Source organism: Tinamus guttatus, unplaced genomic scaffold (assembly GCF_059628265.1).
Source record: "Tinamus guttatus ecotype Peru unplaced genomic scaffold, ASM5962826v1 Tinamus_guttatus_pri_ptg000599l, whole genome shotgun sequence".
NCBI lineage: Eukaryota > Metazoa > Chordata > Aves > Tinamiformes > Tinamidae > Tinamus > Tinamus guttatus.
In genome coordinates this window covers 544,871-689,049 of record NW_028289133.1, presented here as the reverse complement: position 1 = coordinate 689,049, position 144,179 = coordinate 544,871, and the positions used below count along the sequence as shown (strand labels likewise).

The 144,179-nt window shown below is 41.6% G+C and overlaps 1 protein-coding gene across 1 annotated transcript; it reads left to right on the top strand.

The window, feature by feature from the left end:
* Positions 1-40,483: 40,483 nt before the first annotated feature.
* Positions 40,484-141,022, top strand: VIPR1 (vasoactive intestinal peptide receptor 1). The gene is made up of 13 exons (XM_088534804.1): positions 40,484-40,557; positions 75,539-75,635; positions 91,170-91,277; positions 105,634-105,737; positions 109,175-109,278; positions 111,073-111,205; positions 124,576-124,729; positions 126,649-126,709; positions 130,885-130,954; positions 133,929-134,020; positions 138,521-138,650; positions 139,551-139,592; positions 140,608-141,022. The coding sequence occupies exons 1-13, from the start codon at positions 40,501-40,503 to the stop codon at positions 140,797-140,799; spliced, it is 1,344 nt and encodes a 447-aa protein (XP_088390930.1). The 5' UTR covers positions 40,484-40,500; the 3' UTR covers positions 140,800-141,022.
* The last annotated feature ends 3,157 nt before the right edge of the window (positions 141,023-144,179 follow it).

The following is a 144,179-nucleotide window of genomic DNA, read 5'->3' as shown; positions in this document are numbered from 1 at the left end:
GAATCCCCATGGACATTTCAAAGAGTACAAGGTCACTGAATCCCATCTATAGTAGCTCTATAGAGTTCAGTACTCTATGGAGTTCAGGCCATCTTTGTAGGTATATCAGACTTGCTTACATGGGAAAAAAAAAAAAAAAGATATGCAACAGCTGGCCAGTGGTAGCACCCTGAAATAAAAGCAGAGATAACTTTATATCATGGGATGAGAATAGGATTTGAGACAAAAAGCATCCTGTCACAAGAAGAAACAAGACAAGATTGAGTCCCTACCTTCTCTGCCCTTGTTCCAAGTTGTATTCCTAATATTTTCCTGGTTTTTATGTGTCTAAGAGCTCTTGAAATGGAGGAAAAAAAGTAAAGGAAACAAAGTAGTCAGCGCTGATGAAGAATGTACAGTGAATATATGGATTTGGTATTTCTTTAAGAATTAGCAGGTTAAATTTTCTGGACTTTATTACAAAGAAGCCCAAAGAAATAAATCTCCACCTTAAAAATATTTCAATGTATCTACTACTCAACAGTGAGTCATCCATTTCATGTAAGCTCCTTCAATATTTGGGAGCTTAGCGACTTTAACTGTTTATTGTCTTAATACTTTTTGTACCTGTTTTTGTTTGCTGTGACTTAATTTCCATCATTTTATTGAGACTTCTTGATGATTCTAAATATGTTTTGGGATTATGTATTAAGAGCAGAGAATGAGCTCAAAATGAAAGTTTGTCTCCTGCTATGAAAGAAGTCTGTATAAATACCCTCTTTTCCAGCTCTCGCAATTTGAAGCGATTGCAGATATGAAGTATTTTAAAAGCATATTCATATTCTTCCTCCTGGGTTGTCTGTATGGCAAGTCCAAAAGCTACTCCCACCCCATTATCACATTTTACATTACATTACCACGTTTACATAGCTGATATTCAGTATGACAGCACCTGGTATTAAAAGCAGATGCAAACCTGAAAGAACAGCTTCTGTTCTCTGTAAAGGCTACAGCATTCAGAGCTTCCTGATTCACGTTGCTTCAGCTGCTTGTGAAATGCCAGGTTGGTGCAATTTAGGAGCATTGTAGCTCGCAAGTGAGAGTGAAGATTTTCCAAAAACCATGACGCACTGTGTGACGCCAAACAAACCATTTCTCGCTTCTCAGCCTTCACGTTGCTACCTATAAAACTGCAATAAGGGCACTCTTCATAGCAATAACTCCTCTGTTGAGTCTCTGGGTCTTTCCAAGATGTACCTGTGAAGCTGGAAGAGAATTAAAAACGAAATACTAGGTGGAACCTGCAGCAGAACTTAAACGTCCCTGCTCGAGCTGGACACTCTCATGAATGCATAATACAGACTACATAGCAGAAAATGACACTATTAGAAAATAAAAATATTCAAGCAACTTATAATCAGGTTTTATCAGCTTAGGGAGTCAGCGTTGAATAGGACAGTTGGCCCACATCTTCAGGGGGTCTCCATTAACATTCTGCAATATCTACCTGTTTGCACAAATACCAGTAAAAACTGACTTTTGCATGCAACACATACACACAGAAAACCATTCTCTAGCCAATTCTGCACTACAAATAGTAAACTTAAGCCCTCAGCAATTAAAACCAAAGCCTACTAGCTGCCTTCGATCTTTTTGTCTCTCCAGAGGAGAATGTGGATCAAGTCATCCACTTATAGTTCAGTTTTGTTATTTAGAATTGGATTCATGATTGACTTCTTTTGGAGACAGTGATCTAAATGCTAGGTAGCATCCTTGTAAAGACAGATTTTTTTTTTTTTTATTCAGACAGCTGATCACATAATATATCTTCTCCAAAGTAGTGTGATGAATACAGCAACTGTTTAGATATCTATAAGCTCTCCATTCCTCTCCCATCTCCTCCTAGATAATCCCATGCCACTGTGGTAAAACAGAATAAAGTGGCAGTGAGAGAGCCAGGCAGTTCTGTCTGCTTCTCAGGAGGCGGTGATGAGTATAAAAGGCTATTTACAGTTTCATGAAAATGTTGACTTTTGGTGAAACATATTTTTCACATACTCCCCCAAGTATGAAGATCCTTACCCAGTGATGGCATGCCCATCAACTCTCCAGCCTGCAACTGTCTATTTTGAGCATATATAGAGAGAAAATTGACTGACTGGGCAAGGAGCTTGGGGTATCTGACTCTTGGATAAGCAAACTTTTTGTCTGCTATATTTCAGCGGCTTTTACTTGCAGGGTGTATTTTGTTTTATTTTATTTTATTTTATTTTATTTTATTTTATTTTATTTTATTTTATTTTATTTTATTTTATTTTATTTTATTTTATTTTTTAACCCTTCAGCTTATTTGTATTTCCACCTGCAAACTTCACCTTAAGGTATGTCTCATTCTCTTCCCACAATACTTGGTTCCTCTGTGTTTTGTCATCCTTTTCTTATGCAAAGGTAAGAGGGAGCCAGTCTAAAGTGACAGTGGATGAACAGTAAATGCTAACTGAGTCAGTAAATAGAAAAAGTGTTTGAGCTTTATCAAAAGAGGGGTCAATTACTTTAGGTTAGCAACATGATTCTGAATGTGGTCTATGACCCCAGTGCTAATTAATGTCATGGCTGGACTATACAAAGCGACAAATGTGCTGTTATTAATGATTAATATCACAGCTGACCCAAGCACAAAACATTCATGGAAGGCCTGAAGGGAGTTTTAAATGATTTGCGTTAGTGGCTGGAAGTTTTATATATGGCATTGTACAGATCCACAGGACTGCAGATTGCCCTTAAGGTGATTAGAAACAGGACAATAATACATGAATCCCTGCGTCTGTGTCTCATATAGTTAATGCTGTGACAAGCTGCTCACTGCTGTGTAAATGACAGGCTATATATACGGTAAAAGAAAGTCCCAGCAGAAGGGGTGCCAAAGAGATGATGGCACAAATCTTTCTCCTTTGGTCTCCTTTCTTCGTAACTGTTGTTGGCATAAAGAGATATTGGGCCCTTCTACAGCTCCAAACTGTACTTTAAATGGGAATGCATATGGGTGCCTACACTAACAAAACTCTCTCAAGAGTCATCGAAGCACAGAGTCACTTTAACTCTCTCGCCAACATCCATTTTTACCAAAAAGCTTTCTAGACTCCTGCGGTTCTGCTCATGCCTTGACTTGCATTGGTTTTGATTAACTCAGACACACACATACTCACACTTACAACCACCAGAGTCTAAAAACCAGCTGGAGCTGCAGGTTAATCCCAATCTGCTAGGTTAGTTCAAAGCCAAACTACCCCATGTGGACCCCAACTGAGCATCCTGTAACAGGCAGAGGTAATTACTTTCCTCTGACTGCAGTTGTGTTAGACCTGCTTATGAGGTAATAGTCTGCTGTTGAGAGCATGATCTGAGACACTGTGAGCCTGTATCACTCAAATAACAAGAGAGTCTCTAATAATCAAAACACTCATAAGTGCAAAATGAGAAGATGGAGAAAATATGTGGCTTAAAATGCTACCTCTTCTCAAGAGTGATGACAAACTCATGGGGCCAGAGAAGAACAATCCAGAAGGAAATGAGTCTGGAATACAAAAGATCAGGAGCAAAAAAAAATTAACCTGTAGACCCCTGTATCTTTTTATTGGAAATATCTTTTAATTTTTCTGGATACAGCCGTGCAATTATTTTAGCTCTGACACATGGATAAAAAATGATTCATTACCAGACCTCCAGGAGCACGGTGGAAGGGTGGGGGCCTCAAGCTCCAGGTCTTCAGATCTCTTTAACTGTGCCCCATTATCTTCCTGTTCATTTTGTAAAAGCTCAGTGTCTCATTACACAATTTGGTGAGCACTAGACAGCTAAACAGCTCTCCTACCACAAACTGAAGTCTTTTGTTCTATCCTGGAGCCTCTTTTGCCAGACGGGAGCCTAACAATGTGTTGTAAGGTCTCTCTCATGAGGCAGCAGGTCCTGAGGGTCCTGGATCTTTTCTTGGAGAGGGGTGGTAAATAGGATATCCGCAGTAATGCCCTATAAGCTAACTCCGGCCTGCAGCATAACACTTCACCCCCAGATTAACTACTAGTTGTTTATTGGTTTAAAAACATGTTTATGTGTGGTGCTCATATCACAAATATTTCTCCTAGGAGAAATAAGATCAGGCTTCAGAAGGTGGGAGAGATCCTTTAACAGCTACTCTCCTCTGAAAAATAAATAAATAAATGCATGAAAATACATTGCCACCTTAACAGCTTTAGGTTGGTGGAGAGGAGCGGTGGATGTTCAGGCATCCTAATGTATCAGTATGGAGAGTGTACTCCTGTCACGGGTGAAGGCACATCTGCTGTCCCAGACCACCCTTCTTTCAGGGAAGCCAGTGAAGGGTCAAAGCTGCACCAACTGCCCTGTTTTTCTGTGGAAACGGCCCCATCTGGCCTTGCAGAGGTTGCGTGGGTTTATACCAAATGTTCTACCTTGTGTTTGCCATAGGCTAAAAGATAATCTGTGGTGACTCATGAAGTCTTGGAAATCTAATCATCTGTGATAGCTCTCCTCTAGATTTCACCCCTTTTCTCTTAAAATGTCAGGAGAAAATGCAAAGGCAATAAATTTGGCAATAATAAGGAAACATTATCATCCAGCATGCCTATGAAACCTACATTATCTTAAATAGCCTACAGTTATTTAGGCTATTCACTGCATAAATGAATGCCATTTCTATTAAGAGAAGTAAATTTGCGCCTGTGAATCATTGTACAGATTCTGGATGCGTTATGTTAAAAGAGGAAGAAAGAAAAAACAAAATCAAACTAAACAAAATAAAAATAAAAATAACAAGGCGGAATTAAAGGACTAGTTATCTTGGTATTGCTCAAAGGTGTGCACACAGAGGTAAACAAATTGTTTCCTATGTTAAGCACAGAAAAGTGGGAATTTATCTCCATTTGACTGTTGCAGCTGAATAGCATAATGTGTTTCTTCTCATTTAGAAATTAAAGTTGAGCAAATTGTAAATTAACAAGGTGAGGGGGGGAGAAATAATCTCATAATAAGCTAGTGGTAAAGATGGAGACAGGCAGTCCTGAAAATAAGCAGGTAACAATGGCATTTTCTCTGTAAATACTCTATGACTCCTGAGGCATTTGTTAATCAAAACATTGAAACAATTCAAGTAAACTCTTGTCACGTCAGCTGAGTTTGCTCACCAGATTAGCTTTGGACTGCTGCTATGACCTTGGGGTTTGATGTGGGCAGAAACCTGAGAACTGCTCCCACAAATGCAGTTTCCAGACCTTACTCATATTGCAAGAGCAACAAGATTAGGCAATAAATACATAATAATGTAAATATATACACAAATATATTTATACATATATATATATATCAGATGGTAAAACATGATGGCTTCATGATGGCTTTTTTTTACTATGATTTTCCTATGTAATACAGATTAATTTCATTCTATTATCACTTGTTCTTTGAAAAATGCAGCCTTCATTTATTTTTCTTCTTCCTGCATAAAACAGAGTTTATTGTCTTTTCTGGTAAGAAAATGCATGTGTCACAACCAGCATTTTTAATTCCTACTGAGATCGCCCAATAGAAATGTGAAATAAATTGAAAGGAGCCCTTGAATCTAAAGTCAAGCAGAATTTATACCTTTATTTTGCTTAGAAGCTGGCGAGGACATCCAGGAGAGCGTTGCCTCCCTACACACCAACTGCCACTGTCCATGGTGCTAGCTGCTAAATACACAAGTGCCCGATCTGCTTGGGATCACTTGCTATTTTCCTGTCAATACATTGAAAAAGGGTTTTGAGCAGGTTTCTGATGCTGCAATAGTGCCAAAATAACCATATAACTGTGTTTTCTTTGGTAAACCCTCATCTATGAAGGACTTTTATAGATCAACCTCCTGGTCATCCTCCATTGCTGGGACTCTGAAAAACACTATAGCTATCCCAGAAATTGTTCTGATCTGGACTGAACATCTACTGCCCTGAAGATTCCCTTGACTGTTGATGAGATCTAGTCAGCAAAGTCCAAAACAGAATTAACTTTGTCATAATGAAGACATCTGAATAGGACAGATACATAGCAGCTCCGATATTCCTGTGACTTTGTTAATAAAACAGCCTTGCTTCAGTGTATCTTACAAAAACAGAATTCCACTGCATTTAAAATCATCATGCACAAAAGCAGTCCAAGTTAGTGCAACCTCTGTTGCTTAATGTGTGACTTCATCTTATCCAGCGGGGACTAGCTGTAAATCAAGGTGTTTATTCAGATGTAGGGTATATTAGGCTCCCTCTGAGAAAAAAAAATCATATTCAGAAGGTGATCCAAAAACATTTTATAATATTTAATATTCTATATTTTCTTAAGTGGGGTGAATCACCCCTGCTTTACAAAATAGATTAGGTTATTTGGCTTGTGTTTTGTCAGCACTGCTGTGGTTTGCAATATATATCCTCCATGGCAGAGTCTCCAGACGATCATCATCAGTCTGCACTCACATGCAAGCTAGTCATCTGCCAGGCTTGGTCTTCCATGTGTTTTCTTTTACAAAATTCATTTTCCTAGCTTCTTATATCTCTAGAGAAATATCTCTTGTGGCTCTGAAGTAGTTTCCTAGATTTTATGTTGTCAAATACAAACCCAATTGTATTGTTTTTCCCCCTCCTCTGACTCTCAACAAAGCAGACATTTGTCCTTCTTGCTTCTTCATTGTCTAAGAAACACACATCCAACCATGCTGAACTCTTGTAAATTTCCTTTAAAGATATACAGATTAATTAAAGGTCTACTGTATTCCACTGTTCATCCTTTAAGCCTCTAGGCTGTTAATAAACAGAAGGGAATCTTGTTTCAATAACCTCTATTCTAATTAACATTCTTCTCTTTTTCTCCTTAGGCATCTTAAAGTAATCTTTGCAACCTGAGTGACTCATCATTCACCTGGCACCACACTAGTACTTATTTTAGACAATATCTTTCTACAGACAGTGAGTGCATAGTCCACTACAACAATATTAGAATTTGGATAACTTTCAATGCTTAGTTTTTTGTTAACAATTAAACATGTATGGAAAGCAGATGTCTAAAATGATTCCCTTTCTTCTTTTCCCTTCCCTTCGCTCTTGGCTGTATTTATGGTCCACTTGTTTAAGTTGGTTATCTTAGGCACCTCGGTTTCCCTGGATGATACTCCCGAGTAACTACATTGGTTGTACCAAAGGAGATCACTAGCAGGAAATGAAGAGAAAATAAAGCAAGGAAAGGGGTAAGATGCTTCCAAAAGTAAAGTAGTATTTCCTCAAAGGGAGATATTCATTGGAAAATGCCTGAATACTTGGCTAACAAGTTGTCATACACGTCCATCATTACTCTGAATAGTAAGATACAGCTTTTTGAAGACTTTGAATATTTGGTCGTCTAACCATTTATAAACTTTTTTTCTTAGAGGGATCTCTTTTTGCACAAAGACATCTGAGTCCTTTTTACAGCAAGGATTATGCCATTTATCCAGCTCTTAACAGGTAACTTCTACTTCTCACACAGAATTTAATTTGCTATTAATAAAAGCAATGCCACCCATACTCAGTATTAAATCTAATTAAAAGAAATCTGTGTCTATACCATCAATTTCCTGTTTCTCACATGCTGCAACTTAATGCAAACAAAAGTTATTCCATGCTTCTGAAACTCTTCTACTAAAGTTTCTACACTGTTGTTTTAGCATGTGTCTATGGACCACACAGCAATTTGTGAATAGATTGTCATCCCAATGCTTGATGAAATCTCAGTTAGCCTTCTTAATCCAGCTGTTGGGCTTTGTGATTTTCCAAGAGATTAAGTTATTCTGAAAGGATGTATGTCATCTCCTGACAAGAATAATGGAAGCAAGAATAAAGGACTAATCGGTTGCCAAATGACCAGAGTCATATATGAAGGGTAAGATGGGCATCCTCAAGGAAAGACAAGATCATCAGACCTCATAAAGACTGAAGCATACATCAGAAATTGGAAATACTTGGTTAGGATTTAGTAGGGTTTGGGGTCAGGGTTCCTTTTGTGCCCTTATGCAAGATATTCTGATTTGCACCTAAAAGATGCTATGTTCGTTGAGGGATTGAATTGGTATTTTTAGAGGCGTCAACAGCTCTATTTTTTGATTTAATAAGTGACTCTCTTATTTTTTGATTTAATAAGTGATCCTATTCCTTCTGCAGAACAGTGAGGGGAAGAGTTCTTCTTCTTCCACATTTTTCTAGACAACAGAAAAAAAAATATTAAACCATGCTAAAATTTTCTATTTTATTTGTGGATTGTTTAATCCTTCTGTATTATTTTAAATTTATTTTAAACAAATAAATATATTTGTATAAATGAAAAAATAACAGTTTTAATAATCTGATGTTTCAGCAACTGCTACATAATCATAAACATTTTCAAATGCTTCTGCCAGTTTATCTTCATCCTTTTTTCTACTGTTCCAAATACAACAGTAAAACGTGGTAAAATGTTCAAGCTAGAATATTGCTTTTGAGTGAGTGACAAGGAGCTGCCTTCATTTATGCTTTCATGTAGATTCATTTTAATTTGACTGATTCTAAAGTTGTATTTTTTTTCCCCTCTTGATTTGGCTTCTTTTAAAAAAGGAATCCATATTAATTGCAAAATCATTGAAGGCTCCTCAGCAACAAATTTAAAAGGCTTGTAAGTTGCAGCTCATTCATACAAACGAAAATACATTAGTCAAACGACTTCATCTGGCTTTGGAAAGAGAACACCCTTTGGAAAGGATGCCCTGATGAAAACATTTGGCTGTGTTGCTTCATGAATTTACAAACATTTGTATTTTAGTGTTTTGTGGTCTGTCTTTTCCTGGAATTACAGTTCCTTCTGTTTTCCGACTATTTGCATGCAAGTGTTTGTGCAGTAAGTTTATTTATTGAACTAACAGTTTAAGCTGGGTCCCACAGGCTCTCTTATATCTCAAAATGCTACTTCAGACCTCACAAAATGCCTTTGCATGAGATCAGACAATGTTCTTACCAATTCTTTTTGTCATCCTGAATAATTTCTGCACTTCTCATTAGCCCTGAGAGACTTCTAACTTCCAATCAGCATATTACTTTGCTGATTTTAGAATGTTAATATGTTGTTCTCCCTCTGCGAGGTTCAATTAATTATCTTAGTTGTACATTTGACACAGTATCTGAAAATCATTCTACGTGTAACAATGTTGATCTTCCAATTATGCTAAAGCCTCTTTAGAGAAGATTTTGGGATGGGATTCAGCTCACAGATGGACACTTACATATTGACGTGTCTACATCTAAATGCTATTTCAGCCAATGACAGTCAGAGGAACCTGAAGAGCACTGCAACCTATCAGATTTAGCTGTGTGTTTTTGGGTGAGCTGAGTATCTCTCAAGTCCCCTGCCTGGGACTCTCTTGACTAAACATAGGAATCTGGACCTTGCAGTTATGTAAGACCAACAGTCATGAAAAGGGCTGACAAAAGGCCAAAACCCTCCTGGAGCAGCAGTTGGAGGTAGGTGGGACACCATACAGAATCTCCAACACTCTAAGACCCCTAAGTCTGGACAAATAAATGTGCCCTGGCTTTCCATTAGCTGTCAGAGCCATACAGTATGTAGACAACTAAATATTAGCATAAAAATCTGGGTGCCTCCATCGCCATACAGACTGTACTGTCCCTGTCAAGGTCCCTACCCTGCTAGTACAAGATCCTATTCCATGTGAAGCCACATTCTTCTGGCAGTCATGCTGACTGACACATCTGGAAATGAAGTAGGATTCTCTTGTGCAGAAAACAGATGAAAAACCTTTTAATAACGTATCAGCTCCTATTTTCCACAAATAGGAAACAAGAGGGGAGGGAACATAAAACACTCAGCCATGGACAATATCAATGTAACATAATTATCGTCACAACTCAAATGCAATTAATCCATCTTTAAACATCTTACAGCTTCTGTTGCAGTGCTGATTCCCCTAAATATCACCATTTTTCTCCTCTCTCCTCTGAAACTGGCAGATAGGTAGAGCTACTCAACTTTCATGTTACTTTTCCTATCATTCAGTCCCCACTTATTCTATTACTGACTCAAAACAACCGGCAATAATGGTGGAAGAAAAAAAAAAAAGAAGTATGAAAATGCCATTAACATCTTCATGCTAATCCTGTTAAACTAAATGCCACAGATTTCAGAAGAATCACATCTCAATTTTGGTAGTGGAAAGGGAAGGCTATTGCTAACATGCTTAATATCGGATAAAACTAGTCTTGAAATCATTAAAATATACATCTTGCTCCTTCTTCACCTGTCTGACAGTCTAGGCTATTGCAGTTTTATTCCTGAAATGTGCCCATTCTGCTCTTCTAGTCCTGATTCCAAAACAAGACAATTCACTTGAATCCTGAACTTCTACGGTTCTTTCAGTTTGCTCTTAGGTGCCTAACAGCTGCCAATGCTCATCCACCCTTAACTAAGTTTTTTCATCTCCTGGGTATGTGTTGAACTATTTGTCACCTTTGCAATTTGACGGGATTAATTAATGAAGTAACTGTAATCATCACTTCTGGGCTGGGTTTGAAGCCTGCTCCAAAGTGGGATTCCTTCCATTTACCATGAGTCGGGCTTCAGGTCATATTCCTTATGCTATACAGAAGGCTTTGAAGCTTTCCTCTGTGCGTAAACCTCCAATGCCTGCCAGAACACTAAGCTATCCATTTGTTTAATAAAAATAAATAGAACTATAATGAAAAGCATTGAGGCCAGACCCAGGGCTGGCAGTAATCAGCATTCCTCCAAAGACTGCTGTGATGATTTAAGGGTATAAAGTGACCATCAACCCGGTGGAGCATTAAATCAGTGTTACAAAAGGCAGGAAAAAAAAAAAAAAAAAAAAGAACTTACCCTTACTTACCACGTGAATGTTGAGTAGGTCTATATGGCACACTATGTATGATGTTCATTTTGGTAATGCACTCTCAATTCTTTTTCACAATAGGATTGTTTTTTGCCAGCTTGGAGTCATTCAGTAGCCTGCATATTGAACAAAGGCATCATTCACATTCCAGCCTCTTGCCAATAAGCCCATGATTTTTGTTTGGTTTGGTGTGTATTGTTGGGATTTGTTTATGTGATCTACTCATATAAACAACTCTGACTGCGTGGACAGAAATGCAATAATCTCATTGCACAAGTCTGAGGCTTGCTTGTATTTTTAGCTTGCGCCAGAGGGATTTTTGGTTTGGTTTGGTTTTGCAATTAGGATACAAGTGTTTAGTTTAGGAAATGCAATGCACTGAGTTTCCAGAATTTGGGATTAAATTTAGGGCTCCTAGATTTAGAAACTGAGCATTTCTGATGGAATTCATAGCTCCACCCCTACTGTTTATGCTACTGTGCAAACTGTTTTTGTAGAGGTATCAAAGCTAACTAGAAAACAGCTCTTCTAGGTCCTTACCCACCCTAGAAGCTGGGCAAATACTCTGGCAACAAGTCCCTATGGATTTCCTGTCCCGTGCAACCACCAATATATCTCCGCAGATGTCCCCCTTTAGATTGTCTCTCATGTTGAATCACAGGTTGCCCTAGACAACTTAGTCACTGGCTGGGTAGAGAGACCTGGCATGTAAAATCCATGACGCAAATTGACAAGAGAAGAGAAAAATTCCTCCAAAATTTGCCTTTACTCTTTTCATTAATCAATGCAAGTTTTGAAATCCCTCTAAACCGGAGATATTCTTCTTGGCACAAGGTTCTTCCAGCGCATACAAGATGAATGAAGTATATACAGAAATCAAAAGTCAAAAGGATTTTATCAAAATATATCTACTTTTTATATATTCTGAAACCCTGATGTTCCTAAACCAATGGCGGGTCCCACAAAACATGAGCAATTGCTATTGACTATTGATGTTAGTGAATAGCAGAGTTATATTTTTAAGGTGGGTGGATGAGATGTATAATTTGACACTAAACATCTGGTTATTTGGTATTGGTATAAAATGATGATTCCTTTCTTTCAAAACACATAGTATCCATCCTCCATTCTAACATAAGGCTCTATTTTGCGCTGTGGACTAAGATATGTAGAGAAGGAGTCACAAGGGAGATAAAATTTGGCACAGCAGCAATATTTAACCCCTGCAGCAATCTTGGTCCTCTCCCTCTTAGCAAGCAACCGTCAACTCCAAAGTAATATTATCATCTACCCTGTAACTTGTCAGTGTCCAGGCATGTAAAACACAGATACCACCCACATCTAATCACAAACACACAGAGCTGCACATAGCATCACTTAAGTTAGAACAGCCGTTAGAGAGAATCTGTCTCTGCCTGCACAGCACGGGGCCCTGTATAATTTCAAAGGCTTCTGGGACTTGTAGTCTTATAAGAAATAGCAGCATTAATCATGGCCTGAGATTGCAAAGATGGCTTCAAATTTCCACTCTATTCACACGGTGCCTGTGGAAGAGAAGGTTAGCTCCAACCCAGAAAACGAGGTACTGTTGCTCCATACCTCTCACAAATGAAGGATCATTTTGCCTCTCTGAGTCTTGTACAAACCCAGTTAAAAAGGCACGATGGAAGCGGCAATGACTGAGTCCTGAGTCCTCAGCAAGAAGGGTCAGATTGCAATTTTGAAGACGGAAAGGTCATTCTTGTGTGATGGAAGGCACTGGTATGACTGTTACTGCCCAAGAATGAGGTCTTGGGAAAGTAATACTTTTATGGAAATGTCACTTCAGCAGCAAATAGCAGTTAGAAAAGCAAACGAAATGTTAAGAGTAATGAGGAAAGAAATAATGAAAATAGTACTAAGCATTGCACTATCCTTTATTATATATTAATATTAACTATTGCATTATCCAAATCATTATCCTCCACTGACATGTTGGATAATGTGCTGGTGTCTTGAAAACTACGTGCAGTTCTGGTCAATTCCATGCAAAAGGGATATGGTAACTCTTGAAAAGCTGCAAGGAAGACATCTCCAAAGCAAGGAATTGCATTTGAATAAGGATCAACTGAATGGGCTGGTAGTTAGCTTGGCAATGGGGTGACTGAAAAGCATGATGGATATTTATAAAACCAAGAGTGATGCAAACAGTGAAAGAGAAGATGAAAAGGTGACAAATATTCTCCGCTTCTTCTAACCAATTAACTCCCTGGCATCAAATGAAAATAGGAAGTGAGGAGTTCAAAATAAGCAAAAGGGAAGGGAGGCTAAATTGTGAAATTCCTTATAGCAGGCTTCAGATAAAAGTTGCAGGAGTTCAAAAAAACAATTGCAGATATCCGTAAAAGAAAAAACCATGAAAGCCGGCACACACAAATGCATCAACTCATCTCCGAAGGTTACCAGATCATGTCCAAGCCTCAGGTTGTGAGAAGCTGAGAGAATCCCAGGGAAACTTGCCCTAGTCTTACATCCTTTCCTGGACAACTGTTTTGGACGTACTAGAGAGAGGATGCTGAGAGAGATGGCTTGATGGGCTAATCCAGAATGGACATTTCCATAGTACTTTTACGGTCATTACGGTCGTAGTGTGCCTATTGTTGATGATTTTCGCTATACAGAGAAACACAGGTGTAGCAGGAACATATTTAGTAGGTTTAATGTACAGGACTGAAGCAAGGGGTAAGCCAGCTTATCAGTATTCCTTGAGGAAGGTTGTGCTATCCGGCTTTTTGTTGTGAGATGAGAGAACAACACCCAGGAACTATGCCCTTCCAAATGAATAATAACAGGGGAAAAAATTAATACTCCAAAACTTGGAGGTTTGCAATTGTATTCTTCCTCACACTGAAGGAAGCTGAAGCTGGAAGCTGAAATAAAATAGAAATAGATCAGAAGCTTCATAGTCACAGGAAGCAGAGCCTAACAGCCTGTGATCTGCAACAGTCTTTCAGTGATGGTTATAATATTTACAGAAAAAAAAAATATTTTTATTGAATGAAAATCATTTGTCTTTCAAGCCTCAGACATATTTATTACAGTGCCTAAGAAGTTTCAGGGAGACAGGGTAAGTCCATGGGCAGAGCACAAAGCTACTGAGCTTCCTTGTGTCAGTCTCGTTGGTTCAATCTCTGTTGACTGAAGCTGTGTGAAAAATCGAGTTTTCTCAATGCCAAAAGGAAACAATAAAGATGGAGAAGAAATGTTTGGGGGTCAGTCTCAAAGACTTTAATTTCTTAATGAATGGAAAATCTGAAAAAACTGTTCTCTGCCAAACAAACAATTCCATTTAATACCAAATGGAACATTTGCCCTTCTTATAATCTTTTCTGGAAAATATTTTTTTTAATAACAACATCCTCAAAATTAGAAATGAAACAGTTATTTCAAAAAGAAGACTTTCTGGACATTTTAATTAAAAAAAATTGGTAAACTTGAACATGAACTGTCTCAGAGATTTAATTGACATAAATTTTCAATCTTTTTGGTAAAAAATGATTTGTAGAAAAAGAAAGTTTCCAGTTCCATTGCAATGAAACTAGAGCCGGGACTGCCTCCTGTAATGAGTTTGTACTGCACTTAACACAATATAGCGTGCTTCATACTTATATTAATTATGGAATAATAATAACCACATTTTTAGTGAATATCTGAATGTCTTTGAAACTTTCTATTTCAGTCCGAATTATTCACAAGACTGAGATGCTAAACGCAATTCTGATTTAACAGCTGCTGAGATAAAAATAAATTAAGCTTGCCCATCTTTCCATATTTTTATGCTTGTCCCAGCATCTAGTGCCAGACTCAGAAAGTACAGAAAATGTAAGAAAAATGAAGACGGTTGGGAATAAATATTAGCTGAGTATTTTGAACACCTTCATGGGCTGGATTCTAGCACAAGATAAGGAAACAGTGAGGCCAAGGGAGCTAGCTTGAGTAAGTTTAGATTTTACAGCTTGCTTTCCAAAACCAGTTATTTCGACCTTATTTGAGCCCAGTCCAGAAACCTAGATCTCCAGACATTAAAGAACTGAGAAAAGCATTCAGCCTGTTATCCTCACCAGGCTGATCTTCAGTTAGAGGATAAACATTAACTAATATTCTCTCTTCACCAGGTTCTCTGCACTGAAGCATTTCCATCCTGTCTTTGACATGTATGTTTATATGTTCCCCACAGTCCTTATATGTTTTGGAACTGCAAAGTTTATCCAACAAGATAAAGAAAAAGATGTAATGAAATTTAAGCACCATTTGTATCTCTACTGTTTGTCAGGACTGATGTCCTCCTCAGATTTCTATGCAACAAATGCAGACTTATCATAGCTTAGCATGATAATCCAAAAATATCCCTCCCGTAATTAAGAAGCATACGTGTCTTGCATGCTAACAACCATAGTTACTCTTGCTGGACTAAATGCAGCACACTTGGTGTTAACTGGAATAACTACATATCTACATCCATGGTATAAAGGTGGTCTTTCAGAGGTTCCATAGCTGATTAGTAGATGATTTATTTTACCCAGCTGTTTTCAGGAGGCAATTAAAAGGTCTCTCTCCTCCCAGTTTGATTCCATGTTTCTACTGAGCAGCTTTAAGATCCAATACAAGTTATATTCAGTGAGCATTAGACAGAATCATATACAAACTGTCCTTTATCCAAAGGCAGTACTTTTCAACATATGCAAAGCAAAAGGTGTCAATATTTTTATAGCCTTTTCATATTTTATATTTTTATAGAGTCATGCAAACCAAGTGGTTACAGCTCTCAGAATGGGAGAGGACTGAGAGAAATCTTGCTTCATGTATTCAGCATCCTACAGCTTTCCCAGTAAAATTAAAGTGGGATTCCTCTGACTCCCTGTAAAGGAAATATCTCATTGTATAAAGCAATGATTTTAAAGGTCCTTCAATATCTAATTTCAAGGGGAATTAGGTTTCTAACTACTTTATAGAAATACTAGCCTAGAGAGACATCTTTGAGTTGTAGGGATTAATATATCAGACTGTTAAAGGGTCCCCATTATAACCCCAAAGTAGATCTGCTAGAGGCACTTTCGGCAGGATTTATCCTAGTTTTCTTTATAGTTAATGGAGAGAAAAGAGGCACTTTAGGGTATTGTCCCTCTGCCCAAGCTTGCCCTACTTCATCTCTCTTTCTTCCGTAGTTACCATTTTACTTCTCTTTGCACTTCCAAGCTGACCATTCTGCTTGGGCCTCTGGATACAATAGAATGAAATGAAAGCTATTTTGGATATGGGTTAAGATAATGCTGCCCATCTGTTAAAGATCCCTAGTTGGACCCTGAAAATTACCCTCCTCCAAGGTAATTTTCTCTATGACAAACTCACTTTTTAAGTGAGTGCATGTCCCTTGAATTGCATTCCCTAGCTTTTTTTTTTTTTTTTTTTTTTTTTTTTATAATTTCTGTTCAACCATGGAACACACTAATAATAAGTAAGTGAATAAAAATAGCTTAATAGCTATTATCTAATGAATGAACCAATAAAAAGTATGTGTTCTTTGCCACAGCTTATTATGTCCTAGCTGTCTTATTTTGCTCTATCCATTTCTTCAAATTGTTATTAACTGAGTGGGTTGCTTTCCCATCCAACAAATAGAGAAAATGCATTTCTTCTGCCAGTAGTGGCTTCTTCTGCCCTGTGGGCTTCTCCTCTGGAGCCTTTTCTCTGTGAAAACATTAACTGATGCACATTGTTCCTCTCCGCCCCAGAAGAGAGCTGGCATGGACTTCAAACAGCATCTCTAGTAGCATGCTGCAAAAAGATTTGTCCTCACTACTGATATTTCTATGCATCTGCAAAGCACCTCACTAAGGTCATTGTCATCATTAGCATCTACCTCGTGTTGTCCTCCGGAGAGCACAAAATGCTCCGCAAAAGTGAGAGGAGTCTTGGCGCTGCTCTGCAGACAGGAAAATCTGCGTTGCCAGTTCAGTAAAGCTCTAGCTTGAGGTTCGAGAAGTTGCCAGCCAGGCTGCTTACTCTGTCATTTGGCTGGAGATCATTGTCACAGCATATGTGGTGGCAAGAGCATATGAGCATGTCTAAATGACCTCAGGGAGAAATTTAGCAGCTTTAGTCCCTCTTTGATGCCAATTGATGCTGTCCAGATAGACATTGTGTCTGAGCATCTCACACATGAAAATTTGCTCCATTCAGCTGGACGATCAACAACTACCACCAGGGTGGTCACTCCTTTCATGGCATCCTGGAAAGCCCTATGGATCCACCAGGACTTTTTACCTATCCGTCAAACCCAGGACCTTGCTTGTAAATCCATGACTAAGCTGTCTACCTTCTAAGTCATGTAGTGTGGTGGGCACTGCTGGACAAGTCTCTGGTGACTCAAAGGGACACAGTGCTTTTGATGTGGCCATATAGTGGCAGTCTAGTGAAAATTGGTCAGACTACAATTCTTTTACTTGTTATGTGAGACTGACATCAACAGAAATCATCTGTGCTAGATAAGGTGTGATACTGCTAGAGTGTGATTCATTTGGCATAATTTCAGTTTAATTGAACCACTGCCTAAAGGGACTCTGGGGAAATCCAGTCAGACATTGATGTCTGGAGCTACGTGAAATGAATCTCATCTTTACGGTTGCTATTTCCACATCTCTTATCCAAGCCTTGCCTTCTCTGTGCCACACTATTCTTTTTGCCAACACTTCATTTTCACACACACAACAAAAAATCATGGTTTTATCATTTTCACACACACACACAAAAATCATGGTTTTATCTAGACAGTATGTTCACTGTGCCCAGTATGCAGAGAAGTCAGGTCCCAAACGCACCTGATGGTCTGGAGGCACCAGCTTCTCATGGTTTTGTGCTCAAAACCTCCTTTAATCATCGCTGAGTTTTCTCCCAAGAACAAGGAAAACTTCAGTCCTGGAGAGAGTACAGATAAAGCAAAGCAGGTAGAGACCACAGGAGGATCACATTGCACAGAAGAGGGGAAGGTCAGAGTTTCAACCTTGTGAAAGCAGCTGTGCCTGGCTTCTTAAAGGCCCTCTCCAGGAGAAGAGCTGAAAGAGGCATTTAAGTAAAGACTCCACCCTTTCTCTTCACAAATCATTGAGCAATTCTCATTGGTTAAATTCAGTCCAAAGGTCCTCACTGGATCTGTTGACATTGAGTGCCAAATTGAAGCATCCAAATGGCCAATTTAATGTTTTTTATCATTTTGTGGTGCAGAAAGAAATCTAAGATCAGAAAGGGTTACTCATATATTCAGAAGCAAATTCATTGCTTGAAAAGAAATATATAAATCTCTGTGATTGCCTTTTAGAAAATTCTTGGGAGGTTATTCAAGGAGTCTTAAGAGACCAAAATGTTATAACAAAAAAAAACAGTGTATTTCCATATCTATTTATACATACAGACATGCATGCATGCATATGCATACATGTATATATAAAAAATCATAGAATCATAGAATCATTATAGTTGGAAAAGACCTTTAAGATCACCGAGTCCAACCGTAAACCCTTCAACACCATGCCTGCCAAACCATGTCCCTAAGCGCCTCATCTACACATTTCTTGGTCACTGCCAGAGGTGGAGACTCCACCACTTCCCTGGACAGTCTGTTCCAATGCTTGACTACTCTTTCCACGCAGAAATTCTTCCTAATTCTTCCTAATGTCTAACCTGAACCTCCCCTGATGCAACTGAAGGCCACAGAAGTTTAATCTCCATATGAGGAAGAACTTCTTTCCTGTGAGGGTGACAGAGCCCTGCAACAGGCTGCCCAAAGAGGTTGTGGAGTCTCCTTCTCTGGAGATCTTCAAACCTGCCTAGATGCGACCCTGTGTCACATGATCTAGGTGTCCCTGCTGGAGCAGGGGTTTTGGACCAGATGATCTCTAGAGGTCCCTTCTAACCTCAACTATTCTGTGATTTCCGCTTGTCCTGTTATCCTGGACCTTCCTTACCTGGAAGTTACTCTGGAGAAGAGACCGACCCATGTCACTACAACCTCCTTTCAGGTAGTTGTAGAGAGCGACGAGCTCTACCCCGAGTCTCCTCTTCTCCAGACTAAATTACGCCAGCTCCCTCAGCCGATCCTCATAAGATCTGTGTTCCAGACCCTTCACCAGCTTTGTTGCCCTTCTTTGGACACACTCCAGCACTGCAGTGTCCTCCTTGTAGTGAGGGGAGCAAAACTGAACACAGTGTTTGAGGTGCAGCTCACCAGTGCCGAATACAGGGGAACGGTCACTTCCTCGTCCTGCTGGCTGCACTGTTCCTGATACAAGCCAAGAGGCTGTTGGTCTTCTTGGCCACCTGGGCACACTGCTGGCTCGTGTTCAGCCGGCTGTCAACCAACTTAGAGTATACAAGTAATTACCTCAAGCTAGCATATGTACTACTAAAGGAAGGGACTGAAAGTCCTATAACTTTCAGTCTCCTTTCTCTATATTTGATTCATCAGTATTTCTACTTTAGACCTTCAGTATAATCAATGAATTTGCCTGTGTTAAACCAGCATCCCTGAATGATGAAGTAAACACTGAATTCCCAAAGACTAAAACATCAGCGCTAAGAATTGATTTTATGCATTCTCCCTTTCTTCTCTTGGCACTCCACAGGTGAATCCAGGAATGTGTACAAGACACTAACAACGAGGATGTAGAACATTGTTATGAAAACACATTGAGTCCACAGGCAAAATAGTTACTATTAATGAGTCCTCATGTTTCAATTGTATTTACTTTAGCTTAATGAATCAATGGTGCATGCTGTGACAGCTGGAGGATTGCTGCCTCTACCCAAGCTAAATCTGAAATGTCAAGTCAAGCACTCAGGATGCAGAATCATACACTGTAGGCCCAGAAGGGACCTCAAGAAGTGATTGAATCTATTCCTGCTTCACGCTGCCATCACCATTTAACCTGTGAATAGATCATCCATTCCACACTCTAAAGAGATTGAGTATAACCCACACAATGCAATATAACTATATAACCCTAAGCGCATATTTACACAACTGGGAATATATCTACAGTGTCTTTATTTCTGCCACCGGTCCCACCTCAGCAGAGGATGCGTCAATACAGAGAAGAACAAAGCTCTGATCAGGGCTATCCAAAAGGTCAGAGGCCTGGACCATACGTTTCATGCAGAGAGAGGCTGAGGGAGATGGCCTCAGGCAAAAAGCATTAAAGACAGACTAATTGATTTTCATTAAGAGGATAGTGCAGCACTGGAAGAAGTCTCCCTTAGAGCCTGTGCTGTCTCTGTACCTGAAGGTATTCAGGATGCAGCCACAGCTGATCTTTCAGTACCAGTGATGCTCCTGTTTCAGGCAGGACATTGGGCTAGATAAACCAAAAAAAACCCCAGCCTGTGCCAGTATTTCTATGATTCCATGGTATCCACAAAATAAGTAGATATAAAGTAGATGCTCTTTTAAAACCTTCCAGTTCCAATCCACATTTTTCCTGTAAGTTACTCACCTACTTCAGTCATTCTACTGACAAATACTTTGATCCTCCAAAACATGCATTCATTAATACAAATATTTTTCATCCAAAATAAGCAAGCAAACAAACAAAATAATAATATATGCTCAGTTATAGACAGGCATGAAAGTTCATTGAGAGTTCTCAGGCTCAAACGAATATTAGGTCTCATTCAATATCCAGAAAGGCTGTATCCAATGATTAGGGTTATAAACCTGAATTCAATAATGCGTTGTCTTTTAGAAACTCCTTTTTCTTAGACAAATCCTCCAGAGCTCTAATCAGACCATACATTGCAGGTGTTCAACAGCCTAATTACAAATCCCATGGCCTCTTTTTTTCCAGAGAGCAAAACAGACGACTCCAAGTTTAGGGTTGTTACTTCCATCTGCTTACACAGTCAGTGTAAAGAGTTGGACTAGTATCTAAATTAAACTATGCCTGCAAGAAATAGGAATTCATTGTTTATCTTTTCCTTGACTTTTTCCCATGTACGTATGTATTTCCTACTCCAAAGCAGTGTCTTGAAGAAACATTCATTCAAACTGCGATATGTTCAGGTTATATGACTGGAAGAATATAAAAGCCTCACAGATATATTAGTCTCCAACAAAGATTAATATTATATATTTCAGAAGAAGCTGCCTGTAAAGATATGTACCCTATTAGATTTTTATTGATTTGTACCCTTTCATTCTATTATTAGTTTGTACTTTGAAACATGAGTTAGTTCTGCTTAATACTGCAGTAAATATGCCTTATTATGCAGTGACTTTCAGCAGAATATGGTCATCTATAAATGCCACCTACTGCTCTATATCCTCCTTCTTAATCTTGCTTTTGACTTTAATTTTTTATCGAAATTAGATCAGGTTAATTATTGTCTCCACAAGTTAGCAAGTTGCCATTTACTAACTTTAGAATAGTCACTGTTCACTACAGTCTCCTTGTTCTAGTACCAGGGGAAATGAGTATGCTGGACACTCCTTACCACTACTGTGTAATTTGTATTCTTCTATCACATCCCTTCACATTCATCTCCACAGTCCTTGCCTTCCCTCTGCCTCTTTTGGGAATCTTTCCATGCTACCAATCATCTTTACCACCTGTCTCTGAAGATCCCATGCTGTCTGCTAAGTCTTTGGAGAGATAAATTGGCCAGAAGCAGAAAGTGGGGAAGGATTCATCACATAAAAAGACACATTATCTCCATGTGTGATAATTACACGAGGTTCCTTTATATAATCAGTGGCAGACCAGTCAATACTATCATTGGAGTTCTGTGAATGATTTGCACATATCCCAAAAGACCCATAGGCGTGAAAGTGTTCAAAGAATGATGCAAGAGAAACTAGTGGCTGAAGCATGATATACTGGCAAACAAAAGTGTGTAAATTATGATATGGTCAGGCCCAGATGTAGGTGAACGACGATCTGTTTCTACACTCACTCATGGAAGGTGCAGTCATTTGAAGACACCAACGGTCTTAGAAATAAGGCAGAAGTTTCTAACACAAGGGTGAGAAAACAGTAAAACAAGAAAGGGTGGGTGGATAAGCAGTGGTTTCTTCATCTCTTGACATTTTCAGGCACAAGCTGCTCACTTTCCTAGAGTCTATGCCTCAGCCAAAGGCTATTTAGTGAACTCACTTTATGAAGCTCACTGTCATAGCAATTTATACCTCCCATATTGAGCACATAGTTTAGCCCGGGAAGAATCTCCCTATGGAGGGAATAGTCCTTTTTCATCGACTATATAGGCAGCAGAGCTCAGTATAGAGCTGGTAGCCTAGGTCTATCTCCACTAAGTAAATAAATAGGCGAGATGCATCCCATCCCCTGTACTGTGGAAGAGATCAGGGTGGATGAGCCAGTGATCCCACCTGATCTTTAAATACATGGAAAGCATTGAAATGCTAGCTCATTCAATGGGCTACTTTCACACACAGTTAAGCAATATAAACGATTCCTGCAAGACAGAACTGAGGTCAAGATTCTGAAAAACATATGCAGAGGTAAACACTGTGGCTTAAAACTACTGGAGAGTTTTGGGGAAAGGATTTACCTTGTGTGCGTCACAAATAAAACAACTGAGAAATAGGATTAGGAAGAAACTTCCTACATGACTGAATGGTAGAGCTGGCTGGTTCATGAATGCTTCCACCTATGACCAAAACAAACCTGCCCCCTTTTATGCTTTAATTATACAGCTCACTTTTTTTAATTGCCTGTCTTGGACCTGTTCACCTTATCCCACGTTTGCTATATCTTATCATGGGTTTGCAGTGCACTAAAGCCACTCTGCCACTATTGCAGCATCCCATGCATTAGGCACTGATATTGGCAGATCAGCCAGCGGTATCTGGATTTTAAGGTCTCAAGGAAGAAAGGGACCCCAGTGATTTGGCACATTTCAGGGAAGGTAGCAGTAGATACCTGGTTGCCCAATGGCAGGCTACTGCTATGAGCTACTGTGCAACTTGTGCCCATGCCCATCAGATGATGCTACTCAGAAACCTATATCTACTACATGAACAGCTGACTGCCTTCATGATATTGCACAGTGTATATCAGCTTTTAAAAATCTGAAAGGCCTGCCACATACTTGTTGCTATCCAAGACAGGCTATATGACCAGACTGACCATAATTTGGTCCAATTTAGCAATATCTAGGCATCTTATTTAATTCTTATTTTGATAAATAAAACTGAAATAGACTCTTCTGCACAAGGCAAGATTCTATATTGATTTTCTATTTTATTTTAAAGTCCAGCATCAAAGGAGAATGTTCAATATGTTCAAACAACTACCAAATGAGCCTGAAAAATGAATCCAGGGACACAGTTGTACATTTCTCCTCCCAGATGAGCATGTAATTAAACATTCATTTTTTCATATGAGTAATTGCAGTGAATTTCAAGCCTTTGGGCTATATTCTGAAGTGGAAGATTGATTTTGATAGGATTTTGCTGAAAAGCTGGCTGTATTTTTGGAATTGATTCCATTTCGGTATCACGTCTGAGTGCGATTCATCCCTCTCATAGTTACTAGAGATTGATGGGAATTAAATTTGACTGGTGGTGCCTCATAAGTTTCCAGATACCCATATGATAAATTGTGCTACATAGTTATAGAACCTGTTGCTTCGTGTATGTCTACAGCTAAAGATATTGCAGCACCGGATTAGTATTAGAGAGTATTGCTACTGACACAGTATTAAAAATGTGGACTTTGCAAATGATCTCTTGATCTCATGACACTGTAACTGTACGACAGCTATTATAGATGCTTTGAAATGGCAAGAAAACATACCTCACAGCTGAAGAGAAATATCCAAAAACATTTGCGGGCGAGCCAGCCGTGGTGTAAGGAGCAAAATAATCACAACGTTGTGGAGGTACACTCAAGTTAATCTCCCATAAGTTAATCAATGAATTAATTATCGGGAACATCATGCTTCCCTCATGCTTTATGTGAGCATAATCACATCGCTGCAGTGATACACCCAGGTTAATCAGCCCACAGTTAATCAATGAATTAATTATCAGGAACATCTTGCTTGTCTCATGCTTTAAGTGAACATAAAATTCCCTTTGTTTATGCAAAGGCCTGATTGAATATCTACTTTCAACCGCCCTGAGCATTAGTTTTGGAGATGGGACGCAACACTACACTGCCTAGGAGAGACTCGTCTCAAAGGTGGTTCTTCTGTCAAGGAAAAGTGATCGTACCCTGTTCAGATCAAAACGGCACCATCCTCCAAGAACTATGGTTCACCCCATAGATGTGAATTGTAGCTGCCTCTGGAACCGAAAGTGCGCTCCTCAGGTCTGGGAACACTTGAAGGTTGGACTCTGCTTTGGATTCATTTCTCATCATGCTGGTGTGAGTTTTTCCTGGTACCTCTATTGTATTTTATCTTTATGCCTGTTGATCTAGCTTATCAGCATGGCATATTTTTGAATAATTGCCTGAGGATATAAATAGCATGCTGATTAGACCCAGCATTTGAGTGTTGGGTACATATGCATGACAGCTCAGCTACACCTTGGACTCCAGATAGCTGCTTTGCTTAAATCACATTCTATGCAAATACAAAAGACCTGTGACCTGAATGCAACCCAGTCCCGTGGGAATGCTTGGTCGGCATGGGAGGCCAGAGTCCTGGCACTCCCCATCGTGCCGTGGTGCCACGGAATGAGTGGTGGTGGAGGTGAGTGACACAATGCACTTCACTCGTGTGAAAGAAACAGTAATAGCTTTTAATGACACAGATAATGGTTTCACGAGATTCTGTGGCAAGGTCACTTATTACCTACTGCATGACATTCAAGATAATACACAGAATTACCAAGGAGACCCTTCTGTTGAGTCATGGGGTTCAGACTGGATGCCTCTTGCTTTCCAAACTTCTTCTGAGAGGAGTCTGGGCATGGCTGAATCCAGTCCTAGTCCCAAACCTGGTCAGCAGTTTATGTCTATGGGATTTTGTACACAGTTACGTCAGTAAAGTTTACAAGTTCAAAAAGGCAGACAGAGCACTATAGTCATTTACCATGTATCTGTTAGGAGCTGGCAAGGGTCTCTTAACCCCAAGGAGTATCCTTGAGAGGCATCCCTGCTCAAGGGGAGATCTTGGCGTGCAGCCCGCTGCAATCCCAGGAGAGCTCAATGGGTTCTCGGGCTGTCCCCATATTTATGGGATAAGATGATAGACTTATCATTCTTTCATTTCAGAGGACTTTTGGTTTACAGTTAGCGTTATCTCCCCATCAGGATGCAGCCATCAGGACTGTTATTGATGGTTAATATCTGAGTGGGGAAAGAAATCAGGATCAGATAATGTTGTGGTTAACATCTGAATAGGGCTACATGTGAAAAGTCAGGTTGGGCTGGAGAAGGAGCAGATCCATCACACATGGGAAAGAAACCTGTGGCCAGGAGTCAGGCCATGAGCAGATACACCTCTGCGGTGTCAAGTGGAAGTCAGATAGTTTCAGGCGGATACTACTTTGTGCAGGGCCAGGAAAGTCTGTATGTCTCAAAATGAAAGCTGCCCCAAGATCTCAGTGACATATTGGTGCAAATATTATCCCTGTTACAAGATACAGGCAAAAGAGGATCATAAGTAGGTCTCATGCTGAGGTAATAGATGGCTTAGCATCTAGAAATATTCTTGAGATTGCTTCAGTGACTTTAAATTCACACTTGTCTAGATAAGAAAAGGAAATTTTGAAAGGCTTCCCGATGAAAACAGGATTTTTTAGGTCTCTGCCTCTATTTTCCCCTCTTTTTAATCAATAGATATATAGGGAAGACTTAAAAGGCTTTGGGAATGAATGGACTATGCAGGGTAACACTTATATATCTGTAGAGTTTAAGACATCTTATGATGTTTAATTACGTACCAAAATCAGAGTTATGTTTGCAAAAGTACTTTAGGCAGAAAGTGCTGCCACCAGCGGAAGACGGTAGAACTACAAAGGCAATTGCAGAATTAGCCCCCTCTGAAAATATTTACATGGGCAATTATTTCAAGCAACAAGCATGACTGTTACAGCTGAAAGAAATTGAGAAGTATGGATATCTCATCAACTCCTTATGTTTCATCTTTCACAGCATATCAGTTTTCTCTATTTCAATACAAATCATTACCTTTCTTCTTTGTGTGCAATTCTCACAAGCCACGGGGGAAATACAACACATGATTTGGTTTGTTTTTCTTTTACAGGTTATAAACCCACAACAGTTCAGAGAAGTGCCCTATTGCGAGCATAAAACCTGAAATATTTTTTTAATTTATTTGTTAAACTGTCTGGATTTCAAGCATGACCCTTGTTGGAGGGAACCCACATATAATTGGTTTACTGCTTCCAAATTCAAAGTAGAAATAGGGCCAAGAATATAATTTCAGCTCAGACTGTTGTTGGTTTTATTACCATTGCACTTACAGGCTTTATGCATTAAACAGCCATTAGCGACAAATACCAGCAAGCACAAATGCGCCTAAAATCTAAACAAACTGAATAGCTAAAAAGAGAAGTTAAAAAAGATTTTTATGCCTGAAAAGACCTGCTGTGTGGCCAAAACCAGAGCACAAGGCAGGTCGTGAGAAGATAGGTCTCATTGTGACCAAGCATGCCCAGAAAACAACATTGCACAGGGGATAGGTCTAGGCTGTGGTCAAGATGGTCAAGAACGTCACCCTGGGTCTTCGTTATAGTCAAAGGACCAAGATATGTTCTTTTTTAGAGTGGGATTCATTTGAATGTTTATACTGGGGTGGGCTGAATCATGTCCTGGACTGCAAGCACTAAAACCCCAATGATCATACAAAGCTTGGGAAGATTCAGCAGGACACATTCATACAATGTCAGAGGTGCAGTGCTGAGCCCAGTTACCTGGATTTTAAGGAAGGACAAGCCAGCAGAACAACCCACCTCCTCTGAGGAATACTCAGCATGGATTTCTGACCGGTCTCAAGGCAAGACACTCTTGGAGTACGCTGGGATGAGAAGGCCCTAATGCGTGCCCTTGAGTTCTTGGTGCTAAATGCAAGCTACCACACAACCAAACAGGGTTGCTCTGCTCTGTGGTAGTGCTAGTAGCAGCAAGGCATCCCTAATCACCTCTGCTGAGATAAAATTACCCATTAGAGACCCATGAAGATCTGTCACACAATGCTCCATATCTCAAGTCCTACAACCCCTGCTTGGAAGAGCAAAGTTTCTCCCAGAATAGTGGCCTAAGGTCATCTTGCCTGACCTTAGCTGTGGGTTGAGAAGATCCCACAGTGTGGTGTATTGTAGATGGTGTATCATGTCTGCCACGTTCAAGTGGCTATGGTGGAGTATCTCAGATGACACCATCTGCCTATGCTTAGGCAAACAGCTTCCACCCAGAAAGTCTAACATAGAGGCTCTGTAAAGGACTGATGCTGGGTTAACAAAGGACACATGGCTTCAGTAAAGTTAGAAGATTATCTAAGGATGCAAACCATGGTGTCCCTCCTTCACAAGTCCCTCCTTGACAGGGAGTAAGCTTGTTTGTATGGTCGTGACTAAAAAAATACATGCATATACTGGCTTTTATTATGTTTCGCTGAAATGTCTTTCAGGAATAGCCTGGAGGCCTGAAAGCTAGTTGTCAGAGGAGGTATAAAGGCTTCCTTGAGGTGAAACAGATTCCACTCTGCGTACCTCAAAGACTTAAAACCCAAGTACCACCTTTGCAGCGTCCGTGTTGCAGGTTGGGTATGCAGTGTGGATGCAGTGTGAAGCACCAGTGGGAAGACAGAATACAGTCACTACTGATATCTACCTCTTTCTAAAATATGTAACTGTCTTTTCCTGGAGCTTACTGTCTGCTCCGAAGCAGAATCCTATTTCCATGAATTGGGACACAACTGACCCAGTTTAGGAAAGCACTGAAGGATGCACAAGTTCTTGAATGGTGAACAATTCAAACAGATGTTTAACCTTAAGCACTTACTGAATCACATCAGTTTCAATGGTATTTGAGCATGCAACTGAAGCTGAGCACAGGTCTAAGCTCATTGTCCCATTATACATAATTTCTTAAAATGGAGACTTAGCTGACTACCTGCAGATAGGAGATTGCTTGTTAGCTTTACATTATTTAAAATAATGCTTTTCTCACTTCTAAGCAAATTGGAAGACTGGCTTTCACTTTGAGTTAATTTGTATAGTCGTCCTACATACACAGAATAGGAATGAATCTTGACTTGGTATGGGTATGGATAAACAGGCAAAAAGGATCTTCAGCTCTTGCATATCCGATGTTCTGCTCTGCCTCCGCCCATATTGCTGGAAAAAAAAAAAAAAAAAAAAAAAAATACTTGGGCAGAGTGTGGAGACTTGATGCACTAAGTTTCCAGAGCTGCATGCCTCATCAATCAGATATGCCTGGAACACGCACATAAACAAACAAAAATTGGTAAGCTGCAGTTAAACAAGATGGGGATGACTCACTGCGGAGTGAGTACAACCCACTCACCTCCCCAAACCGTATGAGATATGGCACAGCTGCCTTTGAATTCGCCCTCAGAGAACCAGTGGCATTAAAGAGGGGAAAGATGTTGTAAGTCATCTTGCCCAACTGCTCTTGCCAATGGGCTGCATGAGGTGCACAGCCCACAGATCACTTCCTGGGAAGTCTCTCCTGGGAAGATGTTTGGTAGGAATTCCTCAAGGTAGTAGGATCTCACTGGGGTGACTAAAGATATTTATGTTAAAAACCCAGTCACCTATCTTACCTATAATAAGAGACTTCCATGCCTGAGAATAAGATTTACATAAGCATATCAGTGAATCCTAGATTCTGTCCTCAGTTTTTCCATTACAGTTATTTTCTCCTTTGCAAACAGCATACAGACCTTCTTGCAGGATATCCCTGGCCCAGCAGGACAAAGATGTCACTCCTGTCCTGCACAAAATTGCGTAGCATGAGTATTTGCTATTTGCTCTTTGCTATTCCTAGCCCAAGCGCTTGCTTGCTGACCAAAATGTGCCTGACACAGCAGGCAACACAAAAACAAAAACTAGCTCTTCTATGAAGGGTTTATATTCCAAAAGATGGGCACAGAAGAAGACGACACACTAAAAACACAGAAGATTCTGGGTAAATAGAGGGATAAGATGGTGTGTAGGGAACAGGTTGATACTGTAAAAGCGAAGAGACAGATTTTTAGCTGAAGTAATAAGACTTCAATGAACCTGCCTGAAACTATGCCAAGGAAGATTTAACCCTCCAACGTATGGGTCTGAGCAATGCAGGACAGCTATCTCAGAGGCAGAATCTGGTTCCAAAATCTTCTGCCCTTGAAAAAAAAAACCCACCAATTTGTCATGAAATACTCTTCAGAGTCACCCAGTGATGCAGGAAACATCAGCACAGAGCCAATACATTGAAAAAGTTTAATATGTCCAATGCCAGGACCATCACTCAAAAGCACCGACTCCTGGTGTTTTACTTCCCCTGACATCCATTATATCATCTTCTTGGATAATGTTTAGCTCACTATGGGAAGCGTATCTTTATACATTCAATATTTTCTTGATGGCTACAACACTGTCCAGTTTTAAGCTCTTTACCTAAAACAGACAATGTCAAACATCCTGGAAATGATTGCAATTCACAGGCATCAATGTAATGTCACACGCTTTAACTGCTTCACAATGATTTCTCTTTCATTTCTGATACAGAAAATAAGATCAGAGCCTCTCTGAATAACAGAGCCTCTCCGGATAACTGATTGGTTCTAGAATATAATTATGTCAGTGGCATTTATGCTATCAAAAGAAAAAAAAAAAAGGAAGGAACAGTGGAAAATCCTTTGCATGAATCCTGTTAAATCTAACATGATTTAGTCTGCAAATATCCCTGTATTGGACAGGTTTCCCTGTCTCCTACATTCAGACAGGCAGGTTTGGAGCACAAAACCATTTTTTGCTTATAAAGGAGGAGTCAGTTGCCTGACAAAACAAAACAGACTGGAAAATGCCACTCATATCAGACGCTAATTCTTTCCAGATGGCATTAATTCAAGAGAACAAACTGCCATTTCTTATGCCAGAAATAGGGCTTTATTTTTGTGTGCATTATAGGGACTTACAATGCAACACTTTATTTCATTTATAGTTGCAATGTTTTGCCTAGCAAAGAGTAAGGATGCTTAATTTGCTTGCACAAATACAACCTAGAGGCAGCAGATACGCCTAGGAAACGCATCAGAGGGATGCAAGCAAGGTTTTCAAGCATAGGATTTCAAGCATAAGTTTTAACTGTGATATTCAGCAGCTAAAGCAAGAGACTTCAACTGCAGCAGACAGCAAATATGTCTTTACAATCTGTTTCATGATGAAAAGGGAAGGACGAAGAGCTCCCAGCTATGTGTCTGGTTGGACTCTTCCTCTTCTAAAGAGGATAACACTGAGGGACAAGCAGAACTATCCTCATTTCTTTGCTGCACGAAGCATTGGGAGCAGCAAGTTTGAGTCAGAAACAAGGGATATGCCAGTTGAGCAAAAATGAAAAAGAAAAATCTATCTGACAGAAGGTATTTGCAGACTGCCAGAAAAACCCTGGGGGCTGTGTAAGATTATTCTTCACCGAGGTAAGGATGCTGACATTGGTTGGTTTGGGATGTGAGACAGTTAACTTGCAGGAGAAGTCCCTCAAGGAGGCAGAGCTCACACAAGCCAGTCAAAGAGTTTCTAGTTTAATTGGAAAAGACTGGATTTCCGAGGCACATGACAGCAGGTTTCGGGCTCAGGTGGGCTATGAAAACACTCAGTTCTTTGCAGAGAGCTGTATTCCTGCTCCATCCTCTTGATTGCTGCTCACGAGGCCCAAGCTCCATCTGCATGCTCCAATCTCAGCATGGGGTAGATGCCTACGGGCAGCCAAGCAGTGCCCAGGGAAAAGCCCATCTTGCTCAGAGCCTGATGCATAGCTGACCAGCAGCCAACAAAGTCTACCAGTTTTGTGCAGGCAATGGACTTTAAGACAGCTGAAAACACCAAAGAGCTCACTTTTTTGCATGCAAAAGAGGGGAGGAGGAGTAACCTAGATTTGTTTTTGATTTTGGATCAGGACTGGAAAGATATTAAAAATTGCAGGAGCTCTTGCAACAGGTAAATCTCAATGAGTCCCTTGGTGCCTGATCAGCTCTTTGTAGACAAGCTGGACTTTTCCTCATGCTGGGGCTGAATTTAGCAATGGGAGAAAGGTAATTCAGTCCAACTGGCCTACCACTACAGGACAGTGTACAGGACAGTGTACAGGACAAATGCTCTGCTGACCACAATGAGCCAAAGGAGGAGCTCCCATTTTCCATTGACATCCTTGAGTCCTACTGTCCCATCATTCAGAGTTCACAGCTCCCTAGGGCTCAGTCAGGCCTCTCTGGGCCATAGTTCTCATGATCCTTGGACCAGCTATCCATATGGGCAAAACAAGTTGACTTCATCCAAAAGATGAAGGCAATGAACATTGCTGTCATTTGAAACGCCATCATTTCCCCCTTTTAAACCTGATTGAGATGAATGTGGTTATTTAGACATCTCAGAACCATGGTATGAGTCTCCCTACAAACTCAGGCATACCCAGTCTTGCAGATTTATGAGGTTTAGTCCACACCTGGTGGCTACAGAGGTAAGTGAAACCTGGGGTCTTGGAAAACCATTCTAGGTAGACTACTTGGAAGAGCTACTGGTGTTATCTCCTATTCACTGTGTATTGCACTTCCCCAGTCTACAACAGGACTTACAACATTTAAAACGTAAAATGGAATTTATTGCAGGAAGTAGTTTTAACAGAGAAATTTACGTTTTCAGCTGGCGATGCCTTAAACACATTTCATGATATAAGCCATATAAGTGGTTCTTATCACCCACGCAGAAACTGTTTGCAGCTCAATCTTGTGGATGTCAACAATAAATATTCTCTGCACAGAGCAGCCTCTGATGCATCTGACCAGGATGTGCAAAATGTTCCACTTCCTGCTTGCCTCACACAAGTGTCTCTTGTGCCACATCCTCTATTCAATAAATATCATGCTTATAGCTCAAGCTTTTTGTTCATATAACTTTTGGTGTCAAAAAGGAAGGTGGGAGTCCTGTTGCTTGTGGTTTCTTCAGCCAGATTCTTCGTGAGAGACAAACATTTCTTCTTCGTGACCATGACCTGCCTCCCCTGAACATAGTTTGTCTTCTGCATATGAATTTCTGCACTCATATCACTACTCTTACTGATCCTCTGTCCTCCTTCAAGGCTCTAAGGAGGAATGTTAGAATGTCTGTGGGGAGAGACAGGCAGACCAGCCACACCATGTTCATAGGGTATATAATGCCGTTTTAATATCAAACAGTTTTCTGCTCACCTTGATTTCTTCTATTTCCAGCTGCTATTCCAAGTTCAGAGAAAGTTGTTGTTCATTTCCTTGTTTGTTTGCTTGTTTGGGAAGGTTCCCTCTCCTCCCCTCCTCTCTCCTCTCCTCTCCTCTCCTCTCCTCTCCTCTCCTCTCCTCTCCTCTCCTCTCCTCTCCTCTCCTCTCCTCTCCTCTCCTCTCCTCTCCTCTCCTCTCCTCTCCTCTCCTCTCCTCTCCTCTCCTCTCCTCTCCTCTCCCTTCCCTTCCCTTCCCTTCCCTTCCCTTCCCTTCCCTTCCCTTGCTTTCCCTTCCCTTCTCTTTGCTTTCCCTGAACAGTTTGTCCTTTTTTTTTTTTTTTTGGCTCCAGCACAAATAATTAATCTTTTTTTGAATTATTTTTTAAGAAAACTCTTTTATCAAAATACCTCATGAGTGAATGGTCCCCTGTAGAAGCATAATAGTAGTTGCCAAGCTTATTTTACTGCTCCCAATGGTATTGATTGTGTGAAAATAAATATTCAGCCCTATGATGCAATTAATACTTCACTCTCCTAGGAGTTTCATAGGTAATTATTACTATCTTTAGTCTACAGAGTGAAAAATGGAGCAATAGGAGCTGTGCAATTTGCCCTTGCCCCAGAGACTGGGGACAAGACTGCTTGTATCAAATAGGTCCTTTTAATTAAATATTCCACCCATGCTGGTGCTCCTGAAGGTGTTTCACATTCTGCTCTGCTGTGTCCACCTCAGCTGCTTTCATAGCTGTGTGGCATTGAGACACTGGAGTTTTCTAGAACATCCCCACTCTTGTCCATTTGTGACTAAGCCAGCTCTAGGAGAGGACGCTGAAGGTCTGAGCTCTTTGTCCTTCTGGAGAGTAACCAGCTCGCCGCTCTCTTGCTCGTAAGGTCATGCTCCTGGATAACCAGCCTCACAGCTGGGGGAGAGCATTTTGGCTCTGAGGGCAGCAGTCTTCACCAGTGAAGGTTCTCTTCATAGGGCCTTTGAAGGGGACATCCAGGTCTGAAGCAAGAGGTTGATCCTTAGAATCATAGAATCATAGAATCATAGAATCACAGAATGCTTAAGGTTGGAAGGGACCTCTAGAGGTCATCTAGTCCAACCCCCTGCACACGCAGGGTCACCTAGAGCACGTGGCACAGGACTGCATCCAAGAGGGTTTTGAAGATCTCCAGAGGAGACTCCACAACCGCTCTGGGCAGCCTGTTCCAGTGCTCTGGCACCCTCACTGTCAAGAAATTTTTCCTTAAGTCCGTGTGGAACTTTTGGTGCTTCACTTTGTGGCCTTTACCTCTGGTTCTGCCGGTGGCCACCAGGGAAGAGGCCAGCACCATCCTCTTCACTGCCTCCCTTGAGGTACTTCTAGACACTGATTAGATCCCCTCTCAGCCTTCTCTTCCCCAGGCTGAACAGGCCCAGCTCCCTCAGCCTCTCCTCATAGGGCAGATGTTCCAGGCCCCTGATCATCCTTGTGGCCCTGTGCTGGACTCTCTCCAGCAGCTCCACATCCCTCTTGTACTGTGGAGCCCAGAACTGGACACAATACTCCAGATGTGGCCTCACCAGGGCTGAGTAGAGGGGCAGGATCACCTCCTTGAAGAGAACTCAATGTAGATGGCAAGTGAAAGAAAGATGCTTCACAGATCATGTGATATTTAGAATTAGGAACAACATAAAAGTGGAGAATAGAGAGTGTATATTGTCAGAAAACATAACTGATGGTCAAACTGCGATCCAGCAAAAATCTTATTTGCTGGATTTGTGCATATATGGAAGATGTCGTGAGGAATAGAGCTTTTCCTTAATCAAAGCTGGCCATTTTTCTCCATGTCACTTTCCATAATGATCTTATTTACTGCAATCCTAAAGGTTATCTCTTTTACTCCACTCACAGAAAAATGCAAATAAATCACAGTAACATTCTGAAGACCTCAATAAACATTTATACAATAGACTGGAGTTGCATGCATGCCTATGCACGCAATGCTTCTAACCAAAGTGTGATTAGCACCACTCAAAGCTCATTACATTTAAAAAGATTATATATTTTCCACACAAAGAAAACCTGAGAATGATCTAGGACTGTGTTCTAACAACACTGCCTCATTGTGTATGTAATTGCCCAAATCCACTTTTTGTATCTCATTTCTTACTGATGGCATAAGCCTGGCAGAGCAAAACCTTTTTATTCAGTGTCAGTATGGCACAGTGTGAACCTGACCCACAAATGGAAGCTGCAGGCACTAATATGAAGTTAATAGTAATTAATCATTAATAATTGCATTGTGCAATATTGCTTGAGTAAAAGATGAGTGTGATCCATATGCAGAGGACTATAAACAAAACCAGATAGTACAAAACAAAGAAATTCCATTCCTGTGACGTGACACTGATTTGCATCAGCTGAAAACCTGGCCCTTCCCTTTATTTTTGGCTTGTACAATTGGACTTGTGGCAACCCCAAATCAAATATAAATTGTATGTTCAATCTCACCACTAAATCACTGAAACAACTGGTTGCTGTTTCGTCTGTTTTACCTTCTCTGGTTTTTATAGTTAAATATAAGCTATAAAATGGGCTCGCAATACATATTTTATGGGTTGTTCATAAAGCTGACGACTATATACAAAAGCATTAGGCAGCTCATTTCATTTTTAGCAGCTTGTTTATTGTCTCTACTTTTGAAAGCTTTTTCGCCATAACATAATAGCTTCCTGAATGTACAAGAAACATTTTTTACTGAAGTGCCTTGGCCTTGATACTTAGCTCTTTTTTGCTGTTTTTGGTTATGGAGTGATCAGAATTGTGAATAGTGAGGACAACCACTTCAGATTTGGTTATAGGTTAGAAACATTAGTTACTTGGATGATACCACATCAACAGCCAAGAAAATTATTCATCTAGGAAATTTTGTGGATATAGACTATTTTCAGCTGGTGAAAAGTAACTGTTCATAGATAGATATCAACTGTCATGCTCATCTCTTAGAAACCCTCTGAAGTAAACAGATGTATAGTCAATGTAGTCAACAGAGTCCAGGGCATAAGTCATTTCATCCGAAGCATACAAAATTATTAGATCAGATAAGTCAGGCCCTTAAGGTGCTCAGGTGAAGATATTTAAATTCTAAAGATCCATAGTTAGATAAACTGAATTCGTCAGTTAAGCCTAAAAGGGACTGATAAACCTCATACTTTTGTACCTCTAAAGTCATTACTTTTCATTGTGGCCCTGTCTTGAACCCATCATTCTCAAAATGCTTTCAGTCTTCATGCAAAGGCACGAAGAGATGGAGAACCCTAAACTCCCATATGGAGTTTGCTACAACTGTTAATTGTTTTCTTTTTCTTTTTTTTTTTTTTATTAATGACTCCCATTATCTCAAAGGATGTGGAAGTTCTTATTTTTTTATTAGAATTTCCTGCTTCAGTTAACAGCCATTGACCCAGGCTTAGACTTTTTTTTTTTTAACTACTAACAAATTATTTCCTACTCAATAGCTGCTCTCTCAAGTGCTGAAATTTAAATAAGACACCAAATTTAAATACATCACTGCCAAACTTTGTTGATAAATTAGAGAGAGAAGTACTTCTCTTTCTTGATTCCTAGTGCTGCTCTCTGGAATAGTTTTGATCCAATGTGAGAAGATGCTAAATCAGAGGAGAGCTGCAAAAAGAAACCCATGAGAAGGGCTGAAATACAGAACCACTTTATATCCACCAAGCCTGAAATCCTTCCCCTGGTGATGGATAACTCTGGAGACTTAAAAGAGCAATTGTTTATGCCACACTTCACAAATAATGAAGTCTTGTAGATGGATATAACTGCTCTATTTGCAAAACATCAGAGTGAATGTTTTCCTGTCTCTAATCCCAATGCAAATAATACATGGAAATGCATTTCACAGCTAGTTTGTGGAATGTGATGCTATTACTTATTCAAATAAACTCACAAAGTGGAAAGCAGAATAGATGCACTGTGTTGGGTTTGGAGAGAGCTAAGTGGAGAATATAACCCCAGGGGTGCAGAACAGCAAATCCAACCTTCAGAGAACTGCTGCATGAGTCAGCTCCCAAACACTGTCCTTTCAAAGCTGTTAACAGTCTTCGTTCTGCTCATTGCTGGGAGTGGAGAGGAAGGATCCCCAGTTGCTTTCATTTACCCAAGGTCTCTGGTGTTAGTGTCCCCCCTGAGATGATCTACTAGACAGCAGCCCTAGCTTGGTATCTCATTTCTTGTTAAGATATCTTCCCAGGCCATGCCCAGATTGATGCCTGAGCTCAGAGGTTGACTACATTTAACATCCCACTTTGTGTGAGACCTGTGTTATGGAAGAAAGAGGGTTAAGTAACAGATATGAGGTGAGGCAGTGACAGCAGTCACTAGGCTGAGCCAGTGGCCATTGACATAACTGAGCTGCTGTTGATTTGAACAGGAATTAGATCAAGACTTTCTTAAACTGTTCATGGCTAAGCTGTGCAAAACGGCTTCTAGTCTGCTACGTCAATCTACATGCTAAGAGCCCATTAAACGACATGCAGATACTACCCTCCCAATCTCACCCTATATCCTTGAAGCTTCATAAAAGGTTTAATAGAAATATATCGGATGGAAACACGGAGGGGCAAGCACCAGCTTCCTGGCAGAGCAATAAACTGGAAGCTGAACTTTAGCATGGTTTAATGGAAAGTGAAGCAAATGAGCAAGATTTCCCCAAAATCTCCAATCTGGCATAAACAGAGAGGGGTGCAAAATCATCCCCTGGGGAACAGAGGCTGGAATTATGGTGGATAATCTGGGTCAGGTAGATAGATAATATAGTGATATAAGAGATGATCAAAAAGGCAGCTTAATACTTTGAAATGCTCCTATCCTCACCTCACCCAAGAAGAAGGATAAAGATATAATTTGTGACTGTCACTGCAAAAAACATGGTACACCAACAGCTTGATCTGTTCTGGCTCCTTTGCCAGGAGCCAAGCAGCTCCACTGGGACGAGGATAGGAACTGAAGAGGGCAAAAAGGATGCACAGGCTCCAGGCCAAGGATCATGAGGCTTTTTAGCATGCAGTAGAACCCACTGATAGAAAATTCAGGCTGCTTCCTGCAATGTAGGGTTAATTCAATCCTTCTTGAGATACTGGAGTTTGATGGACCTCCACCTGGTCCAGTCTTTTGGGCAAAATGTTCCAAAGTGCTTGAGACTCCTGCAGAATCACTGTCATTAGACACAACATCGCTCAGATTTACCCTCTGCAAAGCAGCTAAAGAGCAACATCTGCCAAGGCCTTCCCGTCTGCCCCCATGGGGAAATATGTCTTTAACGGGCTGCTTGAAAGCACCGAGGGCACATGAATAAATGAAATAAGCAACAGTAAAGTGGCTATTATTAGCTGTGAGATGCAGTGACCAGCAAAAAGGCCATTCTCCTGTCATTTTATGATCTGCACGGAGCTTTATATAGCTGTGTTGCAATGTTCACATCGCTGTACAAGTAATTGATGTAATTAACAACTTGTCTCCTTTTTTTCTGTCTTTTTTTTATCACTGGCAATTATAAGCCTCTATGAGGCCTACTATAAGAAATAAGAGATGAGACTGGAATATTTCATGACTTTACGTCAAATGAAAAAAAAAAGAAAAAGCATAAAAATATGTCAGATATGTTTTAATAGCTTATGTCTGTAAGCAAGAGACTGGAAGGCTTTGACTGTAGGCTGGGGGCCTTTAATCCATTAAACCCTTTCCCTAAAAACCAACAGGTGCCAGTAGGTTTAAACAGCTGGAATTAGGGAACTGTATCTCCCACATATGGAGAAAGCAAGATTTCTTCTTTTAGCTTTTCTGCTTGTAAGATCACAAGCTGTCCAAGTGGCTGAGCTTGAAAATCTCGCAAGTTCAGGGAGAAAGGAGAAACGGAGGACATTCTTTTTCTTGTTGTTACTCTTATTTATGGGACCCATTTGGGGTTTTACCCTAAAGCAAGCTTTTCCCTGTGGTTTCTTTCAAGTCAAGAACAGAACATTTTCCCTTGATACAAAATGAAATGTTGAACGTTGTGCTGGAAACTGGAGGGATTTCTACATTTGCATAAAATGTGCAGGTACATTTGGCCTTGAGCTGTTCTTCAGAAATGAGAAATCCAAAAATGTTATGTCACTAGCATAAACCTTGGTGATATTTTGTTGATTTTTTTTTTCCTGTGGAGCCTGCAGAAGGATTGACTGAATCAGGTCAGGATTTGCCAGCTTTGGTGGTTCACCTAACTCCTTCCAAGCAAATGGCTATTTCAGAGGAAGCCAAATTCTCCACTTCTCCACCCAACCTTTCTGATCTTCTTTCCAGCCTCACTGGAGCCTCACTCCACCCTTTCCATGCCTGGGGCATCTCCTGTAGCCTCACTGAGCCACATCACTCTGCCCAGCACCTTCCCTGGGGTTTCCTGCAGCCACAGGGAGCCTCATTCTAGAGTGAGAGGAAACTGATAGGGTTTGCCCTGCTTGGTGGGTGCAAAGAGAAAAATCAACTTTGCTGCCTCAGTTTCCCTCCATCCTGTTGTAATCAGTTGGGAAGGAAAAGGAAAAATGAAAAGAGGGTTAAAAGGGGAAAAAGAAACAATGGAAAAATAAAGAAAAGGAGGAAAAAGGAAAATGGAAAAAAGAGGCAGAAGAAAAAGGTAAAATGGACAAAAGGGAATGAAAAAAAGGTGAAAATGGAAAAAGAAAGAAGGGAAAAGATAAGGGAAAATAAAAAAGGAGGAAAAGAGAACAAAAGGAAAGGAAAGGGAAAGGAAAGGGAAAGGAAAGGGAAAGGAAAAGGAAAAGGAAAGGGAAAGGGAAAGGAAAGGGAAAGGGAAAGGGAAAGGGAAAGGGAAAGGGAAAGGGAAAGGGAAAGGGAAAGGGAAAGGGAAAGGGAAAGGGAAAGAAAAGGGAAAGGGAAAGAAAAGGGAAAGGGAAAGGAAAGGGAAAGGGAAAGGGAAAGGGAAAGGGAAAGGGAAAGGGAAAGGGAAAGGGAAAGGAAAGGGAAAGGGAAAGGAAAGGGAAAGGGAAAGGAAAGGGAAAGGGAAAGGAAAGGGAAAGGAAAGGGAAAGGAAAGGGAAAGGGAAAGGAAAGGGAAAGGGAAAGGAAAGGGAAAGGGAAAGGGAAAGGGAAAGGGAAAGGGAAAGGGAAAGGGAAAGGGAAAGGGAAAGGGAAAGGGAAAGGGAAAGGGAAAGGAAAGGGAAAGGGAAAGGAAAGGGAAAGGGAAAGGGAAAGGAAAGGGAAAGGGAAAGGGAAAGGCAAAGGGAAAGGGAAAGGGAAAGGGAAAGGGAAAGGAAAGGGAAAGGGAAAGGAAAGGGAAAGGGAAGGGAAAGGGAAGGGAAAGGGAAGGGAAAGGGAAGGGAAAGGGAAGGGAAAGGGAAAGGAAAGGGAAAGGAAAGGGAAAGGAAAGGGAAAGGAAAGGGAAAGGAAAGGAAAGGAGAAAACAGAATGGAATAGGAAAGAAGGGGAAGGGGACTAGAAGGAGGAAATGGGGGAAAAGAAAAAAGGATATGGGCAAAGAAAGAAGGAAGAAAGGGAAAAGGAAAGGGTGGGGGAGGGGAGAAAGAGAAGAAAAGAAAGCAGGAGGAAAGGAGGAAACAGGGAAGAGGGAGAGGTTGAGAAAGAAAAGAAGGGAAAAATGGCCAGAGAACTGGAAGAAAAAAAAAAAAAAAGAGGAAGGGGGGAATGAAGCACAAAGAGGGAAAGAAAAAGTAAAAGGGAAGGGTGAAAAGGATAAAGGAAAGGGAGAAAGAGAAAAGGAAAGGGGGAAGCAGGGGAAGGAGAAAGGAAGGGGAAAAGGCGGGGGGGCAGAGGGGGAAAGCAAGAAAAGGAAGGAGAGAATGGGTATGGGGGAAAAGGGAATAAGGGGGAAAAAAGTGAGGCGGAGGCGGGGGGAGAAGCAGGGTGCCGGGGGCGGGCAGGAGAGCGGCGGGGCCGCCGCGCACCTGGGGCGGGACGGGGCGGAGCGGAGCGCGGAGCGGGGAGGGAGGCGCGGAGCGGAGCGGGCAGCGGCGCCGCCTCCTCCTCCTCCTCCTGCTGCTGTTGCTGCTGCTGTCGCCCTCGATGCGCGCGGCGCTGGCACCGGCACCGGTACCGGCACCATGGAGCCCGCCGCGCTGCGCGTCCTGGTGCCGCTGCTCGGCTGCCTCCTCTCCGCGGTGAGTGTCCCCTTCTGCGAGCGCAGGCAGCCGCCGCGGGCCAACTTCGGGCAACTTTGCAAGCGCGGTGGGTGAGAGACAGGTGAATCTTTGCATGTCGGGCTCTTTCCTTTCTTTTTTTTTTTCTTTTTTTTTTAAATCTTTTGGCTGATTTAGAAAATAGGGAGCACTTTTTTTTTTCTCTCCCTCAAGATCTATACTTCCTCTTCAAGACGGAGACGATCTCTGGAGTTAGTGGCCACCCCGGCTTTGCTAGCTGCTTATTTCAGGACTCCCTCACTCCCCCTTCCCATTATTTTTGTGGCCGGCTTTCCATTTGTTTCTTGTTTTAGGAGCGCAGTGCTTTCCTATGAATCTCCCTCTCCCTGCTTGGGGTGGGAGCGAGGGGATGCACCATCCCGGAGGAATTGCAGGTGGTTCCAGGGCAGGGGACACCCATACGGACGTGCGCTCTCGGTTTGGAGAAGTTTCCCAAAAAAAAGTTCTGCAAAGCGCGGGGCTCTCTGGCAACATAAACCTCATGTGGCCACAATGTCCCAGGAAAGCCAGGGGCCAAGGATGTGTCTTTTTTGGAGCCCCTTCCTCTCGTGATTCCCGTGCTCACATGTTCCTGATTGGGGCGGTGTGGTGTCCTCCTCCCTTTCCCAGTCGCTGACGATGTGCGGTGCGGAATGAGCAAATGTGGTGGTTTCCCCCAGCGATGCGTCCGCGTGCGCACACACACACCCGTGTGTGCAAAGGCTCGTGTTCTGTGCAAACAGGGCGGGCGTGGGGCTGGCTCCCGAATGCCTTGCCGAAGCCCTTGGTTCTTGCAGCTCCCGGATCTCAGCTCGCTTTAACCAGCCGCAGGGGGTTTGGGAGCTGGATACGGCCGAGTCTCCCTCCCCGGAGCCCGTCCCACGGTTGCTTTCTCCCTTTAGCAGGCGAGGTTGCCTCACCAGCATCCTGCTGGGCTGGGTGAGGTTGTCCACATGGAGCAGGTTGTGCCGTCAGCTGCGGTCGCTTCTGTTTGAGCCAGTGGCCGAGGCTGGTTTGTCCTGATCCACCCCCCTTCCCGGTCAGAGGACCAAAGTGAGCCTCCAAGCATGCAAAGCAGCGCAGATTAGGCACTGCAGAACCCCCATGCCTCCCCTTAGGAAGAAAAGCAAGTGTCATTGCTTTTAATTTTTGTGGCTCTTGGTCTGACGCACCCAACCATCTGCATCACCCAAGACGTTGCTTGAGGGAGATCAACCTGGGCAAACGGGTTAAAGGATTCCCCCAAGTGACCAGGCTGTTCAGTTCCAGCATTTATCCAGGCTGTGCTTTTAAGGAAGATGCAAAATAGCTCGAGTCAAGGAAACAAGACGAAGGAGGTAGAGTTTCTCATCAGCTTGCTGGACCCACTCCAGGTCCCACTTCCACTGAAACCCATGGCAGAAGTCCCGTCTCCTTAAATATTTTTGGCAGGACGAGGTCCTTTGGGGCCAGCTCCTGTGGCGAGTTAGTCACCAGCTCTGGCAGAGCAGGACCCAGACCCTACGATGCAAGGCTTGGATTGATCCGATCCATAAGCACAGATCCCCCCAAGCCACGAAAATGTGACAACCTGATGCAGCCCATGGATCCCATTGCAACCCTGACCTGCCCATGCTCTTCTGCAGCTTTATCTCACTTTCTTCCCCGGCTTTAGTGGAACCCTGGGTTGCTTTCACGTTATGTTAATGTCACTGGGACCTGGCTCATGCCACTGGGTTAGGAAGACTCGCACGATAAGCATCTGCAAGGTGACTAATACCCAAGAGTGTAAAGTTTCCACAATAACGCTGCAAGGCTGGAGAGAATCCCTCTTGTTTTCGCTCTCAGTGGGAGCCTGGGAATCGCTGTTCGTTTTTAAAGCAAAAGTAACCCTGCCAGTGTAACAGCCTGCCTCTGGGATCGAAGATTACCCAGTCATTTTATTTTCTTATAATTTATTGGGATTAATTTTTATCAGCATGTCCTTGGGAAAGCCTGGGGTAGCAATGATTGGCTGATGCAGAAGTTTGGTGCTGTAAAGCTGTTGCAGCGGGTGTTTTCTAATTGCTGGTATAAACTTTCACCCCGTGCCCTGTGATCCACAGATCTGGAATAAAACAAGGAAATTGGGCAAATCCTATTTGCTGTGATTCCTCAGGCCACGTGCATCAGGCTTTGCTCACTTTAACATTTTGAAGAACTGGTGGATTTGTCTTGTTTTGGTGTGCATGGAAGATCTCGCCTACTTGCTTCATGCGTGCTTTCAGGCATGCAACTATAAGAATCTGGGCCAGGAAGCTACAAAAAGCAGCAGTTTTTTTTTTTTTTTTTCGTATGTTGGGGTTTTTTTTTTTTTTTTTTTTTGGGTTTTGGGGTTTTTTTGGTATGTGTCCGGTGAGTGAGATGTGGATAATTCAAAGCAATTGGTGGATTCCACAGGCTGCAAGCACATTGAATTAGCCAAATCTGTCCAGCTGGTATAATTTGTGCATTTCCTTCAGAGTTTTATTCCACTCCAGCTATGGAGTTATATAAGCACGAGGGAAAGGAATATGGATCCCCTTAATATAATTTATTAAACTTAGGCTCATGGGGCAGCCTCTCCAGCCATATCTGTTTCTTTCTCATTCTGCCGTTGGCTGAGAATCTGAGAATTGCAATAAATGCATTAAAGTTAAAATTATCTGTGCTTTGAGGGGAAATGCATGGTGCTCACGATAACCCTCTAACATCATTTTTTGCACCCAGTCTAAAGTTCCTCTAGCAGTGACAATATGCGTTTAAAAAAAGGCCTCGTCACAAAACCTCAGTGTATTACTGAGTTTGTATTTTATTAATATTTATCCATGCACAGTGTGTGGCTGGACTTTTAAAAAGACACTTAAGAGAACCAGTTGGCTAGCTTCTTTTAACCATTTTTGGGGGTAACTCTGGAAGTCTCCTTGTCTCTGTATAACTTTGGAAGAAGGTTTTCATTAGGACAAATGCTTTAGAAGCTAGGCAGAAATATGATGTCTGATAAAAATCCTATGGGGAATATTTAAGGATACATACTGCACAGCATGTTAGCTGGGCTGTTCACACCATCATTATCACACGCTCCCTGGATGCTTCAGCACTAAAACTTTGGAGATCCAAGCAAAAAGGAAACCATGATGCCTCATAAAAAGAAAGGAGTCCTTCAAGGTGCTTTTGAGAGAGAGAGAAAGGTGATTGACAAGTGTTTGTCCTCAGAAGTCAAATGGGTCTGTGGACAGACACTGCGTCAGTCAGTGGGACCCAATGTCAGATCCAAAGAGGGAGACGAGTCACACTCTGAATTCCCAATTTCAGTGGCTGAAATTCAGGAAAGGAGCCAAATTTACCAGGCAAATTAAAAATCGATACTCAAGTTTGATGACAGCATCATCACCTTTTTGATGAACAGAACGGGGCACATCCTGCTTTCAGACCAAGTGTAGTAGTGCAGTTTCTTCGCTGTGAGCGAGGGTTAGGAAAAGTCCTCAGCCTAAGGACAGAAGCAAGGACAAACAGGATCATAGGTGCCTGGAGAAGCAGAAAGGCTGGCGCTGAGGTTTAGCAGGTGGATGGACAAGAGCTGTGCAAATAGGCAGGTGAGGAACTCCCATTCCCTAAGGGAGACTTGCTGAGTCCACCTGTGGCCCATGGAGGTCCACTCTCATGTCCTGCGTGGTCTGGCAGGACTTTCTTCAGAGCATGCCGAGAACTTGCCGTTTCCCTGTGCTGTTCCTTCCCACCAGAGTCCCGGGAGCTCCGGACTCACAGATGGTATTTCGGGAGTCATGAGCTCCCATAGCTTCGCTTGGGTGGGAGCAGAGCCAAGGGAGGAGATGCTTGTGCAATCCCAGGGGACTGCAGTGGAAGCAAGACCAGCCCTTGTGTTTTGAGGTATTAAAGAGCAGGAAAGCAGCTTGACCTCTATTCAGAGCTTAACATGGAGCTAAGGTTGTGTCCGTGAGGTCCCGTGCCGGGGTCGGGAGGCTGCCTGCCAGCTGGACCATCCTCTGGTCGCCCTTCCCTTTCCTAGCTTGGCAGGACGCCTGCGCCACCAGAGATCCCTCAGGGATGATTGATCTCTCTGGGCACGAGCTTCACCTTCAGCATTACAAGACCAGTAATGCAGGGAGAATTCCCTCCTAACCATGCACAGAGCGCCCTGGGGACGGCTTGAGACACAGGTGGCATCCCCCACGCCGCTGGGTTGTTCTTTAAATCATTATAGGGCCCTTTTGTCCGCTCCACGTGGTAATGCAGGACTAGCAGCACCGAGATGTTTTTTATTTTTTTAAGAAAACCTGAAGGCTTCTGCAGATGTTAAGTGGAAGCACCAAGTTTCCCACTGATAAGGATGCTATTAATAAAGCGCCAGGGTTTGCTCCTCCTGAAAAACTGCAACCTCACTAAAAGCATCTGCTGGCTCATTAGCTGTGTTACAAATCACATTTAAACTGCTTAACCTCATACATAAACCCTAATGCAGGAAGAGAGAGCAGCGACAACAATTATGCTTAATAAGTGACGATCCATGCTCATATAAATGGCCCTTCCGAGCCTGGTTTGAGTGGCTGGAAGCGAGTCGGCAGGGTAAGCAGGTGAAATATTTCTTGGCCGTTACAACCCTTGCCTTCAGTTGGTTTATATGGGACTTTGGGGACATTTCGTGTGTGTCACGGGTGGCTTCTGGTGGTAAAACATGCGATTGTGCTACTTTGGTGCCACTTGGTCATGACAGGTTTTACAAACAGCCGTAACTCTTTATTTTTGCATATCAATACACAGTATTTCTAGGATTCAAGGACCCGTTTCTGAGCTTGGTGTGAATTTCGGAGATCTTGGTGTAACTTTGCATTCGATAAAATCGTATAACCAGTCAACTGAAGCAGTGCACGGGAAACCCTCTGTCATTAGTCACACTGGGTGGATTTCTTGTCCCTGGGGCGATCGCTGGCTACCTTTTCCGCCGTTCCCACCACAGGCAGGTGGAGATTTCTCCTTTGCACTGGAATTCAAGCAGTCGGACCAAATCAGGATTATTTATTAAACTGGAAGTGAATAAGGGTTATTCTCTAATAGCTTTCACGAGTGGGCTGTAGGACAGACTTGGTGGTGCTGGCCACTCTGGGAAGCCCTTCTAGATGTCACAGCTTGGCTTCGGTGACCTGCGTTTGGTTGAACGTCCTCGCGATGCCTTTTTTGCTTTTGCTGCAGGCTCAGGGACATTCCCACTCCTGCCAGTCAGCTGCAAAATCCACTACGGCATCAGCATCCCGTTTCCCTTACCCGTCATCCCTAAGAAATCCTATCTGATCAATAGGGGAGTAGTTGGGGAAAAAATAAAAAACCTATTCAAATGTAATTACTGTCTGAAAGGGAAAAGAGCAATAATTTGCATCTCTCTTGTAAAGCTGAAATCTGTAGGGTGCCTTTTTAAAAGGTGTTTATTCCAGCTTTGATCTTGGGTTTAACAGATGTTTGAATTATTACCTAGTGATCTGTAGTATTGTTACCAACCACTGAGCTGCCAGTGTCTGCAGGGCCCTCGGAAATGTCACTGTCTGTCTGAGCTAAGCAGTCCAGGAGCTTCTTGCAGACAACGTGGCTGAAGACACCTCTATTTCAGTGGTGACTCTTCCACCTCCGTGTCAGAGACCTCGTTGCAGTTGGGGATGTTCTGAGGGTTGGTTCTGCTGCCCACTCTCGGGAGCCATGCCAAGATTCCTGCCATGGGACGTGCCCCACATCTGCTTTTCCTGAAGATGCTGGGTCATCTGCCCACCCCATGTGGATGCTTGGAACCCACAAAGTCATCTCAAAAGGTACCATGTGGCTATTTGCTATATTTAAGCACCTTTTTGAGCCCCCATTGAATACAGTGGCAGTCTAATCCCCTAGGCACCTTGTAACCACCTGCATTTGTAGGTCACGAGCTGCAAGCTGAAGCCCACCTTGAGGTTCCCCACGTGAGGTTCCCCATGTGCTGTAGAATGAAAGCAGAAGAGAGCTGCTCACATTGATTTTTTTTTCCCCACAGCCTGCTTTATTCTATACTCAGAAGCATCTTTTTTTTTTCCTTTTCCCTCCTATTTCTTGCAAGTTGCCAAACTGCTACAGTTCAAACTTGGAGGAGCCTAAAAAAAAAAGGAAATAAAATTCAATATATTGAATGCATCCCGTTTTTCCCCCCAGAAAAATCAGTAAGAGATTGTGCATGCAGAGCAGAAGGGAAAGCTGGTTCGACACTGACTCTCAGCAATTTGACCTCTTCCACTTGCAAACACAGACAGTATCCAAAGCCTGATGGAGATGATGCCTCTACCACCTTTATCCTGCCATTGCCAAATTTGACTCATTATTCAGGTGTAGCAATGAAAACAGGTTCCCCGGCTTGTCGGAATAACCAAGGAGGGGATAACGCTGCTGACAAGACACTTCCCAGGTTTCCAGGGCACTGAAAGGAGGCCAGAACGTTACGTGAAGAATTCCTGATGTGCTCCAGCACGGGCTGCCAAGCTGCCTGCATTTTTTGGGACTGTGACATTAAACACTGCAGAGCTGTGCCACGTGCTTTAATACTTTAATGCCATTGCTCAGTGATTTAAGTTTTTTTTTTTTAATGCTTCTGCATTTCCTTAATCACTGTCACTTGTTGTACAGTTTCCCTTTTCTTTTTTTTAATTTTTCTTTTTCTTTCTCTTTTTTTTTTCTTTTTTTCCCTTTTTTTTTCTTTTTATTTTCCTCCAGACAGTGATACCTGAGAAAAGCTTGACATGGGGCTCGTTTTGTGTTGTCCCATGCTCCCTCCATGCCACCTCTCTCACTGCTCTCACTGGGCAAAATTAACCTTTGTGCCTCCTTGCCTGGCCCTCTCCTCCCTGTGCCAGGGCAGTTGGACATGTTTCAGCAAACACAGTGTCAGCAGCTTATCTGTGGGCTGTTTGTGTGCAATACAGATGAGGCAACGTTTGTCAAGAGAAATAAAATAAAAAAATAAGTAGATCTGCTTGCAGGCATGGAGGTGCTTCCTGAGGTCTGAAGGAGAAATAAAGCCATATATGAATTGCCCTGGGTTTAGCCTGGATATGCCTGTCAGAGGCAGGATTTGAGAGAAAAGGGTGCTGCCCAGAACAATTTTTATATTTATTTCATTCACTTATTTATTTTGCAAAATCATCGCTAGCAGCATTGGCCTTTCAGCTTTACTGCATCGGAGACCTATGAAATACCTCCAGAAATTGCAAATCTCCTTTCATGGATCGTCTGGTGCTAAAACCCTTGGACTCTGCAGGGCCGTTGCTTTTACCACCCACCTCTGTGTCTTGCTTTTGCTGTCACACAGGTGATAATTCTCACCCACCTTTGCAGCCCCACGAGGTTTCTACCTTGCTGAGAGATTCGTCTGCTGCACGAGTGTTGATTACCCTTTTCTTTTTAATTAACTAACCTGACCACACTCAGGACAGTTATTTCAAACTTTTATTATATCTATAAAATTTCCTATTTTTGTTTCATAGTTAATGGCAAGCTTCAAAAGCTTCCTCCCCCTGCCCACCCCAAGACTTATAGTCAAGTTAGTAAAAATTTAATATAAATTGCTCTTGCCCTTATAGCAGTAGATCATCATGGCTACAAGAAGTCTCTGTGCTATCACAAGACAGATGTTATTTCTTAACTTCTCAGCTTCTTGAAGTTATTATTATTTTCTTTTGCCATGATCTTTTGGAAGGCTATATCTAGAACCAAATTTACTGGTTAAACCATCTAGGTTAAGCCCTGATTTTGTTGTAGGCAGAAAGGAAATTAGCGGATGGAGCTCGTTGCTTTGGGTCTACCTGACCTGAACCTCAGCATGGTCTTATGGTGCAGCTTAAGTAGGTGGGACATCTCCTAGAGATGGAGCATGCCCTGTCATCATGGGGTCCTGGACACAGCACAGGATCAGTATCTCCAGCAAAACGTGGGGGCTGCTTTGCCTGCAAAAGCTGCTCAAACCTCCACAGATGCTGCTCCATAAGAGCTTTTAGCCTGCTTGCTGGTCCAGGGCTAGCCTGAAAATCTTTGTGCTATTGCACTGCATGCTTCTGAGGAATCTTTTGTGAAAGATAGTGCCAGGGTCTGCTCATCACACTTGGATTCCTGCTGTCCAGAATCATCCTAGAGCTCTAGCATTGCTAGGGACAGCTTGTGTTGGCAACTCTGAAAGACCTGCGTGCTCAGTCATCTCTCCTGCAGTGCCTTTTTCCAGTCCCTTTTTTCTCTACATATTGCCCTAATAATATTTTTCTCCTCCCGTGCCTGTCTTGGATATGACAGTATTGTTATTGCACAATTAGTAATAATTAATTATCAACCATATTTTTGATGCAGACTTTCTTTCTTGCCCAGTTTGGGACTGCTGAAGAGTCATCCTCTCTTTTTAGAAGAGGTGATAAAATACCCGGCAGGTTGGTGCCCCTCTATTGTGGAATTATTTCTTCCTTGCTGGTTCACTACTAAGGTTCCTTTGCTGTCAGCTTTAGAAATAAATATTAAATATGCATTGCAGCCCTGGGAGGAGAGCCCAGATAACCAGGGTACAGCACAACTAAAAATAAATGCTTGTTTCCCTTGCAGAGTAGCCTGGGGAGAGATGCAGGCAAGGAACAATGTCCACCAGAGTAAGCATGAGTAGAAGGAGATGGAGCAATCATTTCAGCTGCATGTAGGGAGAAGGAGCTACAGTTCAGGCATAGGACGAAGCTCTTAATTCAGTCTCAGGCTCTGTAAATGGACTCTCTGCTAAGGATGGTCTTGCAGCTGAGTACGAGGGTTAATCACTTTCTGGACTGCAAACTTGTAAAGGTTGTGAAGATGAACTGTGTGCTCCAAATTTGGGGTCTGGTTTGGCTAGTGTATCCAAACTGGGCACTTACAAGCTATTCACAATGTAATGCCAGCACTCCTGCTCAAGGAATAAGACCTTGTGGTCAAAACCACCTTTAACTAGAAGTGAGGCACCACTGCAGTACAGATCTATCACGGGGATGGGCAGGAGAAGTACTGCAGAGAGCACATCTTGGGGCATTAGCAGTCCTCAGAATTACAGGAATGGAAAGATGGACAGACCTGGAGACACTTGGAGATGGCATGGAGTGTTTTCAACTTTGAGATTGGTGAGAGTAGGAGGGGGAGACACGTGGTTTCTGGAAGCTGCAAGTGTGTCTGGATCTGGGCAGGATCTCTCTAGGGTTTAATATCATCCCTCCAACCTGCACCTTGCAAGGTTGAGAAGATTGCACTAATGATGCCTGTGTTGGCACAGTTTCCCTTGGCACAGTTCTCGTTTTGTGAAGGTGTGTATTGGTGTGTCTGCTTACAGGCTTGGTGCAAGACACATATCTGTTGCAGGAAAGTTGAACCAATCTGGAGGGCTTTGCTCTGCATGTGACAAGGGTCACTGTCCTCTGCCACTGTTGCCCCTTTTTTTGAAGGATTCATCCACCGTGGACTCTGTCCTTCCTGTGCAAGTCAGCAGTGTCATCGTTCAGGTTGTTTTGGGGGTAGGGAGGAAGAAGTGATTTGTACAGGAATAGAGTTAGAGAAAGGCTTTCATCAGAGTAATGACCCTGACTACACGCTCCAATGTTTGACCAGTGAACTGGGTTGACAGTCCCAACATGGTGTCTCCTCGACCGGATGAACACAGTGTGTTGTAAAAGGTCTGGGCTTTTATTTGGGGAAAGGGGGACACAACCTTTACAACCTTTTTATTTCTTCCAGCCAGCAACAGGGAGCCTCTCCAAGGTATCTTACTGGTCATGCTAAATATCAGGCCATAGGTCATTTTAGGATGACCTGTGCTTTAGGTCATGCTAAAATAGCAGCCATGCGCTTAGAAAGGACTTCTTTCTGGAGAAGAATGTGGCCAACCTTCTCCAACGCTACCTGTGCATGGACTTAACCTTGCAGCTGCATATCATGGGTGGCAGATACAGGGCAGGTGAGGGGGAGAGGCCTTCAAAATCGGGATCAGGCACCAATTCTGAGGCCTGTACTGGGGGAACAGGTTTATTTCTGCACGGTTCAGTCACAAAGCATCTGCAACGGGGCTTTGGGGGTGAGGCATGCGGTTCCTGCTCTGGGTGTGAGGCAGGTGGTTCCAGTGAAATGAGATTTAATGAATCTTGAAGCCAAGATCTATTAAAAAAAAAAAAAAAGACTGATCACTGCACACTGGACCTTGCTGATCATTTCCCTTCCAGATGTCTTTCCTTTACTAAAAGCTAGTTTTCTACAAAAGGGAGATTTGGGGGAAGTTTTTGTTTTGTAAAGTTGCAGTAGGTGGAGGAGTAATTTATCTTCAGACAGCTTTAATTTCTTTGTTGATTGGAGAGGAGCTAAAAATGGAGTATTATTTTCCTTTTTGTCTTCCCATCAACAATTTTAAAAACTTTACAAGTACTGCATCATTTTAAGATTAAAAAAAAAAAATCTTTTTTCAGGCCATAAAATCACCAGAATATGTTAAAGTCTCGTCTTTAAATGATGTCGCAGCCATTTTTAGGAGAGAGGGATATATCACTTTCCTAATTTGCAGGCTGAAATACTGACAAATACAGAGAAGGAATAATGACCTGTAGTTAAGAGCATAGACTGGATGCTATTAATGGAATCATTTTAATTTTGAAGGCCATTCAGTCAAAACTGTTAGTTAGAAGCATGTACAGTCTTAGTTTGGTTGCTCCAACAGGAGCAGATTTAATTAGGGAAGAGAATTTCCATGCTTGGAAATAAGACTAGGTCCAGATTTTAAAGTTGTTTGAGCACTTAACAGAAAGTCCTGATCAAGGAGATCTGGGTTTTGGTGTCTTCTGCAGATTGCTAAGGTGTGCCCCCATATATAATGGTTTCCTTGGCAAAGGCTGGCATTTAATATTGTGGCTAAAACTGGCACATCTGAGGGTTAGGAGTGAGAAGGGCCAAACTGTATTTTACTGATGATGTGGGAGACATTTGGACAACATGTCTTTTGTCAGGAGGCTGTTTAGTTTGGGAGATAGTCGTTTTAACCTCTGAGATCCAGCACATTGTCATTGCAATGCTCTTACTGCAGCGAAAAAAAAAAAAAATAACCTCTCCAAATGAAGTAGTATCTGATCTCCTTTCTGTTAGTAAAATGCTTCTGAGTTCCATGGACAACTCTATTCGGATAGAAATTCCCATAGGATTGTTACAGACAACATGGGTTCAAGACTTCAATTTTATCATCTGCCTCAATATCCCTTTCCATAGCAGGTACTGGTAGTGGAAACAGGAGGATAAAATGCATGCAGGCATTCAGTCACATATTCACATAGTCCATGGAATTTAACAAATACTTGTGCTGTGGAAAATCCTTCTCTGCAGTTACCATCCTCATGCAGAGTAAATCAGCTTAGCTTCGCTGACGTTAATTCTGCGCCATCCGAGGATCTGACTGTGAATTTAATGCTCGTGGAAATTGTTACGGGAGCAGCGCTGGAAGGCTGAAACCCCATGCCCAAAGTTAATGCAAGCAACAGTGGTGTTCCCTGTGGCATGAAGGCTGGGGCTCGTGATGGGTAGTTCCTTGGGGAACATCGTGGGGTGTGTAGGTAGCGTGGTCCGCATGACCCAAACTTGCCCGTGTTATGCTCTGTGAGCAGCACCTCTTTGGTCATCTTCAGAAGGGTCCTTGAGCAAAATTGCTGGACTCTGTCAACAGGTCAGGGTGACAACATATGTGAAAGATGAAGTCCCTAATCATGGGGTTGGGATATGGTGGCATATTTGCTAAAAGTGAATTGAATGAATGGTTTCAGCCTTTGGCCTGAGGGCCCTTTTGAGATAGTGCGAAACTTTTTAGTGGTTTATGAAAATACATAAGAGCACATCCAAACAGTTGAAATTAAATATGTGGAGATTATGTGCTTCCCTTGGAAATTAAAACAAGAGGGAACTCCATCACCTTTGGCCAAAACACGGGAGCTGGCTTTATGTAGATCCCTTTTAGCTCCTATATAAATTTTAATCCACTGTGATTTGAATCCCAAGTCAGGGTCGTTTTCCTACTCCTTGAAGGAAGTGTGGAATTTTTTAACAGCTTTGATTCCCCATGTTCTCAGCCAAGGAGACAGATCCTCTTGGCTGTACGTAAGAACTCTATGGAGATCCACAAGCTGGGTGAAGAAGCCTATGTTACATGCAAGTGCACACAGGATTCACAGACTGTGTCAATCTGGTGGGTTGTGAGGGTGCTACTCACCTATCATTCCAACCTCTGGAAGGAGTGTTGATGCAAACAAAGAAAAAGAGAGAATCTAGCTTGTTGTGTAAGTTTAGGGATTCTACAGGAGTCTCGGGGGTGGAAAAAACAGGGAAATAATCCCACTTCTTGTGTTTTTGGACAAAGAAGGTGGAAACAGTTGAGGTGACCTGTTAAGACTCTAGAAGCAAGAATCAAAAACTCTTTCCAGACTTGAGCTGAAAACGTTTTCTGATCAACCTTGAAATAAACAGTATTTGGCTCTTCAATCTGAGAAGTCATTAAGGACTGACACCTGCCATTGCAGCCTGGTGAAATGATGCAGAAATTGGCATGCATTAATTATGCCATCCCAGAGGGCCTCTGCATTTGGGGAGCCATCATCGATCTTTATCTCTTTTTAAACATTTTTTTTTTTGAAAAGAGCTGTCTATTTTGAGGTAGTACAGTAATGCCAAGGAAAGCACTAAACTATTTTTTTGGTCTTTTAATCTTTTTTCCTAAGATGCATTTAATTTTGTAGAGCAAAGTCTGGCCCTGGTACAAGGTGAAGAGTGTGAGGGACTCACAAGTAGTGACGTTATTCTGCTCACTTGCATTGCTCATTCTTATCTGGCTAGACTATTAGAGTGTTACATGAGGTGATACTGTCATATAACTCTAGTAACAGATGTCTGATGGCTGCTTTTATCATTGAGGGTATGAATGACATATCTTTACCCAAAGCCTGCATATCTTCACATCTTTCAAGAGAAAAAGAGGAGCTGAACCAGAAATACATCAGAGTCATCATTAGAAACATCATGCAGAACTCCCAAAGGTATCACAGTTTGGTTTTTCATTTCATTAATTCACCCAGGTATTTTCAGTTCAGTAATAATTTTTTCCCCTTCATTAAAAAGAAAACAATGCAATTATCATATGGAGTGTATGGTTAAGAGACTCTAAATGCTCAGTATAATTTCCTCCTTTTCTAGCTGGCAGACTGTGGAGGTGGGAAAAGGTCCTTAGGGCATCCTGTCCTTCTCATCTGTGACACTGGTTGCCTCCGCTACTTTGTTTGGAAACATTCTCCTAGATGGAGGAACCTCTGCCATGGCAGTAGGATCTTGTGCTGCTGAGGTGCATTTTGCCTCTGCCCACCCATAGCTAAGCCTCGAGGAGAGGGTTACATTCTTCACTGAAAATGTAGAGCAATTGGATTGTGAAATCCCAGCGCTGCAGATGTGTTCTGCATGCGTGTTCCCATCTTAATGCCCAGATTAAACTGACAAACAGTGAACAAAGCAACCTTCTTTTACATGGATGGGCACCCCAGATGGAAAGTAGATTGAAACGCTGTCCCAGAGCACATCTGCAGTCCCAGGGATTGCACAGTCCATTTATTTTCCTTAGGTGAAGTGCATCCAAGTAGCTCATAACCAGCAGATGCAGCCAAATTCACTGTGTCCTGGTCTGAGTACTACAAGCCTGGGCTGTAGGTCCTACAAACCCAGAACTGACAATGTGAATTCTGCTTTGAAGACCAGAAAAAAAAAAAAAAAAAGAGAGAATGAAGAATGTTGTCACTTCTTCCTGGGAACAATAGGACAGCTCCTTCCTCCTTCTTTACTCAGCAGAAATAGAAGAAAATGTATCTGATGCAAAGGACAGCTAGGTGGCCCACATCCCTTAGGCTTTATTAAGAACCAGATGCAGACCCTTTCTTTGTCTTGTAAAAATGTCCCCAGGGTAGGATTCGGCTTGTAGACGAAGACATCTAATCATTTCATTATGGTCACTGAAGTTTCAGGGCTTGATCTAGCTTCCCCCACCATTGGATGGAGCCAACCTCAAAGTCTTGCTGGAGATGATACCCTTGGGAGGACATGGCTCTCCTATGCCAGCCAGTCCATGTGCTGTACCAACTGTACTGGAGTGTTTCCAACCTCACTGGACAACAAACTTCAGGCAAATGAATTCTACTGTGGGTGTCTTTGTATATGTCCATGTGTGTTTATGTGTGTACGAAGACCAGTACAGCGTCACCAGTCTGCACTGGTGAAATACCAATAGCTGCTAGTCAGCTTGCGTCAACTCTTGTATCAACCACAAGAGTTAAAGAAGCAAAAACAGCAACAGAAATCATGAATCAGTTACCAGAAAAAGTAATTGGAACTGAATTTCTCATAACTGTCTCCTGAATTGCAAAATTTGGGGATCTTTCTTTTCTCAGCCATTGATGACAAAAGAAACATGCTGCTGCTGTTTGTTAGTGTGTTGGTCAGGATGCACTCGCTGTGATGAGGCAAGGGGCAAACATTGCAAGACTCCTGATGAAACCTGGGGGTTGGCAGCACTCTGTGGCTCCAGGCCTTGCTGTGCCTCCTCTTGTGTCATGGCCACAAACTAAAGCACCAAAAGTTCCACAGGAACTTAAGGAAAAAATTCTTAGCAGTGAGGGTGACAGAGCACTGGAACAGGCTGCCCAGAGAGGTTGTGGAGTCACCTTCTCTGGAGATCTTCCAAACCCACTTGGACGCAGTCCTGTGCCACGTGCTCTAGGTGACCCTGCGTGTGCAGGGGGGTTGGACTAGATGACCTATAGAGGTCCCTTCCAACCTTGGACATTCTATGATTCTATGATTCTATGACCTGCATATGTAAAGTTTGAAGTCTTTGCTCTGTGTTTGTGCTCATAGTATATACCTGACTTTTTTTTTTTTTTTTAGCAAAAGGTCATTAATCAAACACAAGTAACGTTAAAATTGAATTTATAAGCATTTCTGTGCATCATTTCCTCCTCTTGAAGTTCAAAGAGTTCTTGAAGCAGGAACTCCCTTATCTGCATGTATTTGTTCCCAGATATGCAGCAGCACAAGTGAATGAGATCCTCATGATGGCCTGCTGGCAGCTCTTTGAGAAAATCCAACTGTAAGGCAGCATCTCAGTGCCTAGGCCAAGATCTGATACCCGGAATGCAGGAAGTCTGTGCAACTGTAGTTATATTAAGATTAGCGTAATCCCTGATGGGAATGGTAGATTATTTTATTTGGCTAGTGTATTGAAAGCAACTAATTTTCACCAAGTTGCTTCCAGTAAGTTGAATCCAACAGCCTGTCTCTGATAAAAGCAGAGCTAACACTTTGTTGACTCTTGGCCTGTCTGCCTGTCTTCTGGGGAGCTGAAAAGGATAATTCATCACATCTATTCCGTCAGTACCCCGGTGGATTTTCACACTCCCTGTTAAACTAGATGTCCTGGAGAGAGTCAGGAATTTACATGGGTTTCCACTTCTTTGCATCTCATCATGCCTTTCTGTGCTAGACTGAATTGCCCTGTAGTAGAGTATCTCTGGAGACATTCGTGACATCCAGATGCTGCTCTAAAAGGAACAGGGCTGCTATAAGTAATTCCCTTGTCCTATCTGCCTGTTCCCTACAGATATCGTAGCTATTGGGATTGTCTCAAATGCTATAACTATGATCAGACAAATGAACTGAGCCCCTAAATTTAGGGAAGAAGAAGCAGGCCCTTACAAATTATAATTGGGTCTTGTTTTCCCATAATACTTCCATTGCCAAAGCCAAGCTGATGACACTTGAGTCAGTCACTCTGAGACATTTTGTTTGACCAGTTTAGAACTGCTTTCATGGTCTGATATTGGTTTTACCGCCCAGCTCTTTGCAACACCATATAGAGAAGGAGAATTACCTCCCTATTCTTCATTGCTCTTCACACGGAAAACAATTGTGCTAGCCTTTTTTTTTTTTTTTTTTTTTCCAGCAGCACATCCTGGGTGTTCATGCTGAATTACTTACCTTTGCTAATCCCTAAATCCTCTTGCAATTACTGCTTTCAAGAATTCAGGCTTCCATGCTGGAGATCTGTGCTGAACTCCTTTTGCTGGAGTGTGGATGTTGCATTTGGCTGCATTCAAACAGACTTTCTCAGACAGATATTGTAAGTGCTCTTAGGTGCAAGTTATCCAGGCCTGCTTATTTTAAATGTTTATGCCTTGTAGATGTTGTTTAACATCCGCCTTTGTTACTAATGGACTGGAAAAAGCTTCTTCATCATCATCAGATACCAGCACATTGCCTTGCTGCTTTCCAAATACAGATCAAAATTGCACATTGCACTTTCGTCTACTGGGCTGTAGCATCTGTAGGATTTTTGTTTGTTGCAATGCTTTTTTAAAAATCCCTGAAAGTAATTTCTCATTAATCTTTTATTGCTACCAGCTGCAGCTCTTTGTCAATGTCTTGAGGTTTTCATTTCATGTTTCTAAGCCTCATTATGCTATAATTTTTCATCTTTCTTTTTCTTTATCTTCCATTTAGTGAATATTACTGGGTTTGGGTGATGGGGCTTGGGTATTTTTTCCCACTTCCAGTTGGCTCTTTCAGTTCACTGTTGAACTGAGGTTAGATTTTACTCAATCATTTTGTTTGGGAAGTTACGGATGGCTTGGATTGCTGCCCTTTGACCACCTGATCAACCCTCCGAAAAGAACTCTGACCTGTTCCACAGCACTACATCCAAATAGGGCAGCTCATGCACGTGATGAAGGAGAATCAACCCCATGATTAGGACTGATGCCAAGCCATCAGGAGGAGAAGGTTATCTGGCAGCTAGAAGGCACAGGTCACAAGAGGCATGAGGGCAGGTTTTCTTACAGAAGCATAAATTGGACGAGAATGGTGAGATTTTAATAAAGTTTCTAAGGTAAAAGTCCTCAAAGATTCTCACATTAATTGCTTGCCTTTCATGGGGCATATGGAGCATGTGCTTGGACCTATCAAGACAAAGGCTGATATCACAACATTCCGGAGCTGTCTTTTGGTAAATATAGATCAGCATTTGGAGTGGGAAAAAAAACAAAAACCTAAAAGCATCCTAATTGCAACCTGCTGAAAGTGCAGGCATAGGTCCTTGGGAAGGGTGAGCAGGAGCACAAATGCAGTTATCCACTTCCCAGCACCGTTATTCACTCAAAACTCAGATTTTGATAAATATTGTCATCAGTTCAGTGAAACTTGCCACAGTTCACAGGAATCCTATGAGGGAGATTAAATCATTCATTCTGGGAATGAATACACACTGGGATTCCCAGTGTATATAATGCGTGTGTAATTTAAGTGCCATTTCATTAACAATTTTATTTTCAGTAATTAATAATGCCAGAGAAGAAAAAGCAACCATGCCTTATATTATGATTGTCTGCACAAAATTCTATGGATGCATTAGTCTTTATCAGTGACAGCAATGAAACAGGGTTTCTTTTAATTCCCTGAAGCTGGGAGAAACTCAGTTTTCAATAGATAGAATGAGAGTCCCTTGATAAGTGTCTTTGTGTCTAGAGATATATCTGTGTTTGTGGACTAGAATGGTCCTGTTCATTTGTCTTGCATGGCAAACTTAAAAATTTGGCTGGGTTTTGTGAGTTAATGTTTTCAGAGAGTTCTTGGAATACGTTTGCCGCGTGTACATGTTTGAGTTGTTACTGTGGTGAATGACTTCTACTGGAAAACCGTGACTTCCAGGAGTTTGTAATGGGGCCAAGAAATCTCTGAGATGAAACTTTGTAAGGAAAGGAGGCTGGATTTTGTTAAGTATGCTTGGTCTTAATTGCTTTAAGATGACTTGTGTTTGAGGGTTATTATCCCCTAAGGAAAGCTTTATGAAGTTTTAAAGGAAGAGAAACTTCATGAAACTAGAAGCTTTGATGGCAGCATGGGCTGAGAGCTGTTTTAGCTCTTTCAAATCTGACTCATCTCTACATGCACCAAAGCTTCTTGAGGCCATGAGGTTTATCATCCTTCATATCCTTGGCTGGGATCACTGTCATTAAAGGAAGAGAAAGCAAATTTGGATGGCTTCGAAGATAATGTTTGCTTCTAGTTTTGTTTCCAGTTGCATCTTGAACTAATACCCAAACAAAATCCTGGTGTAGGCTGGGAATTGCTGAAGGGTCTTGCACTGATTGCTGTAGAACTACCAGACAAGTGGAGGCATATCATGGATGAGAAATGATCTAGGAAGGCTGAAACATCTGGTTTTATTTAGGAGGGACAGACATGCTAAGGGCCGGTGAGGAGGTATAACCACAGATGGTGTCAAGCTCCTAGTGTAGTTAGTAACAAATGCATTAGTGCAAGGAGCAAGTGTTGCAGCTGTGGAAGCGTCACTCTATACTAGTTCCTCAGTGGATGCATGTGTTCAAACGAGGCACTCAGTTTGTCTGGGCTCTAGGAAGATGAGAGAGATCTCACACAGCTTTGCAGGCAACTCCATGGAGACCTGCATGCTCACATTGGTGCTGATGGATCCCAGAGATGGAGCGGGGTAGAAAATAACATTTTCAAGAGCAACTGCATTCAGTTCTGCTCATCTCTAAAGGATATTGATGGTCAGAGGCCGAGGGGGCAGTGTTTAGGGGTGATGGAGAGACCTGTAGTCTGGTTGGTCCGTGCAATATCTATCCTGGAAAAAAGAGACCATGGTGGTTGGGTGAGAGAGGCCTCCTGCATAGAATTATTTCTCTGGTTGCCTCTACTGTTTCTATATTAGTTTAAGCTCCCTCACATGCACTTTGGTCCCTATTTACAATAAGAAAAGTCAGAGGTATATGTGGTGAGACAGCTCTGCGGTTCATGTGTGTGCGTTAAACTTACTGTGCTTCTAGCAATGGCAAAGAAGCGAAATGGGGAAAAGCTAATTTTCTGTGTGGGAAGCTTTATTTATTAACTGCTGTTGTCTTTTTAGGGTAAATCTGTATTTTTACTTTTCCCTTTCAAAGTGCATGCATATATCAAGGAGATACAGGAATCTGTGGTGGCAATTAGAGAGCTGGGTGGTACGAAGGAGGGGACTTATTCTCACGGCTTTTCTACTGTTCTTCAAGGACAAGATCTTGCTTTCAGTTTATTTTTCTTCTTCACTAGTAAGTGACTTTGCATAATGTAAAGTTCATTGAATTGTGACATTTGCCTGCCACGCTGATGTTACCAGAATTTGTTGAAAGATAGTTTTGATATTAAGAATTTGATAAGGGATTTGAAAGAGTTACACTCAGTTCCTCGTTCTGCTGAAACATCTTGTGCTCCTCAACTTTCTGAGCTTGTCTTCTCCACCTTCATTTTTGCCTGTTTTAGTCTATTTTTAATAGGAAGGCTCCAGAGCAGGGGCTGCACACGGAGGCAACCCTTCTTGTGTTTGACTGTTCACTGTGTTAGACGTTCAATAACATAAATAATAACCATCTGGAATCAAACTTTTTGTTATGGTTAAAGAAGCAGAGTCAAGTCATCACTGGTAGAGTCATAACGGGAGCAATGTGTCCATTTTTGGGTAAAAACTGACTGTGAACCAAGCTGGAAAGGCTCCCGGCAAGAAGAATGATGAAAGGTCTAGAAAACACTGGGGGTAGGGAGGGGGGTGAAAGAAGTGGAGATGTTTATTGTAGAGAACAAAACAATGCAAGGAAAAACAGCAAGTTGTCTGGAAGCGTTTGAAAAGACTGCTGTAAATAAGAAGGGAAGGGGGAAAGAAAATCTGTTCTTAATGACCAGTCCGGATAGAAATCGAAATTCTGGGCTTAAATTGCAGACACAGAGATTTATTATCTCGCCCACCTGAAAACAACTTTCTGATGGTCAGGATAGAGAAACCTAGGGATGGATGAGCTGGGGACACTGTGCAGTCCCCATCGACAGAGACACTTGGGGCACAGCCAAAGCCCTTCAGAAACTCTTGCTGTGACGTTTTCTTCTTACATACCACAGAAGAGTAAAATAGACCATCCCTAAGGATCCTTCTAATCTTTTCTTTTCCCCCTTCAATCTGTAAACATAGATTAACAGATAAAGGAGAATCCCCAAAATTGTACATGCTCTTTTTTACCTCAGCCAATTCAAAATGATTTTATAACACAATTTCTAAATGAAGCCCCATGAACTTTAAGTTCTTCTATGTTCTTCTGTGAATCAAGGTTGTGATTTTTACAGAAATTCTACTTTTAAGGTAGGAAACATCACTACCCTGGTGACTGCACGAGAAGTGTACTTGAGAGATAACTTCAGGCATGTTTGTAGGTAGGCAGCTATGGACGGAGATTTCTCTAAATCTGCTGAATCTTTCTTATAAATTGGGCATCGACAAAACTTGAAGTTAATATAGAGAAAGGGCATAAAGTACAACTGGCTTGAATGTCCTGCTCTTATCTTCACCTGCAGCCCTGTTAGTGAGTCTTTAGAGAACGATGTCCCTCCAGCGAGGGTCCCTTGGCTCTGTCACAAGGACATGAATTATTTATCCTGATTTCAGGACCTCAGGGACTGCTGTAAAATCTAGTCTGACCGTCCCTGCAATGCTGACCATTAACTTCTGCTTTGGAAGTGCAGCACAAGTCCGCGTGATTCAACGCGACAGTCTTGAAAGACTCTTTTGATAGGTCATGCCACTCAGTTTTAAAACATTCACAAATACTACTTTGCTTTTAATCCGCATTTGTCTCATTAGAGAGTTCAGCCACAGGAATTTGTTAATCCTTTTTTTCCCCACTAAATAGTTATCCTCAGTAGGAAATCTTCTTATGGTTTAGATACTTGCTGTTTGTGATTGATTTGTCTTTTTTTTTTTTTCTTTATTTCTGGATAACTTTAGCTGTTTTCTCTTTCCTCCTGCCCTCTGAGGTGGGTTTTCCCTACCTTAAATCATTTTCATAATGTCATTCTCAATACTTGCTGAGTTTTCAAACAGCCAGGGTGTGCATTATGCTATCTATCTGGAAACTGTAGGTGAAATCCTGGGTGTTTTCAAGCTAATGACAATTTTGATTGCTATTTAAGTGTAATGATCTACCCTTGCAGAAAGGCTGCCAAGGTTGATTAAAGCTGTAAGAGATAACTCATCCCTATGTTAGTTTGCTATTTTGTTGGATAGATTTTCTGGGGTTTAGGCTCTTGCATTCAGGTTGTTAGAGCATATGTATCTCAGACTTCTTCTAGAGAAAAAAAGAAACAATTACTCTATACCGAAGGAGGAGTATTAGTAGATTCCTAGGCTATATTAGTAAAATGACAGCTCTTGATGTTGGATTTATCCAGAGCATTTTCTTTATGCATGCAGCAAAGAACTGAAGTTGATGCTGAAGTCATGCTGCTTACAAGTGAAATTCCAGTGAATCCGGTATCCTTAGTATCTGCTTTTCTCTTAGCCCAGCCTATATTCAATGTCTGAAACTCACATAAGACTAGGGGGAAATAGGCAACAGGCTTTCACTGGTAGGATTAATTTTTTAAGGGCAAATCTCTTTTCACCCACTCTTACCTTTCTAGAGATTAATGCTTTTACAGCCTCTGGGGAATAGATGGTTCCTGTGTTCCTTACTGATGATCTTCTTTCTCAGTTCAGTTTCAATACTTGAAGCAGCTTTTGTGAGTCTGCAGGATTATTTTTGACTTGGTTTCATGCTTTTTCTGGTTATGCAGCATTAATGGAGCTAATCTGCATGCCTGCACTTTCTGGGATACCCATCTCATATCATTGCCATCTTCTGATTTGATGTGACTGAACATTCAGCATCAGAAGACGCCGGAGGGGAGCCAGGAGAGATCAGGTTCTGAATGAGGAGTTGCAGAGCAGACAGGTGATGCTAAGACATGGAGGAGGGATGAAAATCCAGGCTTATCAGTTTCATGGCTGTGAAGGACTGATTAATCCTATGCCTCTCATCATCACTATCTTGAGTCTCTTTTGCTAGGCTCTTTTTATTTATAATTTAAGTCACTGTAGTCCTACTCAACCCCGTTTTAAAAGCATGCTTCTACAGTTCATTCTTTGCAGGAAAGTCCTCAGCTTGGGCATTCACTAGAGGCATCATCATCATCACCCTTAAGGGACCTTGCCTCCATCCTTAGTTGTGTTGGTCTTTTGCAGGCGTGCATGCACTCGCATGACAGATTCTGCATCTCCCTGCTCTTTGGAGCAATAAAATAGCATTGTTCAGAAAACACCACAGAAAGTCTGTTGGAGGCGGAGACCATATGGAAAAGCAAGTCTTCCAAGGGCTTCTTGCACGCTGCATTAGCGATGGTTGTGGACCTGCCAGGGTCCTGCAGATCTGTGGTGTCTTCCAAATGGGCAGCTGAGCTATGGTTGAGCACAGCAGTCAAATCCTCGTATGTGTTGGATCCTGTGCTGTTTAGATAAAAATAGAAGGTTAAAGGGACAGCTGGCACTAAGAGCAAAATCTAGTGTGGCCTCTTTTTTTTTAGTCAGCCTTGTTGTTTAGTGAGCCAGTTTAAGCTGGGTCAGTGTAAACAGATAGTGGCACATCTATGCTCTTTATCTGGAGACATTTGACCTCTCTTGATGAGAAGAAAAGAAAAGAAAAGAAAAGAAAAGAAAAGAAAAGAAAAGAAAAGAAAAGAAAAGAAAAGAAAAGAAAAGAAAAGAAAAGAAAAGAAAAGAAAAGAAAAGAAAAGAAAAGAGAAAAGAAGCTCATCTGCTCTACAAAGAGTTCAGAGAACTAAAATACCAGCATTTCTGTATTAGTGACACCACCAAGGTTGCCAAACTTGACTTTCCAAGAGCTCAGTACCCCTTGACCTGAGAGATTCCCATCTGCTCCTTTTCTTCTTTAAGGATAGCATGATTTCATCTATAGTGTCAGATTTAAGTGCTGTGGCTGCCAATCCTCATTTCCAAATAACATAGCCTCATTTTCCTTGTCTTGTCTAGGTGGGCAGGAGAAGACTTGTCGAGTTCTTTTTAAGGAACTGACAGATATCTACAACCGGCAATTTCATCTTCCTGGCATGTATCTTCTGCCTGCTCTGTTCCTCTTTCATTTGTGGCTGGATTTGTTCTCACTGTGGCCAGCATTGGCATGGACAAGTCCTTTATCATCGGTATTGAAAGGAGTAAATCTGAGGGAGGCAAAAATAGCAAAAGGAAAATGTTGGATTGTCAATAGAGAGAGCTGCGACAGTGCGAGAAGATTTGTGTCCTCCCACTTGGGCCAACCACTGTCATGTTTGATCACACACTAATGCCTCCTCTTCCAAGTGCTGCACAGTCTGAAAGTGTTTGAATTGATTTCTGGGGTTCTTCTGTGTAATTTGAGGATAATTTGACATGCGATGAGCAAAGAAACTAAGAGCCTCTTAGTGTTTTTCTTCACTTGGCAGAAAAAAAAAAAAAAAAAAAAAGACCATCCTGACTGACTGAAGTGTGGCTGACTGAACTACCAGGCTTTCTGTTCCATCATTTCCAGCTGGGAGGATTGCCTGTTCTCATGGAACTTTTTGTTAGCAGCTTTCTAAATACGTTCCTCTTCTTTTTTGGCGTTGCATTTCATTCTCTAGCTAATAAAGCCAGTCATCAAGATCATCGTCTGTTCTTCCTCTGTGTACCTACCACCTTTGTGTCAATCAGTAAATGATGATCTTACAAAAGCATTTGGAAAGTTCACAAATTCTGACATTTTTAACTGGCATCTGTCCCGGGGTGGATCCTTAAGTAACACCATTGCAAACTTCCCTGTAGCTCTGTATGTCTGTTTTCAACCCAATGTGACCTCTTCCCTCTAGGCACTGCCTTAGTTGCCTTCCAATTCTTGTATTAATTCCCAATGTATAGCAGCATTCATTTCCTTTTAGCATGCAATCAGACTATTTACTGGAGTCAAGAAAGATTAGATCTGCTGATTTCCTTCAAAAACCCAGGGACTTTATCAAGGAAAGCTATCATCTTAGATTGCCATGATTTACTGTTGGTAAACCACATGTATTTTATCCACATCTCCACTTGCTGCCACAATTTCAATTATTCTTTCTTTCAAGTCGTGTTCAAAAGTCTTGTGTACTTTTGTGCTCAGATTAACTTGCTGAGAGGAGTCTGGATCTATTTTTCCTCTTTCTTACACGTAAAAAAAATTGAATTTGTTGCCTTTCGGTCAGATAGTACCGATCCTGCTGGTCAATTTGAGCATGTTCTGAGTGGCTTTCCCCTCATGTACAGCAGCTTTCATACCCTTGTTCATGTTCACAGTCAGCTCTGCAAATTTACATTTGTTTGGGATATGTTTCATTATGTCTTTAATTTCAGCACTGAGCACAGCAATCTCACCTTCCTCCCACCCACACCAGAGGCATTCTGCTTTTATTCATAATGCTGAAAGACTTTTTCTGTGTAACTGGTCTTAATAGCAAGGACTAGGCTTCTAGCAATTTTTGTAGGTTTTCTGATGTTAGTGCTACTCTAAACATAGTTTTTTTCCTAGAGCCATCTGCCACTTTTTGTCCAGATGTTCTGATCTCTCTTAAAATCCATGTCGGGTATTATCTCTCTGATTGCTTCATCTATTAGCTTCCTAATATCTACTGTTCCTAAAGTGATTTGAAGGTCTCTCCTTTGTCTCAGGGAACAAGAGTTGACTCATTTCTCCCCCTTTATTCCACCTAAATTCTCTTTTTCTCTCAGCTTTTTGCTTGCTGAGTATTTGGAGGAGAACATTTATATATTGCATAGAAAGTGTGACAGCTCCTCTGACAGGGGTGGACATCAGTGTTCATTGGCACATGGGAAGCTCTTTTGGAGATATGCAAACTTTGGTCAAAAGAGTGTGAAGTATTAAAGGTTCCTTTTTTGTGATTTCTTCAGTCTCTCTTTGGAAGGTGTTTGGGGAGGCAGCCCTACAAAACTGGCCTGGCCTTATGCATCTTGTGGCTTCTTTACTACGCTCAGGGCTTGCTGGATGATTTGGGGCTTTTTGCCTTGGTGTCTTCACCTGTCAAAAGAGGCTAGAGGTACTTTCTTCAATTTGAGATCTATGGCTGGTGGCATCACCTTTGAGTTCTCTGGGTGATCCTACACTTCCAAGATTCGGTTCTGCCATCTGAGGACTCGCATGGTTCTCCACCTCACTTGCACCCTTCATTTTCCTTTTCAAAGAAGCAGCAGCTTCTCTCTGCATTTTTTTCCTTAACCGTGTGGTTAATAGGATAGGAATGACAAAACAAAGTGCCCAGCCCAATAAAGCAGAATTAGTTATCTGCCTGAGTCGCTAGTTCATCGCAATTTAGTTGCATGGTGGAAAACAGCGGCAAGCTGACTTTGCCTCAGGAACCAAAGGGAAGCAAAGTGATAGCTAGCAGCCAAAACAGGACAGCAAAGTCCACACAAGAAGCTAAAGGGTGAAATCCTTAAAGCCCTTAGTAGACTCCATCCTGGCCAAGCCTCGCCATGCTCAAACCATAGCACTAGCTATTGTGGGCTGCTTTGATTTGTTCCGCAGGTATTTTTGGCACCTGGCACTTCACTTTATTCATCATTTTCACTTGAAGCTTAGCCACGTATTCAGCAGAAATGATGATATTAAAGATGCTGCCCCAGTGGCAGCAGCCTTGTATTCTGGGATCTCGAGGTTTTGCTGAATGTGGTTACGTGGAAAGTGGTGGGGCTGTCAACTTCATTTCAGATGTATTAGGTGGGGCCCTCAGGCTCCTATAAAGATGAGTGCTCTCTTCAAATGGCAATGCCGTATGCATGCCTTGTTTAGACAGTACGTGTGAGAGTGTGTCAACTTGAATTTATAAGGTTTTCATGTGTGTCTAAAGCTTTTAGATTCATTTTACAACCATCTTAACCTGTAGCTTTAAATCCTTCTTTTCAGCAAGGAAGCATGGAAACACTTTGAGTTATTCACGTGTTTAACTAGAAATGACTTTCATACTAACCATTCACACAGATTTTTCAAAATTGTACAGGGTGAGTGCTGCTAGGTCTTGTTTACAGGCTCTTCCAGGAGTGTTAGTCCTTCCTAAAAATCCCCATCCTTAGTCAATCCATTAAGTCCTGATAAGAAAATGTGCCTCCTTATCAATTGCTCTGATATACTGCATTCTCTGTATAGACTATCTACCATGTACAGTGAGGATATCAAAGACAACTGCTGAATCTGAAACTCCCAAATGTAATTAGCAGCCTTCCTCTAGGAGGGGTCTGGAAAACCAGATCCCTGGAAAACGAGTGATCTCTAGCACGTTCTGTTCTTCTAAATCTCTCTATCTTTCTCTCTGACCATCAAGCACATCACTGGGTAAGGATCTCTTCAATTCCTCCCCGAATGATTTTCCCCATTCTTGTGAATCTTTGTTCTTCACTGCAGCAATGTTCCCTGCAGTTGTCCTAGTCCAGCACTCCCTCACATGTCTTGGGAAGTGGTGACCTACTCTTTTGCTTTTCTCTAATCCCCAGCCAATGACGGGAGAAATGGCTTTGTGTTGGTTTATTAAAGATGATAGCTCTAATGGCTCTGAGTCACTGGAGTGCTCCTGAATTCCTCATTATTAGGAGAAAACCTTTGTTTGGAAATGCAGCCTCAGCAGGGAGGTCGTAGTAGATTCTTCTCTCTGGAAGACACATTTTTTATTCTTCTGGCCATCCATAAGGGTTAGAGAGCCTTATAAAGGATGCCTTATATATCCATAGTTGATATCCTCATCCATAGCCTTGCTGGTTAAGTAATTTTGGACCAATTTAAAAGGAGAAGATTCATTTGTTCCCAGTTTCTGAATGTACTATAAGCAAATGTTATCTTTTGCTAACACCTTTATATTTTGGGGACTCTGTCTTAGAGCACAAACAAGACCTCTTAGGAGCACTTTTTTTCAGAATGGAAAGTGGCATATGAGGAGTAAAATCCCCTGGCATTTGTCCTAATGTTTGTTTAATAAAAGATGTTGAAAGTATTTATAGACAAGAAGATTAAAACTTTATCACTGAGTGTATTATGAAAAGGCAGCATGGTGACTGCTCAAGGAGGGTATATATCATAGTAGGGATTATTATATGCAATGCGTAACCAGATTCCTATGCAATCTACATTTTGTGTTTCTTTATCTTCTCCTGGCTGCTTCTGGGGAAATGATACTGAGGTTGGCAAATGCTTGCTCTGGCACGGTCTACTTTCTAATGATTGCTGGGTTCCAAGATGGGAAGGTGCATCTTCTGAAGTCACTGAGCTCAGGAAAATTGCAGTTATGGAGTACTTGGAATACTGAGTGTCGCTGTTCTTGACTGTTCAGCTGGAGATGCTAAGACTGCATATGTCCTGCAAAGCAAGAAGAGGGCACCCTGTAAATACCAAAGCCCCTCTTTCATCCACACTTCTGGCTGCCAATGAGCCTCAGAGTATGTAGGCTTTGCTCCACAGAAAAAGCCATATCTGGGACACTGGCTGCTGGACTGTTCTGTAACATTGCCACCCTGCTTGCTCACAGTCCTTCCTGGATGTGTAAAGAAAAGGCTGAGGGGGGAAAAAGGCGTTGATGGGAAATGTGCTCTCTCCAGAGCACTGTAGGGCTGCAGCTGAAGTTGCTTCTTAGTGAAGCTCTGAGAGTTCCCAGCATGAATGATGAACAAGGCTCATGGCAGTTGCTCCTGCTTATACTTACCTCATCATGGAGGGAACTCTGGATTTCTGCCCATTCTCAGAGCTTTTGATTCTCCTGAAAACTAAAAATAGACACTCATGTTATCAGCCAGAACCATGGTTCCTCAAACAAGATAACCACAATAATTCAGAGAACTAGAGAAATCTAGATTTCTTTATCTTATAGCTCCGTATTTATAAATAGCATCCAATATGCATCCAGCATGCCTATCTCACAAGAGGCTTGTGGGGTCCCATTTGTCAAGCCTCTTGTGTACAAGATCTGTGTATGCAGCTTCCAGGCAGCAGGAGAGATCTAGGGCCTGACTGAGAACCATGGGTTCTCAGCAAAGAAAGAAAGAAAGAAACCGTGGGTTCTGCACTGGAACTTTTATCAGTCACAACCTCCACACTGCACTGCATGCTGATGCGGCAAAGAGCTTCCCAGAGCATTGCTCAAACCAGCAGCCCCTGTTGTTATTTGAGAACTACTTCTGCTCTCCACCCTAGCCAACTTGCTGGTATCACCAGAGCAGATTTCAGATCAATCCAACCCTTCTTCCCTGTTGAGCAGGTGGTCTGGGTGGGTGGTTACGTCTGGGTTGGATTTGGGAAGAAAATGAGAGTCTGAAGCAACGAGGAGCAGGCAGGACTAGGTCAGGCTCCCCACCACTGAGAAGTGCAAGAAGCACTGGATGGATGGATAGATGTACTAGCTACGAAGCACTAGCTGGATGGATGGAGTCTTTGGCAAGAGTTAGGGTTTGGATCAGGATAGAGAAAACAGGAGGGGAGAGAAGCAACCAGCAGGTTTTCCTGAGACATCCACTCAGTGCTGCTTTCTGGTCCAATCTGAGGTGGCAATTGCATGAGAGACCCTCTCCTCTGTGCACAGCACTCAAGAGGTGATTACTCAGAAGATGACCTAGTGCTGGATGGGAAGCAGTTCAGGACAGGATTGATAGGACCACCACGTTCTCTCAAAACCAAATACTTTTTATTGGAAAAACAGCATTTCATAATAAATTTATCTTGAAACAACAAATCACGTAGAATTATTGGAGCATTCAGCAGTCTTTCACTCAACTTCTCAGTAGGGATCTTGCCAAATACACTCTCACATCTCTTCTTGGAGTATGCTGGGTAAGAACAGGCCTCTCAGGAGCATAGTTATTCAGTTTAGAGTAGAGCACAGATCTTGGTGGTTTATCTCATTTCACTTTAGATACTGGCCATGTAAACATCCATCCCTCATCCACTTGCTTAAGGATCCCTTTATGTAATGTCATAAGATAAATTTCATTTAACCTATTTTAAACATATAAAGTGAATCATGGCCTAAGTGTGCCTGTTTCTCTCCACAGACTAGAATCAATGTGAACTGCTCAGATGTAGATGTCCATATTATAGATGTGTATGTTTGACTTCCCCAGTTTAATTCTGGGAGCTGAGGTGTTTTGAATGTGAATTGTGTTCATCTTCCCGTTGTTTCTTTAATTGCCTGAATAGAAGCTTTGGGACTGAATTTCCTCCAGAAGGTTTGACCAGTTTAGGAACTGAGATGTCCTAAATTCCATAAGGAAAAGAGTAGAATTTTCCCTAACTGAGCTCTGCTCCTTAGACTCAAGGTTAAAGCAAATTAAAAGCAGTAAGTGACCGATATTTCAGGGCGACCTGTGAGCTACTTTGCTGCAAAGTTAGGTAGTGGAGTCCTCTTCTTTCCTTCCTTTGCTGTCTGTCTGTAATTTTGAGCATATATAACTATCCTTCCTTGCTTGTTTTTCCTTTTTGCTATATAACAGATATATCTTGACATTTTGTTCCTCTATGCCCTTAATTGCATATCTAAACACTTCCCAGTGTTACAGTTTCCCTGTATTTCTGCAATAGCTTGAATTGAAATTTTTCATCCAGGCTTCCTGGATGAAAACTCCTCATGATGATACGTTAAGGAGTTAAATGTCCTTACCCAGCCATCAGCACCCCCTCCTACTCATTAGTGGGAATTCAGTGAAGAGCTGCCTCTCTTTTAATATAGTGTGTACCATTGCTCCAGAGCCTGGGTATCGCTTCATGCTTCAGACCCTAGTTCAGCTCTGCTTTCCAGGAGAGAGGAATGCAACCTTGCCACCAAGGAGTTAAGCAACACAGCTGCTCCGCTTCCCTTTTCTTCTCGGTCTCCAAGCTCTTTGCAAAACATTCTGCACGTGTTTTCTTGATCTTCCAAGCCCTCCCTCAGAAAGGGGACAATCAGCCTAAATGAAGTCTCCATCCCTGCCTCCAAGCTGATGGATTGATTTGGGCAAGTTGCCTTTGTTTGACTGGACCTGCTTAGATGAGCAAGAGGAACATCTGCTTTCCTTGTCAAATGATAGATCTGTTATTGGCATGATTGCATTTGGCAGAAGCATGAAATGGAGTGGTTTGAACAGCAAACTGAGAGTCAAGATATTTGGGTATTTGCCTGGACTTCTTTTGTTTGGAAATATCTCCTAGAGACATATGCTGTTACCCTCACTCTCCAAAACCCTTACTGATGGAGTTTCCAGGACTATATTTGCAGTGCAATGTACTTAAAACATGAGTACAGGTCACAGTGGAATACAGCCTGCCTCTGCTTTAAAAAAAGAAATCTGCAAGTCATCATGAAAGTAAAGTTTCTTTATTGACCTTATGAAGGCCACACAGGGTGTTCGATGTTTTGAACTTGGCCTTATCTCTCAGTTTATGTCTATATTACTGGTGTCTAATGCTCACTTCCCCGTACTGTCATGACATATTTGCAACGTGCTTTTGGATCCTTAGGCAAAGGTCCTTTAGTGGAACAAACAATTATAATTATCCATGAATGATTCATGTCTTTCTTTTTTCCCTTTTTGATCAAGGCTACAAAAGGCTTTTGCAGCTCTCAGCTTTAACAGGGATATTTTTAGAAATTGTACTATGCACAGGTGAAGAGAGAAGTCCTTTGCTAGTATCTTCCACTGGTCCACTCTCTTTGCTCATTCTAATTCTATCTCTTGAACCATAGTAGTTTTTGGTTCATTCTGAGTGTTTGATAAATTGCTTTTTTCTTCAAGATGTTTAAAAGGAAGAAACAGAAAAGAAATTAAAAATCTAATTTTAAGAACTAGATGAAGTTGTCAAAGGAACCATGAGCGAAGAGTGTTGCCTAAGAGGTTCCTTCAGTCATGTAAATAATGTGTCCATATAAATAATGAGCACAAGTGAAGGACTGAAGTTCATCTGACACAGCCTGGGTAGCTTCTTTGGGTCACGCTTCTGAGTCTTGATTCTTATCCAGAATCTATCGATGTAATTTGACTTTTTTTTTAACCTGTCCTGACATCTTCTGGACGACCATATTAGTCCGAGACTGAAAGAAAAAAAAAACAGAATTGTCAGAGCTTAGTCAGAGCTAAGACCTTCCTATGAAAATGTTTTGTCTCCTTTGCTGTCCACGTTGAAAGTGGTTGAGATTTCACCTTCACCTTCAGCAATGCCTACAAAGCTGTGTTGTAGACGTTGTTGGGAGGCCACAGATGCTCTTGTTTTACATTGTTACTGCCCACTGCCACAGGAAGGTATCTTTATTCAGATAACTAGCAGAAAAGTACCCATCTAGGCTCTGGGAGCTGAACAGAAATAGGTGAAGGATGCAACTTCATCTTCCATAGGCTTTTCTATTTGTCTCTAAATCCAGTTATCACTGTGGCAACTCTGATAACCAAGGCCAAGGAGTGAAGGAGTTGGTCCATGGTTACCCCCAGTTCTGCTCAAGGCAGACAGATAAGACCTGAAAATTTCTGTGGCTTCTGCAGACTCTGACAATCCTTTGAACTGTGTTTAACTAAAAAGTGTGCACAATGTCTTTCTTCACAGTAGCAGACTGTGTAATAAACCTCTAACAATCGTTGGGATCCCATGGGAAGGAAAACTCTCATTAGCAAAGACTTTGGACATAATTCCACATGAGAGTAGAATTCACTATTGCTGAATTGCTGCAGAATTCAGAGTTACAGAAGTCACATCCAGAAAAATTTTTCCTTCGTCTTTATGCTCAGGACTTAATAGTGCATACAGGGAAAAGGTTGCCCTGACAGACCCAATTCTTGCATGATACCTCATGCATTCCAGAATAGCTTGGTGAGGAAGATCTAATTGAGTTTCAGCTAGCTATACATCCTGGATAGGCCCAGGAAACTGGATTACTGTTTATGAGCAGATGTTAATGTGAACTAACCAAAACTGGTCACACTATCCCCTTATCTACACTTTCTGGGTGGGAAACATGAACTGGTGTAGTCTTTAGCCACATACCTGTGCTCCTCTGTCCACTGTGAAGGATGCCAAGGATGCAAAGCCCAAAAAATCCACAAAATGTAACTCAGGCTTTTCTGGAAGGAATATATCAAGGAAGGAGAGTGATTTAAAGTGTTATCCTGGTGAAAACACATCTTGGCAAGCAAAATTTCCATCTCTACTGGAGTATGTTCAGTCATGAGCGTATTGTCAATTGGGAGATGAGTGTGTTGCCCTATCATCATCCCACCAACTGGACTGTTGACCTACCAACAAAAAAGGAACACTCTCTTGTTTCCTAATCATAGTCAAAACTGTGTTTTCCTTCTGACTTTTCTAGCCTGTAGTAAAAGCAGCTACAACATGCAGGATGTCAGGGTTATCACTGGGGAGAAAGGAAGGGGGGTTTGCTGCGTCTGTCTGGGTTATTTATTTACCTATTTAGTGAATGTGCAAAATAAATTGTCCCCATAAATTGGGTCTCAAATGTGAGTCCGTCTGTTGACCTTGATTCAGTTAAAGATCTTTAAGCATTAAATTCCCATCAGTAATCTTCTTCAGCTAAAATGTCTATTTTGTTTCGGTTTGTTTTTCTGAGTCTGATCTGATCCAACAACAGCCACCGAAGGAGGATGAGCACCTCCAGGGCTGATACTGGCTAGTGCTGTTGACTAGAAGGGAGAGCAGAAATTAGTTCAGACTAAAAGTGAATTGTTTTTCTCTGGGTAAAGTGAGGGGAGATTCATCCCATCATAAATATAGATATGAAGCACTGTTTTAGAGAGCTGAGGCAGCTGGATGGGACTGGCAGGTACAACATAGGATCTACATGGAACCATGCCCTCCTGGAGTGATGGCTGTTGACCACGAGGGATACCCTAGGACGTCTTGGTTGAGACTGACTTCTCCTCTATTCAGGAGAATAAATCCCACCTCAGAGTCCAGCTCTTCTTGAAAGCAGTGGGGATTTGTCACCTGAATACTTCTTCAGTCTTTAGAGCCTTCCACCTTGTTTAAAATCTCACTACATGTTGGCACCAGAAAAGCCAGATTGCCTATGTCTTGAGGTTTTAGCTATTGGACACTGTTTTTCGAGTGATGTTTGCCCAATATAGATGCTTTACCTCTGGGACTGGATTGAGAAAGACAACGTTTTTATTTTCTGAATTCTAATGATGCATCGGGCTCTGTTTTTTGAAAGGCAATAAAACATTTGCTCAGAAGTAAATATCAAGCTATGGAGGTAAATATGCAATCAGCTAATCTAGGCTTGAGATTTTAAGGCTTCACTTACAGTTGTGAAGTACTTGTTAATGGGCTCAGGAGAAAATTTTCTGCTTAAAAAAATGTAAAATTTTGTTGTGAAAGTATGCAGTGCTTTTCAAATCTTGATCAAAGTCAGAGCTGTATGAATTTATAAAGTGAAAAACCAAGGTATTTATAGATGTGAGAAGAATTTATGTTATTTTGGATGAGCCAGAATATTTTTTTTAGAACTTTCACTTTGGAAGAAAGGAAACTTTTGAGTATCAAGACATCTCCAAATTATTCACCTCCTTATGGGGTAGCAAAACATATTGTTTACACACTGCTAATTAAAGCCCATTCCCAACCTAAAGAAAATTGCAATTTGAGCAAAGCATGTGGTTGAAGAGGGAAGAGGCCAGGCTGGATTAATAGGAGATTGTGAGAATAAAAGTTAATATGCTAAATTACTTTATAATTATAATCCAAAATACAATTTATATTAAATAATTGCTGCTTCAAAGGATTTTTGGGCCTCTGTCTTAAAAACTTTTTTGGCAAATATATGGGTAGAAAAATAAGTTACAAAATTTCAAATGAGACATATAAAAAGTCTTCTCTCTCTCTCTCTCTCTTTCTTTCTTTCATTCATTCATTCATCCATTAATTCATTCTTCATTTCAGATAAAAATACATGTTTTTGTTACCAAATTCAGCAATAACCAACACTGAATCAGTGGGTTTGAACATGGAAAGTCTGTTCCTGTGCCCCTGAGAGCTGTCCCAGAAGCTCACTCAACTCGTATTCTTGCTTCCTTATGGTCAACAGTGTCTGCATAACCTCAAGCTGGGACTGCTGCTCTTTTCACGTCATTTCTCTTTCACCCTCTCTTTGTGGCTGAGTTTCTAAATAGGTTTCTCCAATTAAATGCAAAATTCTTGAAAGATGAGGTGCCTCTTTGGTTTCATACAGTGCCCTGCAGAATGGTACCTGTATTTCTATTTCCTATTGCCATAGCAGGGAAATCAGGTATTCCCTCCAAGTTGAGAGTGTGCTGGTAATGTTAACAAAGTTATATTATGCATATTTTTTCCTGGCTCCTTTTTTGGAGTGCAGGTTGCTATGATTCATATTTTGTGAATCAGGTAGTTCATAAAGTATGTGATGTAAGAGTCGCCAATTAACTACCAGGGCACTATAGACACTATTATATTAGAAACATAATATAATTAGATATTACTGAGGAGAAACTGGTTGGGGAGAAAAGTTTTGTCATTGGGAATTGCCTGATTTTTAGCTGCCTGATCTCTTAATCTGCATCTGAGATTTCATTCTGATTCGGTTTTTGTTTTGCACTGAGTTAGCAAGAGCCAGAAGGCAGACCACATGGAGGGGATAAACTGTGTAAGCAGAGACCCCACTTCTCTTGGCATGAAGTTTAAAGCTGCCATCTAGACAGTGGTGGTGGTAGGTTAGTCAAGGAGGACTCCTAGAGAGTAACGAAGCAGGACTGCTCCTATTTGTCAGAAAAAAAAAAAAAAAGGTTTTTTTGAGGAAGGCAGGAGGGGAAATGCTGCCTTTTCATCTGTCACTAGATTGTTCTGCTTTCCCTAAAGCCAGCGTAAAATAAGGCTGCATGTACATCCCTGTTGTGCTGTGACCCAAGAGGCCATGGCTGGTCATGGAAAACATCCTTGAGATGAGTTGGTCTCACTGTCCTCTTCTCTTTTTGTAGGCATCCAGCACACATCCAGAATGCAGCATCATGTGGGAGATTGAAGAAGAACGTAACCAATGCTTGGCAGAACTGCCTGGGGATAACCACACTTCAGGTATGGGCAGCTCTTTTCTCTCCCTGATCTGTGAGCCAACATCACCCAGCCCCACACCTACCTCGTCTGTGCCATTCCTCACCCCTGCTCCAGGAGCAGAGCAGCAGATGCTGTGGCTGGATTCACTCCACCCAACGTGGAGCTCTTGCGTTTTGAGGTGCCCGCAGGGAGAAACTGGCACTTCCAAAGTGAAATTCAATCAAAATTTGAATAGCTCCCTGGAATCACCCACCATCTTCAGGCTGGGAAAGCCTAGCTTAGGTGTCTCAATGTACTCAAGTCAAGAGGGATGTCTGGAAGCTGCTGGAAGTGCCTTTAACCAATTCTTCCCTGGGCTCCAAAAAACTGAAATTCTCATGGGCTCTGCTTTGCTTCAGGGGAAATTATGGCCACTTAGCTCTTTTATTGACCTGCTCTTCTATTCAAGATTGCTTATATCCTGGAGGCAGAGCAGAGGCAGGATGTACTTCCAGGCTGCCAGATATCATGAGGTTGGGTCAGGTGGCTTCAAAGCTCCTTGTTGTTCATGTGACAGAGCACACACTATAGCATCTCTCTTGGAGAACTTTACAGGACCCTAAGCCACTCTTTTCTTCAATGATCACAAGAGGAGGGTTGGGAGGGTCACAAGAGAGAGGGTCCTGGTTTTGTGATTAAAAAAATAGGTTTAGGACCAATGATCAGGCTCTGAAACCAAAGGATCACATTGCCAGGGAAAGGGATGGGAAGATGCATATCCTCCTGCATGAAATTTGCATTCCATCTCTTTAAAGAGTGAAATAGATGTCTCATTTTCTTTCGCTCAATATTGCTCTTTATTAGGATACACAGCAGGTTTGCTCTGCATGCTCTGTATTAATGGTAGAATAACATTTTTGTGCCAAGCTTATCCCTTGAGGAGCTTTGCTGAATGCAAGGATGGCTTTTGGTCACTGCTTTTATCTATTAAGTTATGGTTTCCTTTGATTTTGAAAATATTTCAAAAGTCCTTTTACAGTTAAATAGAGCAGCTTGAAGAAATGTTCTTTTGGAATATAGTCAGGAAGGGAAAACTTGATATAGTTAAAAAAAATCGTTTGCAAGCAAAATAAGTGTGTTTTTTTTATTTTTCAGGAGCATTTAAAGAAATTAAGTTAAATACAGTTACATTCAAACTAGAAGAATAAATACTTAGTGTTAAATATCCTTGCCTACTTTTTCAAAATGTTTTTCCTCATGTTTTCACCCGCTGGAGAACCTTAGTAGCTTAGGTCCTAAATTCATCAAGATATACTTCAAATTATTTTTTTTTCTCCACTAAATAAATGGTTGAAAATATTTCGCTTAGTTCTAGTGTAAAAACATACCCAATCGTATTTCAGGCCTTTCATACCCAAGTAGTAGGACGTATCTGAAAATCTTTTAGGGTTGGTTTTCTTACTGGAGTGTTGAAATTCTGGACTGAAAGGATTTTGCATTTCCATAACTTACTATCCATAGTCATTAAACTGGAGTGATTCTGAAGTCACGGGGTGAACATTGTGAAATGTTTTTAGTCATCCAGAGAATGTCTGTTACTCTTGAGTCAATGTAAGATGTCATTTGTGTATTTATGCACATCCTGTGTCAAAATGGTCAGGGATGGCATCAATGTGGAACAAGTGGGTGTGCAGAGACATGTTTCTGCACTGCGTGTGTCTAACCACATCTTGTAGCTCCAATGTTGCAGAGAGCAGTTGGCAACCATTTGACTCTATGCATCAATTGGCATTTAATAGTTGGTCTTCTGAGGTGGGCACTCACAACCTCCTTTGCAGCCAGCAGAAACAGACATCTTGAAAAACCGTGAATCTGGCTTTTCCAATGAGTGGCTGTGAGGCATCCGTTGATGCATCTTCTGAAGATGCCTGTTTTGAAAGTCACAGGGGTAGCTAACTTTTAAGTGCCCACATGGCTTATGTTTCCCCCTTGGAGTGTCCATGGCACAACTATGTGAGCACGAGTGGGAAGAAATGCTGTGTTTCTTTATTGAGGTTCCCTACCTTGATGAATGTGACTGAGGACAGCTGCAAAATAAAACTTTGAGTATAGCAGAGTTTTTGCTGCAGAGAGATATTGTATCCCCCAAATTATGGGAGCAATTATCATTTAGTCTAAGAAGTGTCGCTGGAAGGAGAAAAATCCTACCATAAAATCTCCTTGCTAAATCTTCGAGGAGGAGCGTAACTTTAACACAGTTCAGTCCCATAGGGAAAATAGAATGAAAAGCAATTCAGATTTCCAGCCATCCACAATGTAATGCCTTGATTTATGAGCAGGTATGTGTATTGCCTTCTGCACATGCAACATCCTGTTAGCAAAAGGAAAGTCACCTGAGGTTTAACAACCAATTTATTATCCTCTCTAATTAAATGAGTTGAATTAAGGAAAAAGGCAATTTCAGTATGATCTGGAAAGCTTTGCTTAGGAGCCATTATCAATTGATCGGAGGAGATTAATCACAGATGTAATCCGATGTGTCAAATAGATTAGTCATTTATTAACCACACCTGATGGCTGAAGCGAGATTGATTGCTAGCTCAAGATAAGCACTATGAACAATATCTATTTATGAACACTAATGTCTGTCTTAACACTACTTGTCTTTGAAAAACCATTCAGTATATTGGGTGTATTTGCATTAAATTCATGCCTTCTTTTTAAATTAGATCTTTGCATTTTCGGAGCTAATAGCAGGTTCCAATTGCTGTTACTATCATGAGCAGTCCTGGATCACAGATACTACTTATGAGAAGACCAGACCTGTTTTCTGTAAAGAGTGTGATTTAGTGTCCATGAAGTGGTCGAGTGTGTGTAGAGGAGAGACACAGAGGTTACAAACGGAGTGTGGTGACTATGTCTGAGGAGAAGAATTAGCTTTTCAGCACAAGAGAGCCTGTGCAATATGGCACTAGGGAGAACAGCAAGGCCAGTTTTAGGCAACAAGCCAGGATACAAATCTGAAGTTTGGACTTTAAAGGAAGTTTCTGGCTATCAGAAAATGTTGAACAGCCTTGCTGGAGATCTGGGGCAAAGAGTTTTATTGATTTCGTGATAGAGCTTGTCTGCTTTATGTGAGGGTCTGCAAGATGTGCTTATATGTTGCACGCAAGATTGCATGTGCAATCTGCAAATTGCAATCTGCAATGTGCATGTGTCCTCCAAACTGCAGAACTGGCCCAGTCAGGAGCTCCCATTGGTTTGAGCAGAGTTATTGCATTGCTAAAAGCCAATTGTGCCATTACCTGTTCCTTTGCTGGGTTTCCACATGATAGGAAATCAGTTTTGATCTTACTTAGCCTTATCACATAGCCAAGGAGAAAAGTGCTGCTGAGTTCCTTCAAACACAGCTGTATCTTAGTGTCGGACTAGTGAAATCTGTAGCTTTTTCACATGTGAGGTGTCTTTTTTCTTATGGCCAGCTTGGCTAGGATGCAATGACCCAACTCATTTCTGGTTGCAGTGACCTGATGCAAACATGAATCATGCATTGTGACTGACTTAAAACATGCTTAGGATAGAAAATTAATCCCACTCCGTGCTAGCCTAGTGGTTGTTACTGAAAACTTTACCCCACTTGATAACCATACACTCCTACAACTAAAGCAGTGCTACTGCTGATATTGAGTTGGCTCCTGAGTTTCTCGGCATTAGTTTTCCTCCTTTCAAATAGAAATAGCTGCTATTTAATAGGGGTAAGGTAAGGACAAACAGATTGAAAGTTGTGTGGCTGTTTTGTGATCTGGAGTTATAAAAGCACCTTGTGCAGACAGAATGATGGAAAACTCAGTACTTTGCCAGTACTTTGGCAGCACTGACAGTCAATTCTCAGGAAGCAACAGTGCACCTGGAAGGCAATAACACCCCTGAAGAGAAAATTCAGGGCATCCAAGTTAGATTACCTCTTCTCTTTCCCCAGCTTTCTTCTCCAAAATGAATCTCTGTGTAGGATTTTACATCAGTGTCTAGTGGCTGCGGGTGCAGCTTTTGTTGGTGATATGGCTGCAAGTCTTTTTCTCTCAACAAGCTGCTTGGGGAGTTCCTCCAGGAAGCTCACATTATATCTAATACACACAGAAAAAGCCATTGCCCTAGTTCCCAGCGCCAAGCACTGCAGTACCTTAATGGGCACAAAGTAGTAGGAGCTCCAGTCCTGAAATCCCTCCAACATTCATCATAGCAGAGACATTTAGCCCAGCATGAGCTCAGTGTGTTTATACCGACAGTGGCTCCACAGTGTTGCTTCCTGCAAGGTACATGTATTTTATGCAACTAGTAAAAGGTGAACTCTGTAGTTTGAAAGTTTCCCAATTACTCCCAAAATTTCATCAGCCAAAGCATGCAGGAATATTTTCCTTTATGCCTTGTGAGCCGAGTTTGATCCTGGAGGAAAAAACAAATGGCATGTCTTCCTGTTTTTCCCTTTGCTTTCTGTCTGTACCAAGAGGAATGCATGCAGGAATGCTTCACTGGTGGCATCCCCAGCATTGACATCTAAAATAAGTTTAATATAGCAAAGCGGGGTTCTCCTAGTTGCCTAGTGGTTTTAGGAGCATATAATGGGTTGACTTACTCGATCCTGCGGTTGCTTTGAGAATACTTGTGTGCAGATTTCAGAAATGCAAACTCAGACGGGCTGAAAACCAGCCTTTTACTCATGATACTTTTTCTTTCTTCATGCAGTGCAGGACATCTGTATGCAATACATCACTTAGCAATAATGCAGCAGTAGGGAAGCTCTTACGGATTAGCAAAGGACGGATGAGGGGAGTTTTGCTTTCCAGGCCTGCAGACGGTGGGGAATCTCTCCCCATATGGGCCGAGGGCCCAGGGACATGCGGCGAGGCGAATCTCACCGCCTTAACTGCTTCACTTCGTGCTGACTTGCGCTCGCCTTCCTTATGTAATAATCCCAGAGTACAAACCGAGGGATTTTGTTTTGGTTTGTTTTGGGAAAGAAATCTTCCCCTTTCCAGGGCTGCAGTTTACAAGCAGCTTGGCTTAATTTGAAGTACCCAATCAATGACAACAAAAAAAAGTAAACCTCTCTTTTTTGTTATTTCTTTAACGGTGAGACAGCCAAAGCAGTCAAGTCTAGGTCAGATGAACGTGCTCTTTTTCCATTTATCTCGTTATTGCTAGTTGATTTCCTCCAAAATCAGATATTCTTTTGGAAGCATGAGAGTCATTTAAGGGTGGCATTGTACAAGGTACTGTGTGACGCATGTTTGGATGGGGGAACAGCTCTGCAGGCTGTGCTAGTGTGCAGGAAAGTGTGATGCTCTAAGGTAAACGGCCTTCCTGCAGAGCGGTGAGAGCATCTGACAGCAGCCTGGTGTGGGAACACTGATCAGAACTTGGGGATATCTTTAATGGCATGGAAGTTTGAGTATGGGTGAAAATATTCAAGAAGAGCAACAGAAGATTCCTGACAACAGAGCCTACTGATATAAGCATATGGGATATGGAATGAGGATGGGATACAGTTTTATTCATTAAGATTGTTCCTTGGCTTAGAAGCACGGAATGGTTGATGTCAGCAGGGACCTCTGGAGATGGTCTAGTCCACCCTCTCTACTCAAAGCAGGGTCAACCAGACCAGGTTGCTCAAGGCCATGTCCAGTCAGGTTTTGAATATCTCCAAGGGTGGAGACCCACAACCAGTCTAGACAGCTATTCCTTTCTTTAGCTACTCTCACAGGAAATAAGTATTTTTTTTATGTTCCGATGGAATTTCTTGTATTTCAGTTTGTACCCATTGCCTCCCATTCTGTCCCTGGACACTGCTGAGAAGTGTCTGGTTCCATCCTTCCATCAGATATTTGTATATCCTGATTAGATCCCTCCAGAGCTTGCTCTTCTGCAGGCTCAACAGTCCCAGCTCTCACAGGTCCCCTTGTATAAGAGATGTTCCAATCCTTTAAGCGTTTTAGTGTCCCTTCACTGGACTTGCTCCAGCAGGTCCATGCCTTTATTGTACTGGGAAGCTCAGCAGCAGACACAGCACCCCAAGTGTGGACCCAGAAATGCAGAGTATGATCCCTCCAAGATACCACTGGCCTTTGCCATGAGGATACATTGGTGGCTCGTGGTCAGCTTAATGTCTGCCAGGTCCCCCAAGTCTCTGCAAAGCTGCTTTCTGCTTGATTTGGATCCTAAATTCTTGTAGAAGTTGAAATGAAGTCAGCCCAGAACTAAACAGTTGGAGACTGTCAGCATCTCACAGGGTCAGATTGCCATTTTATACGAAGCCTACAGTTCAGTAATATGGGGCAAACTGAGGTGATTTTATAAGCTCCAGTGGGGGAAACGGTAGCAACCATCTAGCAGCTGCTACAGTTGAGTTGCTTCTACTACTGATTTTTTTAATGTACACTTTATATTTGCGATCTAGACCAGTCTGTTTTGGGAGCAAGAGATGAAACCAAATCAAAAAGTCAGAAAAGTGGAAAATAAGAAAGAAAATAATGTCAAACCCAGCCCTACCCCCAGCACATATGTAACTCAGACATGCTTCACATTTGTTTGTGATGATGATGCAAGCTCATCAGCAGCACTGTTACACACAAACAAAACCAAATGGGGAACAGCCCACGGTGTTTATTCTCCATAAACTGCCCTTACAGTTCCAGGGACCTACAGCTGACACTGCATTGACAACCCAAATTTAAAGCTTGGATTTCCTTGTCCATCTCTTTTCAAGAAGTCAAGGCGTGTTTCATGAAAGAAGAAGCAGTGAACACATGGACACTAAAAGTTAGACTGCAAAAATGTTAATGAAGTTTAATGAGGAGTCTCTTTATTCATCACCATCTGTTTATAGAGCAGTAGCATAAAAAATAATTAATAGATCCTTGCTCGTAAAAAAATCAAGTGAATTCTTACCTTCCCAGTTGCATAAGACCTCCCAGAATATATGATGTACAGCTTTGAGTTTGTATGAGACCCGTATGATCAACAGCTCTTCAGGTCCTCCACACTAGACCAGCCACTATATGACTGACTGTAGCACAAGGGCTTCACTTGTGTAGTGAATACAGCAGTGCATACAGAAGCTCTAGAGCAGCTTGTGAGCAGAAAGGGATGGCTTCAGCCCATGCATTAAATCATCTAAATTCAGCTGTCTGTTTGAAATATGTGCCTGGACTCTCATTTATAAGAGGGTTTGATTCAGATGTCAAATACAGGTGTGCAGTGCCATTCCACATGCTCTTGGGAGCATCCATTCATCATTTCAGAATGTCTCATAAGTCTCATGGCATATCCACCAGCCTCTCTAAAAAGGTTTCATGCATCCCAAAATATCACAAATTACATTCAATGTCTACTTCTGAGTCTCCGGATCAAGCCCTCAGGAGCCTCAGCAGTCCAAGCCTGCTCTAACATCCCAAGTCCAGACAACTTACCATACCCAGCAGAACTCTCGTTGTAGAGATGAAATTCAAATGCGGATCTACTTAACACCTAATCACTCTGCTTTCTACAGCTAAGAGCTAATTTTTTGCCTCGACCTCACCTTTCTATAGACACAGGCATGAGACAAGGCATTACAACATCTGTTTTCTGCCTTAATTCCCTGCAGAGGCGGAGGCTTTGCCTTTTGTTTTGCCTGTTGCTGCAGTGTCCTGGCTGCAACCTTTCTGACAAACAGCAGTGTTTATTTGACTTAGGAACAGCTGTCTTGTAGCTTTGGGGGATTAACAGCCATTTAATGGATATAAATCTTATACTGAAAAAAGGCATTTCAATTTGGAGAATATAACATTTGGAAATGCCTTCAGGCTTTTTGGTTACTTTTTTTTTTTTTTTTTAAAGCATGGGATAATATATAAATGCACAGCGTCAGTTATGCAAAGGTTATAAAAATAAGTAGGAGAAAATACTATTGCTACAGACCAAAGGAAAACAAAGCATTTTCAAAGCTTTGGATAATTGCTCAGCTGAAGTCTGTTTATGCAGAGCTTTGAGTTTGTTTCTGACAATAATTTGTATTTGTCCCCCTCCTGTTCCGTCAGATTTCTCTAGAAGAAATCTCCCTTCTGAACTTTTTTTTTCTTTGCTTTTCTTGCTGACTGTATCTGTAACTTTCATGATTATCCACCCTCTTTTTTACTTTGGGTAAGTACGCTGGAAAATGTTGCATATGCCATAAATTATACTGAGCTCCCGGTACAATATATGGCTGTGATCCAAAATCTACTGAAGCCAATGGTGACTTTTTCCAGCAATTTTACTGTGCACTGGAATTTCTGTAACCTAGGTGCCTTTTTTCCTTCATATCTGGAGATTTTAACATGGGAAAGTGAAATTATGGAGAACTGTGAAAGCTGAGATACAGGGACCATGCTTCACATTGACCAGGTCTATACAGGGATTCTCTTACAGAAAAGTTGTAAATTGTGGGTGTCTCAGATTTAGCTTTTCTTTTTTTTTTTTCATTTTCTTCTAATCATTAAATATGCTTTCATTAAAAATCAAGATCCATGGAAATGCCTTCCTGTTCCTTTTGCCCCTACCTATGGGGCAAAGGAACAGGAACAAGTAAAGCATAGTTCTCCCACACAGACTTTTCTTTCTCTGCAATTTAGTTTTATGGGTAAGATGCCCCACAATTTCTCATTTTTATGGGTAAGATGAGTAACTATTCCAATTATGATATGAAAGCTAGACTGTAAAGTCCTTACATGGATTAAGCCCTCTCCAGCAATGGAAAAGGATAGTGAAATCATAGCCAGCATCACCTGTATTTTTCAAGTAGTTGGGACAGGTAGTTTGTAGCTACACTTTGTTGAAAAATCTTACTTTTTACCCTTCCCTTTTCTATTGGGTAATTTTATATGAGCCCATTATTTGCCTGAATAAGAGCAACAAAGCAAAAATCACAGTATTGACTGAGAATCCCTTCCCTTGACAAAGCAAGACCTTTGGTCTTGAGTGTATAGGGTGAGTCTGTGAAATAACAACAAGGTAAGGTTCTTAAAAGATAAGAAGCTCTTCATCCTGCCGTTAATTCCTTTAGAAGAGAGCTCTCCAAAGCTGTTTGAAGATACATATATCCCCAGCGTGTTGCCTAGGGGAGACTGTCACTCTCCTGTTTGCCTTCAAGGAGCAGATCTAGCTGAGTTGGTCCATGGGGAGGTTTTCATTTCACTAGGGAAAACAGGTCTCCTGAGCTCCGGTCTTGGTGCTGCCATTCAATTTGTTATGCATGCTTAGGCAAATCAAGGAATTCACACTCTTCAGGCCAAATGTTGAGGAGAAACCTCCTAATTTTCCAGCATTTGGGTCATCTTAGGAGGCAGCTAAGCTCATATCCCATCCTTCTTTTGTTAGGAAGCTCAGCAAAATCATTAACAGGCTTCGCAGAACACATCTATCTCTCTATCTTGTAGGTAAGATAGAGACAGAGCGGAACTACAGTCCAAGTCAGTCTATTTTAGACCCTACATCATCAGTGGAGTTACTACTGCCTCCTTTAGAGCTGGAGAAACATTGAGGATGAGCTTAGTCGTCTTCACTGTAAATTGCTACTGAGGGTGCCAAAATGGAAAAAGCCATATGGGACAACTGGATACCTAACGTGGCTAAAGCGGGTTCTTCATAGCTTCTGCAAAAGCAGGAGGATTTCAACAAGGAATGAGGAAGCCCTAGAATAACCTTTTCAGAATGCTGTGTGTCAGGGGCAGAACTGTCTGTTCACTGGTGAGGGGATAAGTTATGTTTTGAGCAGCTCTGTTTATAAATCTTTGTCTTAAATCTTGCCATCTTTTGTTTCAGTTTAGACATTCTGGAATTAGGCAGAAGTGCTCAGCTCGGAAATTTGATTTGTGAAAAGAATGATCTGGAGGAATAAAAAGTCAAGTGTTTCTTTATTTGTTGGTTAAAGAAAAGCTGAAGGATTAGAAACTTTTTTTTTCACGTTTTCTACTAGACTTTGATGATAGAAAAGCTAGTAGGATTTTTGTGCTTAAAAATAATCCTCCAGAAATATTCTCTTGCAATTTCTTTCATGCTGTTTAGAATGACTCAATCTGGGGGCTTGGAGTGAGGTTTCCTTCAAACGTCTTTGACTTACATTTCTGCAAACACTTAAGAGGAAAGACATCTTAACGTTTCCTGTTGAGTGCCCGGACAGCTTCTACTGGAAGTCCTTGCAGAAGTGCAAACCATTTGTTACAGGAAATAATGGTCGTTTTAATACTTTGCAGCTTGTAAAATTGATGTGTCTCACTGCAGATACTGAGGCAGAGTTCAGGATAAACCTTTTGCATTTGTCCTCAGTCCGGGAATCCTTTTTGCTGTGATAGACGCGTCCATTTTCTGCTGAATTTGGGTTGCAGATTCTTCACTGGGGGAAGAATTAAGGAGCATCTGTGTGCCACACAGTGCAAATTTGTGATGGGGAGGACATGCTGCAGTGTGAGGGTTTCACATCTCTGGTTGGACTGTGGTTTCCCCTTTAGTGAAGTGGTTTCTCTGTCACAACCTGCCTTTGCCTGTAGTGCTGGAGCGATAGCAGGCAGCGTGATGGGCAAAAAGCATTGGAGAGCTGATAAAAATAAAAACCTGATGAAGAGCTGGGGAGGAGCAATGCCCTGTGGTACATATGTGTGGGGATGAGGGAAAGAGTCCTTACAGAAAGTACCCAATAGGAAGATTTGAGTTTTAGTCAGGGGGAAGAGTGAGAGAATTTTTATAGTGAAATCTTGGTGCCCAGCTAGTGCTGGTCAAGACTAATCTGTTGCATATAAGATAAGATAAAACCCTTTCTGCAGGTCCAGGGCAGGAAAGGGGCAAGTAGAAGGGTAAATAGAAAAGATGCAAAGGAGAAATGGCAGGGAATAGCTCCTCTACCAGAAGCAATTAAATAAGTTAGGACACCTCAGCTTGAAAAACAGTTGCTTAGGGAGGGATATAAAAGAGGATTTTATGATTTTTCTCCCCAGGGAAAGGGATGCTGTGAATAAGTTATAAATATTTCTATATTTGCAAAGGAACCAGGCAATTCCTATTGAGACCAACACTGAGCAGGTTTACGGTAAATCTAGCATGTGCTTCTTCACCTAGCGGATAGTAAAACTGTGTATCTCCCTGGCCCAGGAGGTTATGCATTATAAAAAATTCCATAGGTTCAAAAGCAAAATTTAATTGCATTTAATTTAAAAAAAATGAAAGAAGAAGACTCTATATAGGATTTATTATTATTATTATTGCATGCTATTTTTAAGATGTAAATCGAAAGCAATCCCTGATTCAGGAAATCTCGGCCTCTGTTCATTGATTAGGCTGGGACACTGTGCCAGGGCAGTATTTCTGTGCACTTAAGCCCATTTATATACTTTGCTAAATCCCCAGCTCAACATAGGCTTCTATGGAGGTATGAACAGTAGGTCTGTGAGTAGGTCTCTCTTCCTCTGCGCTTAAGGCAAGTCCACCAGGCAGCAGAGAGCTTTCATAGTGATGCTTTAATAGAGAAAACTTAACCTTCTAGTTAGCTAGCAAAAGGCTGTTTCCAATCAGCAATATGTCATACTGGTTCTATCAATTTTACCCTTTTTCTTTCTTTTCCCTAGTGAAATGGAGATGCTAACATGCAGGGTATGTTGCTGCAGCTGAGCTAGTGCAACTGGGTCTCACCAGGCTCTCCCTCTTTTCCTATTATCCTGTGTGCAAAGATGGGGATGGCATCAGCATAGCCTGGCTCACAGTATGGACCACAGAGGGTTAACTCGACTTGGCTGCGGTGAATGAGCAAGAGTACCAAAATAAGGAAGGAAAGGAAGCTAAACTGAGCTGTCAGATATAGAAATGCTTCAACGTTTATATATAAAAAGGGGGATATAACCCTGAACCATTAGAGGAAATGTGTTTCATGTTCAGATTTTGCCTTGCTTAGTAATAACCCAAGGCTCAGGATGGCTTTTCCTACTCTCTGATGTGACTGAGTTCAACTTGTCTCATCAAATTGTTGCACAGCTCCTCTGTTTTCTTCACTCGGGTGAAAACTTAGTGCTAGACTGGGTCAAAAGAATACGAAATACAAGGGTCAAACTGTATCAAATGCAGTGATAATCAGTTGCAATGAAATCAAACTGGGCAAAGCAAGGAAGGACATCGAGTTATAACTTCCTCACAAGCTGTCAGTGGGGGAATAAATGTCACCTAATATCAATTTACAGCCCTAACTCCAGAGAGGTTGCAAACTGCCTGCTGATGTGAAACTGGAGTGAAAATGAGTTTCGATTGGAAGCACGCCAGGTTATTGCTTGGAAAGGGAGTAGTGATAGCTCAGCATGGCTTAAGGAAGCTGCACTTTGTCTCGCTGTTGTTGTCCCGGGGCTAGTGTGAGTTGTATGGAGATCCTGAGATACCCCAGGCCTCTCATGAACATCTTTGCTCATGGAATGTGTATTGAAAGACCAAAACTCTTTTGAGCTAATGTCCTCAGAAAAAGATATGGATTGATTCCTGCTTGTTGAGGAGAGTTTGGTGCTAGTGGTGCAAAAGGTTTTTTTGTGTGTGTGCTTTTTGTTATTGTTGTTTCTTCTGAATTGGGAGTTCACTTAAATTGAGATCTTGACTTAGCACCAACAGCACTTTGCTTCTTTTCTCAGCCAAACCCAGTCCCAGCTCAAAGCTCTGTAGATTCACGTTTATTCATGAAGTGAGGTTGTTCTCTGCCGCTTCCCAGATAAGCCTTTGCCACATATTTCCTCAAGGAAATGTTAATCTGCCAGTTCTGCAAACCTCCATATACCTGCGCCTCATACGGATTGACCTTTTTCTATGTATTAACCTTTCAAAGGGAAAGAAAGTGAGATGGTAGAAAAGGCCACCACTGCCTGTAGCTGCGGGGTGTATTTAAGCGACTACAGCTGAGTCTGATAGGGACAAGTGCCAGTGTCTTTGGATGCTGTGGACATTGGCCAGTGAGCGGTGGCAGCTGAGGACAAGCATCTCCTGCCACTTTGGGTGGTGACAACTGACAAAGAGGTGGGGGGGGGAAGCCCCTGTCCATGTCCATGTGAACCCCTTGGAAGAGGGCTAAAGAGCCTAAACCGTTGAAAAGCAAATGAATCTTTATACAAATATGTGTACACACGTATGTATATATAATGGCACAAGTTTAAAAATTACGCCTGATTACCCAGGGATGTGTGAATTGCTCCCACCTTAGGAAAAGTCAGGTGCTTGCCCCAGACTCACTGCTGATCCTTTGCAAGGCAAAAGAGCACAGCAGTTATTTTTTGATTGAAATGGTATTAAAGGGGTTTCCGTCCTTCCTGCAGGTGTTCAATGCAAGGGAGAAGGCAAAAATTATAATTAATTTTTTGAGATGCCTTAAGTAGTAATTACTAAATATGAATTTGTCAGGCAAACTAAACTAATTTCTGGATCTGTGAAGGCCAAATGATGCCAAAGGTAGACAGGGATTCCCCTTTTGCAAGACACATAGCAGTTATTTCTTAGAATTTCTTTTTTAGATATTGGTCTACTCTAGTGACATGACTTTGTATTGCAGTTTGCCAGGGAAAAGTCCATCAGTGTGCTGAGTGGCTGGTGTTTGTTAGCAGATAAATATGGCTCTGTGGGAACTGAGCTTTTTAACTGATATTAGAAATCTGAAAACTGAATTTTGATGAATGACACAGTAGAGCTTGCATCAAGAAGATACTGTCAACTCTGGCTTTTTTCAGGCTCCAGTAAACTCCCCTCAGGACTTTATTTGAAAAGTACTATTTACTCATGAAAGACTGAAGGAAAAAGTTGCGAGATAACTGAAAAGAAGCTGAGGTTTCATTTTTCAGCTTCAAAGCATCCTTGCATGCTCCCTTCATTGATCTGAGACAGCAAGCTGCCTCTGTCTGAAGCAATTGATGATGAAGCCAGACTTTTTCTTAGCAGAAGGGGCAAAAGAAGATTTGAAAGAGGTACTTCAGAGCACAATATAATTACCAAAGAAATGCAGCTTGACAGTGGTTTTCATAGTTCTATTTGTTTGTGTTTTATCTCAAATCTGTGTTCTTCATGGTCTGGTTTCTCTTGCAAGGCTTTTGACCTTAACATCAACTCTTTAGCCATGGCTGGGGAAGCGTTGCAGTGTGATGGGGCATGGCAAAGAACTGCAGAGCAGAGGTGCTATGAAGAAGTGACTCTTAGGGGGGTCTGGTGACAACCTATCTATCTAACCCAGGCAAAAATTTAGGTGCAGATATGTTGGAAAGAAAGGGGTTTCAAGATTGTATTAAAAATCCTAAAATCTGAAGTGTGCCAAGGGAAAAACAAGCCTGAAATGTTTAAATTCAGGTCAGCCAACTCCTTTTGGCTCCAGTGCTAATGTTACAATATTCAACAGTATAACACGTGTGCTAAAACATTAATGTCTTATAAGAAATTGGAAGTAAAATGAAAAAAGTAAAATCAGAACACCATATTGTAACTCTGCAGAAAGGATATGCCTGGCTCACTGGAAGTTGTTAGTCAATTCCAAAGTTTATTTGAAAATGTTTAATTTGAATAAAATCCTATTCCGAAGGATCCTAGTCTGAAGTTTTCTCCATTGGTTATTGTTTCTTTCTCAGCTTTGGTAGGGCTCATACCACAACCTGGTGCCACCAAAGTCCATTCACTTCCAGACAGAACAACTCATTGTATGGCACTGTCCCTCCTCAGCCCTTGGACCTTTTCTTTTTTTAAGGAAAATAAAATTTTGAGATTTATATCAGAATTTGGCTCCTAATCCCTTTCATATTATCAGTGTCCTTTTTCTGCTGAGAACATTAACCCGCTTGGACGCAGTCCTGTGCCCCGTGCTCTAGGTGACCCTGCGTGTGCAGGGGAGGTTGGACTAGATGACCTCGAGAGGTCCCTTCCAACCTTCAGCATTCTATGATTCTATGATTTTCTGCACAATCACCTAATTTCACATGGAAGCAGTACTAGTGACAAAAGTTGGGGAAGTCAGAGGAGTGGGAGCATCTCTAGCACATCTGCATTTTCAGATGAGGTGTTTTAATGCGACATGGAGATGTAAGGAAAGAGACATTTAATTGTTTCTGCTTTTTTTTTTTTTCTAAGAAAGGCACTGTTCTCTTGTTAACCCTGATTTACCCGGTGCTGCACAGATTTGCTGTTCTCTATGTGTGAATTCCTGAAAACTACAGACGCTTCCAGTGTGCTGGGGTTGTTGAAAGCTGCATGTTTAAAGAAAGCACTCCTATGTGCTCCATGCCTCTTTTTAGCTGGTACTTCTCATTTTTTGGTCAAAAAAAGTAAGTTTCTAAAGCCCTATTTTTTTTTAGAAGATTTTGTAAAAACATCTCCCATTGGGGCATGTAGGAACTGATGGTAAATTAATGAAAAAGAATGAAAAGGATCTGCATCTCTGTGGTGGGCTCCACATGCCTTTGCACACCGCAGATCTGCCATGCTGCCGTTCCTCTACTGTGGCCTCATGCACCGTGTACCTAGCAGTCACTTGTGCTTGTCCTACCATCAGATTTTCTCTTTTTCCAGGTTGCAGAAGGCAATGGGACAACATTACCTGCTGGCCCAAAGCAGAGGTGGGAGATGTTGTGGTGAGGCCGTGTCCAAAGTATTTCAGATTCCTCACCAATTTTGTCGGTAAGCAAAACCAATCAATTCATCTCAATGAAATGGTTTTATAACTTTGCTGCCTGTGGCATTGCGACATATGATAACAAAAACTTGTTAGTACAAGTGGAGGGAGAACAGACTCAGAGGGGTTTGTACAAAATAAGGAGGTTCCTAAGCCATAGATGAATACCAAGCCGTTAGGGCATCCTCCCTATCCTTCTTCCAGGATAACATACTCCTCAACATCATAGAGATGCAAAAATGGCTCCTGGTGAAAACCATTCATATTGGTGGTATGCAGCAAAAAAATAATCAATATATGTAGTGGTATGTTCATTGTACAAGATGAACAGTCTAACAATGTATTAAGTCTCTAACGTAAAATAAACAAGGCTGCAATATTTTTTTGTTGTTGTTGAGATAACGTATTTGGCCAATAGCCAAGAAATTACCCTAACAAACAGCCAGCAGGGAAGACTAATGGAGAAGGCAGGTTAATGTGCTGCTCTGCACATTCTCAGAAGCTTTGATTTAAAACTCAGGTCTCGAGGGCAAACATCAACATGGCTCTTTGTCTCTTGCTAGTTTACAGTCATTATTTAGTGTTTCTATTATAATAGTCCTGCAGCCTCTTTTGCAGTGGAGGTTATGCATTAAGCTAACAAGTGTCCACTTTTACAGACTTGCACTCCAAACACATAAAACAGATTAGGAGGGTGAGTATGGATGCAATATTGCCCCTAAATAACAGACTAAGCACTGCTTAACAAGCACTGATGAGACCACTTGCTCAAGGTCACACACAAAGCCTAAAAGGAAAATCCAAAATCTCTGGGGTCCCATCTTAATGCTGTAATCTCCCTGTTTCCAAATCTCCCCAGCATTTTATCACTGGAGTTGTGTTAAACAAGCTAATGGAAACAAGATGCCTTTAACCCTGCACTATGGTGGGCTTATGAGACAAATATAGTTGTCCACTCAAGGACCTGCGTTGCTCTCTGACATGCCCTAGGACATCTCAGCTGGCCTATAGATTCCCTCTCAGAAGAGGGTAGATCTCCCAGGGCTCATATGTCATTGGAGGCCTCAAAAACTAAGGGCATCTCAAAAGACCTGTGTTTAAGGCAAAATGCTTGGTTCCTATTCTGAGAAAAGTATAAACACTGAGAAAAGTGTATTAAGAGCACTCTCTGCACTCCTTTCAAAGTGCCAGATCAGGAAACAGCCTCGAATAGAAGCCAAGCCATGACTCCCAGTCTCTGCATATCTGTGCTGTAGCTTGGCTGCAGGCGTTTGAGCTTTTCTGTGAGCAGGGAGCTCGGTGAATGTCATCTGGCCTTGAAGCCAGCAATGTCAGCAGCCTTCAAGGGGGGAGGAATTCACATCACTTGAGATGAGTTTCATCTGGTTAAATGTAGTTGTCTGCATCTGACTGTCATCCAGAGTTTCAAGATATCAGAGATCTGCTCCGTTTAGTCAGTGATGGGATGTGATGTGACTCATCTCACCTTAAAGTAACGACTTAAAGAGATCTGTTGAATGGCGCCTTGAAAATCTGTGTTTCTTCTCACTCAGTATGAGGAAGCATGGAGTGATTTGTTCTGCATGAGGAAGGGACTTCAGCACTTTTAACTTCTGCCATTTCTAATGCAGTTAGAGTGCAAGTTTAGATTTTCAGGCTCCCCTTAAAGTCCCATTTGAGGTTCAAGTTCCCATTAAAGTCAACAGTAATCTAATCCGTGCAGCCAAGGGATATTTGTATTTAGGGTTCTAAATATGGTTGGATTTAAACACCTATATTTGGGAAACCAAATGCTACCTGGGACTGAAATCAGGCTCTGAGATTGTTTTACTGTCAGTGACGAGAAATGGACCTTTAAATGTGCAGTTTGCTGACTTTTAGAGTTCTTCTGGATGAGCTGATAGAGTCTTAAAGCCACTTGTTTCTCTCCATCGACAACAGAATGATCTTGGAGTAGCTGTGGCAGATGTAGATGTCTTACAACATGGATGAATCCCACCTTTGCAGAACATATGTTAGCATCTTCTTCTGTAAATAGACAAGTCGATGCCAGTTCTAAGGCAAAAACAACAGCTTTGATTTTCTCTGAGATGTGCACTTTGTATGATTATTTGCAAAGGTAGTAATTCAGCCATGGTAATGCATAAAGGTAATATTGCCCCTTGTTTTACAAGATTCCTTGAAAAATTAATATCATTAAAATTATTGAAACTATTCTTCCTCTGAAATGATGAGTGTCACTGAATAGTCCTCAAGGATATTCATCATCTGGTAAATGTTTGCATCCTACTCTGATCCCTTTGCACAACCATGAAAGCTTATTCCAAAGTTGTGGGCAAGAGGAAGGGTTTTTTTGTGTGTGTGTATGTGTGTGTTTGCATTTTTACAGCAAGGAAAGGGTGAAATGTTGGGAAACAAAGAGTTAGTATGATTTGCCTGCCTAAAGGAGAATATGTTCTTCAAATGACTAATATCATATCTCATGGTAAATAAAGGATAAAATATATCTTGGTATTTGAAAACCAGAAAATGCCTAACATAGTCCTGATGTCATTTGACATTCAATTTTTATGCCATTCACAAATCCAGAAGATTTTCATTATTTCCTGACATTCGTCAGTATGAAGTGAATGAGATGGATGAAAATATTTTTGGCACCCTGCTTTATTAAAGTGCCTTGCTTGTGATCTATGTACCAGAGTGCTCCAGTTTTCTTTAAATACATAGCGAAGATGACATTTGTAGTAGGGATTTGTTTTCTGAAGTTTCTCCAAAAGCAAATTGTCCATACAGAAGGAGTTGAGCATTATAAGTTAGCATTGACATTTTTTAAGCTTCAGCTATGAGATGAATTGCTAAGGGGTTGGGAGGTGGGAATAACCAAACTCTCTGTGCTATGCAATCCTACTCAAAGAGGGGGATTACTCTGTGGGATTCAGGGTTGTCAAACACCATGCTGGAGCTGTTAGTCTCATAGCCAAACCATAGCAAAATTCACTGCTCTTCTGTGGCCACATATCGTATTCCCTCCAGTGCTTTAAATTCACTTCTGCTCCTCTTTTTCCTCCCTTATGACTGTGTTTTACTTCTGTTCCCTCCTTCGGTGTATTTCTTCTATCAAGTAATCTAGAACAGACTGGTCCAACTTCTGCATTTCTGCAGAGCAGTGGTACCTGCTTCCAGAACCACACTGATGTGGCGCCCGCTGTGTGTAGAGCCAAGCAACCCACCAAGAGCATCCTCTTGAGATAGGTCTAGCCATAGCTACAGTGCAAAACCCTTCAGTACTGGCCGAATATCTTGAAACAATGTCAGCACAGTTTCAAATACCATTGTGACCTCAGGCATATCTTATCTCCCCTGCTGCAGGAATTCCCGATTTCCCTCTCCAATAAATAAATGTCATCATTCCTTTTCTTCATTCATCTTTAGTGTTCTCATACCCAATAATAATCTTTCCCTGGTATTTGAAATCCTCTGTCAAGCACTGGGCATGAGTGAGTCTAGAAAATAGAATTTGTTAACACTGATGTATCCCACACCATGTATTTACATTTTTGCCAGACTAGTGAGGATTGAACAACTTGACATGTTTAGTCAAACTGCTTGTGGCAGGTGCTCTCTGCTACTGACATTGTCATCAGTTCCTTTTTATGCAGATGGGAAGTCATTTTCTATCAGAGAGCTAGCTGGTATTACTAGCACCAGTTCACGTCTTGCAATCCTCCTGTTGTGTTTAGACATGACCTTCTCCATCAGGGTGAAATTCTGGACCAATGTCACAAGAAGACAGCAGAAGTTCTTGGAGAACTATTATGACATACATACAAAAATAAAGAAAAATAAGTAGTTACAGAAATGCTCAGGAAATTTGATGAATATATCAATTGTGAAAATAAACATTTAATACTCCAACTGAAGCACCTATTAATTTCTTACTTATCCCCTTGAATATTGGACATTATCATTGTTTAATCACATGGCTTGTGCCAGGTAAATCCTTGGGCTATATCTGATATGTAGAAGGTTCCTGAGATAAACAGTGAAGTGCTAGAGAAGGATAGCTCTCCAACACTGGTCTTCTTCCTCCAAAATAGAAGATGATGGATGATGACTTGCCTGGTCCTACAAAGGTTTCAAAAAAAATGTTATCACTGCCTTTTAATCTCCATGTAAAATGCCAAAGATGAACTGAAGTCTGTGCTTATTATTGACAGCTTTTACATGGACTTCCAGATGGCTAGATGATTTCCATGGCTCATTCAAGAGGTTGTGTGCAGCAAGAATTAGGGTGTGATGTGAGTTGTGTAACCAGACTCCAGTGGCTCTCTAACACCAGCTGTATAAACTGGCAGCTATATTATTTGTCACCTCTAAGGTACATATTTGTGCACAGCAGCAGTAAGTGTTTAGATTTGCAATCTTTTCCTCTTAAATACAAATCTCAAAATGGCAAGGCTATTTAGCAGTATTGATTAATAAATTGAGTGTGCCTTTATTTTTCTACATGATGACAGGGATCCAAAATGCCTAGGCTACATGAGGAAGATGATTCACTCTGGTCAAGTGATTTAAAGATTCTTGAATTAATTAATTAATTAAGATGCTTTTCAACTGATTTCAGCCCTTCTCCTTTCTGTCTGCATGGTGTAGGTAATCAAGAGAAGCATCATCTCGCCTAACATTAGCCATATGAAACCTCAACATTTAATATTGCCAGACATATAGGTTGTCTCTTGCAGTCAACAGGAGCAGCAGGAGAGGCATATCCCATATAATCTGGAGGTGTTTCTCTAGGCTTCGAATCATCCCTGAAGATGCTTTTGTTTCCCCACTGCTAATAGAGAGGAACCCACTTGGAATTTTAACTACAAGTGGAGACCAAAACTGCTCATTCACAAATATAGGGATAAAAATTTCAGATGCATCTAAATTACCTTTGTTTCTGCTAATATTGCAGACTACTGGAGCTCCTAACAGATATGGTTCTATATCTAAAGAACAAATGCTTGTCTAGATTTACAATCTGTTTAACCTAGAGGAACCCACATTATTCTTATACCATCATTAGCATTCAAAATCTGGCCTAATGTCTTTAAACAAGCCCTTTTCTGAATAAGCAGGACCCTTAGATTCCATGGGTGTTATTATGGATGTTGTAGATCATCGTCCTTCATGAAGATGAAGTCTTTATTTTGTTTTTGGTTTTTCCATGCTTTCTGTCCTTTTAAATTTCCAAGTTCATGCTCTTCTCTCAGACAAATGTTTGCTTTCAATTTAAAATATATATGTCTCTGTGTGCTGTATTTCAGCTCAACAAATATGTAAATGAATAACTTTTTGTTACCTTTTGTCTTTCTGTTTCTTGGTTGTGTGCCCAGAGTTATTCTGTCATTTGATCCTAGTTATATCCAAGCTATCTTGAGAGCTTACACACACAGGACATGGTTCATATTATTTCTGGCCCCTGACTCATGGCCTTTTCACAAGTTTAGTATAACAGAAAAGGCTTAGCTGTATCATCCTATTCTTTTTTATGACTCATCTGTGGAGAGTTTTGGAAATATCATCCTCTCTCCATACCTTCCCTTTGGAACATACTGACTAATCCTTTGTGGTGTTACCTGTCTTCATCAAAACAGAGGCAACTGAGTTAAATCCACTGGATTTGTGTCATTTACTGGTAACTCCCACTTCCTAATGGTTCAGGATGAAGCAGGACCCAGCTATTACCACTTCCCTCCTCTTCCAGTTCTGACACACACTCAGAGAAAAGGGAAGAGGTCACCATTAAGTATCATGAGAATGAACTCCTGTAGGTGTTTGAGCAAGGGATTAAGCAGAATACTGCAGGCAACTCCCTTGATGTCACCTGCAAGATGTTCCAGAAAAAGCTCTCAGAGAAAAAGCTGTATTAGCTTGATCTTTGGATTCCCTGTAATCCACATCCTGCTCACCTTCTACCTAGGAAGGCTGTGGGAGTAGGACTGAAAACACACAGACCCACCTGGCACTTTTGGACTTTGGGGGCCCTCATGGGCTATGCAAGGAGACCTCAAACACTCCTGACTGCTTGTTGGCTTGGGGTGACTCTATGGACCCATTCCGAAAAAGGAAATTCCTAAATAGGACATGGATATGAACTCAGGAATCAGTTATCCTGCTGCCTTTGGTCTTTGGTTAGTGAGATCTACAACTGAGACTCCTTCCACTCACTATAGACACTTAATAGTTAAGCATCCAGTCTAAATACCTTGTCTACCTCTAGCTAGTGGAGAGAGGCATTTCCAGTGTGTTAGTCATCCTATTATATGTCTTAAGATAGGATAATATGCCCTGTGAAGGCATACTATGGAACCTATAGGGATAGGGAACCTGAGTGCTTTAGATTTGTTTACCTACATTTCCATAGCAAAAGTTAGGTGAGATGAGGCCCTGTGTTTTGTTCACGCAAAAAATATCTATAAAGAGAAGATGAAAACAAAGAAAAATGCAGAATAACACTCATATCCCCCCCATAAAAGTTTATTTTTTTGAAAATTTTCTCTTTCTTAAGTCAGCATTCTTTTCCTTAATTTCTTTTCTTTTTTTTTCCTGTGTTGCTTTCGAAAATGGATATAAAATTGAACAAAACAGAGGGAGAGAGTAGAAGATACAAGGAGCAAAGACATTACCACTTTCATTGAGAACACAGAAATGAGCCAGACCCCTTGTTTATTTATTATTAATTCTCATTTAAAAAGAAACAAAGCAGATGAGGTTTGCACAGTTATGCAGATTTGTTCACTGAGAGCCCTAGACCTGCTCTGGTGCAAAGTAAGCTCTGTCCAAATGAAAAGGCAGGTATCCCAAAGGCAGATTTGCCAGCAGAGTTTCTCATTTACATGGAATTATGCCAAGTATTTGCACCACTGATATCTCAAAAAAAGGGAAAAGTGAGCCAGGGCTCTCGCTCCATGTGACTGTCAGGATGCTTGACATCCATTTTGCTCATGGACAAACAGAAGGCAGAAATCAGGACCAAATTACTTCATTTCCATAGATGAATGTTGATTTTACATCTGATTTTAAGAGTTCATCCTTTGTGTTTGCCAACTCCAAGCCGTGCAATCAACTGGCGAGACAGGTGGCTTTCCAGATATAGGGCTTACTTAAAGCTTGGTTTTACTTTAGACATTTGAGATTTTTTTTGTAACTAAACTATCAAAAGGCATTTGCCCTGCTCCTCTGAAGGATGAGCACTACAAGGGCACGAAGATTCCTTAGCTGAACCTCCCCACCATGCTCATGAGTTGCGCAGGGCATCACCAGGTTGTGTAGACCCACTAGTACTACACATTGCTGTGGTCTGCCAGGAGAGATTCAGGTGGAAAACTTGTTGGCAACTGATGGTTGTGGAGTTTTTACATCTCCAGTTACTAAACACAGTTTCTAAGGAATATCTACAAGAGTAAATGAGAAAATAGTTACAAGAGTTAGTGAGATATTTGTCCCAAAGCTTGACAGCTGTACGTTTATTATGAGAAAACAAGCAGATTTTGCAAATTCAAATTAACAAGAATTCATAATGTTATTATGGGAGGACTTATGTGTTCTATTTATTAGAAATAAAGATCTGCACACTTCACAGAATCACAGAATGGTTGAGCAATGTGAAGTTAGCAATGGGAAGAGAAGGAAAATGGGGGCTTTCAGGAAATCAAGGATGCAGTAAGCTACATGCTGGACATGTGGCGGTAATAATTGAAGACAAAAATGATCTGAAAAAGAGCAAATAAAGAAACTGAAGTCTGTCATGGAACAGGATGACGCTATGTCATATTTTGATTTTTTTTTTGATATACCATGTTGGCAGGAAGTGTACAAAAAAAAAGATTTTTATGACACTGTGACTGAGGCAGATAGGGCAAATTCTAGAAATAACTTTGTTATGACTTATCATACCAGTTTCTCCCAGATTTAGCCCCTTCTACTTCCAGTTAAGCATGATTTGTAAGTTACTCGGAAGTCTCAGGTGTTTCCCAGTATCCGCAGAGCAGAGAGAACTGGAGATGTTCCAGTGGGTTCCACAGAATCTCAAGAAAAGTAAATGGTAAAAACTGCTATTGCTTTAATAACTTCTAGTTAAAACTTCTAGGCTGTGGAATATGAGGATAGAGAAGCAGGAGAGATTGCTACGCAAACAGACCTTCCCCTGTCTTTTAGAAGATATTACCCGAAAAGGCAAAAGAAGCAAGAGGGAAATTAAGGAGAATGTCCCTTAGCTATGGCTGACCTCAGATCCCTTGGTATGAGTTCAGGCTCTCTTTAAAAGCCAATAAGAAGTTTTCTCCCAGAAGGTTCAAAGAGCTAAGACCTCAACTATGACAAACTTTCAGACATATTTCTGAGCTTGATGTGGGTATTGGCAACAGCCGGGAGACAAAAAAGAAATTGAGAAAAACCTTCTGAGAGTTAGAGATATACAACAGATTGCTTCAAACACAATTATCTCTCCATGTTTATTCCATTCATCTGCACATTTAACTCTTATTCAAATCAAAAGAGAATCTTCTGTTTATATCTCACCTCCACTGACTCCTTACTTCTTTCCCATTGCACCTGAATAAATCATTTAGTTACTCTACTAGGCCCTTTACGATTGGTATAATCTAATCCTAAAAGTCATTTCAATTCATATATATTCCACATCACTCCTGAATAAGTTTATACATCAAGAAATTGAATTTTAAGTTTTTCAGCTTTTGTATTCCTATTCCAAAAACTCTGTCCCCTTTAATAATTATATATGCAGTGTTTTCCTGTAGAAGATTTTCCCCTCCATTCCCTTCTATTCGTACAGGCAGGTTAAAGAGGTGCCCCTTGTACTTGGAGATGTAAGCAGATGTAGGTAGAATAGATGTGGTAGTCTTTCCCTTGTTTGGAAAATCATTGCACCTTGATCAAGTGATCCCAGGAAAATATCTCTTCATTTTCCTTGAGGAAGAGTGATCAAGTAAAGTATTCAGTGCAGAGCTTGAGTTAGATCCATTATATAGGGCTATGAGGACCTTGGAGACAGAGGAAGATGCCATGGATTGGAGTGTGTGTTTGTGCAGGAAAGCAAAGGGAGCAAAGGAGAGAGGAGAAGAGCTCATGGAAGGTGCAGCTGACTAAAACCATTGAGTGATAGTGGAGGGATTCAGGTCCACTGGGACAGATAGCAGATAGGGCCACCATCATGGTAATGATTCAACAGGAGAAGAGGATGAGAGAGGAAGAATAAGAGGAATGAACAGAGGTTCTACAGCTTCTATCTGCACCATCTCAAAAGGTTATTAGAGTATATAGGCACATTGGACACAACTGTGCTGTAACATTCAGCTCTGCTCAGACTTACTCAAAAGCCAGCAGGTTCATGCACTGTCCCATGGAAGTGCAGACACATGATGAAGGTGACTTTAAGAAGGATAAATAAACCTCACATAGCTCTGCGTCTGCTCAGATGTGTTTGTAACAGGCAAGATTTGTGCGTGTTACTCTATAGAACCAGTGTAATGTGCAGAAGTGTGCAAATTCAAAAATAATTCCTATTTAAACAAAAAAACAAAGTAAAAGCAGGAATATTTGGACATTCCCTTCTAGAGTTTTGCTGGTTGGGTCCCTTTTTATTATTATTGTTCGATTGGACTTTTTAGGCTGCCACACTTTTTAAGCAAAAAAATGACTCAGAACTTGATAGAAAGTTTTTGGCCTGTGCGGTTGGTTTTGGCCAGTTTTTGGGGAGAGAGGTTTCTTTCCCCCTGCTTTTGCTACACAGAGCAGCCAGTTTTGAAGCATCCTGGAAGGGAGGGCACGCCACTTCAGATAGGTGTGAGCCGCATGCCGGATTTTGTATGGTCACACAAGCTAATCAGGAGGAGAGTCTGAAACATTCAACTAATTGCTTACAACCATCAAGCCCATTTTTGTAATAAGCATGCTATCAAATCATGGAGATTAGCAAATTAGCTAAGGCTTTGTGAACTCTAAAGAAGCATTTGCTTAAAACATGAGCAGCTGCTGGGCCAGATGGCAAAGTCCTGCCCCGTAGCAGGCACGTTACCAGAAAGACGGATAAGTGCATGGAGAAAGTGCAGTCCCTCCTCACGCCTTGTCTATGTGACTGTTAGTCATTGTGGCACGTTGAGCTTCAAGGAACACAGGCATGAGTAAGAACCGTATATAAAAGCCAGCAGTTCACGTTGACTTGGATGGTCCATCCCATCACCGCTGCTGATTAACTTTGCAAAGTTAATTTAGTTTAGCGTGCTGCAGACTGGCTGAATTTGGCCGTAGGAGAGCTCTGCTTCGAGCTGATCAATTGACTCCTTTAACACTTCTGCAATGGCAAGGTCAGGACATCTGAGAAGAGGCAACTCTCATAGCAGTGGCTGCACCAAGAATTGTGATGCTTTATGAAACACTTGCAGCCTGTCGTGCTATGCTTGAGCCTTAAAACTTCCCACAAACTGGTTATTCAGGCCCGCTGCTTCACCCTTTGCCTTTCAATAGCATTTTGTTCCCTGACTGTCATAAACACTGATATAAAGAGCCAAAGGTCTAGCCTTGTATTTACACCAGATACTTCCTTCTGTTAACAGTGGCTTTCACGTCATTAGCTTAGTTTTGGAAAGCTGACTGCTAAGTTTCCCATCCTGGTTCTCCAGCAGCAGCTATGGTTCCCTTAGCTTGTATAGGGATTACCTCTGCACAGTATATTTGCCATTTGCATAGAGGACAAACTTTTCTATTTAGATTTATGCACTGCTATCTCGCTGCCTTTGTAAGTCCATCTCCCCATGACTGGAAGGAAATCAGTATGAACAAGTCATCACCTTGTTCTCTTAAAAACTTTATATTCCTTTGTTCTGACATCCACTAAGGGAAAAGTCCATGGTGAAGGAGCTGGCACATTGAGAATTCCCTGTTTGCTCACTGGTCTGCTTTGCTGAAAAATCATGGAGTTTTAATTGATTTAGCTTTGACCTGATAGGAAAAGGGCAAGTTGAAGAAACTCTGAGATCTTCCACAAGCTGAAGATAGTGTTCCCCCAGTACAGAAATACCAAAAAGCGCTGCCTTCTCTGATACTGCCAGGTTTGCAGGCTTCATTAGTGCATCTTGTTAGCGTATTCATACTTCATTAATGTATCATTCTGGAGACAATTTGTATTACACCAGCAGCATTAATGGGAAACCATTCTGGCAAATATCATGAAACACTTCCAATACTTTGCTGAAGAGCAAACCAGTGAGAGAAGAGCAGACATTATTACTAAAGCCATACATAGAAATGGGAAATTGCAACCCTGAGAGATCAAACGAACTGGTTATAGCTCCACTGAAGATCTGTAACTAAGCTGAGATTTGAGCCTATAATATAAAAATCTCAGTTTAATACTTCAGTCTGAAATTGAGGAACTGTCCATTAGGTGATGCTCAGAATAAGAATTAAGCCTATCAGGTAATTCTCCAGGAATCAACCAAATGTCAAACAGTAATTAGAAATGTTGTCCATGCTGAGGGGGGAGTGTTATGCATCACTTGAGTCAATATTGTAGTGTAGTAAAATCTGTATCTTCTAAGTTTGTGGTGTTTTACCTTTACCAGGCATCCAGTGCAGAACTACTATAAGGAAGATTTGTTGTATCAGACCCCATGTTTGAATTTATGCCTCAAAAAGTAACTTGAGCCTCAAAAAGTGGTAGAAGAACTTCTGTGGGAAGTGAGATTCTCTAAAATCAGGAAGATTTTTTTAATTTCCTGCATTTCTAGCAAAGCATGAACAATTGTATTGTGCTGGACTCCAGGGTTTGTAAGGGCTACTAAAAACACTTATGCTTTTTGTTTTGTTTTAAATCACCAAAGCGATAAAAATTAACTTTGCTTTATGTGTTCTTCTCGGAGAGCTGCTTTTTAGTCTGCTTCCCCTGAAGTGGAAGCGATGCGTTGTGACCTCCTGAGTGGAAGATCTCAGTGGAGGATTGATGGAAGATTACCTCTGTGTGCAAGCACACAGCAGTAGTCTCTGGGAACAGAAAAACACTTTGGATAGGATTGCCAGATTTGCTGTCTTGCTTGTATGTTTTAGTTTATTCGCTTATGTAGTATAGCATTTGACCTGGACACCATCTCAGTGATGCTGTATCATGTTCCTTTCCTCTACCATAGTAGCATTAAGACAGCTTTGGAAAATACTCAGAGAACCTTGGGAAGAATTACAAAAAAAAAAAACAAACAAACAGTGATGGGAAAGGGCATTTTTGTTAAAAAAAAAAAAAAGAAGAAATATGAGTATATGAGGAAATGAATGAAACTGAAACAAGCACCCATTTGTTCGCTGAGGGTGAAAAGCAAGGAATCAAAACCACCATGAAATCTAAAAGCATCCTCAAACAGAAAGGAGGAGTCTTCAGCAGGAAATAGGAGGCAGAAAAAATCAGATGATGGGATCTCTTGTAATGAGGAAGAAGCAATAGAAAATTACATAACTGATAAAAAATAAATAAATAAAGGAAAGAAAAAGCCCTCTGTGGTAATGTCCTTGATTTATTTGTACAGACAGGATCTTTTATGATCCTGATATGAACCCTGGGAAAAAAGTAATGCAAATAATCACCATGCAGAAAAAGCCTGGGGAATATAACAATCCACCAAACTGTGCTACAGTTAACTACCTTTGGGGCAGCTGTTAAAATGAACTAATGCACCAAAACTTTGAGAAAGTTTAGATCTTTTGCAAGGAATAATTACAGGGAGAAGTGTCAAAGTCCAGCAGACAAGAGAATTCAAGATCAATGGATAGACAACTGCTGATTTCAGTGCAAGACATCAGATCTATAGTTAGAAAGATGTCAAAATAACTCAATAGTCAGAAATTCCTGGAGGTGCTTGAGCATTTTCCTGACTCATAACTGCATAATTGATTTGTACCTGTTTGCAGAAGTTTTATTACTCTTATGTGCAAAGAATCCCATTGTTGGAAGGTCAGCAAAACTTTTAAGCTTCACTGATGTAAAACTTCATCTAGGAAGCTGTAAGCAAGTTTTGATTACTTACTTGCAACCTACTGTTTTATGCAATGCTCCTTTGTTTCCATCTGACAAACATCTTTCTTGGCTTTTTGTATTATCAACCTTTTAGCATAAGGTCTACTTTGGTCAGTTGATTGGCCTCTTGCCTTCTTTTATTTGATTAATATCTGCATAGTCCCTAGCAAAACCCCCCGTAATAACTTATAACCTTGTGGAGTCCCACTGATTTGCCAATTACTGTAGAAATGAGAGAGACTAAACTTGGCATCCTGTGCTCCTGATAATAATGTCTTTATCTCTGTACAGAGAAAGCCTGATTTCACAGAGGAGTGAGCACTTAACCAGGAGCAAATGAAAATGCTGTCACTGTAGCCTTTCTAAGGACACTTTGCACTTTTTAGACCAATTTTGAGCAGCAGAAGAGTTCTGATAGTCAGCTTGTCAAGTCTGAACAGAAACCAGAGCGTCTTATGAAGTGAGGGCAGGTTTGTTTAATAAACATTGGACAGCCTCCTTAGGCTCCCAGATAGACAAGTACAAAGAGAGTACCAAAAGGGCATGAGAATTTCATGGTTTTATCTTTTTTGACTGAAGGATGGAGATGTCCTTACATTAATTAAACAGCTGCTCCCAGCCCATTAGAGGCCCTGAGCACTCAACTTATGTAGAGCATAGATGTTAAAACATGGAGTACAGGTGTACATGGGGTACATCTGAGTTTTGGGGGGTTTTTTTCCTCTCCTTTCATTTTTGACATATGTGGTCCTTAAGCATAAGTGCAGTAGATTTCCTTGGGAACAAATTTGAGTGAAGTTTAGGTTTATCTTGTGGTAAGACATGGATTTGGGGGACTACATTCATTTCCCTGACCTGTCACTTTATTTATGAGCACTTCATCCATGTTTACCTTAGTTTCTCACATGCAAGGTAAAAGAAGAAAATATCTCACAACTCCTTTTATATCATAAATTCTCCAGGAATAGAGACAATCTCAAATAATATCTCCTTTTGGTGTCTACAGCTCCAGGTCCAGTTTGCATTGTGATTCCACTAGAAGAGATGTTCTGTGCGCACCAACACCATATTAAACATCCAATAATTTCTGAGGACTAAACTTTATGACCCAACTTGTCCCTTCCATTTATGTGTTTTGTGCAATGAGCATTTCATAATAATGGAAGAGTACAAAAAAATACTCTAGATGTTAAGAGAAGTGTGATCTCCCATTTAATCTACAGGAAGAAGCCGTTTGCTTGAAGGCGACCCTTGTGTGTCATATTTAATCATTCTTTTCATTGTCCTTCCAGGGAATGTGACCAGGAATTGTACAAGCCAAGGATGGACAGATGTGTACCCTGCACCGTACGCCCTAGCCTGTGGATATGATTCCAACAGCACACCAGAGGAAGAGGTAGGTAAACCTGGGTGGACAGACAGCAAGAATTGCCAGGGATAGACAATAGAATCACACGATCTTCCCTTACCCAATTTTTCTACTCCCACTGGGATCCCTAGAAGCTGAGATTGAGTGTCCTTCTGGTCAGAGTGCCTGTGTACAACATCAGGTGCTTGATTATGCATATTCAAGTTTGAAACATTTGTCCAAGACATCCCTTGAAATATTTATATATTTTGTAAAGAAAAATGCAAACTCTCAAGGATGTAAATTAGTAATTAGTGACCTATGTGTAATCAACTTTAAAATATTGTAGCATATTGGCATTTACAAGAACATTGTTACTGGGTAGCTGCATGCTGAGACATGAAAGGTTAAATCTAAAGAGGATAACAAAAGCATTTTCTAAAAGCAAGATTCATCTCACCTAACAACATCTAATCTAAGCTCGATGCCTACAGTTGTCCCACAATCAACAAGAAAAAAGCTCATGCCAGAACGCCATTGTATTTCATTATACATGTGTTTTAAATCCATGCCATGACATATGTTAATGTTTGTGAGTGCTGGGCCTATATATCTTTATAATGAGCACATATGCAGTGAAGGATCTTTGTGAATGACCACCCAATGCAAGGGCAGTCAAACAGTTAATAGAAAATCTGAGTTGAATTTAGCCTGCATTAGCAGTGAAGGAATACAGAAAATACCAATGGAAAAGTTGCACAAAGAATTTTAGGGATCTGCTGAGAGGAGAGCTCTAGTCTGCTTTTGGGGTCACTTGCCACTTCACATCTTCAAGTGCCCCATTTCTATGACCAAAATGTACGGTGCCATTTCTGCATTGTGAAGGCCATTCTTACCAGTTCACCAAGAGCTTGGGTCCATGTTCCAGCTGCAGCGAAGGGATTTGGGAATTCCTGCTAATGCCTTGGCGACCTGAAGGACTGCAGAATTGCCAGAAAGCCTCGTTACCAAGAGAACACACATAGTGCTCCTTTAATTCTCTCTTAATTATTTTCTTTTTATTTCTGCACTTTTGTCATGCTGTTTAAGTCTGCATCTTTGTGTGAAAGGTGGCCAAGGAGAGTGAACATGAAGTACTAGCTTGAAAAGAATAGCTTTTCTTATTCTTTCTCTTTATTTTTTTTTTAATTTGAATTGGCTGTCAGCTTGGGGATGAAGAAATAAGGGGAATTAAAAAAAGAAAGAGAGAGAGAACAACAGGCTGTATAAAGCATGAGGTCCAGAACACACTGATAATCATCCATGCCCAAAATGCACTTTCAACGTCTGCTGGCCTCAAGTCAGAAACAACTAAAGTATACAAAGTAAGTAAGGGATGCATGTAAGATTTTATTCCTAAATTCTAGCAGTCCTTGGGAAGCAGATGGTGTAGGCAGTGACATAAGGCACCTACGATGCTTGCAGTGATGCTGATTCCTTGTCCACCCTGACGTTGAAGAACGGTGTATTAAGAGACTGGGGCTTCTTTTACTATGAGGAGGTCAGAAGGGATGCACGGCTTCCCCACCGTGTGCCTTTGATCAGAGCCAGGTCACCCTAGATAGACTCCATCTAGAGGCAATGAGGAGAAATAGGCACCTCCACAGGTCAGTTCATCCCACATTCTTTGGAGAAGTGGGAGAATTGGAGAATTCAAATTCTCCAAAGAGAATTTGCTCTAGGGGGAGCCTGGATAAAATTTAGCCCTAGAGAGCTAAAGTAGGTGAGATGAACTCCAAGCATTTTTAGGTGTAGGTCTGCGCCAAGACCTGTTATCAGCATTGCTGGGAAAAAACATAGCGGCTACTCAGCACAAATTAAGGAAGTTGGTTTTGAATTGCTCTCAGTAGAGCATCTACCTTAACTAACTGTTCTTGCAACGTGCCTCTGAAAGTAAGCCGAGGCTTTTAGAAGTCAGAAAGGGAATGATAAATTTGTCCAATTTCATTCAGTATGTCAACAGCATGTCTAGGTTTAGAGCATGCATTTCCTTTACATCTCTAAATCCTTCTGTTTCTTCTAATATGAATATTTTAGTAATCTGAGCATTAAAAGTGAAATTCCAAACCTCTTTATGATCTTGGGTAAATTTCTCTTCTTTGATATCTGTAAAACAGGAGATGATCACCCTTAGCAAGCACAAATGAAGAGTGAGAATTGCAGAAAATGGTTTATGGAATAAATCTAAGATCCTGCTTAGCATACCTTTTGAGATAAGAAGCAAGTGGCCCATACATCTACTGCCACATGGCAGTTTCCATCTGCCCACCCACTACTTATATCTCTGATGGTATATCTTTAGTTCCTTCTCTACATTACACCTTCTTCTCTGCTCTGACAAATATATGTAGGACGACCACAGGCTCTTTCCTTCTGTCTGGCCAGATATCTCCTTGCCCATGAAGCAATGCAGACAGGACCACTGTAACCTTTGTGCATCTGCAATTTCCATCTTGCATTTCATGTTGCTCCAAACTGCCCTGTTCAAACACCTCTCACCTCTGCCTCGACGGTTCTGTAAAGTTCCTGCGACTCAAAAAGGCCTTTGAAAATAGTGTATAAAAATGTTAGTTCTCACAGTAATAAAACAGTGACTTTCTAGACAGGGCTGAGTCTAGATTTTGTCAAATCTGCTTGTTCTGGGGTGGGTTTTTTTGCCTTTTTTTATTATTTATTTATTGAAAATGATGGCAAGGGCTAGATTTTAACATTTTCCAAATGGAGTTGTCTTCTCATGAAAATACACATTCTTCATGGATAAAATAAATGCCCAAGAAACAAATGATTTTTTTAAGCTGTTAATCAAAATCATGAATTTACAGTGTTGCTGCAGAGTCCTATGAGAGCTGGACTTTAGGTTCCCTATTTCCCCATTTTCTTTAGACCAGGTTTCTGTGTCAGTTAAAGCCCTACAATGCTCCATGCTCAGAGACTCCCTTCATGTGCTGTCTTACACATCTAAGGGAGAAGTCATGAACTAACTTCCAAATTAACACATATTTGTGAATGAACATATGTGTGCTTTCAGTGAGAACATTTTAGGATTGATTCTTTTTCCTTGCCAAAGAAAAATCTCTGACTTTCACAAAAGCAAAAGCATTTTTTACACCAATTCTTTCTTCAACCTTCATTAATAAAATTAGTTCAGTGGAGTCAGTGCTGGCATGTCAATGCACTGCTTAACTGAATATGTCACTCTTGTTTCACAAGATTATAACCATGTATCTGTCTAAGTGACTGTCAAGTAAGTCTGCTTCCTCTAGAAACCTTTCCTCTGTGGAATTGTGACTTGGTTGTGGTGTGATTCAAGCTCTACTGCAACCAGGCGCTTTTGTCTTTTTCCTGGATTCACCAAAAAAAAAGTAAAAAAATAGTGATGCTGTATTCAGTGTTTGTTTAGGAAAGTGTGTTGACATCTTCTGTTTTGTTTCTCTTGTTCACGTTAGCAAACGACATCATTCTACGGAACAGTGAAGACTGGCTACACCATTGGATATACCTTATCACTCATTGCTCTTACAGCTGCTATGATCATTTTATGTCTCTTCAGGTAAGACCATGAATAAAAACGACAAAGGCAAGAGGATGTATCAGAAAAAAAACAGTGGCTGTTTTAAACACAGATAAATGACTGTTTTGGTTATAGGAAATGAATGTCATACGCGGGTGCATATAGAACAGAAAATATCTGACTGCCTGTGTAATCTTATTTGATAGGTCTCTATATCTGGGGTTGTCACCACATGTTATGGTTCACAGAAACCTAGTTAGTCTAGTGGACATGGATTCTAGGGATGATGCATTTTGCCTGAAGCAGGTATTGAAAATGTGACAGATGAATTACCCCCCAGAACTACCTCCAAAAGTGCACATGAGAAGTATTTTCTACGATAGTCCACATAAATGTAGGGCAAGACATAAACAGCTAGTGCCGTCTGAGACATGCTAGGGCCACGTTGATACCTTCACAGGGCTGGCAGATATGAAACAGGACCTTCAGGAGGCACAAGCCTTCATGGATTGGCAGACGGATGTTCTGTAGCACATCAAGTGACGTTGGATGTCTGGATTCTGCCAACTAAATTCATCCTTAATCTCTATCACTTATAATAGATTCAGGCATTTGAATTAGAGTGTCGCCAACAAAGACACCCACAAATGGGATAATCTCTTAGCATAATGTTGTTTAGATATAGAGAGAAGAACATAAAGTAAAACTTCAATGAGATGAAAGAATCTGCTAGCTCTGTATTCCATCCCCTACCACCACTGTGTAGTGTTTTTCTCTAAGTATTTTTCTTGCTATGTCATTGCAAATACATTACAGCCTGGTCCAGAAATGGTTCCTCCACAAAAATGTAGGAAGTAGCATGTTCTAGAGTTACTCCTCTCATGTTTATACCAAGGCTTCATGAGCCTTTACAATCCTTGAGCGGAGATATTTGCTTCCTTTACCGCACCTCGCAGCTTACACACTCTCTGCTCCTCTCATAAGCAAAGGGGTGAATCAGACACACAATCAAATTATCTCAGCAAGAGTCAAGGTGCCAGCTAAACTGATGAAGTTGTCTGGGTTCACACTCTTCCTCTGTGGCAAGCAGTGTGATTTGACTTGGCTCCACCTGCATGAGCAGAGGACTCAGCTTGGTCACATTATGTTGCCAACATCAGATATTAAAAGCACAAATTCTACCGATGCACAGTGACTCAGTAAGAGGTGGCACTCTGTTTTGGTTCTGATGACTGTACAAAGTACCCATTTCCAGAGTATTAGGCTTTTTGCTCTGAACTGATGTGAAGTTTCACTTGAAAAGCAGACTTTTTTGATCAAAATATATCTTCAGAATATATTAGCAGGTAAGGAAATAATAAGACTAGTGCTAGTCTTAATTTCATTAATCCCTAATAATTTAAAAATAAAAATATTGGTCATATTGCTCCAGAACATGTGTAGTATGTGTTAATTTTGGCAAGGCTTACTAAGAAATTATTTCCTTTCCTCCAGAAATATTTCACTTCTGAAAGGATTGTTACAGTGCAAATGTTCTATAGAATACAGCTCTTTATCTGGAGCAAAGTCTACTCAGTCAAAAGTCTCTCTTTTCAATGGAAAGCAGTTTCCTATCATTCTATATTCTGACACACAGAATGCCATATTTTTGGTAGCTTTAAAAAGGCTTAAGTGGATCTTTAGTGAGTCATATCAGAATATAGTCATTCTGAAAGTTCCTGATGCTTAATTGAAAGTCTGTATCTTGGCAGAATAAATGTGTAAGTAGATAAATAATGCTTTTGAATAGCGTTGTTATTCAGAAATGTTGTTTCTTCCCTTGCTTCTCAACAGAAAACTACACTGTACTCGAAACTATATTCACATGCATCTCTTCATGTCCTTCATAATGAGAGCTATTGCAGTCTTCATAAAAGATGTCATCCTTTTTGAGAGTGGAGAGTCTGAACACTGTTTTGAGAGCTCGGTAAGTAGCCTTTCACATTGAACTTTCCACCTTGTCCTGTTTGTCCCTCTTAATTGATGCACCAAAACAATCATCTTGTAAGTGCATATGAGACAACATGTGGGGAAGACCTCAGGTTTTAGTCATTTGAGAAGAAGCAAAAGCCCAATTGCTACTGTTTAGTTTGGGTGGAAAAGGCATAAAAAATAGAATAATGCTCAAAAGTTTGTAGGAATCTTCTCCTTTCTGAGATACCCCGCTAGCCCTGTGTCTATTTTCTAGCCCCATCCTGATGTCTTTGATATCCTCAACAAAAGAAACTCAGAGCAGTGTGCTCAGGAAAGTTCATCAAACTCTGCATGTCAAGAAGAGAGTCAGCTCCAGGTGCAGACAAGTAACTTTAGACTTTTAACAAGGCAAGAACTATACATAAGCTAAGTGTAAACTGCAATAACCAGTAATAGAGATCTAATTAATACTCTCTGTGGGGTCTGGATAGGAGCCACCTGCACTCAGTGAGCTTAATAGCTCTTTCCACCAACTGCATTGACCGCATCTCTGCAGGAGTTTAGACTACTGGCTCACATATAGAAGTCTATATATAAAAAGCAAAATTTAAGTTTTCATCTGGACCTGAATCCTGTGATAACTGTGTAACAGGTATCTCCACTGGGCTTTTAAAAGAAGGAGAAAAGGAATTGGAATATTTTTCAGTTTACAGAAACAACTCACTCATGCTCAGCATAATCAGTTGAAGCAAACATGAAGGCCGGAGGAGAGCTGTTGATCTAAAGGCTGTATTGACACAAGAAGACACTGGTCATGAATAAATTTAGGCAGGAAATTAAAATCAGGAAAACAGTGAGATGTGACCAGAAGTCAGGAAAAAAAAATCCATAAAGAATTCATAACATTAGAGGAGTTACTCGCTAGTAAAAGCGATGGGGGGGGATGCAGCAGGGGACTGAACACAGCAGAGCAGCACAGTAGAGAAGCCAAGAACCCAGTGATCCATGGAGCATGTTCTAACCTCTCACCCCGTGGGAGTTTCTACCAGGTCATGGCTGATAGCAGAAGACTGTGTGAAAAGTGTTTGCCGCCACTGTCCGTGCTGAAATACTTCTGTGTATAAACACAGGACTTTGTCCTGCAGAACTCCACAGTGCCTGGAAGCCGTTGTGCTTTCGGCCAGACCCATGGCTACCACCATTGTGTTTGCTTCTCCCCATTAGAGGATTTTCATTTTCAATGCCAATTCATGGTGAATGGCTGGACGCTACACAAGGGTTATAAAAACACAAGGAACAGATCTGTCTTTGCTGTACTGGATTGAGCTTACCTGTTGCAAAACATGTATCCATCTTCACCCAACGTTTTGGACAACTTCGGTCATAGCAAAAAAGAGCCTATCTGAAATGCAATGAAAATGCCTCTCATAATGAAGTGCTTGCAGAAACACTTTGTATTTAGGTTGAGTTTGGTTAAGTTGGCTTAAGTTAGGTTAAATGATTGGGTTGTTTGTGTTTTGGATTTGCAGGATAAAGTTTTAGCTTGGAAAACCTGGGTACTGCTAGTTCATATGCTTGGGGATGTGTATACAATTTTCTGAAGCTTGCTTGTTTCCATTGTAATTGGCAAGAATATGCATATTGCCTTGATCTAATTCAGCCTGAGGAGAGATTTGAACAGTCCAATTTACTGAATTTTCTCACCATGTACTGTTTTAGAATACGGTTGAACCAAGGAAGTAATGATGTTTTAGTAGAAAAGAAAATACTTCACTTAGTTCTTTTGAGAAAAATAGGGACAAAGGTACCCTCCTAGAATAGAACTGTGGCTATAAAATCCAAATGAATGGAGGCCTCTCCCTGAATTCCTGATGAAAGGACCTAATTACTATGTTTAGCATTCCTGTTGCAGTAAGAGAACCTAATATGATGCTTTATACACCAGTCACAGAAAAACGTTTAATACATCCACAGAGACGTATGTCAATACTCCAGTCAAGTCGGAACTCCAATTCCCATAAATACATATGTAACTGAAAAAGACAAACTTGTCTGTAGGCTTTGCTGCAGTAGCATTTTTTGCTTCATTTTCCCTAATTTCAATGTTAAATCTGAGGCAAGACTTTACATCTTTAATTTCAAATAGTTTAGGATTACCATTGGGCTCTTCAATATGAAGGCCCTGGAAATAAATCTTGTTGGGCATTTCCATGGGTCACATTGCCTGAGCAGTGTTCAAATGTCAGTGCAATAAGCACTTCTGAGACTGGAGGACAATGCAGCCAGAATATATATGTTGAATATTACAGAGCCATCATGTGAGCCTAGTATGTACTTTGTGTTGGATGATGTTTAGGTAGTGATTTGTAGTCATTGTAGACTCCTTAAATTCTTTGGTCCTTCTTCCTTGATCAGTCTATGCTAGAGGCACAGAAAAATCATTGAGGTTTGATGAATAATTCAGCCTGCATCTCTCGTGTTGGACTCTGAGTTAGTAAAGAAGCCTGTTTTTTATAACTAAATGTAGCATGATCAAATGACCACAGATTAAAGGGCATATGCGAGGTGTCAAAGGCTCTTTGTCCTGTGTGACTCCTGCTCCTTACCCTTTCCCAACTGCCCGGCTCAACTAGGCTTATCTTTAGGCACACCGGTGATCCCGTGGCACACGCAGCAGAATGTGGACTTACCTGCAGAGACAACAGGCCCTCCAGCAATCCATCGTGGGAGATTTCCATGTAAAAATGAATTCAAGGTTCAGAAGACCAGAAGGAACAAGAATTTCTGGCCTTGTGGTTAGAGATTTCATTGAGGAGGGAGAGGCAAAGGTCCTAATACATGGATTTTTCCTGCAGTTTCTCAGTGCTCTTTAACTTTTGTATAAAATAGGGAAACTGTCCCTGGAACTCTTAGCACAGAATACTGTATAATTTTAGAATACAACAAGAAGAACAACAAGAAGTCTCAGAAAGGGACTAACTAATCATTAATATCCTGCACCACAAAAAAAGCCAGTAGCCTGTTGATGTGGTATAAAGATGAAGGCAACAACGCGGGCTCTGGCTCATCCAACAATGTTTTAAAGGAGAGAAGGTCCCCTTCTATTCAGCTGTCTGCAATGAGAAAGTGCTGCATGAGGCATCTGAGAAGACAGCAAGTAGGAAATATAAAAGTTGTCCTTTTCCTCCAGGGTTATTGAGTAGGCATTTACTTCCACCTACAGAGAGGAGGGCAAGCTCTTGTCAGCAACACATACCAGCATCTGCTGAACTTTGGCTGACTGGCTCAGGGCAAGAGCCTGGCACAGCTCGGTCTGAAGACAATGGGAATTTTTCCTTTGACTTTAATTGGAGTTGAGTGAGGCCCTAACATGTGTAAATATATCAACAGACACCTCTTCAGTAGCTCAGTCTGATACTGCAGAGTTGTACCCCATCCACTGAGTTCCTCAGGACCAGCCAGGCCTGAAGGAGGTGTGGAAGGGCACTGCAGTCCCTGCTCAACTACAGTTGGAGTCAGCACTAGAAAATAAAAAGTAAAAGGGATTGGGAAAAAGGGTTGTGGTGTTAGGAGGTAGAGCTCTGCAAAGTGACTTTTGGGTGAAGATGGGAGCATGGTTTTAAGGTCCAAGTTTGGGAATGGAATTTTCAGTTATGGAGAGTGAAGGAAATCATAAGCATCAGAGAAATGCAGCTGAATACTGTCATTGTGAGTAGGGAGGTGATGAGTGTCAGCAGGGCATAAATCTGGGCTCTGGTTCATGGAGCTGGTAGCCTGCCAGGCTGGGAAGGTGAAGAGGGTCCATGCCATAGGAGCAGGGTTCTGCTTTAGAGCAGTAGAAGTAGAAGAGTCTGGCTTTCAGATATACGTTAGCCAGTTTGGGCATCCCTAAAAGTGGAAAAGAAATGATTTCACTGTCTAGTTTCACTAGAGAATGAATGGGCACTAGCGGAGGAGGAACTTGTGGGAGCCATAGCTGAGTTCCTTCCCAGTCAATTGGTCACAGGAGCTGGTAGTCATTCCTCAGAGGATAATGCTCCATAGGGAAGGGATGAAATGATCCATTCCCTCAAGGAAGAACTATTATTACATTCAGAGTTATGTCCATCCTTTTCTTGCACTAGTCATATCATCCAGCCCTTGAGATCAGCTAGACCAACTAGTGCATTCACTTTCAGGAGAACATCTCCCTGACCAAGTTCTAACATGGTATCACATGGTTAGACTTGGATAAAATATCTCCATACCATCTCCTTTGCTCATGGGAATGACCCAGGAGTGAAAGAAGTTGTGATAGAACGTCAGACTGTAAGACCTTTGGAGCAGGTGTTTCCTGTGAATAAATGACCCTATCATGCCTGACAGAGCAGTGCCCTAGCCATGGACTGGCACCTTAAAGTAACGTAGCATTGTCAATAATGAGATCAGATGTGACAAGTGCAATGACCTGCATTGCCCTGATCACCTCCTCCTTATGTGTTCAGCTTCCCTTATTACTGGGGTTGCATTCAGAAATCCCATTATGATTTTCCAACCAATGAGCACAAAACAGGGAGAGTTACCCAATTTACCAAGGTAATTCTATTTTTATGACTCAGCTCTGAGCCATCTGACTCAGAGGCTAGACCAGCTAGAGCTAATCACCATCTTAAAAAATACTCACAAGAGCATAAAAAAATCAAACTACTATTCCTAACAGACAAAAATGGAAAGGCTCGGGCACTCAGAGGCAGTTAGTTATGTAACCCCTATTAAATTCAGTGGAAGGGAAATTCTTAAATAGCCTTGAGGATTAAAGTCACAGGGCTTAAACTTGCTTCTTATGTGAGGTAAAGCAGACATAAGAGCTTCCTACTGAATTCAACAGATAGCGTTATCATTGAGGAAGCCTGTGTGGGAAGGCATAAAGTGCAGTGATGTGGACCATATTTTTGGTTTGTGTAAGCTGGTATAGCTCCGTTTATTTTAGTAGAATTCAGCAGGTTTGTGTCAGCTGAGGAGGTGACCCTGCCATGTTTTCCTGTGTTTGAAGCTCACAAAGAGGAGACTGTCTTGGGTAACTTCCATATTAAGAGAGAGATGGAGTTTTAAAAGCCATGCTGTTTCCACTTGTTTTTTAGCTGTCATGAAAGAGGTGAAAGCTTCAAGGAAATTCAAGATTCTGTCATGGAACATTAGGATCCAAATGGGTTAAGTTATTTGCTAGAGAGACATTGCTTTGCTCACGTTGATTATTGGCACCGATTCCTTATACAAGTAAGTGTATCAGGACTATACGCAGAAGTAATGGCAGAAGAAGAAAAAAACATGGAATTGGAGCCCAACAGCTTCTTCCTGATGTCTCCATCCTTCCATGTTAGAATGGGAGCAGGCAAGATTTAGCTTGCTTATCCCATGTGTGCCTGCTTGCATATGGTTATACAACACATCTCATTTGTTTAGAAATAATCTCTGCTTTATAAAAGTGATAACAGATCTACAAACTTAGCCAATAAATCGAAGTTGTAATGGCTTAATAAAATGCCTTATGACAGCTGGTGTGGAGCAAGTCCAGTATGTTCTTTTAGACAATGAAGGTGCGTGAAAGGAGATCTGGAGGAAAGACAGTTAAGATGAATGGAATTAATTTGCTAATGGCAATGCTTAAGAGCATCTTTGCATTATGTTTCTGGTGCTCCCTGGATGCACGGTGTCATGTTAAGAGGAAAATGTGCCCTTCATTCCTCATATCTCTATCAGAGATAGATGGTCATGAGCGTTCTCTGAATGCTGGCATTGTCACATCAGTGACAATGCTCACATCAGTCACACTGATCTATCTGCCATGCATTTTATAGGGTGGACTTGTACCTCATCCTCTATGGACAGTAGGACTGGAGTGGCCACCATCAAACTTTAAGACTACTAATCCCATCAAGATCTTTACAAGTTTTTTTTTTCTTTGTGTCAATTATTGACAAATGAAAATTTACTTTAGCCAAAGTGTTTGCAAGCTGAGCATGGAATTCCTTGATCAGAAGCCATTTCACTTCAATTAAGGTTAAGAATATCTCTACTCAGTGAACACCCACAGATATTATTATGTTCTCAGCACCCAATATTTCTCTGCATATCCCAGGAAAACTTACTGAGCCACCCACTAGTGTGGCAATTTAGCAATTAAAATTACTTTCTTGTCAGACTCCACCATAGGGAAAACAGGAGGGAGTCAAAGGCATCCAAGTGATTTAGGCAGTTAAGTCCCATTTGAGTGTCCCTGGGATCTCTTGCCTGATAGAACACAAACCTTAGGGGTCTTTTTCTTGTTAACCTGTTTGAATCAAGGCTAAAACTGCAGTTAAAGAGCAAGGATAAATAAAGTGATGGCGTTTTGCCAGCCAGTCTTGTTTGTTTGTGTTTTAATTTGTTTTTCTGTTGTTACACAAAAGACAGAATATGCCAAGGGCAAGTTAACACTTTTTATTTCCCTTTCATTTTTTTGTGTCTTGGCAAATTGGCTTGACCTAAGGGCTCATTTTCCAAGGAGCAGAATCGCCCTGTAAGAAGCTGCTTTATTTCCGTCAATAATTCCCATTGACGTCATGCAGAATTTCTGCAAATTAGGCCTCCAGAGCAAAATCCTCTGGAAGTCAGCAAAGGCTTTGCCATTGGCCTCCATGGGGTCAAGCTGTCACCCCTTGTAGCCAGATTGTCTGCAGAAGAGTCGACACAGCAGCAGAAGGCTGAGATAACAAATCTCTTGAACGTCACATTTTCGGTTCTGTGTCAACTTCTGGAAATGCCTTCTCTTCTGTAGCTCCTTCTACAGAAGCTTAGATGTGACATGTTTTTCCACTCCTCTGTCAAAGCCAACTAAACAGTGAAAAGATAATATGTAGTAGCCAGTAGCCTTAAGCATAGAATGAGACGAGAAATAGCTTGATGCTATAAAGATGCAAAAGTTTATTTTTGCCACCTCCTCCAGACGGATCCAAGCCAGGATCAGCAATCACAGCTGAAAATCCACCTCTCATCTCTTTCTGAGGATGATTTGTAAAAGAAGATTGCTCTAGCCTTGAACTGGGACAAAAATCCCAAGTGAAAAATAAGGGAAGATATGTTTTCTTCCTGTTTTCAGCAAAGAACATGTCCTAAGGTAAAGCACTTACTTAGAAAATTGTCCCCACCATTCCTTTCTTAACAGAGGGAATAATATATATCTAGGCCAGTACAAGATATCTACTTCTTCCATCAGCATTAATCCTCTCAGAAAAAAACAACCTTAGCAAATAAAAGTAAAACAAATGGCAGAGAGAAATGTCCCATGAAAAATAAAAATGTAATTGTAAACTATGTATTTTCTGGTATTTCCATGCAGCATTCACGGAAAATAGTGGATAATGATCAGCTGTAGACAGTGTGTACTGTATGTAGATCATACAATGATTGCCATTTTGTTAGTCGAGTGATTTCCAGTGTCAAGTTAGTGAGATGGAGGATTTGAAGATATCTTCAAAACTTACAAGCAAAGCAATTATTTCATTATTACCTGCTTGCTATTGATTATGTGAGATCTTGGCTGAGATGACCACCTCAACATAAAAAAAAATATATATTTTCTATCCCAATTTGGATTAGATTTAGTCTTGTGTTAGGGACTTGTGCAAATATAAGATTAACTCCTGAATTTAGTTACCTGATTTATGCTATGAGGGTCTGAATAGGCAGCATGGAGATCTAGGGCTAGGCCAGTTTGTGCCTGAAAACCCTAACTTCAGCATCTCCCCTGCAGAAAAAGCTTTTAAATAACATCTAGGAAGCCTCCTTGACCAGAATGAGAAGAGCAGCTCTTGCTGTGAGCTACACAGCAACTAGCATTTTGGATAGGTTGTGTCTTCTGGGCAATACAAAAGCAAAGATCTGGATAACTCTATTGCTCAGAAAATGAGGTTTCATCTGTCTTCTCTTGAAGGGGCCTGGAGAAATCTCTGTTAGTCACTTGCTCCTGCTTCAGCAGTCATAGGTCATGTAAAAAGAACTGAGTTGCCTAAAGAAGATTTGGAGGCCTCAAGGTTTCTTGAGTGATTGAAGCTAGTCCGAGACCACATTTTCATTGAGGTCACCAGAGACAAGGGCATAGGCATTACTGAGACTTTATAAATGATGCCAGGAGCTGCAGCATAACCCAAGGCTAAAGGCAGACACTCCCAGAGCTTTTTTTTTCTTTTTTTTTTTTTCCTGTCCACAAGATCATTTCCCTTGCTTGAGATGATCAGAGGCAGACCTTTTACATCACAGTGTATCTCCAGGACCCTTTATATTTTTGTGAGCTAAATCCTTCAGCCTTCCTTAAAAACAACGTGTTCTCAGGCCAACTATTGACCAGCTAAGCTGCTTACAGTAGGCTGGAGAAATTCAGTGGCTGGTCAAGACTGCCCATGCTCAGCAGCTATTAAGAAGGAGGGAAACCTTGACCAAAGTCATTACTGCTGCTGGGTATGATATGTTTATTTAATGCAGCAGCAGATTCATCTCTGGGTTAATCGCTGCCTCTAGCATCATGACTGCATTTTCCTGCGTGGATCAGCTGGTCAGTGCACCAGCTTAATGGGAAAGGCATTTTTCTCGAGGCTAACGTTATTTGAAAGTTAGTAGCCTCTGGTCTTTGCTCGGTCTTGCTTTTCCCCCTGCAATGTCCCTTCTCCTTGTCTCTGTCTCAGAAACTCTGCTTCTCTCTTGAATGCCCTTTTGCTGCGGTCTGACGAAGTGGACTGAGGTTTTGCTCAGCAGACGTAGCACACTGGGTGGCTCTTTTGTCCTTCCCCATCAACACAGAAAGCTCTGAATTTGGCCACCGTTGACACCCTAAATTTTTGGTCCAACTTCCCAACTACTGGCACAGGTCTTCACATCACACCACCTGTCTACCTAACTGTACTTCAACCCTAATCTTTCTCTTCCTTTTAGAAAGGCCAGCCTACATTCCTAAGTATCAACAGCACATTAAATATGTGCTGTAAAACAATTGCAAAAAGCCCTCTTTCAAAGCAGATGCAATCTCTTTGCCTTCTCTATTCCCTGGTTAGCCTTCAAGGCGTTGCTCTTGTCAGTGCCTAAATCAGTGTGAGCTCAGGAGCTGCTTTGCCTCAGAGGGCAATAAATGCCACTTGTGTGGTGGGTTTTTAGGTTGTCCTCAGTTAAATGGTGTAAACAGTTAGACTAAATGTACACGCTTACAACACAGATGGCTGGCCACACCAAATCTATGGAGAGTTGCTCCATACAGTAGGCTTAAGGCATGATTCATCTTCTCCTCAAGTAAACTTTTAAAATAAGTGACATGAAATTCTGTTATTGAGTGCGATGAATTCAAGAGAAAGCACAAAAGTGCTTGTTTGGGTAAAGGGAGTTTCCATCCCTCATTAGCTGGAGGCAGAACCAGTGTCTCAGCAGCTGAGGACTGGCATCACATATAGAAGGGAGGGGAATTGCCTTGCAAATAGCCTGTGTCTAATGCAGTCACTAAGGGCAGAGCAGAGAGTGGCCGCCTGGCTAGATGTGACAACATCAAAGCCGAGGAAGACCTCCTCACTGCCATATCTTGCGTGGACATTAGCAAGCAGAGAGTGAAATAGGCTCTTGTACAGTGGAAGGGGAGATAATAGAAAAAGTGGTGTTGTAATGCTACTTTTCCTGCTAAAAATGGCTTTTCTAAACATAGCCTATATGAGTCTTTCAACACTGACACATTGTGGGGTCTACTCTTTATGAAAAAAAAAAATCTTCTGGCAAAATGTTAAAGCTCATTTCTACCTTTAGTGCCTGTCATCTAAAGGGTAAAGCATCTTACATAAATAGAGATTTTATTTCCCAGCATTATAACAGCCATTCTGAGGCTGGATCAAATCAATTAGGAAGGCAGAAACCCCATTAGGTAGAAATCCATCATAAGGAAGAGGGGATCTCTCACCAGGTGGGGCTGCTTTCCAAATATGTCCCTGAGTTGCCTATCAAAGAGGGTTCAAGGAGAGAACACCACCACAGTCAACAGTGAAACTGCTTCCCTCTTTAAAAATATAGCCTAGTTTAAACTTAAGTAGCTCAGGTAATGGTGGCAAGAAGGCTCAGCATCATAAAGTACCATAAGGCAGGAACAATCTCATGAATTGCAGGAGATCTGCAGTAGCATATCTCCAGCTTGGGCTCCCCCAGGCTCTCTGTGAGGTTGGTGGAGAAAGATGTATTCTACAATACATCTGCTCCACTTTAGGTGTCTACGTGCAGATAAGAGAGATCACACCCTGTACTCTGGTGACTATTTTAACAGTATCTCTGCTGGCTAGAACAGGGGGTTGCTCCCAAATAGTTCATCCAAATCTGTTCCAGTGCAGCAGAGAAATTCCCATGTTGCAGAAGATCCTCAGGCTGCAATTCATTACTACCACGTCCTCAAAGCAGTACATAAAAATATCTTTTCTCTGCACAAAGCAAAAAGTGGCTGAGGTGGAAATAACTGCTCACATAGCCAAATATTTACCAGCACAGAGTCAATAACTGTTCTTGCTACCCTCCACCTCAGGTGGTCCTGTTACCACCACTTTGAAAAAGGGGCTGTAGAAACCAGTTGTTGACCATCTGTGTGATTCATCTCTGGGCAGTTACAAGCCACAGCAGTAACAGAGAAGAAGATAGTCTATCAAAAATGCAGCAGTTGACACTACTTGTGGAAAAAAAATAAAGTGTGGAAACTCCAGGCTTGGGGTTCCTGCTGCCACAGGACTGTGTTCAACAGTTTCCTCTCTGTGACATTAGTAGCTCTACAAATTCCATTTTATTCTCTTTTATGCAGAACTCGCACACACTTTTTGTCAGCAGCCTTTCCTTGTCCCATAACTTATTCCAGTTCCTCATGATGGGCCCCAACCTCCTACTCCTGTAGTTTCAAAACAACCATCCAGGAAACATTCCCCAAAGTTCAATCTCCCCCAGAGTAAATCCATGTTTAAGGAGTATGTGACAGATGCATCAAGATTAGTCCCTTTAATCTACTCCTTCATCCATGAGCTGCTAAATTAGGGCCAAACCTTTCTGGGCGCACTCGCACCGGTGCATCTCCGCACTCACACCGGTACATCCCCACCGGCTGCAGATACCCAAAGTGGGCTTTGGGCAAAAGAGATGATGTGTGCCCACCTGGCACAGCCCATATGCAAACAAAATGCATAGGGAAGCTGTAGGGACGAAGGTGCCACATTGCAGGCCCTTGTCACCTCAGCTCTGTGTCACTTTCCCTCCCTCGCTCTGCTCTGCCTCCACCTCCTGCCATCCCACCCCGCAGCAAGTTTCTGCCTATCCACCTGGCTCGCAGGAGGGAGCTGATGTGCACATAAATTGATTAGCAGAAGCACATGAGGATCCTCAGCGTGACGTACTGGCGGGTGCTAGCGGAGGGTTGAATTAATTTTGGGTGATTGTTGGGGACGAGTCTCTCCCTCCAACATGCGACACCGAGAAAATGCGTTCTGTGCTTCCCGCAGTTACATAGCAACTGTTTTCAGTGGGGGAGAAATGTGAGCTTATCGCTGAATCCAGTCGATAATGCTCTAAATTCAGTGCAGTGAACACACATATCACTGGGAAGGCAGCCCTGCACACAGGAGCTCGTTACATTTGCTGTAAGCCCGATGGGTGCCCTTGTCCTGGTAAGAGCAGGGAGTTACCCAGGTGGGCTCGATGGAGCCAACGGGGCTGTTGCCAACTCATCATCTCAAAGATGCCCAGCAGCACTGATGCAACCAATATCTTCCTGGAAAACAGTTTCTAGAGGAGAGAAAGCTATTGCTAGAGGAGACAGGCTCTCAGGTGTATGAGTCCAGCTGTGGCTGCACATCTGGTGCTGGTGCAGAGGCCAGTGCTAGTGAATCTCTTTGGGCAGCTGATTTCCACCTTGGAGTTTGATAGTGGCCCCTGAGAGTGAGGCAAATTTCCCATTGATTTTTTTTTTCTCTTTTCTAAGCTGACCATTCTCATTAACTGCAAAATGTCCTGTTTCTGTGCTGCAGTGAAATCCTCACACAGCAGGTTATTGTGTTTAATTATTCATTTTCTGAGGAAAAAACAATCCTCCTTCCCCTTTCAAATCTATTCCCTTCCAATGCAATCAGATCTCTCCATGCTCATTAGTGTTCATACTGCTTCTCCTCTTAACCCTTTTCTTTATTTAAAAATATATATATATCATCAGCCCTTTTTTTTTAACTGAGCATTCACAACTCCTTGTTGACTCAGCCTTCTTCAATCCCTGTCTCCAAAACCCTTTAGTTTTTACCATATCTACCAGGCTATAAGGTGATCAGAAACTAGACTTTGCTTTCAAGAGCCAATTTATATAGGCTTAGGGGGGTATTTTTTATCCCTTGGGAAGTCTGCATGCTTAGGAGTCTTCATTTTTTCAGGTTCAGGGGTCCAGGTAATATTTGCAGTCAGTGCCACGGGAAGTCGAAGGGACTTGGAAATTTGGCTCTGGACCAGTGCAATGGGAGAAGTCTTATCCGCTCATACTGGTGAAATATGCACCTTATACACACTCTGCTGCGGTGCAGGAGGCGCGTTGAATTTGCACGTAGAACAGTTTGTGAACAGATTGAATTTGTGCACAGGGTGTTGGATACAGCCTGCAATTTCCTTTTCCCTCTGGAGGTTGGTATCTGTAGAGGATCTGAAGACACATCTATATCAGAAAGTGCATCATGGTTCCCTATATGGGCAAGGATGTCCAGGTTGCTCAGGAGGTCATTCATCATGATTATGACTTCAGTTGTGAAACCAGCTTAAGAACTCCTTCTCCATTGATTTTTCTCTCCTCTCTAGTGCCCAAGGACTTCTGATCTCCAGGACCACCTCACTGAATTGATTGTTATTCAAAGTAGCAATTTTTTGTAGGGTTCTTGGCTTCAAAGCTCGGCCTCACACATCATTTCATTGACTCAGCAGAGAGGCCAGTAACTGCACATCATGGCAGGGCCTCCTGGCATCAGCTCTGAAGCTGAGGCAGTTTTCCATGGATGTGCATCCAAAATCTACAGCAAGCAGCACTGTCTTGGCCAGAATTCGTAGCTCAGTGTAGCAGCTTGTCACCACTCAGCAGGGTTTCCTTTCTTGAGTGCATTGCTCGGCCAACACAGTCAAACAGCATCCCAACTCGAGCTCAACAGGGGTGAGCACAAGTCAAGCAAGCCTGATCCTGCCTTCCCCTGGAAAGCTAGACAGGCCTCTTGGCTTTCTATGGGAGAGCTCACTCCATAAAACCATACAAGTCCTTCAAAGAACAACCCCAAAGTTACATGGAGAGCAAGGTGTGCTGTAATTTGGTGTGTTCACCACTGTTCGTTTCTTCTCTTGCAGGTCGGCTGCAAAGCCATGATGGTTTTCTTTCAGTACTGCGTCATGGCCAACTTCTTCTGGCTGCTTGTGGAAGGCTTGTATCTTCACACCCTGTTGGTCATCTCCTTCTTTTCAGAGAGGAAGTACTTCTGGTGGTACATTTTGATCGGCTGGGGTATGCATCTTCTCCAACTTGAATTCCAGGAGGTGATCCTGGCAGGCATTTTTAACAGCAGTTTAAGGGATATGGTGGTGAGGATGGGAATTTATTGACAATCACCAGGAGACTGTTCAGCCTTCAAACTCTGTCCGGCTCTGAACCACAGCTGCTGGATTAGGTCCTGCAAAGCTGCACTCGTGTTCTGCCACCCATCTGGAATCATGCGTGGTCCTTAAATTTTGAGTGTGGATCCCAGAGCAAAGCCAACCTCCTGGATTGAGCCCTTCCAACAAACCCTATAATCCCTTGCCCTCTCCCTGCATTCAGTCTAGCTATCCACGGAGATCTCATTGCCTATGTGCTAATATTGATAACCTCCTTCTTACTACATTCATGGTTTCTCTGTCTTTGGTGTGAATCCACTCTTGCACACATACAAGACAGCATAAAATAAGGAAAACAAAATTAATCTGCACAAGGTTTCAGCCTGGAGCTGAAATGCTAACTTATGCAAATTAATCCTACCAGACCAGCTTTTATTCTTTCTCCCAAGAGACAACAGAGATCTCTTTTCCCCCTTAAGTTTTTTAGCTTAAGGCTTATATATAGGCAAGAAAAAATAGCTCTCCATTCCACATTCTTAATAGCTGAAATCAGGAAATAATTAGAGCGGGGAATAATCTTGAAAAGTGAAAAAAAAAGAAAAGCATTTGTGTCATGTACAGGGGTATGCCTGGACTCAGGATTTGATCAACTAGCCATAAAGTAACTTCCATCAAAAGTGACAGGAGTTACGCTTGGATTCACACACGGAAGAGGGATCGTTCTCAGTGCTATATGAGGTGATGGTAGCAGGCTTTGTTTCAGATGCAGTTAATCAGGTCAGACCTTCTTTACTTCCTCCTTGCTCAGAGGCACTTGTTCCCTCAGCACAGTAGAGCTGGAAGATTTTAAGGAAATCTTTGTAGAGCTAATGGTTTTAAATCAAAGGAAATATCTTGCACTTACATGTATTTGGACAATTCTTACATGGACTGTAAACCTCTTGAGAATTTCTGAGGTTGCTTGGGTGAGGAAGGACAATTCAAATAAAGGATGGGTGCTCGAAGGACCTTTTAGCATTTCATTTCTTCATCCTTTTCAAGAGCTGCAGTGATCTGAAATGCACTATGAAATGAGTGAAGATTTGGACACCCTTATTACAGTTCTTATTTTTTTTATTACCTTTGCTCTTAGAAGTCACAGTAGACAACTCACAAAATACTGTGAGTAACAAAGAACAAAGAGAAGTTTCCTTCCTGGAGTATTTCCTTTCTAAATGGAAACAAAAACAACAGAGAGAGCTAGAAGAAAGGGGGACTACAAGCATATACCATGACTGCTCGAGTCAGGCAGTAGATCATGGAGTGATCAAAAGAGCAAAATTAGATTCATTTGACCAACTACAAACATCTGGTCACTTCAGACTCCCCTTATAGCTAGTGGAGATAGTCACTACAGCCAAGATGGTCTAAGCAAACATTTCTTGTCCTAAAACAAACATCCAGTGTAGCTCAGAACTGTGTCTTAAAAGAATATACTTCTCTCCACCAATGCTAAAGAGAACTTACGATGACTGGGTTATATACCGATGTTGCACAATGCTGGTGTCTCAAATGAGGTGGGATGACACCTAGTCCTTGTGTTTCGCCATCACCAGTAGGCTTTTCAATAAAAAGATAAATCAAGTAGGGAACCATTTACAGGAAACTTATCTTACATGATCATTAAGAGAATAAGGCAGCATTTGCCATGTGAGCATCGAAGATGTGACATATTTGTACCCTTAGAGGAAGCCACCATCTCAATCAGAGATGATGGGAAGTGGGGGAGAACAGCATTGAAACAGACATGGATAACAATTTGTGACAGTAAAACCAACTCTTCTCTTGCAGGTGCCCCTTCTGTGTTCATCACCGCTTGGACTGTTGTCAGGATTTACTTTTCCGATATTGGGTAAGCCTATGGACTCCATTCTCATTCCTTTATACCTGTTTTATCTTCAGGGAAGGCCAAAGAAAGCTCTACAGCCCTTGTAGCCGTTATCTGCCCAGCCTCCTTCCTGACCTAACCTCAAGGGCACTCAGAGCAGACCCAAGGCATTTGGCTACCCAAAGCCAGGGAAATGCTCCCAGTCCTCTTGAAGACATGTTCGTTATGCAGCCTTAAGCAAGTGGGATTAGTGATTGGGATTTGCAGGGAATTAGCAAAGAGACCTTGGCTAAAATCACAAATGGGCTATGGGCTGTTACTAACAATCATGTTAGGGTTATGGAATACTAGGAGAATATGTCAAATAATCAAAATGGCAAAATTAACCTGCAAACAAAATTAACTGTGTGGATTGATTTGGTTAAATGAATGTCACAAAAGTATCTTTACATTCATGGAAGAACACATTAGAAATTAAAAAAATGTGGAACTTGGTTCTAAATAACAGTATTTTCCATAGATAATTCCTTTGATACTGAAATGAATGCGTAATGGGGCACAGGTTTACCAGAGAAGGAGGGATACTGTGGAGTCTTGCACTCATTTATTAACTATCACAATCAGCACACACAGCAGTGAATATGGCAGGCAAATAGCCTGGCAAAGCTCCCCCTATCCATGTCACACCTGGATGGGCCTTGGAAACTTCCTGATGAACAAATTCCTACTGACCTTCCCACTTCACAGAGCACAAGCAAAGTAAACACCAGGATCTTGAGTCTCATCAGCATCGTTGCCACCTTGGTAGCATGGATTTTACTTCAGGCTACTCACTTGATCTGGCAGATACCAATGCTGATGTCACTGCAGCAATGCATTTCATTTCCTCTTGCTGCCTTGCTAATATCTTCATTGCAGCCTTATTTGCACAGGAGAATAGAAAACAGAACTCTCTGGGAAGACTTGTTGTTCTGCAAAAGTTAAATGAAGGCCACATGTGACGGTTACAGTCGGTGGCATTTCCAACATGTCCTTAGCTTTTTGTTGCATTTGGGGAGGTGCTTTGTGGCTTGTAGTGAGCAATAAAACTGATGACTTTTGGACCCTTCCCTAATTAAAGAACCCTTGTAAATATTTCTGGAATTACATGGAAATCACTGGACAACCCAGATGGTCCCACTTGGTCCTGTGGTCCTACATAACAAAGATATGAGTTGAGCAGCTGTCCCACGCTCTGAGTTGTGGTTTGCATCCCACAGAAATGACCCTGGTTTCTGACAATGCAGCAGAAACTGAATAAACAGTCATTAGCACTCCCAGAAAAATAAACCAAAACAAACCAAAACAAAAAAACCCTACAATTTCATTTTTCTTCTTCCCTAGATATATCTTTGCATTTGTTCTTCACCTTCTTTAAACTAGCAGCTGCCTTTGATGCTTCATCTAAGTAGCTAAAATGCAGCTAACTAAATGGGGCAGATAGAGGAACTCAAGGATATGTGCAAGTAAATAGGATTTGATCCTGCACTTCTCCCTCGTGCTTTCATTGAAACAGACTTGAGTAATTTGAAAGGCGTTTGTGAGAAAATACTCTGGAGACCTAGAGGATCAGGTGCTCATTATGGACTCACTGTGCATGCCCTTGCTTCCTGCATTTGCAGCATATGGTTAACTCCATTTTCTCCCTTGCATTCCCTCTCTCCAAATGTGTCCTCATTTGTCCTTATTTCAGGGAGAGAAGCAGCTCAGATTTCACATTGTGTTTTTGATGTATAGTCATGCTAACACATTTCCTGAGGGCCGCTGACTTCTTTTATGGCTTCACTCTTTCTGCATAAGACTGACCTTATTTAATCCTTTAATAAATAGCCTTTGTAATGAGAGACATCTCTATTTAACCACTCTGGCTACCAGAGTTTTAGTATATATCGGTATATATTCCCACACAGCTCCAGCAAGTCATATTAAAAATACAGATTTTCCTTGCATTTTCCTGGGGCTTTAAAGCTATACTTTTTTATGCATGTGAATTCAGAGTGTGAATTTACAGGATATGCTAATATCTAGTGTAGATTTTTTTTTTGCATACTAAAATTAGACATAGCTACGTAGAGAAATTACAGGAAATTAATCCAGATCAAATAAAAGACTAATTATGTAGGATTAGCTAAACCGCAGTATACTACTCTTTAAAAATTCTAACTCCAAATTAAAGTGACCTTTATTCAGCCTGTCTGAATTCATTTTGAAAATGAAGTACCCTAGACATAATTAGGACCACTTTAAATGAAAGGGTAGCATACACCTGAGTAAATATAAACATCTGTATCTCAGCAGTTCATTCTGGTCTCCATTTATAGCCAATGGAGATCGAGTCAATGTACAGAGTGTAATTTTTTTCATCCTAAAGTCAAGGTCCAAAATCAACCATTATTTGCACTGTTAGAATGTAGTGTAAGATGAGACGAGTTTAGTGAAAACTGTTTTGAAAATGAATGCCGATCAATTTTCATGAATTTTCTCCTAAAGATGAGTTCAATCACTCGATAGTTGTGAGGTCCATAGAAAAATCCAATTCCAAGTAATAGTTTTCACTTTATTCCCATTCTGTCATTCACATGTTGTCTTTAAAATGTGTCTGCAGACTGCCTAGATGAGTGTTTTGGTTGCAGACTATCACAAACCGATTATTTCTCTGTGGAAGATGTTTTCCTCTTCTTTGAAAAAACAGTAGTCAGGTGCACACCGTCTCTCAAGGAATTAATGATCCGGCCTCAGCTGAAGTCTTTTAGGCAATGGAGTATGCATTCAGTTCTATTGCTGTAATTTTTAGGTTGTATGAGAATTTCTTCTTTTTAATTTCACTTTAATTTGAACTACAAGGCTCACTTTTAGATCCATTTCCAAACTCAGCCAATCTAGTCTGAAATTTCACCTTTTCTCCAGTGATGTTCAAGTGAGTCTGAGGTGGCTGACACAAATCAAAGCCCAATTTACTCATTCCAAATTGTACATTAACCCTTCAGGTGCTCATCCCCTCATGAGAACATTTTGACTACTGCTTCACTGTTCAGCTTCTCTTTAGCCATGGAAAATCAGAAATCCTTACGGAGAATGGTAGTTTTTGGAGATTACACACTCCAGAACATGTCATTGTGACTCCAATGAATTCAGGCTTTGATTAAAAGAAAGCACCTCCTATATAAAATAACAGATATACATAAGTAATAGATATAAGATAAATTACTGGCCTGAGCACAAAGTATTTTTATGGCCATTTCTCCTGTGACTCAAAGATTGAGAAATATGTTGCTAGAATTTGTCAGCTGGATAGCAGCTCCTATTGAGGCTTCTAATAAACTTCTGTGAGATTTTCCAGAATTATGTTTACACTGGCAAATATCTTCTAAGTGGGCCAAATACTGTTCTGAAGTCACTCTTTTATATGAAAAAGTTACTAAAATAAACATCTAAAAGCATTAAAATAAATACTTGGAAGGAAGGAATGTTGGATAGTTCCTTTCATTCACAAATGTATGAAGTAAATACAGTCTAGACAGCTTCATCTCTCTTGGTGATGAGCGAAAAAAAAAAAGATACTTTGAGAGTTGGATTCATTTTCTCACCTACATCCTGACTTTAGGACTTTAGGATGAAATAAATCAAATCTTGGACCTTCTGAACTCATTTGACTAGATAAATACCTCAGAGGAAACTAGCTAAATTTAATCAGATGGGATCTAGCCTTCTATTGGATGGGATCTGGCTTTGCTTCTGATGGTGCTAAATTTTGTGTGCTTAAAAATAATCTCCATCCATGATCATGGGTAGTATTGGTGGCTCCATAAATCTTCTTTTTTGATAAAATTTCGTTTTTGCAGACCTCAGCTTAGGACAAAGTCTTCCCACACTTTCATCCTGACATTAACCTCTTCTGGCCAGTGCTACTGCCCAAAGTGTCAGTCACATCTGAGGGGAAAGGGGTCATAACCTGAGTTAAGCTCTACCTACCAATCCTCAAAGCAACTGCAGAGCAAGTCTTCGGCCCTTTCCAATTCATGCACAGCAGATATAGTCCTCTTCCTTTTGGAATCAGGGAAAATAAATACCTGAGAAGGTTATATAGCTGCTTGCTTGCTTTGCTCAATATTTTAAGTCTTATCCTTTTTTTTTTCTTTTTTTTTCTTTTTTTTTTTTAGGTGCTGGGAGGACATAATGGAATCCCCATTCTGGTGGATCATTAAAACTCCTATTTTGTTGTCTATTTTGGTAAAGTATCAGTACATTCTGCTGGCCGAAAAGCCCTTTTTTACATGGGGAGGGAGGTGGGGCTTGAGAAGTATTCTGTAAAAGCCACCTGCAGACAGAGAAAACATCCATGGAAAATGTGCTAACAGATAACACCCCATTAAATACGGAAGGTCTGTCTCAGTTTGAGGAAGCTCACCCTCTGAATAAACATCTTTATCTTTAAGCACTAATATGGAAAGAGTTTGAGATATTGAGCAAGCGAGGTGGAACTCATTTCATTTAACTCTGGACTCCTCCATCTCACCTCGTCACCCTGGGCACTCTGGTGCTGTAGCCACAGGTGCGTGTAGCTAGTGGAGATGTAGGAATGTGATTATAGTTCCAGGACAGGGTCATCTTCTCTAATGAACCAATGGATGGATAACGAAAATAGATCAAATGAATTATGGCGTGAATGGTTTTGTTTCTCTGAGCCGGCCATGTGGAAAGCTCGTGGTGACTTGTTTGGCTGTAGATGCCAACACTGCAAAGAAATAGGGGCTGAGTCCTACCTTAAATGTGTATCTGGCTAAAAAGAAAAGTTAGACTCATTTCCCCAGATATTTGCCTCTTGTGATAGCATCCAATACTGAGTCCAGCTATGTGTTTCAAAAGTAAGTTCCTGAGAGGCTTGGCTAATGGCAAGAGAAATCAAGAGTTCGGTTCACTTCCCAGGTGATCAGTTCTGTCCATAAGAACCATGATGCTCCTGAGGAACTATAAATACTTCCACCCATTTTTAATATTATGCATTTTCTCTGCCAAGTATGGAGCCCAAGCATGAAATCAGAATGAATTTGAGTTAAATTTAGCTTTGAGTTTTCTCAAATCAAAGGAAGTGTGTGTGGAAAGGAAGAAAAATGAAAACCACAGAAATAAAACTCCTTTAAATGGATTTTTTTTCTTAGACATACATTTTCCCTATTCCGCATATGTTTTGCTTTTTGCAAGAAGACCTTTCCCATATCATTTCTCATACAAGCGTTCACAAAAAAGTGAAACATTTTGAATGATTACCTCTAACTTTATTCACCTTACTGAGAAGATTAAAATGTCTAGATTATACCTCTCAAATTGCATATATCATTGTAGGTGCTATAGATACCATTTTCTTGAGATAACCTTTTGATAAAGAAATACATCCTGTTCTCCTAGGATCAACGAGCCTGTGTTTTCTTCTGCTAATAAATCATTTCCAAACAGAATCTACTTGGCAATATCTGATTTTTCCTTCTGCAGATATTATATAAATCTGTCACAAAGGGAGGACATGATAACAGCTATCAGATGCATAGCAGGTTTCCGCAAGGAGGAGCACAACATTTATCTCCATGTCCCCTGGATAAAGCGTAGACTTCAGCTGAAACAAGACGTATACAGCTTAAAGATTAGAGAGATGTTTCCAACCTAAATATTTTTAAGCTAGGTGAAGAGATCAAGAGCCCTTGATCCTATTCGAAGCTGAGAAATAAACTGGACAGGTTCTGCAGGTGCCTGGCAGGCATATCTTCGATCATGCAGTGTTAAGGCTTTACTGAGCTTGTAATCCCACTCCATCTGACTCACCACTGCCCTTCTTTATGTGCCCAATGTTTGCTCTTGACAGCTATGAGCTGATATGGTATTTAGCACACAGCGGAAGCGTGGGAAGCAGCTCTTACCCTCAGCACTGCAGCCTGTCTGCTATCAGTGCTGATTAAACGCGCTGATCCAGATAATTCTGTTCTGAGCTGATAAATTTCACTTGCCATTGAGTCAGATGCAAACTGGGTTTTTTAAGTAAATAAATATGAACAGAAGCTAAAATTAATGGTACGGGAGAGATAAAAAGCAATAATTACATCACAATCAAGAAATACAATTAATTTGCAGTCACTCATAGCCTTTGAGCAAGGAATGAATGTCTGAATGAGAGCTATGCCTCAGTCTAGTTCACTCACCTGTTGTGCAGATAAATGTAGGAACTGCTGGAGGAAAGTTTACAATATGTTTTTATAGGAAATGATATTACCTGATTAGCAGAATCCCTTCCAATCTTTAAATGTCTAGAAATTAGAATCATTTTTGCAGTCACCATGAAAAGTTTTGTTTTTTAAAAAAGGGGTCAGGTGTCAAGCTAAACTAAGCTCACAGAAGACTCTCATCACTTTCCTGCTGCATATATTGTATGAATAACAGCTTGGTTCAGTAGATAGGCCTTTAAAAGTGGGTACATTTACATTCAACTCAAGCTATCTACTATGTGCCATCAAGAAATTCCCATCCCTATTTCTACATCTTTGCTGCATTGCCTTTGTATTTTGGTAGAACACTACGCGGGCTTTTCTTCAGTTAAAGCACCATCTAAAAGTTAGGTATTAGATAGATTCCTCTGGACTAGCCTGGTCTAGAGAAGGTCTAGAAGCTTGTGTCATTATATCCCAAGGTCTCCAGCTTGTCTGCAGAGGACATGCACCCAGTAGTATTGACTAGGGCTTGCTTGAGTAGATACTGCTTTGTGTTTTGGTTTGGTTTCTTTGGCTCGTTGCCTCAGTCTTGACATGCTCAGCAGCAGGTCGCATGTCACCGTCTCCCGAGGGCTTTGACGTCCGTCGCTCTGCTCGCTCCCAAGGCTCTTTTCCCACCTTTTCGTCGGCACTTCCCCGCGCAGCAGGACGTCGTGCATAGCTGTGCTCTATGGGTTTGACATCATCATACTTGGGATGTATAACACAAAGTCCCAAGCAGGCTGATGTCAGGCCCAAGCTGGCTGCCATCCTGTGTCGGTTTACTGTGTGCTCGCAGAGTGGGGGTCTCTGCTCATGGCTTTTTAACAACGGCTTGCTCCATGGCAAAAATAATGCAGTGAAAGGAAGCCCCTCTAACAATCAGCTCTTTTCACTGGGGAAAAAATACTGTGGGAGAATAATTTTTGTTTTCTCTCTTTTTGTCTCCTTTCTGCCCATCCCAACAGATGAACTTCATTCTCTTCATTCGCATTATTCGGATCCTAGTCCAGAAGTTGCATTCCCCAGATGTTGGGCACAACGAAACCAGCCAGTATTTGTAAGTCCTAGATTTTTCAACCATATTCTACGAATTTGGGAAGCCTATTTGGTTGGGCTGTTAGTTCGACCTAGGAGTATTTCATCTGTCTGTATCTGACAAGTCGTGTATTTTTAATTGATTAATGATGATCAGAAATCAGAAAATGGGACATCTGCTAAAATGGCTGGGCATGTTTTATGTCAGTTTGAACAGGCAGGCAAGAAGGATTTCTCCTGAGGCTAGCAACAAAGAAGTGAGTGCAACAGCAATGATCATGAAAAAGGGCTTTTCATTTGTAGATTCAATATTTATTGGATTCTGAAGCCAGGGAAACTCTGATTGGGAGTAAAGAGCAGCCCTCTATGGCAAATTTCCCTTATCCTAAAGATAACCCCAGAACTAGATCAGATGAATCCATCCAGAAAGGTACCCATTTCTCTCCACTATTGAGAAGGAGCACTGGCTTAGAAGCTTTGTTTAGCCAAAAATGTTTTTCTAGGGATATGAGTGACCTTAATGAGTCTATTTATAATAAATACCATGCAGAGATGAGCATGTTTCAGTGGCCAATGCCAGTCTCACTTGCAGCATTCTTAGTGTGCAGAAATGCTGTCTACCTCCATAGATTTATTCTGCCTTCAACGCAAATAAAATTAAAACTTCAGGCTTCAGCTCTTTTTTACCTCTCATCAGTCTTGCCCCAGTATTCCAAATAGTTTGGATGTTTACTGAAAGTATTCTTAGGAAAGAAGTAAAATGGAAATAGAATACTGTGTCTATCTGCTTACTGCTCACAGAATATCCTTAGTGTTTGGAGGGAGCTGTACATTTAGGTACCTTGAAGGACGTGGGCTCAGTTCGTGCTTCTGCAAAATGCAAAAAAAATAATGTCAGTTTGGTACTTAAACACTGACCAACCTCATCGCTGAGTTTCTCTCTAGTGATGGCAAATTTGCTCCTAGATACTCTCAAATTTATGATGGGAAGTTCCAGTAATTGACCTTAACTTCTCCCTGCAGCAGCAAAACCAATTACTCTTTTTCCGTCATCCCTAACAAGCCAACATTATTGGTCCCTGTGCTCTCTACCACATCACTTTATGCATTTGCAGTTGGGCATTGTATCTTCTTAGCCCAAAGATTGTGACAGCTTTGGCCAGGTACATAGATTAAATCAGCATATTGAAATATGTTCTCGTACTCAGTGCTATCAGAAGAATGTATCCCAGTCTTGAGCAATTGGCTCAATTAATGCATCTCCCTAGAAGTGTATTGTCACAGGAAGGGTTATGCCCTTATTACCTATGAATTCATGGTGAATTTGAGGCTTAGGGCTTGTTTTCGTTATATTAACCAGGGATGTGGAAGCTGCCAGGAAATCTCTTTTTACCTTGTAAACAAACCTAGCATGGCAGGGCAGTGACATGGACTTCCCTGCTCTGGCTTGCCAAGCAGGAGCCGTTTCTGAAGTACAAGTGATCCTGACATCTTCAGTTTCTCATCATCCTCCCTCTGGAAAGCATAGCACTAGGCGCCTATATTTAGGCAAATCAATATTCCTGTCCTCCCTTGCTGTTTAACCTTGGAGCCATTGCTCTTTCAATTTTCTTCAGATTCTGAGATGAAACATCCATTATACTCGCTGCTTCTTGTTCAAGTACATTGTTAGGATTGATAGATGAGACATCTGAGATGAGATTCCACTCTCAAGACTATGACACACGAATTTAAGGGTCTAAATGTGAGCTGAGCACCTAAACTGCGTTATTGTCACCTTAGATCTAGTGCTTGATTGAGGTGCCTGCACATTGGCCTCCAAAGCCATATGAGTTGCCTTAAGACATTTGAGATATTTGCCTGGACCTGGCATGAGGGTTTATGGGAACCTTGTAGCCTTATGTGGCATCAACTATCCTTCATCCAAGCTTCCCCAGGCTCCACTGGATGCACACACTGCATATCTAGATCTCACACTCACCTGCACAATGCATCACGTTAAATGCCTCAGTCTGAAGTCTGGAGCCAAAGAAAGGAGCATGGTCAAAAATTTTAATATTTCAACACCTCACTGCAGAGGCATTTGGAGTCCAGGCCCTTTTACAAATACCTTTGCTTGGGTACAGAAATTTTAGGGACCAGATTCCTATTACATATCACATCCTTAGTACCTGAAATGCTGCTTCAGGGCTTTAGACTGGATAACCCAAGAGGTATTACCAAAAATTGTTGCTAATAATCTGCGTGGGTTCCTTCTGCCAAATCTGTGATAAATATATTTTAATATAACAACATCAAGGATCTCTCATTTACACTTCTCATATTTTTCTCTTCTGTTTCTTTCTTTCTTACATTCAGTATTTTTTAAGAAATAATCCATTGACATGTTGACAGTATTGTTCAATTCCAAACAATTTCAGACTTGCTGCAGGCTGGAAGTTCAGGTGTGCTGATGACTCACTCATTAATGCTACAGATACTGAGCTGGGCTTTAATGTATTGGAAGCTATGAAAGCACTTCTCCCCAAACAGCTTCCAGGACATGACAGAGATGTGCACAAGAATGGGACAGAAATACTTCAGGCAAATAGGAGGAGAAAACACCCTGTTTTCTATAATAGCAATCTCGAGCAAAATTCATCTCATTCTATTCTGTACATGTCCATAGATCAATATTATCATCAGAGCTCTCTAGGCATTCTTGTTTTATTTGCTCAGGAGTATGGTTGGCTTAACGTTCCTTCTTATCCACTCCCAAGGAGAGCGGTAGGCTTAGTGCAGGCAAATAGCGGTGTATTTTCCCTAAATTACCTGTCACCATAAATCTGTCAAAGAGGTTAGATCTAAGAGATGCACCTTGGGCTAGAAGTGGAGTCTAACTATTTTTTTTTTAGAATCCATGGCTTCCAGCAGACAAAATTAACCAACTTTGGCCAACCTTCCAGACAGTTCTGCCTCCTGCACAGTCAGGCTTGAGCCTGCTGGAAAGAAAAGTTGGGCATGCTTGAGGAAGATAGCTTTGGATAATGTTCCTCATTGTAGGATTTCAGGGACTCAGGCAATAGGGACCACGTCTTGAAGCCAGCATGAGATATGAGACATAACTCAATATTCTGGGGGAGCTAAGCTTTGGGAGCAAGAGACTGATTTGATGGGTTGTGCAAATTGGCGGATGAGGTTCCTAATGTTTGGCTTATACTCTTAGTTCATTGCTACAATTCAGCCAGGAAGGGAAAAGGCTATAAGGAGGAGTCAGGTTTTGGATGCGCTCACTGTGAGAGACGTGCCCATTGCTGAGAGGTGCAGTGTGAAAGGCAAATTCTTGGGAAGTTTCTCAGCTTCCTAAAGGCATTGGTTTTGCCTGGAATAGGTTACTGCCAGCAGCTTTCCAGCTATGCTGTCATTCAGGTTTTCCTTGGGGAACCACAACCACAAACCAAAGCCTTAATGATAGGCTATCTTTGGACCAGGCCCAGGGAAAGCTGGAAAGGTATGTTGGGACATGCAGTGATAAGCAATGTCCACATAGAACTGGGACACGAGCCTTCCCAGCAGACTTATACAGATGGCAAATAAATGAAGGTGGCTTGGAAGGCCTGAGTCTGATGGGACTTCGGAGGTGGGGGTGTTTCAGATGGAAGAACAAGTACTTCTGATGTCCTAGCCTTTGGGAAAGGGATGCACATGAAGATGTGGGTGACCAAGGGAACCAGAACCCCTTGAGACATCCTTAAGTCTTTTATTTAACTTTATTTTTGTCAGTTTGACTTTAATAATGATTAGATTTAATAAATTATAATCTCTTCTGAATTAGACCTCTGATTACCCTGCCTGGTGCTGTTAAGCACTAATATTGTTCATCCCTCTCCTTTGGAGACATTCATTATGCAATAGCCTGTCATTATTCTGAGCTAAACATACCATTTCTCTCCCAGAAGCTGTAATTTTCAGAAATCCCAAGCAAACAAAGACAGCGCTAGATTATGATTTAGCTTGTAGAGATGAAAGAAGATCTCCAGTGGGAGGGGAAGAAGAGAGGAAAAGGGAAAGAAATACCACTATTGAAGGTTATGGGAGTAAAGATGTCACATTTTATGTCGTCACCACATCTGAAATATGCAGTCATCCACAGTCTGGAGGCAAGGAGAGATGATAAAGGGCTAACCCTATGCCTCCGCTAAAGGCTCACATATTTTTGAAAGGCTGTCAACAAAGAGAGAGCTAAGGCTGTGGATATCCTCCCAACACAGTCCTCTGTGTGACCTGCATAAACTGACTGTGCCCAGCTGAGAATCTGGCTCCACATTTCATCACACCACAGCCCAGACCTTTGGAGGGATCCTTGGCAGTGTAGGCTCAACCCTACTCCCAACCATCCCTAAGCCCTCCCAGCTTGGGTCTGTCTCACACTGGGCAGCTATTGAAGGGCCAGATGTTCCCAGGACCTCAGAGAGAGTGCTTGCATCTCCTAAAAGCAACCAAAGGCACTTGCTTTTATGGCTTATGTTTTTCTTCCCAACAGGAGACTGGCCAAGTCCACCTTGCTGCTGATCCCTCTCTTTGGTATTCACTACACCATGTTTGCGTTCTTCCCTGACAATTTCAAAGCAGAAGTTAAGCTTGTCTTTGAGCTTGTGGTTGGGTCATTCCAGGTAAGTCATAATTTGTGCCACCAGCTAGTCGCCAGGTCTGTTGGCACAGAGAAATGCAGGTGAATAAGTAAACATATGAGTTGAGGATTTCCTGGATATGCCCAATAGTGCTCTATTTTGGGGAAAAGCAATCCAGTGTGGAGATTCTCCACATTTTAGGCACCTAAAATAAAATATACCTCTATGAGCTGGTTCCCCTAGGGCTTTTTATACTTAAGAAAGGAAAACTGACATTTCAATTCAGTTGATCTGTCATTTACATTGCAAGATGAGATAAATCACCTTTGGGTAGAGTTCCAATTCTTCAGTCAGTTCCAATGTTGCATAGTTAACCTTGGCCCTCGTGTTGCATGTTTCATACTCCAGCATCCATCCATTAGGCAGCTGTAGGCACTTTGTGTTCTCCAAGTTTGCAGACAGGATCTGTGCAGACAGGACTGTATATCCATATAGCGTTGGCTGTACACTTTGTTCAGTGGTAAATGAGTTAGTATCCATGTTTACATGACTGTCACTTTGCATCTGACATCACTCCTTTGAAAGATTAGTGGAAGATTAGTGGACCTACTCAAAAGCTGTTGTTTCAAGCGGACGTTTCTGAATTGCCTTTTGTTTACACGTGGGAAAGCTGAGTCCAGTATCCCACCCAGTTGCTTTTCATGCCCCTGTCTGAATGATGAAGTATCCCACTTAGAGCTGAGCAGACTCATACCCCTGCATCTGCTGTAATCAGATACAAACCTTAACCAAACTTCCCCTGCTCTTTCTATAGGAAAATGCAGTCAAGGGGCGTCTTAGGGGCATCTCAGGAGGTTCCTGGCCATGGGTTGCAGTCAGGTCTGGGTTGTGGTATCAGGGGATGTAACCCATGAGTTGCTAAGAGCCTATTTTTTCTCCCAGGGATTTGTGGTGGCTGTCCTGTACTGTTTCCTCAATGGGGAGGTAAGAACAACAAGGCTGTTGGGTTCGTGTTTGCAACTAAGGCAGAGTGAACGCTCATGGAGGGAGGATTGGGGAGTGTCCCATTCCTGATGTTGCCACACCAAGGGGAAAGCTTCCAGGGGGAATAGCTCACTCCAGATAAACAGCTCAACCATTTGCCTGGCAGTTTCCCACACATCCAGTAAGCAAGTAGGACTTGCTTGCACACTTTAGTATTGGTACTGCTGCGTCCTTTCTTTATTCATGAGGTAGACAACATCAGCAGAATTCCCATAACCTTGCATAAACCCTCATCATAAGGGAGCACCTTTAGCAAGGCAGGATAAAACCAATCATGATTCCAGCGATGCTGTGTCTCAATGAAACCTCAACTTTTTAAAACCTAAAGAATTTTGCCTTTAACAGGGAGGCCCAGAATCAGGCCTCATTGCCGAGATGGAGGCTGGTTAGTGCAATGATACATTTTTCTACCATGCACAGCAGAAATTCAATAGAGACTCATTAAACCCATATCACAGAGGGACTGAGTAGGTGTGAGCAGCTAACAGCATTGAGCCACTGTCAGCTGGAGCTCACTCAGCTCAATAAACTGAGCACGGACTAGAAAAGAGCAGCTGTGATCTGCGTTTTTGTTCCAGCTTCCTGGAGAGGGGAAGAGTGTCCAGAATCACAATTTGCTTCCTTAGGGTTCTGATGATGCTTTCAGCCATGCTGAGGCCATGTGTACATCACACAGTGAAAGAGAGGGTATATAATATCCCACTTTCAGCAGATACCCAAACAGGCCTTGACACGACTCGTTAGCCACAGACCAGTGCCATGTGAATTTGCATCTGGCTCATGGGCATTTGTCTTGCCTTTCCCATTCAGTCACCCTGACCACCTTAGCAGCCAAAGCCAAGCCGCAGCGATTTGACCCCTTGGTAAATGGCTCTCCCATTGCTGCTCATACAATCTAGGTAGAGAAACAGAGAACATTGCCCTCTGCTAACTTGCTTGTCTTTCCATGTCTTAGGTCCAAGCTGAGCTCAAGCGAAAGTGGCGAAGGTGGCATCTGGAACGGTTCCTGGGCTCGGATATGAAGTATCACCACCCTTCCTTGGGCAGCAACGGCACAAATTTCAGCACCCAGATATCCATGCTGACCAAGTGCTCACCAAAGACACGCCGGTGCTCTGGCTTCCAGGCTGAATTCTCTCTGGTGTGAAGGGGAGAGACTCTCTGAGCACAGAGCATCTGAGATAGAAACAGAGATAGGGAGAAGGATCCCCAGGAATCAGTGACATGATGACAAACCCTTGTGAAATGAAATGCTCAACATGAGCCAACAGAAGACACAAATCTGGAAAAGCCACTGGCGTCCAGAACAAGATCAGACAAGCCAGGAGGCAGAGAAATACTTTCCTTCTCCCTCTTTACAGACCTTTCACTCTAAGTTGATGCCCACAGGGGATGATAGCTATGAGTAAAGGTCCTACTCACTTGAGGAGAGCCTGGGAGGTCAGGATGTGTCATAAATAATGAAGTAAGGAGGTCAAAGGGAGCGTGAGTCCTTAGAGGCTTTACCAGAACGGGTGCCCCTGAAACAAATTGCACTTTTCTTTAAAAAATGAGCCAGTCAGTCAGTCAGAGAGGGAAGCAAGAAGTGGAAAAAAATGCCAAATGTATGAATGTGCCAAAAAAAATCTGTTGATAAGGGATAGTGATAAGGCACTGAAGATAGAGTTGGGACAACAGGGAGAAGGAACAGAAAAAAGGAAGCAGGAAGGGGAGAGACCAGCACATGGCCCCCATCCCTGCATTTTATATTTGTCAAGAAGAAGCTACAGGACGAGGAAGGCTCCTCAGAGGATACCCCAGCATTGGAGTGACTTCTGCTAATTGCCCGCCATCCATCCCATCCTCGTTAGCAAAAGATTCCAAGCGCCTTGGGGGTTCCTCTTGAAAAGCAGCTTGCTGAGAAGGAACAGTGTGAATGCCCTTCTCTGCACTATGTTCGTGACATTGACATTTGTTTGTTTGGTTTCGATGACCAGGCTAAAAACAATTTGCATGTATAAAATCCAGGTACAGATGACCAAAAGCAGATCATGGCTGTGTTTTTCATTCTAAGTTCGCCTATAGATCGTGGTGAAATACTGTACAGGATCATTAGGGATCAGGGGTAAACAATCGGTAGGTAATTTGTTTGCACGTGGTTAATACACACTGCGAGGAAAGTGAGATATGGAACCCTGTAATCCTTAATTGAATCAGACCACCATAAGGACCCACTCTCCAGATGAAAAAATTAGCTTCGCAGCAGCAAGCAAAATTGCTTTCATCAAAACAAGGTTGGCTCAGCACATAACTGGCCCTCCAGGAGTCAGGAAGGAGTGAAGGAGCTATTAAATTGATTTCTGCTTCAGCTTTTTCAGGGAGCTTTCATCCTATGATGAAGGCACTGTTAGATCTTTAATATGTGCATGTGCATCTTGCCTCTTTTCTAAAGGCCTATTAGTTTCCATATTGGGGCAATCCCTATTTGAAGCACTTGTGTAGATGCTGTTAAGACCAAGGGAATATTTCTTTTCCTTTTCCTTTCTTGGCGGAGGGGAGAAGGAGTGGGGTGAAGCGGATTTCTGCTCACAAGAACCAAGCTGGCAGCTGGGGAGATCACCTGTAATGCTAAGAGATCCTGTGTTTGATGCAATGCCCCCAGTCCCTAATCCAGGCAGAAGATAAACAACACTAGGATGCTCATGATTTTCTTCCTGTGTGTGTCCTGCCCAACCGGCTTGAATGGGGTTATACCAGTTTTTCAGCAGAGTGTGAAATCACTGCCCATCCCAGGTATACGCTTAACATTAGGGCTGTTGTCATCCTGCTATAACATACAGGAGCACTGTCATCGTGGTGGAAAGTTTAGATCATCAAAGCAATGTGTGGGAGGCTGCAGGGAAGGGAAGACAGACTCCTCTTTCAGGTTCAGAGGTTTCAACTCGTCCACCAGGGACCAAGATGACTTCTTTCAAAATGAAGGGTAGCTCTCTGAAAGGAAATATATTTATTTAACTTGATGGGTTGGGACTTTTTGGGTCGTCTTTTTTTTTTCTTGGTTGGTTGGTTGTTTTAAGCCTGTGTTTCTCTGCCAACAAATGACACAGAGCCTGGGAGAGCTGCAAATCTGAGCATCCAGTTTCTTTCTCAGTTCTGGGGGCTGCTGTACCAAGCCATATCCTGCCCTGGGGTGACACTTTGCTACTGAGCTGCACATTGCCAAAGCATTTCCCCACGTGCTTGGACCGAGGACAGCACACAGAGGGCTGAAGGCAGGGAAGGGCATGAGATAGTCCAGCACAACTGCAGCGAAGGATAGACATGCACTCATTAGCTTTCAGTGAGCTGGCTCAGATGCTGTCCCAGGGTGGCCATGGCTACCCAGACTACAAGCACAGTCATGCAGGTAGTCATGCTCAGCAATATACTCCTGGAGTAACATTACTTACTGGTCCCCAGGCTGGCCACGCACAAGCCATCTGTGCTATGGCTGTGTTACACTGCAACCATAACATCAGCAGTTAGAATCCAATGCTGACATGCTCTGGCATTTTCAAAATACACTTTTAGCAGCTCTCTCATTCCCACAATCCAGAGAAACTGAGAGGATGCTTAAAATTCCCTCGTGTTGATTGTACAGAAGCCTTTATGCCCTGATGCCCCATGGAACAAGGTCCACATCTAAATTCCAGTGAGGTTCTCAAAGGCGAGGAGGACTGCTCTCTGTTTTCAGTGCAGGTGCTGCTCTGATGGATACTTTCAGAATGAGATTAGGACTCACACAGAAGGTAATGTGGAGAGGTCCCACTGATCCCACTAGCTCCTCTCACATGCATGTTTCAAAGTAGGGATTTGACCCAACTGTGCAATTTCCCAAGTGAACAGCTAGCTGCTAGGAAGCCCAAAAGAGGTAAGGGAAAGAGTTCTCAGCTTTAAAGTTGTCCCACCTAGTATAACAAGCTTCCTTTTACTGGTTCAGAGCTTGCGGGCAAAATCAGCATGGGAAAAGTGTGTGTCATCAGCCTGCAAAGTCATTCAACTTCATCTCTTGGGGTACCTATTGAAACGTAGCTAATGTGGAGGGCTGCAGGAAAGTGCTTGCTCATGCCTTCACTGAGGAACCTGAGATGCCAACTCAAATCTCCGGTCCCAGACAAGGCATGGAGGAATTTGAGCACAGAGTTGTTAGACATAAGTGAAAACCATCACCAACCATCTCCACTTGAAAGATGTGAGGGAATCCTTCCCATTTTAGGCAACCTTATTGCAAGAGAAGGTTCATGACTATGAAACTCAAGTAGTATGAGATACCTTGTGCATTTTAACTTCGTGGTTCATCAACATCCCTTTCACCTGCCTAGCTTTAATTCCATTGGCAGGAAGATTTGCTGCTTTGTATTTACAGCTTCTCTTTAGTTTCAGCCTTGTGCTAACCTACGTCAGCACCAGACACATGCCAAGGGCAGCATGAATAAGCTTGCCTTTAAGAGATGTGACAGGAAAAAAATAGGTTTATTTGTCCATGCTACAGGGCCTTATGCAACCCCT

What these genes read in the sequence shown, in the direction of transcription:
- VIPR1 (XM_088534804.1), top strand. Translation starts at nt 40,501, where the DNA reads ATGGAGCCCGCCGCGCTGCGCGTCCTGGTGCCGCTGCTCGGCTGCCTC. An exon ending in ACAGCACACCAGAGGAAGAG is followed by an intron (nt 105,738 to 109,174) that starts GTAGGTAAACCT and finishes TGTTCACGTTAG; the next exon opens with CAAACGACATCATTCTACGG. An exon ending in AACACTGTTTTGAGAGCTCG is followed by an intron (nt 111,206 to 124,575) that starts GTAAGTAGCCTT and finishes CTTCTCTTGCAG; the next exon opens with GTCGGCTGCAAAGCCATGAT.